At 36.1% G+C, this 144,179-nt stretch overlaps 1 protein-coding gene across 1 annotated transcript; it reads right to left on the bottom strand.

The window, feature by feature from the left end:
- Positions 1-57,218: 57,218 nt before the first annotated feature.
- On the bottom strand, positions 57,219-127,580 carry PRDM5 (PR/SET domain 5; the record flags this gene model as incomplete). Its single annotated transcript, XM_081332241.1, has 14 exons — positions 127,340-127,580; positions 124,354-124,437; positions 116,115-116,237; positions 113,539-113,734; positions 112,528-112,702; positions 110,873-110,994; positions 100,779-100,858; positions 96,584-96,668; positions 94,775-94,932; positions 86,404-86,497; positions 84,815-84,975; positions 82,879-82,972; positions 70,580-70,665; positions 57,219-57,383 (listed from the first exon to the last, which is right to left on the bottom strand). Exons 1-14 carry the CDS (start codon positions 127,430-127,432, stop codon positions 57,219-57,221), a joined length of 1,716 nt encoding a protein of 571 aa, XP_081188367.1. The 5' UTR covers positions 127,433-127,580.
- Positions 127,581-144,179: the final 16,599 nt, after the last annotated feature.

Genomic DNA, 144,179 nt, shown 5'->3' with positions numbered 1-144,179 from the left:
ACCTCCGATCCTTCCGTCGTGGGTTGAAGACCCATTTATTTGAACTAGCGGGTCTGGCCTGATGGGGGTATATGGGTTTTTATAGGCTTGTTTTATCATTCTTGTTTTAACTTGGGCATTGATTTAATTGTTTTTTAATTTTTGTATTGTTATTTATATTTATGCCCTGTGAACCGCCCTGAGTCCCTTAGGGAGAAGGGCGGTATAGAAATCTCAATAAATTAAAATTAAAATTAAATGTTGTAAGCATATCCAAAGAGTTGTCTGCACAAATCACCTTTCTTGGTAAAGTTTAATCATTTTGTTATAAAATGGTTGTTCAAATTAATTTGAATTTCCCAATACTGTATGGAATATAAATATTGTAGAACAAAATCTGAGTAGTGTAAACAGAGAGCTTTGTTAATATGGATTGTATACACACATGCCATAGACATCCAGGAAAAATGAGAATAAAGGCATGCTTCATCACATCAATCACCAAATATCTCCTTTTTTCCAGCCCATGGATGTCCATGATACAAACACATTTTAATAATATCCAAAGGAAATCTTCTTAGTTTAACCTTAAGAAACTGCCTGTTGCCAGTTATTCTTGAAAGAATATTGGCACTTGGGTTAAAATTTACAGATTTATTTACCTGCAGGATATTTTCCAGTGTCATAAAGATTGCTTTGTTCTCCACCCACATTAAACACTATCTGAGATTGGGTGTCATCCAAATATGACTTACAGCTGCAACTATTTTGGGACTGGTCTAGGAACAGTGACATTTGATAAATGAAGATAAACAGTGAACATATTTCAGCCTTTTTCAAACACAGAAAAGAAAATGACAGAAGATATCTTTTCAAAGAGATTAATGATTCTGGCTAGGTATATTGCTTGCTGTTAGCGTAGAGATCTGAACATTTTTGTGATTATTGAATTTGTTACTAATGTCACATACCATAATTAGATTAGAATATTTAAATTTTAGCTCATTTCTACCTCATTTTCAAGGGAATGTATGTAATTTTAAGCCTATTTCTATGGGGTACACAACTCCATGCAGAACCAAAGATGAGTTCATTTGTTTTAGAACCAGAAAACTTTTGAATCAAAATTCACTCTGTTGGAATTAAACTTAGACTGGTTCCAATAACAAATTCCAAGCAACAAGACAGAACTTCAGCTGTAGCCCTTGGTAAACATGGGATGGAAATATAAAACTATCATTAGCATGTTTAAATATGTGTTATGTATGGGTACACTTTGAGATCAAGCTACTAAATTTCATTTTTAATGTGTGCCATTTTGACCACAATAAAAATAGACAATAAAGGTTTTCTTTCTTTCTTTCTTTCTTTCTTTCTTTCTTTCTTTCTTTCTTTCTTTCTTTCTTTCTTTCTTTCTTTCTTTCTTTCTTTCTTTCTTTCTTTCTTTCTTTCTTTCTTATGGCAGACATCATCATTCCATCCCAACTGTTAAGGTAAAGGTAAAGGTTCCCCCGCACATGCGTGCTAGTCGTTTCCAACTCTAGGGGTCAGTGCTCATCTCCGTTTTAAAGCTGAAGAGCCAGCTCTTCAGCGCTTGTCCGAGGACGTCTCCGTGGTCATGTGGCCGGCATGACTAGATGCCAAAGGCGCACGGAACGCTGTTACCTTCCCACCATAGTGGTCCCTATTTTTCTACTTGCATTTTTACGTGCTTTCGAACTGCTAGGTTGACAGAAGCTAGGACGAGTAACAGGCACTCACTCTGTTACGCAGCACTCGGGATTCGGGGTTTTTCCTGCATAGAATTGAAGGTGTAGGAGCTCCTACACCTTCAATTCTACGCGGGGAAAAACCCGAATGACCAAAGATCCACATACAAACACCCGCGAAAACCTCAAAACACACACACACACACACACACACACACACACACACACACACACACACACATATATATATATATATATATATATATATATATATATATATATATATATATATATATATATATATATATATATATATATATATATATATATATATATATATATATATATATAAATTTTAGATTGCTAACAAAGAATTAAAGGGAGACTGATATGCATTTCAAACTTATTTGTTTTCATCAGTCAGCCATACCCTTCTGAGATTCGAACCTGGGCTGATTGCACATTAGGCAGTTGTTTTAACCTCTAAATAGTTAACAAGCATTTAACATATATATATATGTTATATATATATGCAATAAAGAAGATTTTTTTTCTTATATCTCGGAGTTCATTGTTTTTATTTTTACTGATTTCATATATATATATTGTTAGCAATCCCAAAAAAATTTACACAAATATGAGCTGTCACTGCTGTGACTACTGCCTGTGGATGGCCTTGGGTTAGGCTGAAACAGGAAATAAGATTTGTCCCGTGTTTGGGGCCTAGCAAGGTATTCTAAAAATTTAACAAACACTTAATGTATGTATAATATAGTCTATGACTCTTATCATCCCTTGTGTTAATCTCTAGAAGTTGTAACAATCCATCTTCTTTCAGTTAATCTTCAGCCTCCTGCCAATCAACCAATGGTATTTTTTCTCCCTCCATCTTCTGTATCACTCATTTTCATATTTTCAAATTCTTCCTCCTGTATCTCCTCTTTCATTTCTACCTTGTGGTTTCAGCAGCATTAATTTCTTTTTCTATCACTTTGCCTTCCTATTTAAATGTTTCCCCTTTCAGGGGCATATTTTAAAAATATATTAATGACTATGAATATATTTCTATCCATATTTTAAGAATGCTTGTGGAACACTTGTTAAGCTTGTCATTTTTTTTTGTTCTGCACTGAAGATAAAGTTTTTTATTTTTTATTTATTTATTTTAATTCCATTTATATCCCGCCCTTCTCCGAAGACTCAGGGCGGCTTACAAACTTAGCAGTAGCTTTCATTTTATGTATATGCCTGCTTATTAGGGCTTTCACACACACACCAAGCGGCATTATTACAAAGTCAGCTTAATTGCCCCCAACAATCTGGGTCCTCATATTACCATTAAATTCTTAATTGTTTTAACAATATATTTAATCACTTGACCTATAAGGATCTTATGCCACAATTAGCATCTGAAAGCAGTTTCTTAGACTTCACAGTATAAACTGCATATTTAGGCTAGGGTTCCTCAGCCTTGTCTCATATGTTGAAATTGTCATTCCCAAAATTCCACTGCAATGAAGAGTAACAGATTAAGGCTGATATACAATCTATTGTTCTTTGATGTTATGGACTTTAGCAAAAGTAATTTTATAAAATTTTATCTCAAGCCAAGATGGCTTTAGGTCATCTTTGAAAAAGGATTTTCATCCACATAAACAAGAAGGGTATGAATGAATATAGTGCCAACCAAATTATGTGATAAATTGTCATTACCTCAAAAGTAAAATTGAAAGGATAAAAATAAAAAAGTTGTATGGCAACTGAAAAAAAAATGGAATGAAGTGCCTGAAGTTAAAAAACTCATCTATTACTTTTCTATTTCCTACTGTTCCTTTGACCTAAATTTTAGAAAGGCTCCATCTTAGCACACCTCCCCAGAGAACACACTTTTTAAAAAATAAGATGGCTCAAATTGCTCATTTTCTCATAATATAAATCACTTTTCAGCTGTGGACAAGCTCATAAATCTAGTTGACATGTGAGTAGCCAAGGGTTGATCACTCTAGGCTTATTAGGATCATCTGACAGATATACAACCCAATCCAAACAAGTTTAAAATAAAATATCATTTTTAACCTGTTATTTTAGACAGTGCTATCATAAGGCTTAGTTTCTTGCAATAATAAGCATTGAAATAAATGATATTGTAAATGTTTTTATGACCATAAAAGTTAACTTAGGTATACTTTTTAACTGCAGTCATTTATGGAACACCATGCTAAGTTAAATACTTTTGTCCTTTCCTATATTAAATAATGCCAGTCTAGTCCATTATTTTGTATATCAAATGGGTTAATAAGCTGCATCATGACATCTACAGTATACAAACAGAACAGGACAATGAATGGTCTTCTTCCTCTGATGGTTGCCACAGCATTTATGCAAGGCATACTGCAGTGATTCAGGATGTAATATTCAGATGCCAAATTGTCATTTTCAGTCCATTTTTCCATGACTTTGTCAATACCATAGAAATTAGCATGCATATTGCTGAGGCTGATACATTCATATAATTCTACCACATATTTCTGATATTAAGAATAGGTTATTCTGTGTAAGTACCTTGGGTGTACTTGCGTTCTTGTATAGTATCTACAGAGAGCTACCATTCATTTAGAACCATATATTTCAGAAGATTATTTTTAAAAAGACATTCTCATGAAGCAATTTGCTCCTTACTCAAGCAAAATCAGTGTTGAAATTATCTCAGATTACCTGATATCTGCATCCTATTAGAAGTGACACATGAAAACATATTAAACATGCCAAATCTGGTTCTCTGTCAACAGCTGAACAGCTTTCACAGGAAAATGGTTAAATTGCTGCTTTCCTCTGAGCATTTGCAGATGAAAGAACTTGTATTCTCCACAAAGGATTCATGTAGGAAGCTCTTAGATACTCTATTCTGTGAGAAATTAGGTTTGAATTTGGTATACCCCCAAAAATGAATTTAGGAAGATAGTATACAAATAACCAATTTAGGGTTCTAAATGTATAAATGCATGTGTCACATATGCAATTGCATATTGTTTATTTATTTTTACTACATTGTTTGGAAAACAAATTATCTTAAATGTGCTAAGACCTTTACATCCCTTTTTATGTATCTCATAAATGTATCTAGTTTGTCACTTGAAATTATTAGGTCTGCCCCCCCCAAACTTCCAAATTTTGCTTTCACTCTGATTTTTTTCAATATAACAAAAGAAGAAAATGGTTGATTATTAAATTCAGGACTGGACAGCAATTGTACTAACTTAAGAAAATTAAATGTATGAATAAATTAAATAAAACATTCATTCACTCGTTCCATCTATATATTGATGAGGGCAGCAGCAGAAGTTTTCAACACGAAAATATCCCAGTAAATAATGGTCAACAAATTTAAAGAATCCACAGAAGTAACAAAAATAACCAATTTCCTATTATTGCCACTAATAACAAAACATCAACAATAATAAATTAGATAAACTGTCCTTCTAAAAGGAGATTATGGATTTAGCCTTGCATAAAAGCAGTGTATTATTTCCTACAGATCTTTTTTACATTTTCAATAACAAATATAGCTAATTGTTTTAAGTATTTCTGTTCTATTTTTTTCCCTATCTTTATTTTTGGTGAAAAATAATTCTACTACTGTATATAATATCTACAAAAATATACATATTTCCAGACATTTGGACTCAGTGCTTTGCAAAAGTTATGGAATATTGGCAAAACGCACTAAAAATTAAGAGCGATCATAGTAAGACAAAAAGATATTAGTTTGATTTACAAATCATAAGGGACATGAAGCAGGCAATGCCTGTGCATTTTTTCCTAAAGGGAAAAGTCAATTGTCCCAGTATTTTAAAAACTAATACTAATAACTAAATCTCTTCCATTAAATCATTGAGTAGGAGGACTATGATCACCTGTTTCAAAATTAAGTAATATTAATTAGTGTTTCATATCAAGACAAAAAAGGAAGCTGTGTTTGAGATAGGAAGTATCTTATAAGCAAAATAATTTCTTGAGACAGAATAACATGATAAGAAAATAATTTAAGGAACCCACTGTTTCTATAGGAAACTGCATGAAATATGTTAAATACTGGTGACTGTGTTAATATAAACCTCAAATTATGTATTCAGTCACAGAAACATACTTTCTCCATGTTTTAAAAATGCATATTAGCCCCATTCAGTCATTTCAATTCATTTTGCAAACAAAGACAAAAAGTCTTACCCCTCTAGAAGTTATGTTCAGACATGAGGAATGTCCATAAGTACTAAGGGCAATCAAGTAGCTGATCTGTTCTTTTAGTGTTTACCATAAAGGAAAACTGGGAGGTTTTTGCCTATTCTTGCCCATCATTGTTTATTAGTGATGAGGCTCAAGGGACATATCAACACACTTTCCAACAGTTTACACTAGAAAATAACCTTCCAATATCATTGTTGAAATTAGTAGGTGAAAAATCTGGTTCCAGTGCAAATCAGGGCAGTGCACAACATTTGCACTCCAATTATAAGTGAAGTACTAATACCACTTTACAATGCTTTGGTAAGGCCACACCTGGAATACTGCATCCAGTTTTGGTCACCACGATGTAAAAAAGATGTCGAGACTCTAGAAAGGGTACAGAGAAGAGCAACAAAGATGATTAGGGGGCTGGAGGGTAAAACATATAGGGAACGGTTGCTGGAATTGGGTATGTGTAGTTTAACGAAGAGAAGAGTGAGGGGTGACATGATAGCAGTGTTCCAATATCTAAGGGGCTGCCACAAAGAAGAGGGAGTCAAGCTATTCTCCAAAGCACCTGAAAGCAGGACAAGAAGCAATGGATGGAAACTAGTCAAGGAGAGAAGCAACCTAGAACTAAGGAGAAACTTCCTGACAGTTAGAACAATTAACCAGTGGAACAACCTGCCTCCAGAGGTGGTGAATGCTCCAACACTGGAGGTTTTTAAGAAGAGACTGGACAGCCATTTGCCTGAAATGGTATAAGGTTTCCTGCCTGAACAGGGGGTTGGACTAGATGACCTCCAAGGTCCCTTCCAACTACTACTTCTTCTTCTTCTTCTTCTTCTTATTATTATTATTATTATTATTATTATTATTATTATTATTATTATTATTATTATTATTATTATTATTATTATTATTGACAAGCTAATCTCATACTTTACAAAAGGAAGGAAGATCGCTTTCTTTTTTCTGGACAGTCCTTATTTCCCAGCAGAGTTCTTAGTATCTTGTGTTTCCCTATAACCAATGAAACAGAGAGATAATATTATCCTTTTGGAAAACAGAAGCAACAACTGGGTTTAAATTCAAGTTTTTAAAGGCACATCAATCCATTAATAATGTGATAATTTATGACATTGTTTGGGGCCATAAGCAGAATTTTCCTCCCACCAGTGTTAATTATAGCTCTCCTTTTCTTTGAAGACAATTACTAGCCAAAGGAGTTAAATTCCAATTACAAAATGGTTTTTTTCCCCTGCTCACTTGTCAGACCTTCTTGGGAGATAATGAATTGACATCATTAATGTGTGAGGCTGGTAGTGTTGAGAGAATATTCAAGGTTATCATGACTTCTAGTGGTGTCAATTGGGTTGATGTTCTTGTACTGTTGGTGTGCATTGTTCCCATAAAGTAAGTGACCAATGCTAAATAGCTGCTGTAGAATGTTTTTACCTTAATGGGAATACACTTATAGGTAAATAATGCCGTTGAAAATAGTTACAGATATAAATGTTACAGTAAGTAATTCAACATACAAGAATCAGTGAGCACCCATCCTTTTCTTAAATTGCATCACAAAGACAATGATGCTGTTTGTCATAAGTTCAGAAAACCTATTGGCAACAGGGATTTTTTACATACATGTAAAGGATTTTATTTGAAGTGGAATCATATTCTAGAAAGCAGGGCTTTTCAACTTTTTCACCCATTGTACCACTTTTTGGATATGGCAATTTCCAAGTACCACCAGTCACCTAGCAAGGTGACAAAAACTTGATGACCTGACCAAAATAAAAAAAAAAGGAATAAAGTGATGAAGTACAGGTAATTCTCGATTTACAACAGTTCACTAAGTCACTGTTTGAAGTTACAATGGCACTGAAAAAAGTGCCCCCCCAAGCCACAGCCAAGCAAGACACCTGCCTGCCTGCCTGGCAGCGCTCTTCCTCCTGTCCGAGGTTTTCATTGTTGTGAGCATTTCTGTGGAGGATTGGCAGTGGGGGTGGGGTGGGAGGTGTTTGGTTTTTATTCCCCCCCCACCATCTGCTGGGTGGTTTCAGCAGGTTTTGATCACTCCACATGACCCTGGGACACTGTGACCATCATAAATATGAATCAGTTGCCAAGCATCTGAATGTAAATCACAAGACCCTGGAGATGCTGCAACATTCCAACTGATCGGTGCTTCTTCTGGGCTCAGTGCCGAGCTCCAGCTGGAGCCTGGTGCTGAGCCTGGTGCTTCCGCTGAGCCCTGACAGCCCTGCAGCTCCAGCCATCTCTCGCTCAGGCTTGTGCAGTGCTGCCACCGGTTCAGCTCATTCTCCTCCCCCACTACCACTTTTCTAGGATGGTCACATACCACCTGCCAGGTGCCAATGTACCACAGGTGGTACCCATACCACTGGTTGAAAAGCCCTGCTATAAAGTTCCAACTCATGCTGAAGTCTTCATTTGTATGTGATGATGTAAACATATCACCTGTACAGAATTACAACAGAAGCAAGTCAGATGTCCAGGAACCTTACTTATTTCTTTTATTTCAAAAATCATGAACTCAGGATAACTTAAGCCTAAAGAATTATAGCCATGTCTATGGAAATAGCACTACTGATACTAGTATTATTTACTTTTGAGTAGACTTATGTATGATTTAGATTTATAGTATGCATCTATATTTATATACATTATATATAAAGGTAAAGGTAAAGGTTCCCCCGCACATGTGTGCTAGTCGTTTCCGACTCTAGGGGCCGGTGCTCATCTCCGTTTCAAAGCCAAAGAGCCAGCGCTTGTCCGAGGACGTCTCCGTGGTCATGTGGCCGGCATGACTGGACGCCAAAGGCGCACGGAACGCTGTTACCTTCCCACCGGAGTGGTCCCTATTTTTCTACTTGCATTTTTACGTGCTTTCGAACTGCTAGGTTGGCAGAAGCTGGGACGAGTAACAGGCGCTCACTCTGTTACGTGGCACTCGGGATTCGACCCGCCAAACTGCCGACCTTCTGATCGACAAGCTCAGCGTCCTATATGCAAATGATACAACAGTCATTCATCTCATTCAAGAGGGTGATGAGTACAGATGGGTGATGCATATAGATGGGAGGTCGAACAACTGGCCCTGTGGTGCAGCTGGAACAATCTGGAGCTGAACTTGCTTAAAACTGTAGAGATGAGAGTGGGTTTTAGAAAGAGCCCTCCTATTCTACCACCTCTTACTACTGTATATTCGACAGCATAGTATCAGCAGTAGAATCCTTCAAATTTTTGGGTTCTATAATCTTCCAGGATATGAAATGGACACCTACAGTAACATTAGAACCATCATCAAAAAGGCACAAAGAATGTTCTTTCTCTGGCAACTTAGGAAGTTCAGACTGCCCCAGTTGCTGTTGATAAAGTTCTACAGGGAAATTATTGAATCTGTTATTTGTACTTCTATAATATTTCTAGTTTGGTTCAGGAAACCAGGACAGACTCCAGAGGATAGTTAGAGCTGCAAAAAAAAAAACTGTTGCAACAAGCCTGCCTTCCATAGAAGACCTGTATATTGCACAAGTCAGATAGTGAGCCGGAAAATAACTACAGACCTCTCATATCCTGGATATAAACTCTTTCAACTCTTCCCCTCAGGACATCCCTATAGAACATGACATGCCAAAGCAACTAGACACAGGGACATTTTTTCCCCTCATGCAACACTCTGCTGAACACCGAATTCTCACAGTACAGTCTGAGGTCTAAGGATATTCATCCATGTTGTATGGCTGTAATATTATTATTATCCTTCTCATCTTCTCTACTATCCCTATTATGATTATTATTACTCTGTTACTTTGTAAGTACACTGAGAACTTCTACACTGGAGACAAATTCCTTGTGTGTCTAATCACACTTGGCCAAATAAAGTATTCTATTCTATTCTATTCTATTCTATTCTATTCTATTCTATTCTATTCTATTCTATTCTATTCTATTCTATTCTATTCTATTCTATTCTATTCTATTCTATTCTTTAGACCCACCAACATTAAAGAATGCTTATCATATTTTATATAAAAGAACAAGGTTAGATATCAATATGTGGATTTTCTTTTTTTCCTTTTTTGACTATATTAAAAAAGAATAAACTGCAAAAAGAAAGAAGGGAAATTCAGTGGGTAAAAGAATAAAGAAATAAAATATCAGTAAATAAACAAAATGTTTACAATTGTCATGAAATTTGAAGTTCATTCACTTAATAAATTATATGGAACTAAGTTTACTGCATCATTTTTTAAAAACAACAAGAAATTTAATGTCAGAACACAATATTAATATCATTATTATTTATTTATCATTATTTCAAGGATAAATGTGAGGGGAAAAAGAAGAAAAAATGGAAAGAAAAAGAATTAAAAACAGTAATGGAAACTATTTTAAAATTTCTTCCCATTTTACCTTGACCCAGATTTACGTCAAAATGTATTAGATGTATTCTAAGGGCACGATTTTTCTTTGTTTTTTGACACATAATCTATAGGACAGCTGTTCTTGCTCAGTTTTGGTCAGACTTCTGTTTGAGATGCATATTGTTAATTTTGCAATTACATTAATTTTGCATGTTCCCCATTTTGATATCCTTGGCAAAGTGACTCCTTTCCAGTTTTGAGCTAGATTTGTCCTCATATCCATCAGCATAAATATTAACACTGTGATTTTTATGTGTTTTTCAACAATTTTTGATTTTTTTAAAAAAAATAAGTTGTAAATTGAACTTTGTTTTTAAGACTTAAAAATATTATCCTTCCCCCCCAGTATTTTTTTATGACCACCACATATGACATTTATAGTATTTTTATTATATGATTTATCTATGTTTGCAACACTTGGACTTAAGTACCATTTGTAAAGCATTTTGTATCAGTTTTCTCTTAGTAATAGAATGGGATAAATTCATCCCAGTGCTGAATTGTAGTTGCTACTTTAAAATTATGTATTCAGTTTATCATATGATTTTTTTACTGTTTCTTTCTCCATGTCATATTTTAATAGCAATTTGCATATGCATCTTAGGTGGTCTTGTTTCTGCAAAAGTGTTTCAAATTATTTCATTTGTTTTAAAGATAAATCTTTTAATTCTTTTCAATGTAATATGACCCTGGTGGAATATATTATGGTAAGTTCTTTTAGACTACTACTAATTGAACTGAAATAAATATTTTATTCCTTGTAGAAAAATGACTCCTTGCTGGCAAGATCAATTCTATGTGCTATCAACTACCAGTTCAGAGGAAGCTGGTCATAAAATTGTACCAGGACTGAGCAGTGTAGATATATAGTGCTAACCGACTCATTAAATAATAATTATAATTCTTACATCATCAACTTACACTTAAAAGTTTATATGATTAGTTTGTTGTTTTTACCATTTAGTTGTGTCCAACTCTTGGTGACTTTATAGCCTAGTGCTCTCCATTGTATCTTGTCAAGCACATCTTCTTTCAACTGTTGGATGTTCAACAATTAATGCCAACTTGTTTTTGCTTGCTCCTTCTTTGTCCACTAACCATCCCTAACATCACTGACTTTTCCAATGAATTTGCATGCATAACATGGCCAAACTAAATCAGACATAGTCTTATGATTTTAGTTTCCAGTGATATGTCTGGTTTTACATGATTTAACACCTCTCTGTTAGTTACTCTGGCTGTCTGTGGTATACACTGTAATTTATGCCAGCACAATTTAAAGGCATAAATTCTTCTTTGATCAGCCTGAGTAGTTTAATTAATTATTAATATCAACAGTTATTAAACGTTTCAACTATTTAGTTATTAAAGTTTAGTTTTTTCAAGGAATTATATATTCAGTTAGTGTCACTTCATTAAGCAGTGATATGATTGGCTTTTACATCATTATGAACAATATGACCAGAACAATAAATGAGTTCAGCATCTAATTACATGACTATTGGATCAATATGTTATGAGTAAAAAATATATTAATCTTGTTATAAAAGAAAAACTACTAATTTATCACTTTTCAGAAGAAAGGAAGAAAATTAAATAAACAATTAAAAGAAATTGTATGTAAATGAGACTGGGGAAGAAAAATTCTATTTACTGAAGCCAGCATTTGCAATAATTTACTGTAAAATTTCTAATTGTCTTCCAATTTCACTGCATAATCATTATAGTAGTTCTAATAGATATGATCCTGTTATTTATTAGACTTAAAGGTAAAGGTAAAGGTTCCCCCGCACATGCGTGCTAGTTGTTTCCGACTCTAGGGGCCGGTGCTCATCTCCGTTTCAAAGCCGAAGAGCCAGCGCTTGTACGAGGATGTCTCTGTGGTCATGTGGCTGGCATGACTAGACGCCAAAGGCGCACGGAACGCTGTTACCTTCCCACCGTAGTGGTCCCTATTTTTCTACTTGCATTTTTACTTGCTTTCGAACTGCTAGGTTGGCAGAAGCTAGGATGAGTAACAGTCGCTCACTCTGCTACGCAGCACTCGGGATTCGACCTGCCAAACTGCCGACCTTCTGATCGACAAGCTCAGCGTCCTAACCCACTGAGCCACCGCGTCCCTTTATTAGACTTACCTGAATACATATTTAGCTATATTCATTTTGAGCATTTCTACTCACCTAATTGTATTTTTTCCTGAATTGTTTATCATATAATCATCTTCTTTATTCCCTGTGGGTCAACCTATCAAGGTTCATATTGAAGAACTTAACTTATTTATAAAAATGAAATTTAACAATTTAATTTCTGCTTTGAGAATTTAAGTTTGCTTTCCTTTTGATTACTTCCAATCACAAATCTTTTTTCAAAAAATGTGAAGCTAATCACTTTTTCCATGTTCCCCCAACTACAGCATTATGTGGTTGAGAAAATGAAATAATTCTCTTTCAGACAAATCCATAGTTAAGATAGAAGTTGCTGTCATCAGATGTGATCATGCTCACTAATTTATATGGCTTTAAAAACAATATATCCTACCTCTCTAATCACAGTGTGCTTTGAATGCCAACTTCAAAAGAAGAATGTCATGTTATATCCATCTTGGTGAGTTTCCCAAATATATTTGGTTATCCAATTTGTGATGCTGAATACAGACCTGATCTAGTAAGTTCTTATGTTGGTTGATCTCTCAGAGGGACAAGGATGCACCACAATGCTAGGAATCTCTGTGCTGTAGTTTCAGAGTTCTGTCTTGGTATTAACAATCCTCTGCTTGAAAGTCCTTAGTTATGAAGCTGATAGAATACTTGGGATTATTCAAACTTTTAGTCTCAAATACATCACAGCTTGTGGGAATAAAGAGGGAATGAAAATGTTTTTTATGAGGATAACTGAGAAGTTCTTTCAAATAGTTTCACATCTAATTGCTTTTTGTTTTGTTTTTTGTATTTAAATAATTGTTATCCTGTAGTTATTCATTGTATTGGTTTTAGCTGATCTTTGTTCTGCCAACTGAATATTATAATTGTACATAAATATATTTCTTGTATTTATTATTATGAGTGGCTAGCCTTAAGTTTAAGGTTTACATTATTGTACTATGGATGGTAAGGAGCTGTATATATTCTAGATAGACTCCTCTCAGTTAGGGAACTTTGTCTCTCCAGGCAAAATATACTCTCAATACTAATAGTAATGACAGTAATTCAAGATATATATAAACAATTTTTTAAAGGTGGATGCTTGTTAATGTATAATAATCTAGTAGTGGATAAGATTTCATTTAAGCTGTTTCTGCTCAAGAACGTTTTAAAAATTAAAGGGCTGTATAGTGGAGAAGGGGAGATCAAAGTAATGTACTTTCTTTTTTTTCTTTGTATAATTGTCTGTGTCCTTTTGCAATTTACACATCGAATGATTTATTGCGTTAAAATATATACTAAGGTCAATTGTGAAAGATTATACTACAGAAAAGGATGCTGTTGCTTAAAGATTAAATCTTTTCTTAAGTCATGAGTGGAACAAGAGGAAATATAAACTTTTTAGCGATGATGCCTTAATAAACAAACCTGAAGATGAAAAAATATTTACATAACCAGTAAGGATGCAATTTTAAATCTATTCCATTGTGGCATCAGCATTACCATCTGAACGCATCCTAAAATACTTGATGTACTTCAATAATAGTCCCTCTGTGAGGAAAGTGGATGGAAGCAAAATTTGATAGATAGATAGATAGATAGATAGATAGATAGATAGATAGATAGATAGATAGATAGATAGATAGATAAAATAATATTGACAGTGAGAATTACAAAATGTGATCCCCAGGAAAAAAAAGAACATTACCCAACCTATGCATTTTTTCATGGAGCAGCAGTGAATCATCAACTTTTCTTCAGTTGAAACTAAATTGGAACTCGGACTACATAAGCAAGTAAGAACTTATATTGGTAAAGAATATAACTGGAAATTTGTATTCCTGACAGCTGAGTCTCAAACTGGACTGGTGTATATTCTACACTAGTATTACCATGTGTTGCCAGTGTGTGCCAAAAATCACAACTCTTTCTTCAAAAAGAGCCACCCAGTCAGTCAGAGGAGACCCAAATCTTCTGTTTATTTGTAGTATGGAGGTCTACTGACTGCTTCCTTCTTAGCTGATGAAACCAAGGCTGAATGCCAAGCGGTTCTTCCCATCATTACCATTTCAGTTTTGCATGACTTTTTATGACCTAAATGGCACAATCATATACTTAACAAGTTTCAAAAGAAGATGATTGTTTCCCCACAGTGAAGGAAGATAGAGAAAATCCAGCTGAGTGAATCAAATATTCTAGTTTTCTGGTCTTTTAACTTCAGAGGCCAGCAAGAATTGATTGCTGTGCTGCAGAGTATTTACAGTACTTACATATCTCTAACACAGCCCTGGCAAATCTCATATAACAAAATATACAAATTTACTTTTTCCCATAGAAATTGTATAGTTGTGCATGAACTACACAAAGAATTTTATAATATATCTGTCTTATACTTTCTTTTATTGATTATATTTTTAATGTGCCCAATTATTAGGTTTTGTGAAAAGATATAGAGTAGTTCTGTTCATCTTTCAAATTATTCAGGAGGCGTGTTTAAAAGTATGCTGATAAACAAGAACTACACCATTTTAAAGCATCCACATCTTTTTATACATGATTGTTGTGATTGTTTAAGTGTCATACATTAAAATATAAAACAATTAAAACAACAGAATACATTAGAGTGAGGAAATTGTGGGTGAGGTGTGCTATTTTTTGGACAAGTAAGGAAAACAATTAACAGCTTGTATTATCAGATTATATTACTCAAGGTATGGGGAAGGATTTGGGGCCCATTATTAAAATGAGTTTTGGAAGATAATTTGCTTCCTCCAACAAATTAGTAAAAAGTTATTCTTCTGTAGAAAATCACAATCAAATTTGCACCAAAGTATAGAAGTAAATTATACTGAATGTAGAGGGAAATATGAAGCCCTTTTCCTTTGTTCTAGATACCCATTTATTTTGAGTTTTCCATCTTCTGACTAAATATGTATTATTAAACATTCTCCCTGAAATGATGGTGTATTCTAGGATAGCTGAAGACAACAAAAATTCAATAATGATTCACTATCTCAGAATGTAGATGAGGCACAATTGTTCTGGAGCTGAAAAAGTTAAAAGTTTTATTGCAGAAATAAAATCTACAGAGAAACATGTTGACTGAGCATATTCTTGAATGTAGAAATTCTGATTTAAATCCAGTTAAAGAATCTGGAGGAATGAGATGGAAGAACATGTCTATCTGGGATAAATGACAAAATATGATTTGACATAAGTCAGCGTCCCTTAATGCTGTGTTCAAATATTAAGGCATATATATTTAACATGTTATTGGTGAGAGGGTTGACATATACCTTTAATAAATAATAATACTGTAATAAGCATCACTGATTTCTTCAGAGTGTATGTATAGAAATGTGTAGAATGCTGGTAGAATGTATTATTTCATTTGTATGTTCATAAGATCATTAGAATTAGATTTCAATAAAAATGAATTGAAAAACTTATACCTTACAGTTTATGCAACTGAAGCAATCACTATTAATCAATGGATGTAAAGCAATTGTGAAATAGCTGCAGACAAGGGGTGCTCCACTCACATAAACAAGCTAAAGCTTTCTAATTTCTCAACTCCAATACATTTAGCTGAAATACATACCAAGTATTTGTTATATAAATATATTATGTGCAGTGCCATTTGCGTTGCATTGTGTTATATTACTGTTGGCTTGGCAGTAATGTCAACATTCAAATACCAAATAAGTGTCACATTTGGTAAAGTTCAAGACAGAATTATTTCTTTTCGACATCCCATGAGAACTATAAAAGACTACATTGCAATCATGTCCAAGAAAATGAGCCAATCAACAACATACATTGAAAGAGTGCTATAAAACATCCTAAGTATTTCTGTTCTTCTGTTTATAGTTAAAACTGTTCTTCTGAAAGCTCAATAAATGTATATCCATAGCAGTGGAAATATCAACCTTTTGAGTTAGGCATCATTATATGTTCCTGGATACCTAACAGGATTCCTTCCCAGTAAGTTACAAAGCGAACTTCCAGTCTATGACATCACTATCTACCCTGATGCTTCTGTGCCTGAAAATGGGTTTCTTGTGAGATAGAAATTATGCCTGACCTCAGTTTCAGACTTTGAAATTATACTTATCTGCTCTCTTGAAAGAAACAATAAACTGGAAAAGTACAGAACATTCTATGAACACTATGGCAAAATGAACATTACCATTGTGAGTTCTTGTCAACAGATTATTGTGAAAGTCATGTCTACCACCAATTCCATTTGATAAGGTCTATACTGTGGACATGTAAATATTTCACTGACACACAGGGCTTTTATCTTTGTTAAATTTCTAACTTGCTTTTTGTCACATCTCACAGCAGACACGACTCCACCTTCCAGTGCTTAACTCCCTTTTCAGATTTGGTTTGGCATAAGGCCCACTAGATTGATTCTGCAAGATCAGACTCTTCATTGCAGATCAAAATAAAGTTATATAGATACCGAATATCTATATAATGTTCTTAGGTTTAAATTCTATTCTATTTTTCCCATCTTTCCAAGTCAAGATATTTGGCCAATATCTTGAAACAACAGATCATGTTTATGCAACACTTCTCTAGCACAGTAGTCACTGATTCTTGTTTCACTCTTTATATTTCTCCTTTCCATTTTAATCCAAAATTTAGCTAATTCATTAGTGTCTTAGAATCAAAATTAGAAAAGCTGTTTTACAACCACTGTAGAAAGTTTACTTTAGGATTGACTTCCTTATGTAAAAGAGCATTCTTGATCAAGTTGACCCAAAATCTAAATTTCTACAACTTCTATACATTTAATTTTTATCACACCTCGGTGTTAAGATTGAATTGCTAAGATACTTGCTAACCTCTGTTGCTACTCAATTTGCCATAAAAACGGGGGGGAGGGGAAGCTTGGGAGAAATTTTTAAGAAGCCGTCTACAGAGCCATCTACTATTTCTCAGTGTGTTCTTCCTTAATGAGTTTTATACAGAACTTTTAGTCCACAGAAGTTATATAATTTCTTTTACTATTTATCACTGGTTACAGGCAGGGCTCAAGCTACTCTAAGATTTTTCCATAAGCAGGGCTTTTTTCCTCATAAAACGCTCAGAACGGAGTTCCAGCACATTTTTTGATGGATTTTTTCAACTTTTGCACAAGGTGTGCTACTCCCTCTATTGGCTTTCAAAAGCCAATAGGAATTGCTGCTGAGCGTGCCAAAAGACCCGGCCAGCAAACGTTGCACATACAAGTTGTCTCCAGCAAAGGAGACTTGGCAGGAACTTTGCACCCCTCCCTGTTGCCCAACTACACCATCTCCTAGTTGTAAGTAAGAGAGGACCAGGAGTGGGAGGTGGGGAGCAGCACTTAATTCTGCCCTGGCAAAAAAGCAGAGTCCATGTGCACTGCTGCCTCGTGCTCACCCGTGTCAGCCAGGCTGACCACAAGTCAGAAGGAGAAAATGCAGTGGCAAAGAAAACCTCTCCTCAAATAACTCACATTTGTCAAGTCCACCCTGCCCTCTGGAGACCCTTGGCCCAATGGGGAGGTGAGGCCTGGCGGACACGATTTCCCTCTCCACCTCTTATTAACTGTAATCCTGAAGATACCTGGAGGAGACAGGAGCGGCAATGCCACAGTGCTGTGGGAGCCGTGGGGCCCACTCTACATGGCAGGGTTGTGGGGGGGGGGCAGAGGCGGTGCTGGCGGGGCAGCTGCGGATGTTGGGTGCGGAGGTTGCATGCATGGGGCTGACCTTCCATGGGGCAGGCCAGCTGATGACCTACCCAGTGCTGGACCTGCACTGCCGCCGCCTCATCCTGTGTATATATGTGGCTGCCCTGGAGCGCCTGGCCTGCAATGCCTGCTGCTGCCTTGGCCTTCCTGCCACCCATGCCCTCCCACCACCCCGCACTAGCGTCTGGCTCGGCAACTTCAAGCTCTGCACCATCAGTGTGCATTGCGGGAGACACATCACCTCGCACGGATTGGCCCTGAACTGCTGCACTGATTTAACCTGGTTTGACCACATCATCCTGTGTGGCCTGGAGGGGTTGGGGGTCACCTCTGTCAGCCAGGAACTGTGTCTCATGGCTACTATTTTAGTGGTTATATGGATTCTTGCAGATTTTGTACGTCTATCTGAAGTGGTAATCTTAAGCATTTTTTTCATAAATTACTTAAGGATATGTAATTATATTTTCTCATATTTATCTAATATTACTTTTTCATCTACCTTTTTCAATCCATTTTCTTTCTGTCATTAATTCCCCAAGAATAAGAAATGTAAATTGTAAGCTCCTCATAGCACAGTTCTATATCATTGTTAAAATACACTGGGCAATTATGGACATATCCATTCATATTCATAAATAGATTGAATTGTAACACTTTCCCCCTCACCTAAGCCTGTTCTCTTCTGTGTATAATTTGAACATAACCAGGCCATTTTTTATCAGCAGTTGTAAAGAAATAGAAACAAAATGTGTAACTTATATATTAATAACAATTTCTTTGCAATTCATTATCTTGTCAGTAACATGACTCCATCAATTAAACATATATGTTGAAGGCAGCATATGCACTTGTATTAGATATCTATTATCTCCCACTGCTTAGTCCTTCCAAAAGGAACTCAATATATGTCATACTATATATGCAAAAGTTGTCTTCTCTATTAAAGTGCAACACATCATTTTCCAAGTAGACAAAAAAATAATATTCCATCTTTACTATACCCACCTGCAGTATATAAACATGGGGGAGCTACCCCACAATTTTTCACCCCTATGGCAGCCTACTATGCTGTCTTCATGATAAATTTGATAAAACAGAACTTAGTGTTCTAAGTTCATCATGAACTAAGTCTGATGAAAATAACTATTTTGGCAGGGATGAATTAATAGCATGCATTTTGGGTTATAGGAGCATCTCATTCACTTGAACCAATGTGATCATATCTTTAAAATGGTATGTACAAGCCACCAATAATGTGGTTGCTACTATAGGTAGGTCTGGGTTATGAGCTGTTTGCATTTAAGGAGATGTTCACAACAAATTCTAGTTTATTTGGTGAATGCCTGAAAGATGTATTATTTCATCTAAGCCAAAAACAGATGAAAAAAATAAAGGCAATTAAGAATTAAACTTGGCTCAAATCTCAAAGATTTGCCGGATGAGAATTGGACAAAACTTTGGAATTTACTACGAACATTTGCCTTAAATACAATAAATTAAATTTATGTTAAGAATTGAATATATAATTTTTTAATTATATAAATAAATATATAAATAAAAGATTAACAAGATGAGAGTTCCGGCACTTTTTTTTTTTTTGAAAAAAAGCACTGTCCATAAGTAAAGAAAGTTCCTCGCTTCAGAGTTTGCTCAACAATTATTGTAAAAATGTAAAAGTAAAAAGAAGGATTTTCTGGAATTGTTTCCCAGTATTCTACTCCAATCCATCACAGTGGAGGTAATTAAAAAAAAAGTTTGTAGAGGCTCATTAGTTCAAAAGAATTTTTGTTTCCTCACCTTACTTCATCCTTGCATTGACAGACTCAGAGATCTATTCTGTTTTCATGATAGTATACTTTAAGTTAAATGGAATCAAAATACAATTGATATAATATGATTTAACTCAGACATGTCAAACTCGCAATGTCATGTGACGTCGCGCGACATATCAGAGCTTTTTCCCCATTGCTGGCAATGTAGTGGGCGCGGTTTCTTTGTGACATGTCCGGCCCATGGGTCGGCAGTTTGACACCCCTGATTTAACTGATCATAAGTTCAAGGGAATATATGCTGAGTTAGTTCTGGGTTATTTTTAATAAAAATCTATGCAGATATGCATGTATCAGAAGCCTTGCCAGCTTCCTAATTTTTATCCACAAGCATGCATATAAAGCATGTATGAAAATAAAATACTTTAATATATTGAAGAGAACCAGCTGAAACTTTGTAAGATCTTGGCACTGGAAATAATTATGCCTGTTGCTCAGTTGCAAGATCTGCAATCAGTTCAGAAACAATCACTGAGAAAACATATTATCTCTTTATATCATTTTCTCTGTCATAAAGCCAAAGCTTACTCAGATGTAAATCAACAAAGACCTCCATAAATATAACTGATTCTAAATGTAACATGTAGCTTTCTTATTATTTGGTTCTGATTTTCTTCAATAATTTTTGGGGCTATATCAAAATTTGTTGAAGCCTTTCGGGTTTATAGGCATGTCCCAGGGAATTTGGAAAAGCTCAAAAACCCCATGTCATATTTAAAGTATTGCTGTAGCATTCTAAGCTTTCTGCTTCAACTGTTGGTTTAACCTTATAATGTATGGTGCCATGCAACTCTGTCAGCTCAAGCTGTGAAGTGTGGAATCGAACATTAGGACGCTGAGCTTGTCGATCAGAAGATCGACAGTTTGGCGGGTCAAATCCCGAGTGCCACGTAACAGAGTGAGCGCCTATTACTCGTCTCAGCTTCTGCCAACCTAGCAGTTCGAAAGCACGTAAAAATGCAAGTAGAAAAATAGGGACCACTGCGGTGGGAAGGTAACAGCGTTCCGTGCACTCACTCTGTTATGCGGCACTCGGGATTCGACCCGCCAAACTGCCGACTTTCTGATCGACAAGCTCACTGAGCCACTAACCCATTGAGCCACCGCGTCCCTTTCATAAGTAGCATATTATTGGGAGTGCAATTGTTACAAGCATGCTAAGATGAATCTACTCCACTTGTCTTACACAGGATATTTAGTTCTTACTATATCTACTACACACAGAGACACTTTTTTTGAATGGGTATAATGTTTAATGTTGTCAAAAATTAAATTCTATGTCTTATAATTATTTTTGATGAAAGCAGACTAGTATGGCTATTATCCCTGGAAACTATTATTAAAGGAACAAAGATAAGCTACTCAGTCTGCAATAGTAAGATGTAATTTTCATTTAGATGTTCAGATATCATATTTTTTAATTTATTACATCATTTTGCTGGCCATCTCACTTAGAGGCAACTGCATGCCAAGTTTTAAGGACTTGCTTTAATAAAGGGACTAAACAGCTAAATCAGATTCAGAAGCCCTTCCAAGGAAAGTGAATCTCTGGGTTATTCCATAAGATTAAGCATTCTTTGTTTATAGAAAAGTGATACAATACACTTTCATGGACACGCTTGCTAATGAAAATCACTTGTTAACAAGAGCGCACCACACACATGGGTACTGTCATGACAGAGAGAAGTTTCATACTTAAGTTCTGGCACCATATAAAATTATACAAGTTTTCTATTAATAGATAATACATTGTAACTGTCTTAAATCCAGTGGGTTCCTGTGTGTAATTGTTATAACCTGAACAACATAGCCTGCAAAGTGGTATCTAACATGAGCAATTTCTCTTAGGGACAGATCTTTTGTCAGTTTTTATCTATAGATTGGCATGAAATTATTTAACACAGATGTTCTGCAATCTACATGCATTAGCTTAGCAAGTTACATTTTGAGTATTAATGTAAAACATACAGGATAGAGGCCATATGTGAAAATTATTATAAAGTCTTTCTTGCATTTTCTTAAATACCTACATTTCTGCAAGAGCTGCATTTATGGTTATATTGTTAATCAGGGCTTTTTTTCTCATAGAACGCTCAGAACGGAGTTCCGGCACCTTTTTTGGAGGGAAACTTGTAGGGTAGGCAAGGTGGGTTGTATGACATGTGTGAGTTCCGGCACCTTTTTCTTTTACAAAAAAAGCACTGTTGTTAATGCAGCCAAAGTTAGAAATGGATATTTTTGGACACTTAGAATTTATCTCTAGAAGACTTAACAACACTGTTCTTGAACATTGAGACTAGAATAAAATGAGAGGGTTTGCATTGTGGGTCTGGCTATCTACAGATGGGTACCACATGAGCAGATAGAAAACGTGTCTGTGAAAATTTGCTGACAATTTTGTATGCTTAATACTGTTCTTAAAGTTAGAAGGTTAACCAGAGCAGCTGGTCTGCATCTGACCATTTTAAAATAGTAGTTATAAGGAAATTTTAGTGGGTACAAGATGTTACATTTTACATTAAGATATCAAAGGTCCCCAACTTGTTTCTCAATACTTTTATTTCAAACTTTGTGTTTGACTTGCTCAACTTTTTCCTCCCTTCTATCATTCTCTTTCCGTTTTTTTGGTGCCATTTATGGATTGATTGTTAATGGAGGTGCTTATGATATAAATAGCTACCATAAAAAATCTTCCAAATGTTTTTGCATGTTACAGTTTGAAACGTGTCTTACTAGATATTGACTGTAGCAGTTTGGAGTTTGGTCTAATGGCTAAAGCACCAGACTAGAGAACCAAAGTCCTGCCTTATCCACAAAAGCCAGCTGGGTAACTGTGGGCCAGTTACTCTTTTTCAGCCCAACGCAAGTTGTAGTGTTGTTGTGGGAAAATTAATAGAGGTGTGAAAGGAGAAGGTGTGTTGGATATATTCACCTTTAGTCAGGGCTTTTTTTCTCATAGAACGCTCAGAACGGAGCTCCGGCACCTTTTTTGGATGGAACTTTGTAGGATAAACAAGGCGAGTTGTATGACATGTGTGAGTTCCGGCACCTTTTTCTTTTACAAAAAAAGCACTGCCTTTAGTCATAATAAAGGCAGGATACACATGAACGAATAATAATAAATAATATTAATAATAAATAATCAATGAAAGAATCAGTGAATGAATCTTCTGATGTCCTGTTTTTATAAGGAATTTTAGTGCATTTTTTGTAGTAACTTGTGATTTTTAAAAGTCATAGGCTTGCTTTTCAATATGGCAAGATTATTCTTTGTGGGAAGATTGGTATGATTGGTGTTCATCCTGTTTTGGCAACAGAACATTTCCAAAGAACAAAGTTATAATTTGAAAGTGCTCTTTGTACTGTGTCTATCATTGATGACCCAGGCTTCCTTGTTCTATGACATGGGAATATTCTTTTGTTTTAAATTGCAACCTTTATTTATTTTTTATTGGAAAGAGAAAAAAGGAAGGAAGGAAGGAAGGAAGGAAGGAAGGAAGGAAGGAAGGAAGGAAGGGAGGGAGGGAGGGAGGGAGGAAGGAAGGAAGAAGGAAGGATAGGAAGGATAGGAAGGAAGGAAGGAAGGAAGGAAGGAAGGAAGGAAGGAAGGAAGGAAGAAGGAAGGAAGGAAGGAAGGAAGGAAGGAAGGAAGGAAGGAAGGAAGGAGGAAGGAGGAAGGAGGAAGGAAGGAAGGAAGGAAGGAAGGAAGGAAGGAAGGAAGGAAGGAAGGAAGGAAAAAATGTCTTATACACTAAACAAAAATGCTTAATTACAAAACTTGCAGAGAAGGCATGTAATAATGAATTATTAAGATAATTTATTTAATTATAGTAAACAAAATTTCTTATTCACTGCTGTCATTATTATTTTTGGCAGTTACTATGGTGGTAATTCATCAGTATTCCTCAATACATATAGGCCATCAGTCTAACACTGACCCAGGAACTGCAACCTAATTTAAACAGAAATAGTCTTGTAGTGTGGATATTCTTTTTGGCAACTTTTTCTACATGACCCTTTATATATGCATGAGAAAAGTGGAAGGATGTACTGAAAAGCAAAGCATTTACCTCAAGCTTCATGGCTACTTCAGTAACTGCTCTCTGGGCCATACATGATTTCTCTTATACTTTCTTAGAAAACATAACAATAATGCTCCAGCAAAAAACTTTGTGCTCGCTTTCCAAAAGAAAGGGAAAAATATGCAGGTGCAGCAGGGAGTACCATGTTGTGCTTCAGGAAGGCATAAGATTTGATAAACCAGTGATATACAACTCATTATATCCCTATATTGGTCATTTTCTGAATTGGTAAGTCCTCCTTTCCCCTCCCAATAACCTGTTGGCAAAAGTACTTATAACATATGGTGCATAATACAAAGTTGAAACGTGTTCACCGGTTCCAAAGATTAAGAACTCCTAGGACCATTGTATTGTTTTAATATATGAAACTATTTTTAAAACAATGTAAATACTGCCATTAAACTCAATTGTGCTGACTCATAACATGTTTCCAGGCCGATTTTGAACAGAGACCATATGAAGAATCTTACAGAAGCAGAACGCAAACCAGAGGATTTCAACTTTCTTTCCTCAGAATATCCAATCAGATGTTTGTAGGAAGCACACAAGCAGAACCATGAGTAGAAGAGCTACTATTGTACCCCAGTTCCTAATCTTCATAGATATGACATTTCACCTAGTTCTGTTTTTCATGTCAAATCTTTCTCAGATGGGTGAAACTTTGGGGGTGAGAGATCAGAAATACATATGCACTCAGACACACACACACACACACACACACACACACACAGAGAGAGAGACATGAATGCCAGTTTATATTTCAATATTAATATATGTGCATAAAAATACCATGTGTGATGCAGACTCACACAGGGATCTTAAAAATGCATTGTATTGTTTATGTGGAACCAATTTACAAAGCTGTGTTGGCACTAGTAAATTTCAGTATTTGCCTGTTATGAATTTGAATGTCATGGTATATGTTATCTTATTATTATTATTATTATTATTATTATTATTATTATTATTATTATTATTATTATTATTATTATTAATTAGTAATAATTACTTTAATGGCTAGATATTTTCTTTATGAATTGGCTCCATATTCTACCAGTACTGCATGGAAAGTATCTATTTACTTATTTGTTTTATTATTATCCTCGCATATCAATCAGTTATACATCTATTTTATTCCTGTTACATTTATATGATTTATTTCTGTTTTCTCCTCCCATTTTAAGGCTGGCCATATTACAGAATAATAATGAAGAGATAGAATATAAATTTGGATTAAAAGTACAATGGATCTTGTGGTTTTAAAAACATTCATTTTTATATACTACAAATATAATGACATTTATAAATTACACATCAACCAATTTTGAGAAGTTAATATTATATTCACATTTCAACTTACAGGCATAATGTCCTTTATGTTACTACTGGAAAAACATGTAAGAAACCTCCATAGACTTGAGAGAAACTTGAGAAACTGATATGGGAAAACAGAAATTATACTTAAAAATGTAGAAATATCCCATATTTATCCAGCAAACTGTTAGAAAGATTGTAAGCAGAAAGGAACATTGGTCTGTCTTTGATGGACATGCGAAAAGTTAATATAACTTTTGGAAAGGAAATTTGAAAAATTGTCATATCTAAGAAATAATTAAATCAGAACTACTACATATACAGTATTTGATGAAGATAAGTGCTAATATTTCAGGAAATGTATTATATATTTATAACAGCATTTGGAGGGACGGTATTTGTTTTATAAATAAAATAATAATAATGTCTGTCAACTTATAGGAAAGTGGAAATTAAATTATGACCTGTAATGTGAGTAGAAAATGGTGATACTAAACTGGTAAAATACCAAGCATTGTTATTGCTTAAAGTAAAAACAACTTTAAAAAAAGACACTAGAACTGAATGTGTATGTGATGATAATGTAATAGATTTAAAAATAGGAAAAATTGAGGAAAGTGAAACCTCTCATATACTGTATATTGTTACCAAAGTTGGTAATTTAACCCTGCCAAGGATAATTTGCATTTGTAAAATGTTGCATATTTGGCTGTACAACCAGGGTATACTTTATTTATGCAAATTACATTTTAAAGTGCTAATAGATAAGCAAACTCCATTTCACTAACTAAATCTAATCTGTGGCATCCAATGAATGTAGCCAGGAGGCCAGTTGATCAAATTAGTGATACATAATCTTCATGCTACACTTATTTAAATGAATATTCTCTATTTACTAGAGATAACAGCTATAGAACCAAAACTATGCTCCTTTTGTCAAAATAATAATAATAACCACATTCTCATTTATATGTGTACTTTGCATTAAGCAACTGCATGTTTTACCCTAAGGACCTTTCTTTGCTGATGGTTATACTTTCTGAACCTTGATTTTATTTTACAGATTGAATTCCCATTCTTCTCACTACAGAAAAAATAAGGTGTATTTTGTGTATAAATCATTACAATGAACCTCATTAGACATTCCATTAGCTACATAGTTTATTGTTAGATATTTATGGAGTTTAAAAATGTCACAATCATTCTATGACCTTTAAAGAGAATTGGTTCTAGGTAAAATAGCATAATTATGGATACTACTGAAATGTATTATTTCAGGAGAAAGGCAATCTTCCATGTCTGATAGTGACCTGTCTAGTGATATTCTGGCTAACAAACTACTGCTGTATTTCTGAGAGCAAAAATTAAGACCCTAAAACCCATAAAAATGGCTGTTTATAATTTCTTTCACCCAGCCAGCATTCAGTGGTCCAAAGTTATTCATAAACTTCTGACTGCTCAAGGAGGATTTGCAAATCCAAAGCATAGCAGGAAAAAATGAGATTTATTCAAATAAAAACAGTTCTCGTATCTCAGATGCAGTATATATAACTATGTTCTTGGTTGAGGGTCATCGCTGGATATTTTATAATTATATGTTGGGAACAGCAGACCAAACTAGTGGGTAGATGGGTCGTGGGTAGATGGATAATTTCTATTTCACTTTATTTATATACAAGCTAAAAGAAAAGATACATTATTTTATTATTATATATTTAATGCTTAGTCATATTAAAAATGACAATTTATGCTCTTGGATTCTAAACTTTTCAGGGCTTGCATATGGCCTGAAGTCTCTAGAGGTACGTCTATAACCCAATGTTAAAAGTTGTTTAGAAGAGGAAGGAAGGAAGGAAGGAAGGAAGGAAGGAAGGAAGGAAGGAAGGAAGGAAGGAAAGAATAGGGTAGGATAGGAAAGGAAAGGATAGGATAGGATAGGATAGGATAGGATAGGATAGGATAGGATAGGATAGGATAGGATAGGATAGGATAGGATAGGATAGGATAGGATAGGATAGGATATTTATGTTTCTTTTGTTACTTCTTATATATTATGTATTTCTTGTAAATTACTTGACTATGTATTCATATCCAACAACCATTAATGCAAATGCTGTGGTTTCACCAGACATTTTTTAAATAATTGATTGCTGCACTATTGACTGCTGAACTATCTGGAGACACTCATGCTCCCACAATAAAGCAGAATATAAACTGTTAACCAGCAGACAATTGAATGTTTCTCACCTTGCCTTTTATTAATGTGATCATCTTGCAAATTCTCTCTTGACAAATGTATTACCATTATGACTTTTCCCACTAATTTTGCTGTTATATAAAGTGTAACTAGCATTCTAAAGATTTTGGCAGAATATTAACGAGACTGAATCAAAAGAAATTCTTGCAGGGGAATTCTATTCATGCGAAAGTCATATCTGATGTAAGGAACATATGCCAGAAATAATGAATAGATGTGCATCTGTAAACATCACCAAAACTATTCTAAATCAATTATATTTCATATTATCTAATTACATATTGAAAACATACCTGCTTTTATAGTGTGCTAAGGGGATGACATAAGTATGTGTATAAGTATGTATGCATGGGTGTATAACTTGCATTTGGTGGGTCCCAGGAGACATGTATTTTTTTGCCATGGAGTGTACCTAATGGAACATTCTTTTCCCCAAATTAGATTAGTTCCATCTCTTTTGACAGTCTGAAAGGCCCTCAAAACCTAGAAAATGAGAAAAAGAAAATGATCTCTATCTTTATTCCAACTTGCTGAAATCTTAATAGCTACTAACCACTTTGTTTTATAGCAAGACTCCATTCCCCAGTTTGTTTATTTATTAAATTTGTTTGCCATCCATCTCACTGCAAGGCAATTGATAGTTCTTAGGACCAAAACAGAGAGTTCAACCTGAGGCACTCCTGTCTCTATTCATAAGCAAATGGCAATTAGAGCTTTGGAGAACAGAATAGTGGCAGTAGACAGTTGAAGAAATTGGGAGATTTGGATGACCATTCTAAGACCATTCTTAACTAGCAATAGCAAGAGCACTTAGACTTACTGTATATAGCTCTTTATAGTGCTTTACAGCTCTCTCTAAACAGTTTGCAGAGTCAGCATATTGCCCCCAACAATCTGGGTCCTCATTTTACTGACCTCAGAAGGATGAAAGGCTGAGTCAACCTTGAGCCGATGAGGATCGAAGGAATTGAACTCATGGCGATATGACAATTGTCTGCAATACTGCATTCCAACCACTGCACCACCAAACCTCTTGAATTATGTATTTCTTTTCTCTTGATAATATATATATTCATTTCACTTTCACTTAGCTTTTAATTATCTTTATTTTCGTCATGGCTTGTGGCTATTACAATTTGAAAATTAGAGAATGGAAGTGAAAGGATGATTTTCCCCCCAATCTATGTTCTGAGCAGAGAACTATAGGCAATGAGCCTTGGTGGAGCAGTGGGCTAATGCCTCCTTAAGTAACACCAGCTGCCTGCAATTAGTGCAGGTTCGCATCCCACCAGGCTCAAGGTTGACTCAGCCTTCCATCCTTCCGAGGTAGGTAAAATGAGGACCCAGATTGTTGGGGGCAATTAAGCTGACTTTGTAATAATGCCGCTTGGGGGGGGGGTGAAAGCCCTAACTATAGAATGAAGGCTACTGCTAAGCTTGTAAGCCGCCCTGAGTCTTCGGAGAAGGGCGAGATATAAATGGAATTAAAAAAAAAACTTCTTTTCTCCATATATGAGCTATTATGGCTTACCTTGCTTCAAAAAACAGAGCTTGGTGCCATCAGTCAAAATACCTCATGCAGATATTTAAACTGTCATCTTTCCATTGATGTGAGTGTATGTGTGTGTTTTGTCCGTAAATGTGTTAAGAATGAAAAATGGGAGAAAATTGGATTAACGTGGAAAGCTTGCAAATTAACATGTCTGGAAATGCCTACAATTCCCAGCAGAAGGAAAACAAGTGAAGCATCTCAACTGTATGGTGAAGCTGAACACCCCTACTCCTTCTTAATCTCTTAAGATTGCAATTATCCCAGAGCTTTCTCATGCATATACAGTACATGTCAGATTATTAATTTAAAAAAGATAATTTAAAGTTAGGGTTTATATGCTGTTCAATACATTCTACAAATCCAAATAGGACTACTTTCTTTTGCTTGTTAAATCCTAAGCATGTAATCTACAAGAGTTCATTCCTAAATATATTAAGTGGCAATTACATGTTAATTCCATGTAAGCCTTACAATGTTCTCAGATTAACAAGAGAAGAAGTTTATAAAATTCACAATATTGAAAAACCTGGAGGGAGGGGGTTAGATACAATAAAGTCATATATTAGAGTTTCCTAAAAACGGTGCAAAATATCTGGGCTCATACCATGTGAGAAAAACAAAGCTGTGAGTCTAGAAAAGAATTGCTTTTTTCTGTGATAGTTATGGACCTAAAAACCAATTTCCAACTATGTGAAGCTCTATAATTTCATAAATTTGGGGAACTTGAATGCTGAATCTCAGCAGGTTGTTATAAAGAGTGGCCTTATTTTTCCTCAACATTTGTATCCATTTTCTATTCTTTCACTTTATTATGATATCCATAATCCAATTGCCAGATTTTTTTTTCAGGTGAAGAAAATTCAAACCTATAAAAGTCAACCATCACACTATTAAACAAAAAAGAAGAATGTATATTACCTACGGTTGACTATAGAGTTTACATAAAAGTTATTTATACCAACTGTTTCTAGTTAATGGAAATCCAGACCTTACATATAATGTATGGTGCTTCAATTTTGCTGGAAGTAGGGGAAAGATAATTGATGCTGCATGCTCTTTTATTGTTTCCCACATGTCAGAATCAAGCTGTTCACTGGATCATTGAAGTGTGCTCAGGCTTTGTGCCAGATCATCAGGAACCAAGGTCATATGTGATGAAAATGCAGTGCTTGAAATAGGAAGAGCATGGATCAGGTCTTTGAAAGGAGCTTTCATTCCACTTCCCTCAGATTAAATCCAGAAATGGGATTTTCAGAGTGAGGAGAAGGGGGTTATCCCAACCTTCAAAATGTGTACAAATCTTTCTAAAATTGAAAAGAAACAAGATTTATGAATATGCATCATTAGATTACATGCTTACAACCTGGTATGGTTTCAAAGAGCTTTCCACACCAGCATAAACCAGAAATTATTTCAAGGACTGTTTGAATTAGTTCAAGCACTATTATACATGTGTAAGTTTTCAATGAATTAGTTAAACATTACAGGAGAAATAATATCTTTTGCTCCTTAACTCCAAATATATGTGGTGTTATTTTTGCTCAAGAAATCCAGGCCCTTCCTTTATTTTTCAGTTTTCAGAGACATCTCCTTTTCAAAACTAATGTTGAAAGATTTTGAAAAGGAGAAAATGCAATAGACTAGACAAAAGAAAAAAAATACCTCCATGCTTTTCTTCCCAGTTCTCCCTTAATATATATGAATAAGGTCAAACATGTGAAACCATATGGTTTTAACATTTGAGATTTACTCTTTATTTGTCTATGACTGCATGATATTTCAGAGGATATATAAGTTGTTGAATGCCTGCAGTTATTCAGTTCCTGCTATCTAAAACATTACAAAATGACCACCTATAGGTTAACAAACTATAACTTTTACCTTAAGACTTTAGGGATGTTGATTCTGAAAATAATTTAGGTATGCAGTTTGTTTACTCACCAACATGTAAGGGTGCATATTTCAATTTAGGAAATTGAAATTTCTTAAACATATAGAAATATAGTGAGATAAGGATTCTATATTATAAAATTGTGTTAACATTTTATACACACACACACACACACACACACACACACACATACACATTTATGTGTGTGTGGTGTGTCCATTAAACAGTTCCTCCACTCTGGAGTCCAAACTCATAGAAATAAGAAACAATTTACCAACCCAGTAATCCACAAAATGATTCATAGGGCCCAGCTCAGAAAACTAAGTTGATTATCATCCAGTAAAAGAAAACATACATTTTATATCAAATGATAGGAAAAAGCTTTTAAAATTTTAAAATATACTCCCCCATCTATATTAATCTAAGTATTTCTTCTAATTCAATAAGATATTATATCTTACTCATACTTATTCTTATATCATTTAGATAAATTGGGGTTACAGTTCATATAAACAAATAGTATAAAGTTCATATATACAATAAAGAGCTGTGGTGGCACAGTGGTTAGACTCCATCATTCTGAGGTCAGTAAAATGAGGACTCAGATTGTTGGAGGCAATATGCTGCCTCTGTAAACTGCTTAGAGAGCTGTAAAGCACTATGAAGCACTATATGAGTCCAACTGCTATTGCTATAATTCCTCTTCAGTATGGTCAAGAAGTTAGGGTATTAGGGAATCTGTAGTCTTTTGACATTTAGAGGATAACAGTTATGGAGGACTGCTATAACTCCAAAAACACTAGATCAGTTTTCTCCAACTTAAAAGCTTTAAGATGAGTGGACTTTGTAATGTATTGGGATTTTTACTTGAACTGTTCATGTCTCTGTTTGAATGCTGCTTAAGGTTGCTCAATGGTGTGCCTGTGTAACGGTCACTGACTAAGCCAGACTTGTTGTCTCCAAGAAGATCATTGGATGATTTGGGGTGGGAATGGGTTCCTTTAAACCTATTGGCCGCCGCCTAGTGGCCAACCATATAAGTAGCTGCGCAGCAGCCTCTGTTTCTGTTCTGTTCCTGTTTGCCTCAATACAGCAATGTCCCTGTTTGCAACCTTCCGTCTCGCTTATTGCCCTCAAAGAACCAGCTACACAACACTGGTGATGAAGGTGGGATGCTTCTTTGAAAGAGCTTGAAGTCACTAGGAGTGAGGCCAGCACAGCACCTGGCATGGACTGCATTCCCCCCCCCTTGGTCTGCCTAGCAAGCCATACTAGAGACCACTCCATCCTGCGGACCAGTCACAGGGCCTACAAGGAAGAAGCAGCATGAGGCAATGCGAGGCACAAGCTGCGAAGACTTCTCACCATGTTGAAGATCAGAAAGCTCAAGGAATTCGACATCACACACCTGGAAAGATGGTTGTTCTACATTTCAAGAGTAGAGAACTACCTCCACACAAACCAAGTCACCAAAGATGGCCTGAAGGCTGCAACACTTCTCTGTGTCTGTGAGTCTGCAACATTCGACATCGCAGAGAACTTAATTGCACCGGCACAGCTGGAGTCCGTTACTTACGCGGACCTGAAGAAACAGCTTGGTGACCATTTACAACCAAAGCTGTCAGTGATAGCGTGGAGGCATGCCTTCGAACAGCAAGTACAACAACCTGGCAAGATGGCCACAGAGTTCATCGTGGCATTGAGACAAGCTTCACGCCTCTGCCAATTCTCAGACTTGGAAGAAAGGCTTCGAGTTCATCTCATTTGTGGACTAAGGAGTAGAGAACTCCAACAAAAACTTTTCGCGAAGGAGACTCTCTCGCTCCAAGAAGCCTTAAAGGAAGTTATGGCGAACAAGGCCACCGATAGGGCCGTGAAGGTGTTATGGCCCATCAAAGGCATTCCACATGAAAAAGCCGTCCACCACAAGGACGCTGATCATCAAGAAGAAATTGACTCTGACCACGAAGTAGACAAGATCCAACGGCACCATGACAAGGAACTGAAGCCCCCTTACAAGGCAGTTCCCTTCCTTTCAATGTTTGGGCTGTGGCGGCTGCCACCGACGAGCGGACTGCCAGTTCAGGACAGCCACCTGTTGGGCCTACGGAAAATCCGGCCACATCACAGCCGTCTGTAGAGATCGCCACAAGGACCGTCAACTGGATGAGCCATACAGGAAAGGTACCAGGGCACCAGGACAGCATAGAGTAGGGTTCTGCTCCAGTTGCAGGAGTGTCTTCCACATGGGAGCTCGCTGCCCCCTTAAACCAAAACTTCAGCTTCAAGTCGAGCTGCAAGGTGTTCCTTGCAGGATGGAACTGGACACTGGTTCAGCTGTATCCATTATTTCCCTTGAGACTTTCAGGTTTGTGTGCAACTGCAGCAAAAGGTGGGCCAAGCTTAGGCCATCTGACATCATTTTAACTGACTTCCAGAGTTCCCAGGTAGCCATCAATGGTGAGGCCACATTGGCCATCAAATTCAAGGGGTATTCAGGGCTCCTAAATATAATTGTGATGGAGGGCCAGAGAATGAGTTTAATTGGGCTTGATTGGTTTGATGCAATGGGTATTCAAGTAACCGGGATCCACCGGACACAAGCGGCGAACTTGGTGTGAATATGCGAGGAATTCGCAGATGTTTTTGACACAAGCCTGGGAGAGTACAAAGGCCCTCCGATAGCATTTAAGCTTGATCCTTCCATAAATCCCATTAGGATCAAGCCCCATCGAGTGCCATTTGCACTAAAACACAAAATCTATGCAGAGCTGGACAAGCTAGTCAGTCAGGGGGCCCATAGATGGGGGTGAATGGGAGACTCCCATTGTCATGCCATTTAAGGCCAACATAGAGGTTAGGATTTGTGCTGATTACAAGTGCACCATTAACCAGGCACAACAACAGCACGTGTGCCCAGTGCCAGTCATTAGCCAGATTTTGGCATCGCTGCAAGGGGATACCATGTTTGCTAAGTTAGATTTGGCACAGGCCTATCAGCAGTTACCTGTGGATGAGGCCACAGTGGCTGCACAAACAATTGTGACACACAGGGGGGCTTTTAGAGTCAAACGCCTCCAATTCAAGGTTAGCGTAGCCCCAGGGATCTTCCAGGGAGTTATGGAGCGTACGCTCAAGGGTATTCCGGAGGTCTGCCTCTATTTGGATGATGTGCTCATTGCCGGTGAGTCCACTGAGGTGCTAGCAAGGCAGCTCAAAGCCATCCTTCAATGGTTCCACACAGCGGGACTCAAGCTGAAGAGGGACAAGTGTAAAATTGGGGTCTCTTCCACTGAATTCCTGGGGTTCCCTATTGATGCTGAGGGCATCCATCCTGCAGAGTCCAAGCTGAAGGCAATTCACCTGGCACCAAGCCCCAGATCCAAAGGAGAGCTCCAGGCATTCCTGGGTCTCCTGAATTTTTACCATGCGTTCCTTCCTAACAAGGCGTCAGTGGAAGAGTCATTACACTGGCTCTTAGAGAAAAACACCCCGTGGAAGTGGACCAAGGTTCACGAAAGTACTTTAAGGCAGTAAAGTCATTACCGTCCTCCAATTCAGTGCTTACGCACTTTAATGAAACCTTGCCTGTATGCATTGCATGTGATGCATCCCCTTATGGGGTGGGGGCTGTACTAAGCCATTTGTCAAATGATGAGACTCATGTCCCCTTTGCCTATTATTCAAGGACATTGTCCTCAGCTGAGCGCAATTATGCTCAGATTGACAAAGAGGCTCTGGCCATCGTGGCCAGGGTGAAGAAATTCCATGATTACTTTTATGGCAGGAAATTCACGGTCTTCACTGACCACAAGCCATTGTTGGGGTTTACCACACACAGGCAGATGCCTCAAATACTGTCCCCTAGAATGTTAAGATGGTCCGTTTTTATGTCAGCCTAGAGCTACAGACTGGTTCACAAACCTGGCAAAGACATGGGCCATGCAGATGGCCTTAGCAGGTTGCATTGCCACAGGTGGAGCCAGATCTGGCTCCAGTAGCTCGCATCTTGTCAATTCAAAATTTGCCTGAATGTTCCCTCCATGCTGGGGATGTGGCTGCGGAAACTGCTGCAGACAGAATTTTAAGCAGAGTGTTGTCATGGACTCACACTGGGTGGCTTGAAAATAGCCCTGGACCAGAGTTCCAGAGCTATTTCACACATAGAAATGAGCTTTCAGCTCACAAAGGCTGCATTTTATGAGGGAGCAGGGTTATTATCCCCAGTTCATTAAGGCACCATGTGCTTTAGTTTCTGCATGAGGGTCATCTGGGCATAGTCCAGATGAAGACATTGGCATGGAGCTACCTATGGTGGCGGAGTTAAATAAGGCTATTGAAGCCCAAGTACATGGGTGTTGCATGTGTCAACAGTCCAGACCAAAGATGCCACAGGCCCCTGTCCACTGATGGGAGGAGACTCATACACCGTGGTAAAGGATTCACACTGAATTCGCTGGGCCCTTTCAGGGACAGCTGTCTTTGATAGTGGTTGACAACCACTCTAAATGGTTGGAAGTAATTCCTATATCAACTATGACTACTGTTAGGACCATCCAGGTGCTTAGGAAGCTTTTTGCCACACACTGGCTGCCGGATATTGTAGTCTCGGACAATGGGGCCCAGTTCACAATGGCAGAATTTCAGGCCTTCTTGAGGGCTAACCTCATAAGGCATGCAACGTTGGCTCCCTTTCACCCCTCAACTAACCAGCAGGCCGAACACATGGTGCGTATGAGAAAAGAGTCACTCAAGTGCATTGTGTCTAGGGATTGGAACCATAGGCTGGCTGATTTCTTGCTTTGCCAGCATACTACGCCTTGCACAGCAATGGGCAAGAGCCCAGCAGAGCTTCGCTGGGGAAGAAGGTTAATCATGAAACTGGACAGGTTGCACCCTGACGGGGTATCAGCAGACACATGCCCAAAGGCACCAAGAGGGTTGCATGTGGGTGATGAGGTGTGGGCCCGGAACTATGGGCATGGGAACTTGTGGGTGCCAGGTAAAATTGTCAAAATCTTGGGACCTCTTTCCTACAAGGTGGCTCTGGATGGGAGGGGCGAGTCGTTCACCACCATATTGATCAGCTGTGGAAGCGTTTTGCAGAATAGCCACTAAGTGAGGACCTCACAGGAGGTCTGCAAATAGAGCTGACAACCGGCAGCTTAACAGAGCAGTTCACACACTCTGGGCACTCATTCAGTCAGTACAACGGGGAGGTGGCCATAGATAGACACAGTCCAGGAGTGCAACATGGGTCTCCAGACGGGGAAAGTCAACCTGAATGCGGTGGCAGCTTTGTTGACATAGCTACCTCATTGGACTTTGGTTTGGCCCGACCAGCAAAGGCCAGCCAAAAGAACTCGAGTCAATCCGACTCATGTGAACCCAAGTCCTGGTCTACCCAGCCCGGCAGGCAAGCTGGTAGACCAGGAGTTGCCTGGATCCCCCAGGCGTTCTGAATGGTCATGTAGACCACCACCATATTTACAAGATTATATCCTTAAATAATGTGTGTACATTCTAGGGGGGAGGGGTGTAATGTATTGGGATTTTTACTTGAACTGTTCACGTGTCTGTTTGAATGCTGCTTAAGGTTGCTCAATGGTGTGCCTGTGTAACGGTCACTGACTAAGCCAGACTTGTTGTCTCCAAGAAGATCATTGGATGATTTGGGGCAGGAATGGGTTCCTTTAAACCTATTGGCCACTGCCTAGTGGCCAACCGTATAAGTAGCTGTGCAGCAGCCTCTGTTTCTGTACTGTTCCTGTTTGCCTCAATAAAGCAATGTTCCTGTTTGCAACCTTCCATCTCGCTTATTGCCTGCAAAGAAACGGCTACACAACAGACTTCATCTCCCCAAATTCCCAGATTGAACCATATGAAGAAGCTGGCAACCCCGAAATGCGAGGATACTATTTCAAAATATATTATAATAGACCTAGTAAAGCTATCCAGCCAGAAGGAGGAGGAGGAAGAGGGAGGAGGGGGAGGAGGATCATTGCAAACACCTGAATCTTTTATTGAATTAAGTTTGAAAATCAGATCAGTTTTATTGCTTTTAAATTATATTTTCTAATCCTATAATGTTACTTTCAAATCCTGAATTAAAAGGAAATCTTAGCATACATGCCCCTTCTTGCAAATACAGCACTAAATATTCCTACACATTCTGATTCTATTCAGCTTTGGCTGTTGAAAAGTTCTGTACACAGGGATATAGGATATTTACACAGGTGCAAGTTTTACAAGTATATGCCTTCTTCACTACAGAAGGAAGTCATTAGTAGGTAGAGTCAAAAAGAATCCAGTCTTCCAAGCTATCTTCCCAATAAATTAGTATTTATATTTTTTAAAAAACTGCAGCAGGCAGTTAGTAATGACTTACAAAGCCCTACATGGCATGGGTCCGGATTACCTACGGCAACACCTGCGGCCGGCGTCAACTTCCCTCCGTCCAGTGCACTCCCACAGAGAGGGCCTCCTTAGGGTGCCTCCGATCAAAGAATGCCGATTGGTGGCCCCCAGGGGGAGAGCGTTCTCTGTGGGTGCGCCATACCTATGGAACCACTTGCCGGTTGAGCTCCGGACGGCCCCCGACCTTCGCTCCTTCCGGCGCGACTTAAAAACATATCTATTCGAGCAGTCAGACCTGGTCTGATGGGTTAGGGTAGGGGTTTTAATATGTTTTAATACTGTTTTAAACTGGGCTAAATACTTAATCGTTTTTTTAACTTTTGTATTCCGCTTTTTTATATTTATTGCCCTGTACACCGCCCTGAGTCCTTCGGGAGAAGGGCGGTATAAAAATATTGATAAATAAATAAATAAATAAAATAATCCAGACAAAGTTAAGCAAATCTACATTCTTCAGTTTCTATGAGAAAGTAAAGAAAGCAATGCTGTCTTCCACTGGAATCAATGGTAATATCTTTGGTAGTTTATATTTTATGACTAAAAAGAGAAATGTGCAAAACAATCTTTTGTTCTTCAGAGTTTAAAATAAATGTAGATCACTAGCATAAATAAGAATAGTCCTAAAATACTTCAAATGGGTATTAGTAGTGCTACTTATAACAATAACAGTAACAATAATAGAGTTGGGAGGGACCTTTGAAGTCTTCTAGTCCAACCCCCTGCTCAGGCAGGAAACCCTATACTTTCATAAGTCTTTTTAAAATTTTGATGTTCACTCTGTTTAATTTTACATTTCAATTACGAAACATATCATTAACTTAACGATAATTAAATAAGTGAATAAGGAAGTTGAAAAGCATTATTTAAATCATTAGATAAGACAAGACTAGCCAAACAATCACTCTTAACTATTAATGGAAAAAAAATCTGCACTTTAGGAATGGCTGGCTATTAATATTTTCAAGATAGAATACCGTTCAGAAAGTCTATATTATTAGGATTAATTATTTATTATTAAATTTAAAAAAATCAAACTATTAAAAATATTTTAATTAATAAAATATTAATTAAACTTGTTTGTCTCCCATCTCACTGCAAGATGATTCTTGTGTCATTTTCTTGTGTGACTTCCAAGCAGAAAAAAAAAATAGGGCAGGAAGTGCTTTTAATTCCTGGTAGAATGTTAAATTACTGTTTAGACCATTTGTTTCACTGTTTTAACAATTCAGAATGGCATTACTCTTGAGTTAATCTCACTTTGTATAGTGCTGATTTAGCAGATAATGAAGAAAGTGATGCTATCTTAATTGTCTTGCCATCTTGATTGACAATTATAGGTTAAGAGTCTAGGGAGAAGTTCCCTGAAGATGGGGGCTCCAACACGAGTCTGACAGCTTGGAAGACTAAACCTCGGGTCCTGGTGACCGACCCAGATTGGATCCTAAAATTCACTAGTAATACAAATGATACATTTTTGTTGCTGTTCAATAATGGGAAAAATGGTGAACAGTCCACAATACGGAACTCTATTAAGCAATCTGATGTATTATTTCACGTCTCTGAATGGACCCACATTAATAAAAAAAATACCATGAATAATTGCACTAGTTCTGAAAGCCTTGACATTAATTTGTACTTCATTGTAAATCTGGATAAAATTACCATATTCTCACGCAACCCTTTTTCATAAGCTTTTGACATCTTGACTTGTGGTTTCTTCACAGATGAAATCAAGTGCCTAAAAGCTTCATCATTATTATCAAACAATAGCAGAAGTTCCTTTGGGTAATTTTATACATGTTGAAACTGTCATGTGAAAAAGCTCTAAAATTTTCAAATTCATTTACCCTAATCAGGTGCATGTAGAATCACTATGGGAGACTATAAGTCACTCATGCTAGAAAAATATGATAAGCCAGGGTTACTGAAAAAAGAAAAAAGAAAAAAAGAAAAAATTTTCTCTAGCATCTGGCTTGCCTCTTCTGCTACATTTATTGATATTTTATCTTCTTACAGATTATTTTTACATAAGGGCTATAAGCTAAATAAATAAATAAATTTACCTAATGATTTCACAGTCATTATACAGAAACATTCTATTCTTGACTACAAGTATAGTATAGAGTTCAAAATAGACAGTTACTAATCATCTTGCAAATTTTTAGTTTTCACGTGTTATATAAAATTGTATAAATAAATACCATGGCCTTACCATTGACTATAGGATTGTTTTTCCATCAGTCTTTTCATAAAATACATCATTTTATTGGTTTATTGAAAATTCATCTTTTATGTGTGCATAGTATTAATATTCATATTCTCCACTTCTGATTTACATGTTGTTACATCTTTATTTAATTGCATTGCATCCACGTTTACTCTCCAAACATGTTGCAGTCTTCTTGATTTCATGTTATTATTGCAGAATAGGCAATACCACAATCCATTTCACATTCTGGCCGATAATTTCATAGTAATAATTTATGTGTGCTTTTTAAAAATAAGTACTTTAATACTTTATGGGTATTAACCTGTTGTTTTATGACTGCCAGAGTATACAAAACTAAAAAAATATTATTTTTAATTTGGGAAGTTTGGAGGGATTTTAAGAAGTAATATTATTTACCTTTTCAAGGCTGAAGGCAACAAATTTGCTCCTAAAAAACTCTAGACTTCTCACAACTTCCATTGGTTCTGATCTTACTCATTTTGATGTACAGTCCTCAACATGCCTCAAAAAAACCACAAGTGTGTATTGAACTAAAGGAAATGGGCCTTCCCACTTTATACTAATGTAGTTTAGCTCTCGTAATATTTATTTCCACTCCATGTGGATGCCCCCTTGTCATGCAGGAGAAACGTGTGTTCTATTGAGGTTGAGAGCTATGCTGGAGATATACCACCAGAGAGTATACCAGAAGGGTCACCCAAGCCAGACAGGTCTCAATGGAGGAGCCAGACTAAGAGTATCCATGAAACACAAAACAGGACAGAACAGAAAAAACAGAGTTGAAAGGCAACCCCCTGCTCAGGCAGGAGACCCTATACCATTTCAGACAAATGGATTTCCAGTCTCTTCTTAAAAGCCTCCAGTAATGGAGCACTCACAACTTCTGAAGGCAAGCTCTTCCAATGGTTAATTGTTCTCACTGGAACAGTTTGCCTTCAGAAGTTGTAGGTGCTCCATTACTGGAGGGTTTTAATCATTAATCGTGATCAGAGAATGGGAAAAAAAATCCCATAATCATGATGAGAACAGAAAAAGAATCCTGTACTGGCTTGGTTATTGCCTGGGTTAACAAGGACCACAGCAGTTACTGTCCCTGGGCAGCTGTCAAAAAGTGAGTTACAGGGGTTGGAGAAAGACCTGGCAACCTATTCTGCAAAAAACTCCCCAGTATTATTCTATGGAAAGAGTTGCAAACATGTCAGATAGGGGTACCCAATAATAGGATAATAGGAATTCCAGTTGTTGAGGCAGCCACTGGTGAAAACAAATGTCTACATTGTACAGAGATACTTTGGATAGCCATATGGAATGTCAGAGGAACGAGTCAAGGTAAATTAGATATTGTCAAGTGTAAAACAATCAAGTTGGAAATTGATCTCCTTTGTGTCAGTGAACTACACTGGACAGACAATGGCTTTTTCTTAAACTTCACTGTCTATTACTCAGGACATGAATGGAATGATGTTTATTGTAAGCAAGAAACTTACTAGAGCAGTGGAAAACTTCTCAATAGTTAGAACCAAAATTATGACATCAGAATTCATGCCACGCCCATCAACATCAAAATTTTCCAGGTTTATGCCCCAACGATGGCTGCAATAGAGCTTTTATGCCATGGTCCAAGAAATTATGAAACAAGTGCCCCCAAAAGACACTGTTTCCATCCTGGGCGACCTTAATGCAAAGGTTAGCAAAGAAGAGGAGACAGGCATCACTGCTCATTTTGGACTAGGTGAGAGGAATAATGCGGGTTATTATATGGTTCAATTTTGCCAAGAAAGCTGATTTAGGATCATGAACATACGGTTCAAATGGCACAAGCTCCACTTATATACTTGGGCCTCACCAAATGGACTTTACCATAAAGAGATTGACTATGTCCTGTGCAGTCATCAATGGACCAGATCAGTCCTTGCTGTTAAGGCACATCCAAGTGCTGATTGCAGTTCAGATTATGAATTGTTTGTGGCAAATATTAAAGTAAAATTACGCACCATCAAAAAGGCAGTGCCTCCAAAAAGTTTGATATCATCAAAATCCCTATTACATATCTAACATATACAAAATAAGTTTGACCTACTGGACGCTGCTGAGAAGACGCCTGGCGAACTGTGGTAGGAAATTCAATCGACCATTATTGAAATTGCAGAAGAACACATACCACACAAGAAGCCAAAGAAAAGTGCAAGAGGCTCTCAAACGAAACCATCAAAATGGTTGAGCAAAGAAAAGTAGCCAAAGCAGCAGGCGAATGAAAAAAGCAAGAAAACTGAATGCAGCTTTCCAGAGGGCAGCAAGGAAGGATAATGACGTTTACTAGGACGAATATTGTAAACAGCTTGAAACAGACTACATAAAGGGTCACGCCAGGAATGCATTTATGCAAGTCAAAAAGATCCAAGCACCATTTATTAAGGCATCATTAAAAGCAACCAAAGGAAATAAATGTCCGACCAATAAGGCATAAGGAGGGCAAGAATATACAGAAATGCTATTTGCAGATAGCAAAAGGGCCCAGCCTCAGAATGATGAAGAAAAAGAAGTAGAAATAGAACTGGCCATCTTTGAGGAGGAGACCATATGGGCAATGAACCAACTGCCAAACAACAAGACTCCAGGTGTTGACACTGTCCCTGCAGAATTACTGAGACCTGCACCACCCAGAGTCATTAGAGATCTGTGCCATAAAATCTGGGAAATCAATATATGATCACATTATTGGAAATGCTCAGTATTCATTTCACTGTCAAAAAAGGGTGACTCTAAAGATTGCTCCAGTTATTACACAATTGCTTTCATCCCTAACATAAGCAGGATTCTGTTTAAAATTATACAACAACTTCTAGCACCATCAAAAGGGAATTACTAGATATCCAGGCTGGCTGGCTAAGGGGTCATGACATCTGAAACTATATTGCAGATCGGCGCTGGATCATGGAAAACCCTTGTGAATATAAAAACATAAAAAGATCACAAAATGTGGTTCATTGACTACAAGAAAGCCTTCAATTCTGTTGATCATGAGAAGCTATGGAGAGCCCTACAAGACCTGGGGGTACCAGCACATCTGGTCAAGCTGGTGCAATCACTGTACACAAATCAGGAAGCTACTGTGCTAAAACCATATATGACAACACCGAATGGTTTAAGATAGAGAAAGGAATGCAACAAGGTTGTATTCTCTCTTTTCTTATTCAACCTGTATGCCAAAATGATCACGATGAAGCTACATTTTGAAGAATCAAAAATTGGTGGAAGAAACATCAACAGTCTACGATATACTGACAATATAACACTCCTTTTAGAAACGAAAGAAGGCCAGGAACATTTGGTCAAGAAAAATAAAGAAGAAAGTGAGAATTTTGGTCTATTTCTATACAAAGACCAAGCTCATGATCACTGCAAGTTTCTGACACTGTTTATTCTCCCTCCATCTCTTCCTTTAGTAAACCTTTAGTAATTTGATCCTAATGTTTCACAATGATCTCCATAACAACACTATCTGTGTTTCTATATAGAAATATTGTCTGAATTTGCTTGGTATGATAACCAACGCAACACAGTAAGAAAACTATCTGCCATGATGAAACTACAACCTTATATTCAGGTTCTATGGAGTAAGCTATATTGAGCTCAAGGACCCAAATGCTAAGTGGGTATTTTTGAACTGTATTGTCATGCTTCATTAAAGGGCAGAAGCACAATGAGAATCGTCTGAGGCAGATAAGATGACCACTGTGCTGAATCAGATGATGAGCCATCAGTCCAGCATCAAGTTACCACAACTGTTTCTGGAAAGCCTGCAAGCTTTGTTCTTATATCTAGAAACAATTTATATTGCCTATACAGTGGGTCCTGTCATTTGTTTACTACTTACACCATTAAGTAGTACTCAATAACTAATTAAATAGTTTGGGTAGCAATAAAGCAGGTAACAGCCAAATACATATAACTAATTCAGATACAGACTTGTCTCTATCATTCCTTAAAACAGTATAGTTGGGAATGAATTAAACAAGGAATTTATCCATTAATAACTCAGCAATGAATGTATCTCTTCTGGATTCAACACTTCCAGATTGCATCTCAAGAGGCCTATCAATTACTGTCATTTCTTTGTCAGCTGTTTCACATGATAAATTGACAAGATCCACATTTCTATACATCTTACATCATGCACAGTCTTCTCCCATCTGTTTTTATTGGTGCTACAGAACAAACTGTTCCACTTCAGGTATCTTGACAAGAGGGTTATATTAATATCTCACAAGAAAACTCTCTTCACATAATAGCAAAATCCGTTAGATTATATCAATGTGATGAAAATGAAAACATAAAAAGAAGTTGCTGTAGGAATGATTTAGTGGAAATGCAAAAAGAAACACACCACATGTGAAGAATGCTGCAGTTATGGAAGTCTTTTGGCATTGATGGTGCATGTACTGAAAATCTGCCACCCTGTCTTCATACATAGGGATCATAAATTTCTACCTCCATGGACTAGGGTGCATAAGGTGTGAAATGAGTCTAGAGAACCATTGGGAAAATCTGGTGTTTTGAACTTTTATAAAATAAAAAGGTAAAGGTTACCCCGCACATGCGTGCTAGTCGTTTCCAACTCTAGGGGCCGATGCTCATCTCTGTTTCAAAGCCGAAGAGCCAGCGCTTGTCCGAGGACGTCTCCATGGTCATGTGGCCGGCATGACTAGACGCCAAAGGTGCACGGAATGCTGTTACCTTCCCACCGTAGTGGTCCCTATTTTTCTACTTGCATTTTTACTTGCTTTCGAACTGCTAGGTTGGCAGAAGCTGGGACGAGTAACAGGCGCTCACTCTGTTACGCGGCACTCGGGATTCGACCCACCAAACTGCCAACCTTCTGATCGACAAAGTCAGCGTCCTAACCCACTGAGCCACCGCGTCCCTTTTTTTAATAAAATAGTTTGAAGTAAATTGAATTTTACTATAATTCAGTAGTCAAGAAATGTCCTCCTTGAAAAATCTTATAATATAGTTACTTCACTCTATGCACCCATTCTATATATCCTGGTTGTTTTTACTTTCACATCACTCAACTTCATTTCCACAAGTTATTTCTGTATCATATAGGTTATTTTTCTTATCTCATTCCTTTCTCAGTTGATAGACATATCCATCTTTCACGTTTTCCTCTTTTTTTCCTCCTAACACACTGATTGTAACCACATTTTCATTGGGAATGAGTCCCTTTGAACTCAGTGGAAGTTACTTAAGTCTTTCAGCAGTCACACACTCTTTGACTGATATAAATGAATTAAGCTGTATGGCTAACTGACTATAATAGGATTAATAAACAAAAGGCAGTAGAAATATAGTGATTTGCAGATTCTCGCTCTTCCATCCTTACTTTACTTGGATTATGTTAAGTTTTTGATAGTCTTACAGATTTGATAATATGTACAACAATAGAAAGTGGAATTTGTCTAGAAGACAAATTGTCTAGAAACACTCTTTTTTTAAAAAAAGCACACCTTGATGATGGGTGCTATGAGCAAATCAAAATAAAGTTGAGAACCTTGAGAGACAAAAATGATTTTTTTTAATTTTGCAAGCTATAATGGTAATTAATTTCCAGACTATTTTTTTTAATACTATGGATGAAATCCCTACATAGTTGGCCTAAATAGTTGGGAAATGCAAGAATATATTTCTGATAAAATAAGAACAATTTTGATGTCCTAGTTAAGGCACTGAGCTAAAAGCCAGGAAGCTGTGAGTTCTTCTTGTTGTTGTTAGTTGCGAAGTAGTGTCTAACCCATCGTGACCCCATGGACAACATTCCTCCAAGCCTTCCTGTCCTCTACCGTCTTCTGGAGTCCATTTAGGCTCACACCTACTGCTTCAGTGATTACATCCAGCCACCTCATTCTCTGTCGTCCCCTTCTTCTCTTGCCTTCAACCTTTCCCAGGATTAGGCTCTTCTCCAGTGAGTCCTTCCTTCTCATTAGGTGGCCAAAGTATTTGAGTTTCAACTTCAGGATCTGGCCTTCTAAAGAGCAGTCAGGGTTGATCTCCTCTAGGACTGACCGGTTTGATCGCCTTGCAGTCCAAGGGACTTGCAGGAGTCTTCTCCAGCACCATAGTTCAAAGGCTTCAATTCTTTGTTGCTCAGCCTTTCTTATGGTCCAACTTTCACAGCCATACATTGCAACTGAGAAGACCATAGCCTTGACTATACACATTTTTGTTGGCAGGGTGATGTCTCTGCGTTTTAGTGTGCTGTCTAGATTTGCCATGGCTTTCCTCCCAAGGAGCAAGCGTCTTTTAATTTCTTGGCTACAGTCCCCATTTGCAGTAATCTTGGAGCCCAGGAAAATAAAATCTGTCACTACCTCCATTTCTTCCCCATCTATTTGCCAGGAATTGAGAGAGCCGGATGCCATGATCTTGGTTTTCTTAATGTTTAGTTTCAACCCAACTTTTGCACTCTCCTACTTCACTCGCAACAAGAGGCTCTTTAGTTCCTTTTCACTTTCTGCCATTAGAGTGGTATCATCTGCATATCTTAGGTTGTTGATATTTCTCCCGGCAATCTTAATTCCAACTTTTGATTCATCTGGCCCTGCCTTTCTCATGATGTGCTCTGCATATAAGTTAAATAGGCAGGGTGACAGTATACAGCCTTGCTGGACTCCTTTCCCAATTTTGAACTATTCTGTGGTTCCGTGTCCAGTTCTCACTGTTGCTTCTTGACCAGCATATAGGTTTCTCAAGAGACAAATAAGATGGTCTGGTACTCCCATCTCTTTAAGAACTTGCCACAGTTTGTTGTGATCCACACAATCAAATGCTTTAGCATAGTCAATGAAGCAGAAGTAGATGTTTTTCTGGAACTCCCTAGCTTTCTCCATGATCCAGCGTATGTTGGCAATTTGATCTCTAGTTCTTCTGCCTCTTCGAAATCCTGCCTGTACTTCTGGTACTTCTCGATCCACATACTGCTGTAGTCTAGCTTGTAGGATTTTAAGCATAACTTTACTAGCATGAGAAATGAGTGCAATGGTGCGATAGTTTGAACATTCTTTGGTGCTGCCTTTCTTTATAATTGGAATATAAACTGATCTTTTCCAATCCTGTGGCCACTGTTGAGTTTTCCAAATTTGCTGGCAAATTGAGTGTAGCACTTTTACTGCATCGTCTTTTAAGATTTTGAATAGCTCAGCTGGAATACTGTCACCTCCACTGGCTTTGTTGTTGCTCAGCTTTCCTAAGGCCCACTTCACTTCACATTTTAGGATGTCTGGCTCGAGGTCAGTGACCACCTCATTGTGATTATCAGGGACGTTAAGCTCATTCTTGTATAGTTTTTCTGTGTAATTTTGCCACCTCTTCTTAATCTCTTCTGCCTCTGTTAGGTCCCTGCCATTTTAGTTCTTTATAATGCCCATTTTTGCATTAAACGTTCCCTTCATCTCTCCAATTTTCTTGAAGAGATCTCTGGTCCTCCCTATTCTATTGTTTTCTTCTATTTCTTTGCACTGTTCATTTAAGAAGGCCTTCTTATCTCTTCTAGCTATTCTCTGGAATTCTGCATTCAATTGGGTGTATCTTTCTTTTTCTCCCTTGCCTTTCGCTTCCCTCCTTTCCTCAGCTATTTGCAAAGCTTCCTCAGACAGCCATTTTGCTTTCTTGCATTTCTTTTTCTTTGGGATGGTTTTAGTTGCTACCTCTTGTACAATGTTGCAAACCTCCGTCCATAGTTCTTCAGGCACTCTGTCTATCAGATCTAATTCCTTAAATCTATTTGTCACCTCTACTGTATATTTGTCAGGGATATAATTAGTTCATACCTGAGTGGCCTAGTGCTTTTCCCTGTGTGAGTGTGAATTGTAGTTCCACTTTAAGCCAATGATGACCTTGGGGCAGTCACTCTCCCTCAGTTCTAGGAAAGAAGCAATGGCAAATAATTATGAAAACTAACCAAGAAAACTGCAGACAGTCCATGCAGTCACTGTGAGTCAACAGTGACTCAAAGGCACAGAAAGACATGGTGAAAACAGCAAACAAGAACAAAAAGAGTTTGCATAAATTTAGCAAAGAAGTTTTGTATGGAGAGTCAATTTTCATGTTTTTATTTTCCACATTTGAAGATAAAGATTAGTTGCCTAAAACTACATAGAAACTTAGTAGATGGATACAGAATGGAATGAAACAACTCCCTTCACAAATGGATTTATTGGAAGTTCAGTATTAGGTATTAACTTGGAGAAACAAGGGCATTTTCCTTTAAAAATAAAGTTTGTTAAAAAAATAGTACGACTATGTAGATACCGTATTTATCGGCGTATAACACGCACCGGCGTATAACACGCACCTCATTTTAAAAAGGAAATTTCAGGGGAAAAAACTTAAATTTCGCGCTGCTATGCGGTATTTACTATGGGTCATTAACATTATATCGGCGTATAACACGCACACATCATTTGCCCCCTATTTTCATGAAGAAAAAGTGCGTGTTATACGCCGATAAATACGGCGTATAATATTTATATTCTGCTGTCTCTAATAGCACTGAAGCCATGCTTATCAATTTAGTTCCAAAATCAAGTGCAGCTGTGGATTTACCTACAACAAATCAGAAAGAGAATACAGAAATCGTAAGAGCCATCTGTAATCAATTTTTATTTGGCTTTAAGGAAAAAAATGTGTATTTTTGTGACTCTGTTTCTCCTCAAATTGATACAAGGGAGGGCTTCTGGGTGGAGAAAGAATAGCCAAGGCCAGTCACACTAGCTAGCTAGAAATGTTCAGCTTTTGGCAGTAAACAAAGTCTGTTCTTGTAGGCCACTTGGAGCAAGCAAAAAACTCCAGGGCCTGTTCTGAATTTTTCAGGAAAGCATACCCAACTGAAGGGGCTGTTTACCCTTTTCCAATTATTTAACAGAAAGCTTTTGAAGCACTGACATTCTGATGACAACATGAATGACAGCCTTGAAGTCCTGACTGTTGCCCTCATCTTGTCTGGCTAGAATAAATGTCTAATTCAAAACAATGAAAAAGGTGAAAAAACACAGCAGGTCTTGGCCTTGTTGTTATTGAAAAGGACTCTTTTTCATACATCTCTGGATCTTATTGCTGAAGGTATCACTTGGGATTGTGAGGAAAACAAAAATGTGAGCGTTCCTTTTTTTTTAACCTGAAATCCAGATGAGATACTCATTCAAGTATGAATTGTATTAACCTTTCAGCTAGCTTTCACACACTTCAAATCATCAAGAGTAGTTTGTCTTGAACCTTTATTCTTGTTTCACTCCAATACATTGAACTGTTCTCTGCCCCTGGCAGCAATTCAAGTGGAGAAATAATAGGCAATTTCCATCTTGTTCTGTTACTTTAATCTTAGCAAAAAGCCTGATGTGTTCAGGACAAATCTAATATAATAAAATATTACTTTAACGATAAATGCTTTATTTCTGAAACCATGTGGCTCCTTCATTATGGCAGAATCATTTAAAATCTGTGAGCTTTACCATTAAAATCCTTTTATAAAGAGTTAGCAGTTTGCATTAGTTTTATATGTATGACTGTTGTGGGAAATAAATAGAAGACAGATCTATGAGCAATAGAACTACATATTGAACTACAGTGCTACCATCTTCCACTATTTTACTTTTTACTCTAAGTTTTTTTATCTCATTAAAAGAATGGGCTCACTTAGTTCAACTTTGACCCCATTCTCTACTCAGCCTTTAATTAGAAACCTTCCTGCTTAGAAGAGATAACTGTATCTTGAGCTCTTAAAAGTATCCAAGATTATCTACAACTTCTTCCTAGTTGTCAACTTTACTTTATGGCTCTCTGAAGCTTGACCTCAAGTTTCTATACCATCTGGAAGAATCAAATATTTCTGAAAAGAAATATTATGATTACGCTTACTGACTTCATTGGATTTGTGAAGACAAGAACACCATGTGTTGGAAATTGCCATATATTGAATAATTGGTCTGTTTTGTTCAGCAGTGGCTGCTGATTGTTCTTCAGGTTTTCTCAGCATTTTAGATAGGAACCTTCCACTTCTTTATACACTTATTTCATCTCCAGTCCCTCATATTTTGCATCTTCCTAAAAGACCAGGGAACTAGAAAAGTATGGAACTACTCTTTATGGTTGCCATTTTAAAACTTCACTTACAATTTCAATCCACCATTTTTATTAGCATTTACTAATTCATATATCAGTTCAGTATTTCAAAGTTTATCAGACTTGCTTTGTACAAGTTAACTATCATATCATATATGTTTCTTACTTGAAAGGCTGTTTTATTCCTTCCTCAGAAGAATGGTTAAACAAGTTACAGAAGTATACTTTAATACCCAGAATAACTTCATATTTTACAATTATATACAATTCATTATAACTTTAACTTAATATATTGATTTGTACCTTATCTAGAATTTGAATTTTTCTATGTATAGTCTATATTTTATGGGATTGCCTAGTTGTAATAAATTCTTTTTTTAAAAAAAAGAAAAGCTAGAAGAAGTAATAACTTCTTTTTTAAGAAAAGAAGAAAATCTAGACAGAGCAAAAAATTGTAGTATAATCCTGTGTAAACATAAACTTCCTTAAGACTAAAAATGTTTAGAATTTAATAGTAAACAGCAAAAGACCAAAAAAAAAATTCAAGTCCATAAAAGGGTTATAAAATAGGTCAGAACTCAACTAGTCATAAATCAAGAGACTGTAAAGCTTCAAAAAGTGCAATTAAAACCCAGGTGTGTTTAAGAAAAATGAGCAGCTGAAGGGAAAAGTTGGCATAATTAGATCTCCCGACAACGCCTTATCAAGAATTGCAGGTATCCAGACCCCCTCTTCTCCCTCATCGGTGCAAGATTGTCTGAAGGTCATCTTAAGTCCCTTCCTAAACTACCCTTCAAAAAACAGGGAGAAAAGCCACCAAATAACCAGCTTTGGTAGCAAAAGCAGCTGTGCGTCAGCAGGATCATTCGTCCATTCAATACACCATCATGGGGAAGGATTTCAGTTCTGACATAGTTAGATTTCTTCTTGATGTCCATATTTTAAGATATTATCTATGATGATGTACCACCAGTTAACTCTTGAATAAATCTTTTCCAAAGTATATATGATTAAAGTCGTTTACTTGGTTTTTTCCATTTATGTTAGCCATTTCTTCAAAAATTCAGTAGCTAATCTATTTTATGCTACCTTAATAGAGAAACTCTAGGTAAAATTCTAGGATTAAAACATAAACCACAGAAGTAATAAAATTCAAAACAGATATAGCTGTCCATTGAGGAACAAAACAATTGGGGGGAAAACCCAGAAATAAATTATAAGGAAGTAAATCACTTCAGGGTGAGAGCCAAATTTTTACAGCTTTGTGAAAGCCCAACAGAATTTGGGCCATACAAACTTTTGTATTCTGCAGTCCTTTTCTCCAGCCTGGCTTGTTGGTCTAAACTAATTAATCTCCTGCCAGATTGAGATCAGGAAGTGTAAGAATGCTTTCTCATCTAGTTGAGAGAGAACTCATGGCAGAACAGGGAGCACCTGGCTGGCCTCTATCATTTTGGATTGCTGGGTTTTCTGCCCAATTTCTTTTGTCACTGGAGGGTGATGATAGAATGCATGTTATGCAAAGGCTGTAATCTTACTGTTGTAACCTAAGTAGTGGCCAGGGGTTAAGCATCACCTTAACTGCCTGAAAGATAGATGTCAAACAAGCAGAACTAACAAGACACAGAGAAAGTGACATTTTATGTCAATTATCATTCAGTACCGCTTGACTTACTTGTTTCAGTTTTGCTTTTCTCTGCATGTGAATTCTGAAACATATAATAACTTAGTATTATTAACAGTAATCCTTAGTGTTCCTGGTACAAGACAGATTAAATGTTTTTTATGCCAAAGCATCCTTGGCTTCTCAGACAAATCTGACTGGGTGCAATATTATTAATATCCAGTATTATTTTAAAAAGACAGAGAATGATTAGTGGAATACATAGTTCCTAACAGTTTAGATAATGATAGACTCTGACATTATGAGATCAATCCAAAATGTATTCACTTAAGTTTGTGATTTGAGTTTTTAGTATTTTCAAATTCATAAATCTATGGGAAGATCAACTTTTAAAAACTTTTAAAAAGGAGCAAAGTTCAAGTTGCATTAAAACATCACCTATTGTTTGGTACATGGCTGGCATCCAATTTCAGTTTTGGACTGGCCAATCAGAACCAGATCTGCACTGGCTGCGTTGGCTGGGGTCCCGTTCATGGCCATGATGCCAACCCTAACCCTAACCCTAACCCTAACCCCACCTCCCAATGCAGCCATGAGGGGCGATCCTAGAACCCAGCCTCTCCAAACCTCTCCCGCAAAATGTCCATTATATGCCGCCCTGGCACCGTAGAATAGCTCCACTCCCCTTCATCGTTGTCCATTAGGCGCCTCTCCCTCCACTTCATCAATGGGTGGCCTGAAGCACCCAGTGTGTGTATTTGGCCAGCTGCCAGGCCGGTGACAGCCGAACTATGCCACCACTCTCCTGAAGCTCCTGCCTCCTGTGCCATCCCCAGAACTGCCTGTGTGTCGCTCGCTGGTTCTGCGGGTCGGACCTAGCCACACCACCAGCTCCCAGGCATCTGGAGTTGGCGCTGCCACCCCAGCCTCAGCTGGCTCTCTCCCTTCACCCACAGGCACTATCTGTGAGGGAGGTGAAGGAGATGTTGATTGGTGGGAGGCCTGGCTGCAACGGTAAGTGGGTGCAGGGTGCATGGGGAAACTCCACCCCCCACTCCCAAACTTGATTTTTAGGAGTACGCCTAGCTCCAAAACTAGAGTTTATTTTTGGGATAGCTTATATTAGGCCCACCCTTAAAAATCAAGCTAGGTTTTACTTTTAGGAAAACATGGCACAACTATTTCCAAACCACATTATTTATATATATATATTTATAAGCAAGCTTTTGTATTTGCACAGAAAGTCTGCTTAAGAGGCAATCACAGTCCTTTATGCAGTTTAACACTGAGCCAAACCCTGAACTTCATCTAAAATACAAGTATGTCATCAGTAGATGCAAAGGTGGCAACAGAAAACTCTTGTATACTACAAATTATCTGTAATTTGCCTTCAAAATGCCATGAGCATTTCACCATTGACTTCAAAATGGGTTAATTCCTTGAGAGTGTTCTAAGCAATTCATTGAGGATCAAAGCCATGAACTGTAGCTGGAAAGAACAATTCATCCCAGAGTTTTACAAAGTTTTGAATAGTAAAAACATGATTGAGAAAATTAATAGTTTGGAATAGGAAAGTAAATGTTAAGGTGGGGATGGGGCTTAAAAAAATGAGGTTTTGGTTTATGTTTTCTTTTTTATTCTCTAAACAAGATACCATATTGTCTCTGGAAATAGCATGACTTCATTGTCTGTTACTTTTCACTGGGTTATTTTAAAATATTTGCTGATGCTCACTCAAAACAACGTGAATTCACCCAGTGTTCTTTGGGGGTATGTTTTTTTGTTTTTGTTTTTTTAAAAAAATCTGTTACAGACTATAATTCCTTCCTTGCTGTTGCTTTATAATTTGAACAGTCCAATTGGCTTTGTTTATTTCAAAGCCAGAGTCAAGTAATTGACTTATTACTGACATAGTGACAGGTGATATCTGCTAAATTCAAATGAATTATTCAATGAAGTCAGTTGCTATCAGTTTTTCAAAGTAGTAATCCCATGTGTGCTGGTAAAAGCAATTACCAATTAAATGTTCATTCCTGAATATCTCAAAGCTGGGCTGAAAAAGTAGGGAATCTCAAATTATTTCTATGTATAAACAGTAGCTTTAATATATCTTTGGTCCAATTTTATATTGGTGTACTTCACTTACACAAAAAGGTCAAACATTCCATATAATTGTTTGAATAATTACTACAATTCATTGATAAACTCCTCCATCATACACAAAGATGAATAAATAGTACACTTCAGTAAGAAGTTATTATGGATAACAGCATTAAGGTCTATATTCTAGAGCCAGAAGCTTTACTGAAAGGGATTGTCCTGAAATAATGCCTTATAACATTTTATCAAGATTATGATGGAGTCAGGAAAGAGGAGACAATAGTGGGTCCTCTATTCAAGAACTAGTACTGTTCATACATATGTATCTATATGCATATGTAAAGCACACTTATTAATTACAGATTTCAGTATGAAGGTTCTGCACAGAGATTCTTCAATAAAAATATCAGCTAATAACATAAAATCTTTAGGACACACAATTGGTACAAGAGGAAATGAAAGAACCAAGCAGGAAAAGCAGTACAGAAAGTTTTGTCACACTTTTTCACTAATACAACATACTTCAGTTCACATCTTATACATTATTGTCTTGGGTTCTCCTCATAATTAAGATAAACTTAAAACTCTTGAAAATTCTGAGAAATTTAGAATATATGCAATATATTTATATATTTTGTTTGAAATTATCATATCTGTCTCTCTTTATTCTTTGTTAGCAAGCCAAAAAAATTTTACACAAATATGAGCTGCCACTGCTTATGGCTACTGCCTGTAGATGGCCTTGGGTTAGGCTGAAACAGGAAGTAAGATTTGTCCCATGTTTGGGACCTAAGCAAGTGCATTCTAAATACTTAACAAACATTTCACACACACACACACACACACACACACACAAGTCTATGTAAATTACTCATCTTTAAACAGCCCCATTTTCCTTTCTTTCTCCCTCCAAAAAAAAACCCCAAAGTACAGTTCATTTTCCAAATCAAATATTTTCCCAAAACAGGCCAGATAACACATCAATGCACATTTATGTAAAGCAAATACCAATTACAACAATAACAGCAAAACAAGACTGAATGCTACAACCAATGCATCTATTGGTTATATTATTATGGAAAATTTTTCCATAATGGAGAATTGTTCAGTTTTGATTAGAGTCTGGTTCTGGAAAAGTTTATAGGTATTAGAAGATATGCATCAGAATTTGTGGGCAAATTGCCATATTTCACTGCTCTGGAATATTTCATATTAGGTTTTGAAGTAAGCCTTCTAGAAATGAGTAAATATCTCTGTTGCAAAGAAAGCTTGGAGTATCATTTCCATTCTGAAATAATTATTTAGAGTCAGGGACAGCTAAGTGTTTCAGAACAAGCATAGTAGAAATATTTATCCTGCATCAATTTAAATATGGATGTTAATAGAGATTTTTTCCTGTATCTATGGATACAGAAGATTTGCTATAGCCAAGCACTAATATCGTTAAGACATTAAATATAGGTATGAAAGAAAACACATGGGTTATATTGTATATTACTTAAAGAATTTAATTTTCCAAAAACAGATTTGTTTTCTTTAGAGAATATACAGTAGGTTGGTATCTTTTATTTTCAGTCATGAATCATGTTTTCTACATTCTTATCCACACATGAGAATTCAAGGAATTACTCTGCTAATTAAGAGGAACTAACGTTAAGAGGTAATAATGTTAACAAATTATTCTTAACTCACTTTTAGTCTTCATAATAGTAGGGGTTTTTTTACAGTTATGAGAAATTTATTTCACAAGTCTTATTCAAAATTGCACAAATTTATTTAGGCTAAAAAATCCTAGCAATATAATTATATATTCCTTTGTTTAATCAAATGTTGGATAATATTCTGAGATTAAGTTTCCATTTAACATTTACAAATATTGTATTAGCACTAATGCTGTATGTTAACACAGATCTTTCTTAGGACTGCTTTTGTTTTGCCTTGTTCAGTAACAACCAATATTATAATTCCAATCACATTCGAACAGTGAAGATTGTAAATCTCCCTTAGAATGCTATGATAAGAGAGCACTGTTTGAAATATATTCTAATTTTGATATAAATTCTGAGTTCATTAACATATAATAGCAAGTGTTGCTTGAAAAATCATGCTGACTAATTGAATAAAAGTCAATTAATCCTAGTCACAATTTTATTAAGAATTTCTTGCATTGTGAAACCAACCTATCAGATGCAAACACAGAATACAATATATCCTCTGTCAGAACTATGCAGTGCTTCAGCATCAGTACCAAAAAACTGCTTCACAGTGTTTGGTGGCACAAATGTTGTCTTCAACTATTTAAAACAGCTGCATCTTTTTCCAGGATTGTATATCTGTCCTTTTCCTGAAACATATGTGTCTGCTCTTAAGAATTTCATACAGTTAGTACTTTTGCACCCAATGCCCAAAGTAAAAAATCTGAAATCAAATTTAAGTGCCTCATAGTTCCAGTTTTATATTTCTGAAATGTCTGCAGAGTCAATCAATCCAGCCCATTTAAAAAACCTTGCTAACAGGAATAGTTGTAATGGGAAAATGTTTAGACAAGTCATTCTTAATCTGAATTTTCTGATGTATTAGGCTACAATTCCCAGAATTCATAGTTAACAACATTCCCTACTTTAATCCAACAAATTTGAGAGTGCCAAATTGAGAAAAGCTAGTTTAGGATTTTCCATTGAATTTATACCAGAATCAGGACAAAGAACTGTTATCTATGCCCCGGTTCCCTTAAGCAGACTAAAACAAGAGCAAATAAACAAGAACACTTTGTAGCAGCCAAGAGATACCCTGGAGATACTGCATCTCGGTCTGTTGATCATAATCATCGTGTGATTTTAATCTTTGGTATGGATACTATGTGGCCAAAAAGAGAAGGGCTTGCAGAGGTTTCAAATGGGGCATCTGTAAACATAGGTTTGACTTTTGTCCATCACAGCCTTCCCCTTCAAAGAAAGCAGATGCCCAAACAGAGCAGTGCTAACAAATTTTCTAACAGGTATGCATTTGACCAGATCTGTCCTAACCTTAAGTTGTTTGTCTTTTTCCAAAACCATGTCATGCTGAAAATCCTGTGCTTTCAATAAAAGCCTGTTGCTTATTCTACAGAATGAATGTGGAATGGATGAAATAATGGGATATAAGCTTTGCTTTTCTCAAAATAAGAATCAAAGCTATTCCTTCCCTGATGTATAGCTAAAAAATACATTCTACTGAGAAATGTAGCTAAATGCTACATATTGAAAGTAATTGACCTTACCCTAAGCCGTGTGCCTATGACTGAATTAAAGTTTTACTATATTGAAATAAAAATATTAATTATGATAGAATTATAACATATTTTACTAATAATTTTCCCAATTAAAAATAAAGTTTTGATTCACCATGACATTAATTATTTTTATTCCCACCTCAGCTGAACATATAGTACTTTTACTTTGCATAGAAAGAAGTGTCTACATGAGCACTTTTTTAAATATACAGTCTATATAGTGTATTTACTGATCTGATTGAACTTTGGAGTTAGAAGCATCCAATGAAAACACTACACACTGTCTTGTTTAAGCCAGAATTAGCTGTCAGTTTCCCCATGGACATTTTCCATGTGGACTTTGAGGTAGTCATTTCTTGTAAACTTTTTGTGGCATAGCTGGCATTCAGCCATGGGCCGATTCGGATTGTGAGTCAACTTGTGCCGGATTAGCATTTTCTTGAGGCTGAATGACAAATCGCAAACCTAAAATGCAGAGGTAAAAAAAAGGAGCAAAAATCAAAACAAAGTCATTAATTGCTAAAGACCTTTTTAAACAATTCATATATAGGTCTCCCAGTACCTAACATTATGAATAATGTTGAATAAACCAAATGACCATCTTCTATGTCATTTCTGAAATTGAGACATTTTAAATTGTTTTCTTTCCCATAATCATCTAAGGATTGCTAACTAGACTGATGTAAACTGCAACTTTTACATATGCATTTGATTTAATTTATTACGTTATACAAGACAGTCCATTACCAAACAAATACACATAAAATAAAAATGAACAATTCACCATTCAAAAAAAATGGAAAAAAAAACAAAACTGGAACACAACAAATGAAAACACAGAAAAACAAAGAGTCTGTAATTACAAACATACTCCAAGTTCATTTGATTTTATAAATCTCTGAAAAAGAAAGCCTGTTTCACTAAAATCTTACAGCTAGTAATTCAAGTTCATTTACAGTATATTAACCAAAAAATTCATGCAAGGAACTGAAGATAGATGACTTCTCCCATTGCTAAAAAGGAAGGAAATCTTTTTCCTTGAAAATATAGAAAATATAAACATCACTTGATTTTGGGGGTGCCATCAAAATCTTGTCCTTCTGTCTGAAGGCTTTCAGAGGCTGGATGAAAAAAAAACCAAGCTTTGGTTTCACCCCTAAAGATTGCGGGGGGGGGGGCTCCTGGTATAGGATTTTCTATTTTTTTAGTTCTGGATGGGAGAGCACTTCTTAGGGGGTCTTCTTGGACTCTCAGTTCCTGCTTAAATGAGCAGGCAGCAGCCGTGCCGAAGGACCTTCACACAAATCCATCCTGTGTGCCATTTGTGATCATTCTGGATGAGGAAGCCCCCATTCATGATCAAGAACTGATCTGGGAAACTTTCAAGCATGAAAATAATTAGTTCAGTTAATCGCAGTGATTCTATGATTTAATGTTTAATTCCCTACTTTATCCTGCTATCTTTTGAGATTAAAAAGATTTTCACATGGTACTTCTGCAGTGAGGTAGAAGTACTATTAAACATATTGACTGAACCTAAAATTAAGAACTTGATTTTTAAAAAATTAAAAAGTTGTACCTAACACTAGATGCCAAGATATAGATTCTTAAAAATTGTTCCCCTAAAGCCATAAAAGAGAGGCACTTGTTTCCAGCACACAGGTATTCCTCAACGTAACGACTGTTCAAAATTATGATGGTGCTGAATGAAAGAAGTTATGGCCTGCATCTAAAGTTAATAGTTGTTGCTGTACTCCCACAGTCACAAGATCACAATTCAAATGCTTGGCAATCAGCCTGTCCTTATGATTGACCAGAGACATGGTAACTGTCCTTCCTTGCCTATCTTTCCTGTCCAACCTGCCCCTCAGAGTCCCTAGGGCCTGATTTCTGCCTGGCTGGGTCCACAGGACTTGGTCCTTCTTCAGCCCACCGAAGGCACAGACCCTTGGGCCTCCTCTCTGCCCTGTCATGCCTTTCTTCACTTACCTCTTCCAAAGATTGTTTTTCTGAAAGAGAATCAGCCAAAGTGCTGCACAGCCTTCCTATATAAAATGGTGCCCACTTCCAGGAAGGAAAGGAACAACTTCTGTATAAAAAGGCTACATGGTGCATTAGCTGATTCTTGTTCAAAAAGGCAATTTTCAGAAATCGCCTTTCAAAAAGAAAATCAACCAATATGATGCTTGGCCTTTTATAGAGGCCACCTTGGGCCATTGTGGAGGTGGATATCATTTCCACAATCTCTCAGAATCTCTTTTTTAGGAGATGGTGAGAGTGGTGCCCACTTCCCGGATAGCTCGAGGTGACTTCTGCAGAAAGGCTGCATGTTGCATTGGCTGGGTGTTCTTTTGAAAAGGGAATCTTCAAAAGAGGCAAGTAGAGCAAGACCTGATGGTGTGGGGAGGAGACCCAAAACGTGGGAACCAGCAAGGAATAAGCTATGCAAGGGATACCTCAGAGATGTTGCCTGAGCCTGCACCAGGCTTCCCAGGGCCTCCCTCAAGCTCTGAGGCATCCTATGCTCAGCTTAATGATGCACATGTTCATTTAACAATCACAACAAACAGAGCCAGGACTGTGGTCATTAAGTAAGGCAATCATGTGAATGCCTCGCTTAATGAGCACAATGACTTACAACCATAATTATGGGCCCAATTGTGGCTGTAAATAAAGGACTGCCTATATAAAAGAGCCTTGGTAGAGCAGTGGGCTAATGCCTCCTTAAGTAACACCAGCTGCCTGCAATTAGTGCAGGTTCGCATCCCACCAGGCTCAAGCTTGACTCAGCCTTCCATCCTTCCGAGGTAGGTAAAATGAGGACCCAGATTGTTGGGGGCAATTAAGCTGACTTTGTAATAATGCCGCTTGGGGTGTGTGTGTGAAAGCCCTAATAAGCAGGCATATACATAGAATGAAGGCTACTGCTAAGCTTGTAATCCGTCCTGAGTCTTCGGAGAAGGGCGGGATATAAATAGAATTAAAATAAAAAATAAATAAAAATAAACATAGATGTATGAACATTAAGGCAATTTTACATAATGTAATTTGCTGTTCTATATATGAAACATAAATACAAATACAGATCTGATTTCATTAGCCAAACCTCAAAAGCAATTATTGTGTTCTTTAATTCAATGAGATTTTTCTTGATGATTCTTTTTTTTAAAATTGATGATTCTGTAGCACAGGGGTCCCCACGGCCCACTACCAGGCCTTTCAGAACTGGGCAGCGGAAGTGTGCACGAGATCCATTTGTCCGAGTGGTGTGCGCATGTGCTTGCTGCTCATGCAAATGGAGCTGTGCACACATACACACATGCAGAACCATCCCCTCTTCCCCCCTGCCAGTCTGCAAAGCCAAAAGGTTGAGGAACTCTGCTGTAGTGCTTATAATTTTTAAAGGGACAGATTGTTAGCCCTGAATAAAATCTGATCCTCATCATCTATATCACTGAATCTTAAATTCCCATTTGCTTGCCTCTATAGTGATCCTGACAGCTATTTATGCCAGCAAAACGTGGAAGGCATAAGCAGTATTAACAAGAGACATGACATCTTTCAACAAAGATACCTTTGCCGAATCCTAAATTTCACTATTTTGACCATATTGTGAACAAAAAGTGCTCCAAAAGAATGTCTGTTGTAAATTGTCACATGTAGAAGAGTCCAACTCACACATCATAATGTCTGCATGGAGAACAGTTGAATTCCCAAGATGGCAATGAATGGACCCCCCCAGATGCCAAAGGACCAAGAAGTTGCCCTTGAAATACATGGCAAAGAAAATTAATGGAAGACTTAAAGACTCTAAACATCACATGTGAAGAGGCTGAAATACCCACTCAAAACCAAAATTGTTGGAGATCCCTTGCTGCCCGATATTCTACATGTGGTATGGGAGGATCTAATGCTAAAAAAATAATTCAGTGATGGATGGCTATTATCTAAACAAATACAGACCAATATATATCATCTTCAGCCACGTATAGGTTCAGAAACTGGGTATATATTAATCTGTCAAATATTAAGAATGTGTCATCTTCCCAATGTTGATATTCTCAATGTACCATGTACCAATGTACCATGTAGTCGAATGTACCATGTGAACGATTAGACCATACTGATTTCCATACCTAAATGGAAACTCTTAAATTTCCCTTTTATTAAAATCATGAAGCTATAACTCCTACAAATAAATATACAAAATTCAGTAAATATTATAGGCAATCATATTTGCATATTTGAATCAGAAAGTGATACTGATAGAAGAGAATATTTGTAGCTCAGTGTTGAACTGTAAGGTCTTTGGTGCTCTCTTAATTAATTAACTCCTTAATTTTTTTAACACATGGACAAAATCCACCATAGTGTCAACTGGAAACAGTGAGCATCCCAAATTAAGCCAACTCCAAAAACACCAAAGAATTCCTGGAGGCCTGGCATTCAGACAAAGCAGCCAGACACATAGAGGTAAACAACATCTACATACCATGGAAAAAAGACAATCAAAGGGTTCAAAAGGCCAAAACATCTCCTCACCAACAACACCCAAGTAAGCAGAGATTAACACTAGACCAACAATCAAGAAGCAAACAAAATCCTAATCAAGGAGATATAAACAAAGACAAAAAGCTAGCAATTAAAAAACCCTAATCAAGGAGCCACCAAGAACATTCCCATTAATACTGACAGGGAAGCTATTGGTATATAAAAATAAGAGCAAACCCTACCCACTTCTAGCACTGATCATGTTACCTGGTTTGGCAATGAAATGTCTGCAAGAAAACCACCAAAATCCGAGAACACCAAGGACTCTTCAGAAAATTGATATTGTCCTTGAAATTAGTGCATATATCCTTAAGATTATATTGCAAAAAAATGGTTTGCTTTCTATTTGGGCTTGAGGTGAACTTGAAACCTGAACATGAACAGTCTGTGATCTGTTCCACAGTCAGTCTGTACGGAGCTATACAGAGAGGTCAGCAAAGACCTCAAAGAAGATATCCTTAAGCCAGTAGGAAAAAACAGATGCTGAATATGTATTGAAGTCAAAGTGAAAAAGGATGAGAAAAGGACTGCCTTCCCCCGACTCCATGTGATATAAGAGGGTGGAAGAGAAGCCATGGATAAGCTTGCAAGATTCTGCCACTATAGCCTCTTAATAAAATATAGTTCTTATCTTCCTGTGAAACTAGTTTCCTGATTTGGTCTATTTTGCAGGGTTGACACAGCCTTTAGCCATGTCTTTGTTGTCATGACTGAACTCTTCCACCTCATTGTATCAATATTAAAGTCAGTTTGATATCTATGTACTCTTGTCGGGTAGTGTATATATATAGAGAGATATTGTTTTGGTCACTGAAAGACTGTTTAGCAATGAGGTAATCTTGGATTAGCAAAAAAATAATTAGCAAAAAAATGATTACTTCATTTTGGTTCCCTAGACTAGGGGTCCCCAACCCCCAGTCCCTGGACCAGTACCGGCCACGGCATGCCAGCAACCAGTCTGCAAAGCCCCATGAGCAGGATGCAGGCAATACACAAAACCACGCATCCTCCGGTCCATGGAAAAACCTCACTCCACAGAATTGGTCCCTGTGCCCAAAAGGTTGGGGACCTTTATCCTAGACCATCCAATCCAACTATGCTTTCCTCTTTAATATTTCCAACTTCAGCATTCTAGTCTCCAAAACTAAGTAGCTCATTTTCTTTACATGTTGACTTTATTTGAACTTGATCATAAAAGTGCATCATTTTCAGTACATTTCAACTCATCAATAACTAAGATGTCGGTTCATTTACTCATTCACTGTATTGAGCTTTCCTACACTCATGCTTTGTATGTTCTATCATTATCATTCTGACTTTGCAGCTATGTATTTTATTTTCATGCAAGGCCACAATCAGCAAATATATACCCCTAAGGCTTTAATCTAGTCATGTCATTAGAACTCAAAAAAATTCCTCAGCTATTCCTAAGTAGCATGTTGAGTGTCAGCCAATAATTGAGCACCATTATCATCAGTTATTTAGTATTGTCTAGTCATGTGGTTTTCTTAATAAAATACAGGTGAGGGTTATTGTTGCCTTTTCCTGGACAATATGAAATATGCCTTTGCCAATGTCAATAAAGTGGTCATCCACTTGCAATATCTTCCTATATTGCTACTGGTATAACAAAGAATAGAGGCCACATACTTTCTTTCTTTCCTATTTTTATTCTACTTTTTGTTTTTCTGTGTGTTTCTTTTTGCTTTATTTTAGTTTGTATTAACTTTTACTCTCCTTTTTAAAATGTTCAGTAAAATTATATATTTTTAAAAGCTAAGGCATTTATAACCTGTCTCACGTGTAACTTGTATATGCATAATAAGCCTATCCACCCCCTTTTAAAAAAATAGTTTTTCTTCACTTTGGGTTTCTGTGTGAGACAACAGTTACTTTGTCACTATTATTATGTTCGATACAAAGTGCAATCTGTTTCAAATAATCTAAAATATCCAAATTCCATTTACTGTGGTGCAAGCAACATTTTAGGGAAGATTGCCATAAAATAAATATATGTAGCAGATTGGCCATAGCGTAACAAAAACAAACAAACCTTGAGCTAACATAATTACCTCTTAATGCTGAATGAGTTGATCTTAAAGGACTGCAAATCATGAAAGTTTATGGAACAATATCAAATGCTGTAGTTGCAGTGAAATATTTAGCAGAAGAAAATCCTAATGCTTTACAACTAAGAAGTCAATACGTTTGGGATCCCAATTTAAAGGGAAATCTCTCTGGGATTCATTTGTAAATTAAACATAAGTAGATCAAAAGGAAACTTAACCCACATCACATTGGAATGGCTTCTCTCCTGTGTGTGTCCTCATGTGTTCATCCAGGCCACGTTTCTGACTGAAAGCCTTGTTGCACTCAGAACACTGGTAAGGCTTTTCCTGTAACACAGGAAGAAGAGATGGAGTGGAGGTGAGCCAATGCAGAACACAAGCTGTTAACAGAGCAGAATTCCACACAGGATCATGTATCTTTATATCTCAGCTCCAAGAGACATATGTCAGAACAAAGCTAGTTAAAATAATTCTTGAAAGATGAACTAAAAGTGGGTGGGGAAATTGTGGGCTGGCACCTTCTGCTTTAACATAGAGGTATTATTTTTCCCAGCCTTTTAGAAGCAATGTTTTAGCAGTGTTTTGAGGGGAAGGATCTGTGTCTGTTTTTCACAACCCCTGCTACAAACAACTAAATAAAATGACATCTTTGGAAGCTTGATTTACAACATATTACATTTTGATCAAAGCCATTTTTAATCTTCTTAGCCATAAGACTAAGTATCACAAATACAATACCTTCCCCAAATACATATTTAAAAGGCAAATATCAGTGCTTGCACAGTGAAAAAGGCATTGTGGAAAGTCTTTCAGATTGCAGATATCCTTATGCAAATAATAATTGAAATATCATGGAGAAAAATCACTCCAAGATGTCTAATGCTGGTTTTAAATTTATCAGGTACACTATAAAAAGGGCTATGGATACACAGAGCATCAAAATTATACCTTGTGATCTCCAATGAATCTAGCGAGTGGAGCTCTTTCTCATGGTCAGTTTTCCTGTGAAATGTTTATCCCCTTTTGTGCATTTAAAATATTTATTTTATTTTAAGGAACAAACACAATAGAGCTTTTAATCAGAAAACGTGCGGATCCTGCCTTTTAAATATTCACATCAGTGAGTTCTTTTGTGTATGACTTTGAATTGAAAAAAATATTCCACGTCAGCCCCCTGTAATTTTTACAGAAGTATAGATCTCAGCATATGAAAAACAGGAAATCATCCTTAATTTGTTTTGCATTGTTCTTTATGAAAACCACATTTTGTGAGCCCTCTGAAAATGCATTTTACTATGTGCATGTGATGTTCAGTGGAAAGTTGAAAATAAATCAAAATAGTTCCATATCATAAATACTGTAAAGGAAATCACAGCTATGTAATTGCTGATCATTACAAATATTTAATTTAGGGATCTTGGGCTGGTAAATCATTAAACACTTATCATAAAATTTCTGTGCTGCACAAAATTATTTATTTATTATTTATTACTATTATTTATTGATCTTAGTAGCTCTGAATTTCTACCTTGTGTTTCAATAGAGCATTTGCTCCCAGTCATAATGTTCTTTAAAATGTTTGATCAAAAACCTGCAACTGCTCTAGAGTCCAGATTGTCCATTTTCTTAACTATTCCTTGTTTTATTATTTGTAGTTACTGATCTGTGAATATACCAATTAGTCTCACAAAAATGACAAAGATTCATCTTAGGTAGCTAGCTGTGTCTAGTGGTTAAGGCTCCAGGCTAAAAAGCAGGAGACCTTAAGATCAAGTCCTGCCTTAGTCATGAAAGCTGGCTGGGGATTTTGGGCCTGTCACTCTCTCTCAGCCCAACCCACTTCACAGGGTGGTTGTTGTGGGGAAAATAGGAGGAGGAAGTTGCATTGTTTGCCACCTTAAGATATTTTTATAAATAATAAAGATGGGATAAAAAACAAATAAATCTTAGTTTCTTGTGCTCATACCTAGCACTGTGTTCAAATATGCAAACTAAATTCAGTAACCTTGAACCAATTATTGTCCCTTTGTGAGAAACAGAAACCATTTCATTATATAACCTATTGTGCAGAAACCATTTCATTAAAATAATCTTCTATTGTACAAATAAAATAATTGGAAGATTTTTGACAAATAAAATATACAATCAAAATGTGCAATATCAGTAGGTTACAATCAATTCAAGATGTTTAAAGCCCTTCATGGCATGGGACTAGGTTACTGGAGGATCCAATGACATTGACCTGTCCCATTTGGTCAAGCAGTGAAGATAATTCAGCTGTCTAAGCACTAAGAAGAAAGCCTTTTTCATGATCCACCATGCCCTATGGCAGGGCTTTTCAACCAGTGGTACGGGTACCACCTGTGGTACATTGGCACCTGGCAGGTGGTACATGACCATCCTAGAAAAGTGGTAGTGGGGGAGGGGAAATGAGCTAATCCAGTGGCAGCACCGCAAAAGCCTGAGCGAGAGATGGCTGGAGCTGCAGGTCTGTCAGGGCTCAGCGGAAGCGCCAGGATCAGTACCGCTTTCCAGCTGATCAGCGCTTCTTCGGGGCTGTCAGGGCTGAGTGGAAGCACTGGAGCTTGGCGCTGATCCTGGCCCTTTTGCTAAGCCCAGAAGAAGCACCGATCAGCTGGAATGTTGCAGCATCTTCAGGATCTTGTGATTTACATTCAGATGCTTGGCAACTTATTCATATTTATGATGGTCACATTGTCCCAGGGTCATATGAAGTGACCAAAACCTGCTGCAACCACCTAGTGGAGGGGGAATAAAAACCAAATACACCCCCCACCCCACCCCCACTGCCAATCCTCAACAAAAATGCTCACAACAATGAAAACCTCAGACAGGAGGAAGAGCACTGCCGGGCAGGCAGGCAGGTGTCTTGCTTGGCTGTGGCTTGGGGGGCACTTTTTCAGTGCCACTGTAACTTCAAACAGTCACTAAGCAAACTGTTGTAAGTCGAGGACTATCTGTAGTTCATCCCCTTTTTTCCTTCTTTTTTTGTCAAGTTTTTGGCACCTTCCTAGGTGACTGGTGGTACTCGGATGTTACCATATTCTAAAAGTGGTACAATGGGTGAAAAGGTTGAAAAGTCCTGCCCTATGGAACATCTTGCTCCCAAAGAGCATCAAGAAATGGGGTCTAAGAGTGATATGCAACCCTACAGGTGTTTGGTGACTTAAGAAGACTTCCTGTTCCTCTTTAAGTTTTTAATCTTTAAATTTCTCCCCTCTAATTTTAGGTTCTACCTCTGTTTTTAACTGTGTTTTGAATTTTTTTTTACATTGCCATATTTTTTTAATTGCATACCTCCCAGAGTCACTAAGCTGAGATAGACAGTGTATAAATTTGATAAATATATTGACAAGGACAACTACCCATAACCCAACCTCTTTTATGTCTGCATTCAATAAATGTAATTATTATTTTACTTTGGAAGACTGCTACTTATTTAATTTTATAGATATACCATAAACAAGTTGTCATTTACAAACCCAGGAGCCCTCCAATGCCTGTGAAATATTTTTCCTTAATTTTCCAAGTGACTGTTGATAATTAAACCATTTCCTCCCTTGTATTTATTTTTTCATATTTATTTTGATTCCTTCAGTGTATTTCCCATCAAAATGGCTTTAGTTGATTCTCAAACTGTTCCTACAGCTTATATGTATCTTTGGTGTATATTTACAATAGCAAGGAACATATAACAACATTTTTATATTATGAATGTTCATTTTCCTGACAGTATCTCCTATTAAACATAGAAGTAGCACTGCTTAATTTTTTTATTTCCCTGCTTCTGTTTTTCTTCTGTGGAATAGTTTAAGAAAAACCAAACCTGTGCTTACTATGAGAAACTTAATTTCTATTTTGCATAGTGTATAATCTTCTCAAGGAATCATTACAAATTTCACTCTTCATGGGTTTACTTGTAAGTATCCCACATCAAAACTGTCCTGTATGGGGAAAATAAAGTTGACATGCTTATAATAAATGAACTGTTCCTGAAGGAAGAGGGAAAGCTGGATAAAGCAGTAGGCAGAACTGACTTTGAAGAATTAAGCTCTAGAATCAGAACATGATAGGATCATACCCCACTGCTCCTACTCATGCATTTGTAGGTTTTCTCTCTGAACTAGATCTTGACTGCTCATCCTCATAGAACATGTATGCTGTTGAGTTGAAAGCAAAAGGCAGAGAAGTGGTCAAGTACCAAGTTGTGTGGTAAAGTGCTTCACATAGCCAGTCAGCTTAGGTAATATTGGTTTGAAACAGGCTAGTATCTGCAAACAACGCTAAGGTGCTAACGCTATGAGCTTTCAGCTATGAAACTCCACCAGAATACTCTTAGCACTGAAACAATTACTCTAATGCCCAGCATACAGTTTCTATGACCTTGTACCACGTGCCAATTTGGGGATAAACCTCAATACAACATAATTTCAGAAAAATATCCCAGGTTTAATCCTAGAATTTCAAATTAGGATTGCAGGATATATACATACCTAGCTAGATTGATAATATATGATTTGCTGTAAAGGCTGCATTTTATTTCTATTTACCATCACAGGAAAGAAGTCACTACATATATCACATATGACTTTCTTTACAATATGAAGATTATATTATGAGGTCACTATTTTTCCCAATGTCAGTTAAAAATGAGCTATAAAAATGATCAAAATATACTGAAATTCTTCCTTGAACTTTAACATTTAGTGGCAATAAAAGATCCAGAAAAAATCCTGGTGAGAGACTGTTTTACTTTTAGTTGGAAAACTGGAAAGTTTAATGATTATTTTAGTAGATGGGAAAAAAGACCAAACTTTTAATCTGTAAAATTAGACTTCAAAATATATATCTTACAAACCCACAGCATTTCTAAAAGCAGTCACCATAATCTTCCTTTCAGTCAGAAGATATTATAAAATGTTCTCTTTCTTGTCCATGGATTGCTATTTAGCTATTAAACTAATGCATTCTGGATGACAAATTTAATCTAACATCATTTGTCTGGTGGTAGTGGGTGGTCTGATCATGTTGATTTCTTCTGTCCAGCAGGGAAAGCAACAGTTTGTTCATTAGAAAACAAAATTCATGCTCTACATAACTTTGGCAATGGCTGTTATGTGATAAATCACTGTGTGCTTCTTGACTCAATATTGGAGAAGCATCATATCATCAGAAGCTCAATAACATTCTGTGTTTTAACTTGGATAGTGTAAAAAAGGGTTTTCTGGGGGATGTGGCCATAATTCCTTTTTTAAGCTGCTGCTCCAATTTTCAGTGAAGATCCAAATTCGATGTAGAAATGTAACCCATGGCAAATGGTGCTAACAGACACTATCCACCATAAAACATCCTGGTATTATTGGCACTATACATAGTAGAAAATACTATATGTTGTATCTAAGGACAAAATAATGTACATTGCATGGTAATTATATTGTGTAGGATACCAGGCCAAATTGTTACTCATTTACAGTTTGCATATTGATATGAATTTGATGACCTAAGTTGATACTTCTTGATGGTTTATTTAAATGTTCTCATTTTAAAAGAATGTAGCAGTAGTAATTTCTACAGACATCAGTTCTGAAGACTGTTACCACGACAGAAAAAGGCCTATATTTAATCTGGATAAAGGTAAAGGTTCCCCCGCACATGTGTGCTAGTCGTTTCCAACTCTAGGGGCCGGTCCTCATCTCCGTTTCAAAGCCAAAGAGCCAGCGCTTGTCCAAGGATGTCTCCGTGGTCATGTGGCCGGCATGACTAGATGCCAAAGGTGCACGGAACGCTGTTACCTTCCCACCATAGTGGTCCCTATTTTTCTACTTGCATTTTTATGTGCTTTCGAACTGCTAGGTTGGCAGAAGCTGGGACGAGTAACAGGCGCTCACACTGCTACGCGGCACTCGGGATTCAACCCGCCAAACTGACGACCTTCTGATTGACAAGCTCAGCGTCCTAACCCACTGAGCCACCGTGTCCCTTCTTAATCTGGATAATATTAGTTATTATAGCAGTTCTTGTAACTGAAATCATCAGATGTTTTCCAGTCATTATTGTTTGCACAAGTTGTTTCAAGGAAAAAATGAATCTCCCATTAATGGGGATTGATGGCTAGCACAACAAGATATATAGCACAAGCAGACTGCGTTAAAGCCAGACATTTCAAAGCAGTAATATTCAAACTTGAAATAGGTAGATTTAAAAGGATGACAACTCTTCAAAGGATTTATAAACAAATTATACTATCAGGAATTGTTGTTGTTGTTGTTGTTTTTAAAAAAACTTGTTTCTTTTTTAAAAGGACTCCCATGAATCAACTGATTGACATTCCACAGGAAACTTCCCATCACCAATCAAGGCTACCACCATTGCCACTCCATTCAGATGTGATGCAGGCGACAGTAGAAGAAGGCAACTTCTCCTTCTGAACTGTTGCACTGAGGAAGCCTTGTAGAGGCAGATGGTGAAACAACTGCATAAGTTGTAGGTATTAGTGCTTAGGTATTAATCTCCCCAAACCTAGAGGACCCAATAGTAAGGTATTAGGGTTCTCTCTATTCCAAGAAATCCATAAAAACTATCTGCTTGTTCCTGCTTGGCCAAAGGGAAAAAAATCCTTTTGTTTTCCCAATGATTGGGAAATAGAAACAATAAACCAGTGAAAATATTGGGCAAAATAGATCACTTGTTCAGATGGAGGACCAAATTACACGTATACGTGAACAAAGTGAAACATCTAATTGGTACATTTCACTTACAATACAAGCTCAACAATACAATATTATAGTTATTCTACATCCAGGATAACAAAACTGAATTAAAATATACATGCTGGTAGGCCAACAGTTTCATATTTACCTAAAAAAAGGATCTCACATTTGCTCAACTAGAGCAGTTTTATGAATTTATCCTCAGCTTAGATGTTTCAGTTCTGCCTAGAAACGTTATTTTCTTTTTCTTTCCACCAGTTTTTTTTTAATTTGGCAGATCATAGCAAAATCATTAAGTGACCCTACTTACTCTTGTATGGGTACGGATGTGCATTTTTAATCCATCATTCTTGCTGAAAGCTTTGTCACAGTAGGGACACTGATAAGGTCGTTCACCTGAAAACAAGACCAGTGAAATCACTCTGTTAATATCTTATGGCATACACAGGACTTTTCAAATGATTGCCCAAATAGGCAGTGATGAAGCCCAAAATTGCTTAGCTACAGCATTATTGTTATATGTTTTCAAATCCTTACTTGGGTCTAATGTTGCCTGAAGAAAAAGAACATCAAAGTAGAACAGCATGTGTATTTTCCAAGAGACAGATCCTTCTGTGGGCCACTATTCACACAAAGAAGGTCTTGTTACCGGCACACTGCCAAATGCATGGGAAAGATCCAGCTGACTGGCACTATTTACACATGCACCTTGCATTTCATAACTACATCATATTGAAATGATTTTCATGGGAGAGCTTTTGTATTGCGGGAGACCAGAGACCGAAGAATCACAAGCTTTAAAGAAACTATCCATGTAATCATAAGCAGCACTAAATGTGTTAAGTTGCCCAGAATTATGTTTGCTGCAATATTATTTATTATTTATCTATTAATTCGGTTTATATACCGCCCTACTCCCAAAGGACTCAGGGCGGTTTAGAAGGCAAAATTTAAAAACAATACAATATAAAATTAAAATAAAATTAAATTAAGTCTAGCCGCAAAAAATTAAAATCACAATTTAAAAACATTAAACTGCTCAGTCCAGACCAGATAGCTCAAAGAGCCAGGTTTTTAGGTCCCGGCAAAATGAACGAAGGTCAGGGGCAGTCCGGAGTTCTGTTGGCAGTTGATTCCATAGGGCAGGCGCACTCACAGAGAATGCCCTCCCCCTGGGGATAGACCGACGCAATTACTTCCGTGGAAAAATAAAACAATATCAAAAGGACAACAATGCTGTCTTAACAAATTTTGAATAATATACTCCCTATTCTAGCAACAAATTCTCAATTTGTAGCTATTTTTTACACATGCTATTGCTTTTTGATATGCAGTGTTTGCTGGGATGGTATATGGAGTACCATAAAAAATATATAAAAGGATACACAGATCTTAACTAAAAGCATGCTTATTTTTGGTGAATATTCAGTGCATTACTAATGATTCGTTTAATGAAAAATCATGCAAGAAACATAACAAATAAAAAGTCATACAACAATTAATAAGATGATACTCCTTCTCAGGCTAGCACTATTGTGTCAAAGATGGGAGTAGAATGGTTGGAAGAATGTGACAAATAAGACACATATCACAGTAGCTAAACTACTGATATGTTAGATGATGGTATTATGGAAGGCCAGAATCTGACGATAATGTTCTTGTAAAAATAAAAAAATAACTAGTTCCAATATTTGTCTTCCCCAAAGTGTACAATATTTTAATAATGCTGATTTTAACCAACTTAAAAAGTCTGGTCTAAATATATTGCTCTGCTTAATATTACAAAACTTTTCTCCAAAACTGGGATAAACTGGTAAAGCATCTTATAAATTCTATTTTAATTATTTTTAGTAGAAAGAATTAGGCAGCTTATAAATTTGATTTTTTCTTTATGTGTATAATAACTGAACAATTGTTAAGCAAGTGAAAGTAACTACTATACGTTGGGTCCTGTGTATGTGGTGATGAGTGAGATGCATAAGTCAGAGACTGGAATGAGAGTGAATTACAGCCTACAAAGATGAATGAACTATATGAACAAACAAACAAACACACCTCTAGATGGTGGGATCCAAAGAGTCATTTGTCTTAATAAATTAAGTTGGGCTGATGTGAAGATGTGTTTCATGCCAGAAGATATATCGCAACTTATGTTCAGGTATCAGTAAGGGTTTGGTTGACTCTGCAGTATAATGATTCAAAGATAGGAACGGATATTTTGGCCATTTGTCCAGTGGCAAATTAAATCAACTCAAATATTCTGGGAGTAGCAAAATCTGTGAAGAGTTGTTGGCCACTATGCCACAAGCACAGGCTTTACCCAGGGGGGCTTATGTCAGTGTTTCTTCAACTGTGGTCTTAGGAACCCTGGAATCTCCCAAGGACTTCCCAGTGATCTGCAAAATCAAAACCATTTACCAGCCTATGTTGAAAAACAATATAGTATTAAAACCTATCGAACAATCATGAGGAGCAGTACGGTAGTGAATGTGTCAATTTTATTTTTTAATGTGGTAAATATCTATAAATATCCCATATAAGCAAAGGTCTTTTGGTGCAAGTTAGTATACTCTAGTGTACTCTTGTCCAGCTCAAATGTAGCCCTGGACAGCTAGTAATGTGGCCCCACAATACAATAAAAATATAAATAAAGAAAGAACATTTGCTATTTATTTATATGCATTAACTATATATATTTTATATGTGCTCCAACATAATTCCTCTTCATTCAGTTCTCCCCAGGCAAGCCAAAATGTTAGACAACCATAGTCTAGAGTCTAACATGATAGTCAGCATTCTGTTTTCCTATCTCAAACCAGCTCATAGCTACATGTATTCAGGATATGCCATGCTTATGGACAGCCATTAAGTGTTCCCAAAATACATTGTGTACTTCTGGATGCACAGTTCAAGATAATTGCAATTGATGCCCTTATAAAATTTAATTACTTCAATCAATTGTATCCATGTATCTCACTTAACTAAAATAAATCAACCGAATTCTACCACTACTGAATGACATCTAAAAATTCTTTATTGGGCTCTCCCAGATAAATGGAGTCAATCTTACTATATCAAAGCCACAGAAATGTAGATGACCACAAGATGGGAACATCAGTTACAAAAAAAAACTTGAAATGATGGAATATTTGCATTGTACTAAGCTAAGGAGTTTTATAAAGAGAAATAGAGTTAAGAATAGAAGAGAGAAATTGAGGAGGAAGGCCATAAAAAGAAACAAAGCCTACCCTTCTAAAGAGTAAATTATCACCTATAAATAAGCATAGACCTTTGTTGATGTATTTGTAACTTGTCATATTGTGCATGAGATGTGATTGTTAATAAATGTTTTAACTGATTAAAAACAACTGGTTCTCTAAGTAAATAAGTTAGAATTTAATACTCCTTCTCCTGCCAGCCACCTAAAATGCTATGCTGTAAAGCAGAGGTGTCAAACTGCTGGCCCGCAGTCCAGATACATCATAGCAAAACATCCCATTGCCAGCAATGGCAAAAAAAATCATGATACATTGCGACATGTCACGTGACGTTGCGAGTTTGATACCCCTGCTGTAAAGGAAAGAACTAGAGAGAAAACAATTACAAAATGGAAGCAGTAAGATTTTAAAATGTATCTGTTTATCTCCAAAATAAATTTACAGTAGAAGAAATTATTTCATCTGTGGCCAAATAAAATAAGGTTTGTAACAGTCTCTACCATAAAAAGAAGAAGAAAGTAAAAAAAAACACTTCTCCAAAATTCACATTACTGTATACACAGGTGAAGAAGATCTCAGGGCCTGAAATTCTTTGACCTCTAGAATTCCTCTGTAAGTTCTTACCCAAGAAAAATTGTATGAGAGGATAATTATGCTAAATATTTTTTTAAATTACTTTAATAACAGCAAATTTAGGGTTCTTTTTCTAGTGAGTTGAAGGCAAATAACTCCTAACACATACTCCATTTAGATTTTGAACTAAAAAGAGAGTTGCTCTCCTGATCTAATATGTTATAAAGCATTTAATTCACTCAGAAGTGACAGATGGGGCATAAGCTTCACAAAAATGGAGGGCCATGGTGGCGCAGTACTGCTTTCTAACCAGTATTGAACTACAGCCAGTAGTTTGATCCTGCCCAGGTGAAGGTTGACTCAGCCTTCCATCCTTCCAAGGTGGGTAAATTGAGGACCCAGATTGTTGAAGGCAATATGCTGACTCTGTAAACTGCTTAGAGAGGGCTGTAAAGCACTATGAAGTGGTATTGCTATTGCTATTTGGTAAAATGACTTGAAGAACTCTGCCCTAAACCCATTCTTTCTTCTCAGATGTTTTGCTTTGTTTTTCTTCAAGATAGCTTGACACAAGTACAATCAAGTCAGGAATAGTATGGCCACATATAGGGTAAGACAAAACCAGTGGTTTTTTTTGTAAAAGAAAAAGGTGTCGGAACTCACACATGTCATACAACCCGCCTTGCCTACCCTACAAGGTTCCATCCAAAAAAGGTGCCGGAACTCCGTTCTGAGCATTCTATGAGGAAAAAAGCTCTGGACAAAACAAATAAAAATACAATTAACCAATAAAGTAAGAGCCTACACTAAAGTTAGCAAAGGAAATATTTTCTATTAAGTCCCTAAATGAATTCAGTTACCAGTTTCATGTTGGTTCTATTCAGCACTTTGGTTTCAAGCGAGTTACTTTGGAGTTTACACTGCCTGTTGGTAACACCTTCACCAAAGACTCTTTATCCAGAATTCTAAGTCCAAGTTTCAGCACAGCTACTTTACAGAGCTACTGACTCTGAGCATGTTTCGCCTCGTTTTCTTCACATTCAAACTGCTACAGGGATCTGTTCTATCTCTCACTTGGAAAAAAAGGTGTCTTGTTATCTTGTTAAATCTTCTGACAATGGTATTCGTCTGGCTTATTTGACAATGTTTCAGCAGTTTATCAAATTTCCCCGCTTATGTTTTCATTCCTCCTTCTCCTTTTCCTCCTCCTTCTCTGTCAATAGACTTTGACCTGTCATCTTGGGCTTTATCATCTATAGATTGAAATACTGAAAGCGACAAGACTTCATGCTGACATGTTTATTTCGTTTTAAGTATTCTTTTGCATACCCATTTTCTTTAGTACTTCTCTAGGGGTTCTTAAAACTCAATGTTCAGGTTATGTGTCAAACATCTTTCTGAGGAAGATGGCATTAAAATCATTTTACTACATAATTTACATACAGTATATTTGTTACATCAGTTACTTATTATGTACCTAGACATAAATATACTGTAAACATGCTATATGGAACTTCTCAGAAACATTTTAATACTTTGGGAATAGAACAAACAGGATGGTGGAGGGAGGGCAAACTGCAGTATCCTTTGCCAAATGAATTGTTCCTTTCCCCTTACTGATTTAACTCATTAACTCTAAATGTAAAGGTTTAGGCAAGCATTTTAACAAGGTCTGCAAGTTGTTCTAAATGCTCTGATTTATTAATTCCACATCTGTTTGAAATGTGACACTATCTCTCATGACCCCCAATGTCACCAAACCATGCTGTCATCCTTTGGACACTGCAGGAACTATTTGGACTCAAACATTTAATTAATCCAGTTGACATTTTTATGTTGTTTGGTTTTTGCACTTCAAGAAAAATGTTTAGAAATGTTTGGAAACAATGGAGTGCTGACAGCCTAATTCTGAGACCTTCCCCATTCTTTTATTCTTTGTTGATAGATAAAAGCCTTGTTTTAAAGAACTCACTTAGGCCCTTATTAGCTATTAAAGAATATGGTCTGGATCACAAGCTACTTCTCTGTTTATTTAAGGAAGGACACTTTATTACATTCCCAACTCTACTTTTGTCTCTCTGAATCAGTCATATACAATTGGAAATAGCTTTTCCATTTCCCAGCAGTAAATTTCCATAGGCTTAAAGAAAAGCAAGAAAGTCCCATCCCCACTGATTTTGTTTTATTCACAGAAGGGAAGTTTGTACCCACACCTATATAGCTCTGTAGTTAAGAGATGGTTTGGTAGCTAATTATAAAGTGAGACTTGCTTTAGATTATGAAACAGAAAGCTTCAACTATCACAGTAGGTGGATTTAATTAAATTTTAGTTCTTTTGTCTGAGCAAAAAACTAATTTTTAATTGATGTATGGCTTGCATTTCAAGATTGCTATCTGATATTCTTATACATTTTCCAGAATTGTGAGCCTAGGGCAATACAGAAATTATATTCTAAAGTTAATTAATTAATCATATGGTGGGTGCCATCTATGTTTGTGTTTATTTATATATTTGTTGAGTCATAATTGTTTATTTTTAATCAATGTTATTATTTTTTAAAAAATATGAAATATAAAAAGGGAAAAATTGGTGGGGAAGAGATGAAAAAGGGAGAAAAACATATGCATAAAAATATGGTATACATGTTGTACTACTTGAGGACTATGTTTAAAAGGCCCAGAAAATAGCCACATGTGAAGCATTTTAATGAATTAGCATGATAAGACCAGGAGACTCCATAGGACTGGTTCACCTTTGACAATAAACAGAGCTGTTTCCATTTCATGAATATGTTTGCTACAATTCTGTGACAGTACATTCAAGCCATTGATCTTACAAATACTGCTTCCATATGGCAATGATTCTTCAATTAGTACAATGTTAATTAGCTATGAATTTGTTGATGGCCATTTGTACCCAAAAATATCCATTTTGAGACAAAGAATAATCTATCATTCTGTTGACTTCTAGAATTAGGAACAGGGATTCAGTTCTTTACCTCATTACTTGGGCTAAACTTTATGGCTAGACCTTATATAGTTTATGAAGGTTACAGTAAAAAGCTTTTTCTAAGTTAAAATATGTAATATTTCAGTTGTTTCAAGCACATTGGATAAAAAGATAGAGCTGCTTTAAAAGATTGATTTACGTTATTTTAGTTTTTAAAAACTTTTAAAATTAATTCACAGGTGTTAAACATTTTTGCAGCTTAATTTATGGTTTTACAACCAGATTGTGTATTTAAATATTTGTCCACACTTTGAAAAACATACAAGTACACAGACATTAATTTAAATCGATTGTCTTTCCTAGTCAACATTTTGGATAATAACTTGAAGCTCATTTCCATCATTAACACCAAGGTGGACCAAAGTGCTTTGCAAGTCTTCTAAACTTTTAAAATTAATATGTGCTTAGCTGTTTCATTTCATCTGAGATGATCCATATTATAATTTTGATATATAATTAAATAATAGAGACAGTTAAATATATTTTCTATAGGGATTGTTAAACATGGTCTGATATTGCTTCATTTCATCACTCCCAACATTGCTGAGAGAAACCACATAATAAAAATCCTCAAATGTCCTAAATCAGATTAAGGCAAAAAGAAACTCTTCAGTACTCTAGTACTACAAAAAGTCAACAATTCCAACTAGAGTTTGCAAAATCCACCTTATTTGCAAGATCAAGATAATTTTATTGGGCGTGAGGTCAGGAGGGGTGAGGCTGTCAAGAAGCCATCTGGATTGCACATTCAATGCTTCCTGCCAGATGATCAATGCAGCAGCTTACAAAAGAAGTTATAAGAGGATTTTTCTAAGCAGAGATAGTGTGATCAATTTACAACAGTGAGTAGCAATCACAACAGGCAGCATGATTACAGGAAAAGCAAATAACATTGTAAACTATGAAGATATATTCAAAGAGATTAGAAAAGTCAATTAAGCTAATGGAGCTTCTGTGACAATCATGAAGAAATCTGCTAAATAACATATGGTATATTTTTTAAAGAGAAAGATAGAAGAAAAATAACAAACAGCTATTGCCATAGTTAAGTTTTTTAAAAACATAAAATTGTAAGGTAAACAAATGATTATAATCTACTACTGTAGTCAGTGTTATGTGCATTTTAATCATAGTATTGCTTAGCCCAGCTATCTAATAATTTCCTTGTTTCCTTGTTTATCGTACAAATATCAAGAGTATAGGTGATGTGGAAATCAAAAGATGAGACATAAAATTTGCTATTATAAAACAGGTCAGTGGAATAACATTCAGATAAGGAATTTGTACCCATTATACAAACAGTGATTATAAAAAGATCAGTGGAAATTATAATAAAATTCAATTAAGACCATTTTTACGAGCCAAATATAAATAATCTAAATCAATTCCAGCTAACTAATGAGTCTTAAATGAATTTTTGCCTTAGAACAGGTTTAAGAAGTGCAGGTATTACAGCTCAAGAATTTGCAGAGTATTGGTATTTTAGATACATTAAAAATAGGCATGTAGTGTGTGGTGTAATTCTGAACACTGGGAATTCAGCAATAAATGATGTAATAAAATCATCTGTAAGGCAATCATGGCCCAATGCAAGACTCACTATTTACTATGGTATAAATCATACCACTTATTGAGAAAGATTTTAAAGAAATATAAAGAGTAACAAAACTTGAAGGAGCTAGGAATACACTTGGCACCTCAGTCAAATGCATATTTGTTTAGATTAAGAGCCAAAGTTGTATTTTGGGGTTTAATCTATACTCAAAACTATTAACTTTAATGGACATAAGCATATTTCTATGATGGTTTGTGCCCTTGTACGTATATTTAAAAGAAAGAAATCAGTTGCACACAGAAAGCTTTAGAATATTTGACCCATATGGAGTGCTAGTTGTTTTTATACTTCCTCCCAATCATCAACCTACTAGGTGTTGTTATTCACTGATCTAAAGAAATCACAGGTAATCAGGCAAGATATTCTTTGAAATTATGAATCTCTCCCATCCACTAGTTGCAAACTAACGGGAGGCTGACAGTTTCCTGAAACTTTACAGGTACTTTTGAAAATTTAACTGTCATGGAGAGAGAAGTTAGACAGTGATAAACAACCTGAATAGATTAGGAATGCAGAAGTCATAAAGTGGTCTGGTTTATTACAATGACAGCATTTTTATAGACAACAGATAAATTCTTCAAAAAAATGGAGGAAATATTACCTTTGGGTTTCTTACTAAAGTAATAAGATCAGGAAAATCTATTTTACAGTATATAAAATTGCACTGTGACTAGCTGAACTCAGTAATCAGAATAAATCATGAAAAGAATTTAACATTTTAATATCAACTGATTTTTTTACAATTTTACAATATGAACATAGATTACTATCTGAAATTACCTTCAGAAAAATGCTACCCAGAATTGAAAGCATTAGCTGTAAGCTATATTGAATATATGACAATTGACAAAGTTTGGTTCTAATTAAGTTAAAGATTAACCAAAAGATTTTTGCTTATTTTAATTTTTGTTGCTGAAGTTCATTACTTTCTGACAATATAACTGTGTCTATGTATAATTATTAATTAGATTATTCCACCTTTAAAAGGTAAAGGTTCCACCGCACATGCATGCTAGTCGTTTCCAACTCTAGGGGCCAGTGCTCATCTTCGTTTCAAAGCTGAAGAGCCAGCGCTTGTCCGAGGACGTCTCCGTGGTCATGACTAGATGCCAAGGGCGCACGGAACGCTGTTACCTTCCCACCGGAGTGCTTTCTAACTGCTAGGTTGGCAGAAGCTGGGACGAGTAACAGGCGCTCACTCTGTTATGCAGCACTCAGGATTCGATCCACCAAACTGCCGACCTTCTGATCGACAAGCTCAGCATCTTAACCCACTGAGCCACCGCGTCCCTTTATTCCACCTTTATTACTTTATAATTAACTCAAGGCAGCGAACATACATAATACTTCCCTTCCTATTTTCCTGTGCGGTAGTTGGTCTCAGAATGACTGGCCTAAGGTCATCCAGCCTGATTTTCATACCTAAGATGGGACTAATTTGTTCTACTTTCTGACTGTTTCATCTGTTAATTCATCAATAGCATTGTGGAGTCCCTTTATTGAATCAGATATCATATATAGCTGATATTGTAGCTAATATTTTCTAATTCCATTTTTCAGAAGTTAAGACAATGGAAGTCATTTCTCAGAGTTTTTTTTTTAGTGGAGATATTCAAGGAGATGCTAGCTAATCATTTGGGAAGCTTTAATTTTGAGTCTAATTCTAAGCTTTAAACAAGAGATTGAACTCAATGGCTTCTCCAAAATATATGATTCTATAATTCTTTGATTTTATGAAAACTTCAAAGGGAGAGGGAGTGCTGAGAAAGTGAAGAAATGGACCAAAGTTTTGATTGATTGGAGAAGAATTGCTTTTAATTACAATGTTATGTTAGCTTACTTACAATGAGCCTTGGTGATGCAGTGGTTACAATGCTGTTGCTAAGTTAGCATAGTGAACTATCTATTTTAGAAGGATAGTAGTAAAATAAAGGCTATTGCAATAGAGTGTTATAAGCATGGTAGATTGTACCAGCATACAGGGTATACAAATATTTCAGATTTACTTCTCAATAATGTAGATCTAGACAGAATTACAAAAAGGATGAATAAATAAACAGCTTTAATCTTAACAGGTGGTCATGTGAGATGAAACTGATTAAGACTTATCAAACAAATGATTAACTGCACATGTACTGTCATTTTCCCACAAGCCAAATTTATTTATGAACAGAATGTCATAGAAAGGCTATTTGTTAACAAACACTTTATATGTCATATGTCAATTCTTCCTCTTTTAAGTTGGGAACCAGCACCACTAAAACATTCAGCAGCTTGCCAATTATTAGAATATTTAATCTGTGGTGAATAGAATGCTTTAGAATATGTATTTCACTCTGGAAATATTTCTGTGCTATGTACAGTGACAGCTATGAAGTATTAGTTGTAGGTAGTTATTCCTATTAGGCAACATAGACAAGTATAGTTAGTGGTCTGAGAAGATAATGGTACCAACAACAAGTACTAACAGAAGGAAACCTTTGAGGAACTAGAAAAAATTGGATTGAAACTAGTGACATATTACAAAACATCTTGCAACAACCCTTGATATATTGTACAGGCAGTTCTCAAATTATGACTAAAATTGAACCCAAAATTTATGTTGCTAAGTGAGACATTTGTTAAGTAGGTTTTGCCCCATTTTATGACCTTTCTTGCTACAGTTGTTAAATGAATCACTGAAATTAAGTTAATAATACGGTTGTTAAGTGCCTCTGGCTTCCCCATTGACTTAGCTTGTCAAAAAGTCTCAAAAGGTGATCACATGATCCTGGGACATGTTAGCCATCATAAATATGAGTCTGTTACTAGGTGTCTGAACTTTGATCATGTGACCATGGAGATGCTGCAACAGTCATAAGTGTGAAAAATGGACATTTTCAATGCTGTTGTAACTTGGAATGGTCAGTAAACAAATAGCTGTAAGTCAAGGATTATATGTAGTTCAATACCCAATAAACCAAACCAAAACTCACATTCTTCCTTTTCCCCCTTATATCAAATTATGTATTGGACCCACTGAATATATGCTGTACCCACTCTCTGCCTTAAAAACTTGGGTTTTTTTTAGTTTTCTGCATTGAATCTTATTCCCCTGATAATTGCTACCTCCCCCATTAGTATTATTTTCAACTAACTACTCTCCATTTGGTATTTCATGAATGTTTTTCAGTTTTATATTGATATTCCCTCAATGCTCTTTATTAAAATGCTAATTGCCTGACAAATGCTATTTCTCCAACAATGGTATTTTTCCTTCATTACATCTTCCAACCAATATACTTCCATTGTATTATTATAATGTAAAATTCAAGCCCTTTCTGTAAAGCATATATGGACACTATTTTTGAATTTCATATTTGTTCTGGGATGTGACTTTTTTAAAAAATACTTTTAGTTAATAGATCTCTGAGACACAGTTTGGAGAAAAAGTGAAAGAAAAGTACTGCCATCTGAACAAAATGTATAATGAATTAAAATCTTAAACATTTCCTATTTTAATACCTTTATAAAGAATTTTCCCTAGTGATTAGTAACTGAACCATCTAGGATATGAAAACAAATTCTTTTTTAAAATCTAATATAATTTTCTAAACTGGCAAATTATTCTTAAAATAGTTTTTGGCATGTGTCCAATAGAAGAATCTTGGTTTTTAGATCACTTTCAGTTCTACTTCTATCAATGGAAGAAACTTCTAATATTTTGTGTGTGTGTGTGTGTGTGTGTGTGTGTGTGTGTGTGTGTTTATACTTATATTACTATTTAAGTCATTAGGATACAAAGATCTACTACCCAGAACTCTAAAAGAAATTACAATTACCTTGGAATGAGTTTAGTGACTTTATGTATGCCATTTACTTGGCAGGCATACAGAAATGGTCTACCACTGCTTTTTTCTAGCTTGCTGTCTGAGTTTCCAGTCTGGCCAATTGCCCTGACATTTATGGGGTTTCCCATCTGATTCTGCTTGATTTCTAAGTCCAAGAAAAGTTGTTTGGGAAAAAGAGTGCTGTGTATTCAAATAATTTTATCTTAAACATCAGCAAAACCTCATATTTGTGCATGAAAGACAGATATGAAGTAAATGCATCATTAACACAAAAGTACAAACCTGGAGTATGGTCTCGTACAAAATAAGGAATAGTTGCAGTTCACACTAGGAAAAGGGTACTAATTTTTGAGCAGCCTGTACCTGTGTGACTTCGAATATGTACTCTCAGAGTTCCATTACTTGCAAACTTCTGCCCACAGTATGGACAAATCTTCTCTTTTTCACCTGTGTGAGTCTATAAAGGAGAAATATAAATAGTTAATTTGCTTGCAAATTTTATTCTTCCAAGTTTTTTTAATCATTCATCTATGTCACATGGTACACTGTGATATTAAATTTAGGTTTTCAAAGCTTTAAAAGTTTTAATAATGTTTCACCTTGCAACAGTAATATAAAAAAATTCTAAACCAACATTCAAACAGCCAGGAAATATGCCTTTTCCAGGGTCTTCTAGTCAAGCTGCTACAACTCCATAACAAAGTCCCAGTGGACACATATATACATTATCTCCACATGACTTGGCCATATTAAAAGGTCAAAGTGCCAACTCACACGATCAGCAAAAGGAGTTGATGTGTAATATGCAAACCCAAGATAAAATCTTTTTAAAACTATTTGATAAATTAATAAAGGTTGCAAAATATGTCAAAATGCAAGTAACTGGAGTTAAATCAGATTCACAAAAGGAATTTGATTTAAAGTAAAAGATTCAGTGAAGGAGACTGAAAGAGATATGAATGTTACAGATTTAGAACTGACTGAGAAAATTAAAATGCCTTCCTGAAGTTCAGGCTTGCATTCCTTTAACAGCAACAGAAAACTGACTGAATGGATAAGTAATACATTGGTTTTCCCTAACAAGATTGAAAAAGATTGGGGAATGGATTTATCATACTGAACTCGAAAACAACTTAAGTGGACTTTTGGGGGAATACAGATCAACTTTGGAGAATGGAGCTATTATATTTAACCTGACAACAATTCATAAGATATGGTGTTAAGAAACAATTGTGGATATTTGATCCAAGACAAATCAGAGCTAACTCGTGGGATGATTTGGGATACATAAGCCATGGTAAGCTTTCTATGAATTGAGTATAATAATAGTTTGTTAGCAGAAGGTTTTGATACTCTACTCTTGCCTTTTGTTTGTTTGATTGATTGTTGTTCTCTTTTGTTTGTTTGTTTGATTGTTGTTCTACCTGTTAACTATTTTGCCATTAATATAATAGATGACAGGTTAATAATTTGTAGGCAAATTAGAAGTTTGAAACAATTTTCAGGCCTGTTTCGCAAAGAGTGAGAATAATGTTTTTGTAATATGTTTATCAGTATTCAACTAGGTGGATAATATAGGTATATGTGTTTGTGTCTTTTTTTTTCAATGTACTTTTTCAATGGTTTTGTTTTGTTTCTTGTTTGTTTCTGTGAACTTTTTCTTTTTCAGATTTTTGTATTTTATCTTTTTTTGAATAAAAAAAATCATTAGAAAAAAGGAGTTGGTGTATGGCCAGCATACATGTGGTGCAGGAAAATTTCCAATTTTATGTAAAACCTTTTAGGGATTACGCTGTAGTTGATGGTGAAAGAGAACATCAACTAACAAAGCTTTCCAATTTCTACCACCTTTGACTAGAAGCCAGTCAAAATGGAATATATGTTATAGAAATGTTATGAACCTTTTTATTCATTTGAATGAGTATACTCTTTATAGCTGCCCCTAATTCTTTTTATTTATAATTATTGGTTGAAATAAAACGTGAAAGCATTGTCTTCTAATACAGGGGTCCCCAACCCCCAGTCCATGGACCAGTACTGGGCCATGGCATGCCAGCAACCGGTCTGCACAAACAAGCAAAGTCCCATCTGTGGGATACATGCAGCACACAAAATCATGTACCCTCCGGTCCATGGAAAAACCTCTCTCCACAGAACCGGTCCCTGATGCCCAAAAGGTTGGGGACCTCTGTTCTAATAATTTATACATTACATATGAATTATGTAAAGTAAACTTTGTGCAATAAATAATTATGCTCCTTTTTTAAATTTTTATAAACTTATTTTTTATTATGCTCACTTTTTTATGGCTCTTTAAAACAGATGGTGTTACAAAGGCTTTGTCACAAAGATCACATTTATATTTCTTATGGCCATCATGAACAACTTGTATGTGAACATTCAAAGTATCCTTCCGTTTGAATGTAGCATCACAATGATCACACTTAAATGTTCTTTCACCTAAGAGAAAAAATATGTTAATATTATCTATTGAACATTATAAATAAATCAATAAATTCTGCTCACTAGGCTGAAAGAAGCCAATCTCTTCTATCTTGGGTAAATAGAAATTTGAATGTACTGTATTTATTGAAAGATATTTTCCCCCCAATCACATTAGGCCACAGAGTAATGGTAGACTTAAGAGACAAAAGTGCTGGTGATTATTATGCAATATGGGTTCTTGTCTTCCATTGCAGCTTCCATTGCTAAAAATTATCACTGCAGAGCTATTACTCTATGAACCAATGTTTGAATGCCTTGTGTTGTTGAGGGATATTTTTTTATTGCCACAAGCTGATCTTTGAACTTGGGTTTATGCATTTGAAATGACTTATGACTGTAATTCTAGGCTCAGTTATGGTCGTAAGTTAAGGACTATCTGTATAATGTCTTGGAACTAGAGAAACAACCACCAAGTAATTATCAATAGAACCTTACTGCCTGTAATGAATTTTATAGTGGAGAAATATAATCAGATATTTGTCAATAAAAATATACTTAAATGTACTATATTATGCAATATTATGCAATATTTTCATCATAAACATTATTTTCTTTGCAACAAAATTTGTGTCTTTGTATGTGTGTGTGTGCATCACCATTCATTATATTAATTCCAGGTTTTTAAAAACCTATGCGAGCAACTACAAATAATTTATAGTAAAGGAAGACCACAATTCATTTGTTGAAAGGTTCTACATAATTTGGTCAGAACAGGTATTATTTTACATGGACAACTTATTTTCAAGTGTACAACCTATCAATGTGTTTATTGAGAGAAACTTTAAAGGAACAAACCTTATCATTCTAGTTAAATAGCCAAGGAGCTGACTATTCAGGCTAGATAATTTTGAGCACTAAAAAAAATATTAATAATCTCTGAAGCTTGTCCTATTTTATTTGTTTAATTAATTAAATTTATATGTCACCAAGCTCACTGTTAGGTGACTCTGGACACTTTATAGCATCATTAAAAATCAATATAAAATAATTAGAACATTAAACATTAAAAACCTTGAACATTACATGTGTTGCACAACCTCCTGAACATAATTATATCCATTGTCCATATTATATTCATTATTAAAGACCATTTTTCTATTCAACCAAACAGATGAAATGAATCCTTAACTTACAAACAAAATGCAGATTTCATATTAATTGAATTTTACTATTTAAATTTTGTTTAGCCTGTCCATGGGTGCAAATCTGCGTGGATGTATGTGAATATATACGTATAAAATGTGTACACATTTTATATAAAATATAAAATTCTAATCTGATAAGGATGTTTTGTTAGATCAGAAAATTAAGAATGCATTATTCTCGCAAGTACTGAGATTTTGATGATCTATGAACCGCTTTATCATCTATATTTCTACTTACTATTATGAATCAGAAGATGTCTTTGTAGAGAGAACGGTGTTCGGAATAGAGCTTTACATTCCTCACACTGAAATGGTCTTTCTTCAGAATGTGTCTGTAGATAAAGAACATATTTTCACTCAGGACCCAGATTGTTGGGGGCAATTAAGCTGACTTTGTAATAATGCCGCTTGGGGTGTGTGTGAAAGCCCTAATAAGCAGGCATATACATAGAATGAAGGCTACTGCTAAGCTTGTAAGCCGCCCTGAGTCTTCGGAGAAGGGCGGGATATAAATGGAATTAAAATAAAATAAAAAAATATATAACTATGGCTAAGCTTGATGACTGCAGTGAAAAAAAGATAGTGTTTCATTTGATCAAACAAAAACAAAAGATTTAATTCCTCATGCTTAAAAAATGAAAAGTTAATAATTTGAGCAGATAAATCTAATAAATACATATAAATAAAATATACACAGGAATGCATTAAAAGGCCATAAACTTCACTATAGGCTTTGTTTGGTGTTTCATAAGATGCCAAGCCTCAAAGGTCCTCTAAATATTATAGATATTCACATAAAACAATCCCTTATTAATTTTTAGTTAATAGTTTAACCTGCTTTCTAAAATATAGAATAATTTAGGATGAAATTCTAATCTCACAAATCCAAAGTTATTTGGAACTAAAATGGGAATGTTTGGCTGAATGGATTCCCATCTGCTACTTTTAAAGTGTATGATAAATGTGAATGTCACAAAAGCCCCTTTCCTATTTTTTTAAACATTCAATGTATTAACAGAATACTTTAACATTAAAGAATTTAAAAGTTATGGGAACCATGTTATCACAAGGCTATGTGCAGTTAGTATATACTGAATTCTTATATTGAAAAGTAAAGTTAAAGATGAAAAAAGAAAGAAAAAGAAAAAGAAAGAAAGAACTGTGAGATGCTATTAAAAGCTTTTCCCTATTTGATTCATTCTTATAGATGTATCTACAAGACCCTATTTATGTATAGCTAAAATAAGAAAAATAAGTCCCACTTGTCTGGTCCGGGTAAATAAAAGAAAACAGAGTTTAATAATACCAAGCTGCTAAAGCTTAATTACATTAAAATAGCAATAGCCAATAGCAATAGCACTTAGACTTATATACTACTCCATAGTGCTTTACTTCTCAGCGGTTTACAAATGTTAACATCTTGCCACCAACAATCTGGGTCTCATTTTACCAACCTCAGAAGGATGGAAGGCTGAATCAACCATGAGCCAATCAGGATTGAACTCCTGGATGTGGGCAGAGTTAGCCTGCAATGTTGGATTCTAACCACCCCACCCCCATGGCTCCTCTTCCTTAAGTTTATGAAATCATAAGTAGAAGAAATTCCAAAGGATTTTATCTACTATGACACCTAGTAATAAATAACAGAAATAAACAAAGTTTTCTATTTTTCTACTGGATTCTTCAAGCCTATGTAGCAGATTTCAGAGACAAGTTGACTAGATGGAAACTGGGCAAATATGGTCTCTATTATTAGTGAATAAGTTTATAGGCAACACCCTTTCAAAAAAATTCTTTAAAACGTGATGATGCAATAATGCTTACCAACTCAGCTGAAGCTTAAGAGGGATGGAACCAAATAAAATCTCTCTAGAGACAGATTTTTGTAACATAAAGACTGAAACTGCCATGTCTTGAATCTCAATGAGTCATATTCATACAAATATTGAGAAGATTGCAAGAGTCTCCAAATATGACTACAGGATTCCTAATACATTACAGAAGGATCAACACTTGAACTGCATCAAGAAATGAATCACAATTGCTCTCTTCATACTTAAGTAAAAGTCTAATGTTGCTTTTAGTGTTCCAGAATTGGAATGGCCATGACATTCTTAATGAATAGATTGGAAGGTCTTTTAAATGCAGCTCTGGCAGATCATTTCACCCCTCATACCTTCCTATTGTCATTTAAGATTCATCCAGACTAGTTTCAGGAACACAGATTGTAAATATATACTGAACAAACATTTAGATTTGAGTGAATGTGGAAGCTCCACAATAGAAGAGCAGGTTGCTGAGAAAATTTCAGGCACTTGTGCCCTCTTATTTGAGACTTCTCCATGTTAACATAAGACAATGGCTTATAAAGATCAACCATGAAACACCTGGGGGAGAACATGTGTGGGTTTTGGAAGCTCTGCAATAACAGCAACAGACAAGAAAACAGACAAATAAAAGGAGTTTTTTTCTTCATAGACATTGAGGTGAAGACGAAAAAGAAGAGGCATAACAAAGCAAAGCCAAGTACAATATTGGGAAGGTGCCAGTGAATATTATGAACATCTTCCAGGCTCTTGTCCCACCCTGCACCTTTTAAATACCAATGCTGCTTTTTTACGCTTCAGTGTCAATATTATTTCCAAGAACATTTATGAATTCTTCATAGGCTTATGGGAATTTTTAGAGAATAAAAAATAGGTGCAATCCAGGGCTTTGAAAATTACCAGTACTGGGAAAAGAAAAAGATCCACCAATAGCAGTAAGGTGGGAGTTGATTTGGTTATTATAAGAGGACTGGCGATGTGGTGGGAAAACACTCTTATTTACCTTTAGATAGGATATATATGATTAGCTCACCCTTCTTCATAATCATTTTGAGAATGAACAACTTCCCTCCAATAATTAATGTGCCATTAAAATGTCAGTTGTGCCCCTTATCTAAAATAGATTGAGGACCCAGTTTTAGAAGCAGACAAGACCTTGCCACCTGCCCTCAACTGCAAATAATACTCTCTGTTTAGGCTGAAAAAAACTCTAGGAAACATACACATGGATGCACTTTCTCAAGTATCTTTGTTACTGTGTTTTCCTTCTATGTCCACAACTCCACTTCTATATTCAAAACTCTAGTACTTTTGCGTTCTTTCTACTCTGTTCCCCAACAAGCATGGCCATTGATAAGGATTCTGAGCACTGTATTAACATATGTGGAGACTGCCCGGACCAGAAGATATTGTTTTAATTTTTAAAACTTCCTCAGTTTCTCCAGAAGGGGGGGAGGAGGAGGAAAGGGCAGATCTTCTGCTCATTTTTTTTAAAGAAAGCATGTAATTCTTAATTTACAGCCAGTCAGGAATCAGCCCTAATTCTCACAGCCCATTTGCAATGTAAGTATCATAATTTCTGAGAAGAACCATGAGATTTATAGTTTTTCTCAGCCTTCTGGACTGAATCAGGAGACCAGCAAAAGCAGGTACCCCATTCCTTTCAGCTGATATTTTCTGCTAATGTTTGGAAAGTGACTTGGAAACTTCTGATGCAGAACGTGCATTGTGCTATGTTTCCAAGCTGTCCCTCAATTACATAAGCAAACATTATGTCAATAGTGATGTTAGACTTCTTCTGGAAGCAGTTTGTAAAGAAGCTTGGAATGCTTTTACACAAAATCTGATTCAATCATAGGGTTGCTACTAAGAAAAGCCAAATAATTTCTCAACAGAAAGAGACTGAGCTACCTTCTCACCTCAACTGGTGTATCCTCCAGAACAGGGCTGAGACATTTGGATGAGACTTTGCTGTGGGGAAGCTTGCACTGCTGCTGATTGTGCTGTACCTGTTCTGTGGATAAATATAAGGGTTCAGTCTCTAGGGCTGTACAAATGGCACATGCATGAGTGAAAATTTCCCCCCATTTAATAAAACACTTAGGATTTTACTTAGGTGAGTGGCTATCCTAGGTTTGGAACTCCTTAAACAGCTTCTGAATTTTTTAAAAAAATATTGCTTATTTAGCATAACGCTAAGTACAGAACATTCATCCAGCTGATTAGGAATCTCTGATTTGACTCTCATGTCAAGAAATGATTGAAATAGTAACACAAATATTACCTAGGATATAGTTTGGTGAAATATGCGCAAGAAAACATAAATTTCAAAACTGAATATAAAGGTTTGGATATCTTCTTTGCCTACAAACCTGTTAATTTAGCTGTATCAACCTTCAAACAAACCATCTCTTTTCTGATTAGGTAAACAAAGCCTTAGTTTATTCTGTTTATTTATGTATTTATTTAGTCTGCTTAGTTGCCAATATTCCCTTTTCTTTACCATTTAACAGATTTTGCCTGCATTTTTACTGATCTAAGCAGTATAAAAATAACAGAAAGACTGAGGCAATTTAGATGCAACAGCCTCTATATTGCAAGCCAGTAAAAAATTGAATAATGTTTAAAAAGGTTCTCATTCTATGTGACTGCCAAAATATATATAGGTCTTTCACAGCAGCAACACACAACCTGGACAATTACTATTCCCATAAAGTTGAGTTGTTATGTAAGTTTCAAATCAATAAAATAAGAACTATAGCCCCTTGGCAATAATGATGGGGTCTGCATATCTACGTTGCGGCTAGAATCAAAAGTTTGTGGGCCAACCATTCTCTATCTTTCTAACATTCTGTGTTATTTTAAAAATTTTCTAATACAGTACTCCTTTGTTTCACTGTATGTTTCTGGATCAATGTAGTAAACAAGGGCATACTGTACCACAATTCCTTCCATAGGACATATTATAACAGACCAACTTTGGTATAAAATGTGCAAGAAAATTACTCTGAGAAGCTTTCAAGATTCTGTGACATTCTCTAGAGAGCTACATTTGGTAGGCCCTAGGCAGCAAGCCTTTTCTGGAGCACTGTGGAATCATCTCCCCTCCAGGGGTGAAGTCAGTCTCATCGCTCCTGAACTTTTGAACATCCTTCAACAACTGTTTATGTCAGCAGGCCTGGGGACTTCAGGAGCTGGGTAAACTCGTGGTGGCTCCATTATTATTTACATCTCTGTGTCCATTATTCTCTTTTCCTGTTTTGGTTCTACTTTTATAGTTTTAGATGACCCTTAATGATTATATAATGGCTTTAAGTAATGATTATTTTATTTATTTTATTGTTTTATCAGATTGTTGTATGACATCTAGAGTCATGTTCTATGAAATGGACATCCATATATATATATATTGGAATAATCAATTGATCAATCAATCAATCAATCTACTAGCAATAAACATTTTTCCAAAATTCTAAATGGTTCTTGTTTTCTCAGCTTGCCAGCATTTCATGCTTAAGAAAGATCAATCATATTTGGTATTTATAAACTTATTTTAGTCTGGATTCAGATTTGGGTTTAAGACCATCAAAACACTGATTCCTCAGAGAATTTTTGTTGGAAAAGTGGAATAGAACACCCTCTACAAGTCCCCTACTAGATTCTAGGTACCCTTATTTAATATTGAACATTAAATATCTTTGAATTAAATTCATGAGTTATTTTTTTTAAAAAAATAGAGTCATGCTAAGGTATTGAAAAATTAAGCAGAGAATGATCCATAGCCTTATCTAGTAACAAGGTATTTTTCTTCTTATCTGAATGATATACACCTCAATTCACAGCTTGACTTTTCACACCAGAAATAAACTGAGTTTGCTTGTCAATGCTTTCGCTACAAGAATAGGCAATCTAAGGCCTCAGGAACACATGCAGTGCAAGTTCCTTTTTGTGTCTGTGGCCTCAATTTGTGTTAATTAAGTACAGTGACATGATTGCTACAAATCAGTGGTGCTGTTTCCCACTGTTATAAGGCAGGGGACACACTAAATGTAGTGTTAACCCCCAAATAGTATTATTAACAAAACAGGGCAGAAGAGGAAAGGAGTTTCACACACACACACCCCAAAAAACTGGGAACTCTCTCATAAACATTCCTATGTGCTACAGTCTATCCATTATTCATCACCAAATCGGTTTTCATTACTTAGCACAAAAAGGAAAAACAAATGTTAAGACTGCCCATCCCTGGTTTAATTGAAACTTAAACCAGATCTATTTCAACCTGTGATGCCTGAAGTAGAACGTTGAACAGAAAGTTCCACCGCTGAAGTACTTTGAATTCTTTCTCAACTCTGTTTATAAATTCCATCATTTGGAACATCTAGGTAGGATGCCTTAGTTAAAATCGGCAACTGGCTTTCCTTTTGAATTTTCCTACAGTATTGGGATAGACTGCTTCAGGCTCATAATCCATATATTCACTGAGATTGACTACCTAGCATGCAAAACCTATTGCTTCCAAGGCCTGACATAGCTATTCCTTTCATCTCAGAAAGACATTTTTCCTGCCATCTGCCTAATATGTTGTATAGGTTGATCTGTCTAAGAAAGAAGAGGTTTATGATGCTGCTTAGGATAACCTTCTTTTCCCATTAATCCTATAACTGTGCTGAGTTAGATAGTTTCTATCTTGTTCATGTGAAACACAAACCATCTATGACACAGTTTAAAGTTTAAATACCTAATCATGTTCTATAGTTTTTTGAATATGTCATCAGTACTCATGAGATGTTTACATCAAATCTGTCATGTATTTTGGACAATCATCTGAACTGGTGAGAACCAATGTATGATAAGATGGAGAAATGGACCTTTGACCTGCCTGTCTGATTATTTGAGCTACTCTATTGCTTCTAAAGATATCTAGATGCAACCATTCATGGTGGATACAATTATAGTTTGGTATCTTCATCCACCCAAACTATCAAATATATGGAAAACTTTCTGGAATTTCCACATTTCTGATACCACTTCTCTCCTGAATTTATAGCACATACAGAGTCCCTTACTTATTTTCTGAAAAAGGGATCCTATTCAAGTGGGATTTCAATACTAAACATATTTTTTATCTTCCTTTACCTATTCTGCCACCCAGATTCCATATATGCATCATATCACTAACATCCATGCCTGTTGTCTAATGTTTTATTGTACTTTCCATTCCAGAGATCTTTCATTTTATCAAGAAACTCCAAATAGCATTTCCTCTATGTGATTGTTTAAAAAGCTGAAGGGAAGATTATTGAATCAACTCAAAGGAGATCAGTCCTGTCACCTTTGGCCTGCAGATTCAAGCTATAATGAAGATGCATGTGCTTTTCTCCCATTTCCTACCTTTCCCTTATCACCTGCCTCCTTTACTGATATATAAATGGAAAGCTGTTCATCTATAATCTATAAGATATAGTAATGTTACAAACTTCAATCTCAGGTGATCAGAATCTCAACAGAGGTCAACAGCTCTGTTGTCAACAGCTGACAATTCAAACCTGAAAATACATTTCCACAAATTATTGCAAATCTCTCAAAATTATCTATAAACCTTATCTGTAAACCTTATATTCAATTCTCTTCCTATTCCATCTCATTTTAATCAATATTTTTTATCTATGTCCTCAATTTAGGATATAACAGTTGAATTTTTTGAAAAACAAAATAAAAGCGAGTATATTTTGGATGCTTTTCCCTACAAACAAACACTTTCAAGTTATTTTTTTAAAAAAAGGTTTTATATATTTAAGTTAGATTGTGATAGGCATGTATGCTAGTTGTCTTTCACCTGAACTTGTGTATTTTGTTTGCCTTAGAAAGAACAGTTACAATTGTTTCACCATGCAAAAAATATTTTGATTATTATTTTCATATGATTTATGGCTGAAAACACAAAAGATGGTGCAAAGATTCAGTGCCAAATTCCCAGATGACATATAATATGAGCCAAACTGTGAAAAGTATGCCTAGGTTTATCTGGTATATCTGTTTCATCAAAGTGTTGGCGGCATGGGGAGAGGGGAGAGAAAGAGCAAAGGATCCCAAATGCTAAGCAGGAAATTCTTTCTCTCTTTCTCAACAGTCTTACCATTCTGTAGAAGCAACAGCAGTCAAGGGTGCAGCCAGCCCATTAAAACTGTGACCCAGGGTCAAAAGTAATGACAGGCATTATCTAAATTAGGGTAGGCAGATTGTCGCTTAAATCACACAGCTGGGGGTCTCTATGTAGACTAAAAAGTGAAATTCCTCTATATTTTTACAGCACAGTTCCTTCTTTTAACTGGAACACAGTACAAATTGTAATATTTCTCCCAGTAGTCATAATGATATAAAATGACTACAATTTTTCCCCTTCCTTCCTTCCTTCCTTCCTTCCTTCCTTCCTTCCTTCCTTCCTTCCTTCCTCCCTCCCTCCCTCCCTCCCTCCCTTCCTTCCTTCTTCCCTTCCTCTTTCTTTCTTTCTTTCTTTCTTTCTTTCTTTCTTTCTTTCTTTCTTTCTTTCTTTCTTTCTTTCCTTCTATAAAATTTCCTAGTCAATTAAAGAAACACCAAACAATAACCAGGAAACTGCTAGATCTGTAAGTTAATGTACGTAACAATATTTTGCAAGATTTAAAGCTTTCTAAGCATGCCAAAGCGTACTGATCCATCAATGTTAATGAGCGATAGCTGCAAATCTAAGCCTAGCAGAGCTGTAAACAACAACAGCAGAATGTTTGGGGTTGTTTTTACCTTCTTATGATTCTTGTAAACATTTCTGTGGGCAAATCCCTTTCCACAAAGCTTGCATTTATAGGGTTTATCTTCATTGTGTATTATTTTGTGTGCAGTCACTTGATCAAGTCGTTTGAAGGACTTATTGCAAACCTCGCAGGTGTAAGGGCGTTTTTCTGTAGAAAATGAGTGGGGGGACATTTAAGCTCTTGTTTATACTGGGCTAGAAGATGAAAGGCAGAAACATTCATCTCCTCAGAGATGTCTGCAATGAAGTCAACCCAATTAAGATTAAACCAATTAGAAAGACATCTTATGCTCTTTACATTATACAGTTAAGTCGCTTCCCAAAATATAAGCCACAGCGCATCTTGAGAAATTGGCACGTTCTTTGCAACAATCACAGCAAAAACTAAACTCTGATTAATTAGCTTAAATCAAAAGAAAATGACTTCAAAGAGGCAAAGCTTGTTGCCAGATTAACAATGAGAAAGAGGGCATAATAATTTAAACATTTTAAAACTTAATTAGTAATACACATATGGTAGCATATTCATTTCTATTAAAATTCAGTTGATATGTTTAAGTCTTCAGCTTTTAGTTGTTAGCTGAACTCTTACTGCTATCCCATTCTAATCCATAACCTCAATAAACATCTAAAAGTCTCTGAAATTCATTTTGCTTCTTTGTTTAAACCAATCAACCAGAAGCTGTGAGATGAAGATAGCAGATAACAATAAAACTATTTTGCAACGCTGGAAATTGTTTTAAAAGAATTGGGGGTAAAGGAAACAACATAATTGAATTTCTACTGCCTATGGAAGATATGGTTTGATTTAAGGAAAACAGAAACATTTTGCCTTCTGTGCCCGGTAGTCCACAAAAATAGCTGTCATTAAAGGTTCATCTCTGCATCACTTGTATGCAATGATACTAATAGGGTAATAACATGGACAACATTCCTCCAGGTCTTCCAGTCCTCTATCATCTTCTGGAGTCCATTTAAGCTCACGCCTACTGCTTCAGTGACTCCATCCAGCCACCTCATTCTCTGTCGTCCCCTTCTTCTATTGCCCTCAATCTTTCCCAGCATTAGGCTCTTCTCCAGTGAGTTCTTCCTTCTCATTAGGTGGCCCAAGTATTTGTGTTTCAACTTCAGGATCTGGCCTTCTAAAGGGCAGTCAGGGTTAATCTCCTCTAGGACTGATCGGTTTGAATGCCAGCACCATAGTTCAAAGGCCTCAATTCTTTGGCACTTAGTCTTTCTTATGGTCCAACTTTCACAGCCATATATTGCAACTGGGAAGACCATAGCCTTGACTATATTTTTATTGGCAGAGTGATGTCTCTGCTTTTTAGTGTGCTATAGTTAGTTAGTTGCCATGGCTTTTCTCCCCAGGAGCAAGTGTCTTTTAATTTCTTGGCTGCAGTCCCCATCTGCGGTGATCTATGTAGCCTTAAACTCATAAAGCCATTAAAACCTGTCTCTGGATATCAATCATTTTAGGTAGCTATCTGCTCAAAGTATACTCTTTCAAAAGAAGTGTGAAAATGTACTGTTTAGAAATACAAGGCATTTTTATCAAAATAATCGCATCCCAAAAAAGAAGTTATTTGATGACATTTCAAGAATTTTTCAATAGTGTGGCCAAAGGAATTCTGACAGCTATAGTGTATATGTTGTAGTGTATATCTGAAATCTGTTATGCCAGGAAAGACTGTAATGGCACTATGATGTATTTGTTCATTAGCATTTTAAAAACGCTAATGTAAAAACTATTTTTAATAATCTGAGGTATTTTATTTGACAGAGAAGAAGTCTTTTACCTGAGTGAGTTATCATATGACGTTTTAGCTGATTAGCTGAAATAAATTTCTTGTCACATTCTTGACACTCCACTATTTCATGAACCTGCAATATGAATATTTAATATTAATTTAGTACGTTGCACATATATAATCTTCATCATTTATATTATAAGTAATCTGCTTTTCAAAATTATAAAAACAAATCCTAATTTAAACAACAAATAAATGCAATTTACAATAAATTAACTGGAGAGCCTGATCAACTGGAAAAATGTTGCAGAAAATAATTATTTTCTCCTTTCGCTGAGTCTGAGGGCTATTCACTTTAACACCCTAATAATGAAATGATTATGAGTTTATGAGTTTCTATGCCTTGTATGAACATTCTACCAAATTACCACTCAATATCCTGTCACAAAACTGAATGTGATCCTGATATCCTGTATCATAACTGATTATTTAGAAGAAGCAAAACAGATAGACCTATAGTTCCTATGTATACTCTATTTACATATACAAAACTGTAGAAATAGTGGTTTTACTTTTAGAGGAAGCTTAGTTAAGTGGCTCTTTCTTTCTTTCTTTCTTTCTTTCTTTCTTTCTTTCTTTCTTTCTTTCTTTCTTTCTTTCTTTCTTTCTTTCTTTCGCTATACCTGACTTTCTTCCCAACTTTAGTCTTGAAAATTAGTCCTGAATGAAGAAAGCTGCCTGAAATAATCAGACCCCAAAGAGGATCGGATGTCTCTTTCCTTATGCTTTTTCAATAAGATCACTTGTTTTCAACACGGTGTAAGCTTATATTTGTCACATCTGGTTTTGTCCTATCCAACTAATTTGATAAACACAAAGGGATTCCTTATCTGTATAAAGTCAAGAAGTGATCTTGAGTCCTGATGTCCTCTTGAATATATATATCACCCTGCTACCTTTTGGGGATTTTTTTTTCTCCACATATAAGTACTACCAAGTATAAACCTGCTCAGCTTCAGTCAACTGCCAACTATTGAGGCGTATACGTAGCATACACACAAGCATGATATGAGACTTAACCAAAAAACATTTTCTGATTTGGAAATAAAACAATAGAAAATAATATTTTAAAGGGAAAGAAAGGAGTAAATGAACCATAGAAATGTTATTTCTCAGTCAGGCTCCTTTGTGGTGAATGTTGACATATAGTCCATAAACTTGCTGATAAGTTTTTTCTAATACTATAAGCCTCTAAAAAAGATTATCGAATTCAAGCACTGTGATCTGATCTTTAAAGACAGTTCTAAATACTTGGCTAGACTTGGAGTTTATGATAGAATTAGCTTTGTACTTCAACATGTGTGAAAAAAATTGCTTCTTATTGTTATGGAATGTGGCACAATATTTTGTCTTGAAATGAAGTTGCTTAGATTTCATGAAGGAGAAAGCTTTTTATAAAAGAATAATAATAATAATAATAATAATAATAATAATAATAATAATAATAATAATAATAATAATAATAATAATAATAATAAAGTTGGAAGGGACCTTGGAGGTCATCTAGTCCAACCTCCTGCTCAGGCAGGAAACCTTATACCATTTCAGGCAAATGGCTGTCCAGTCTCTTCTTAAAAACCTCCAGTGTTGGAGCATTCACCACCTCTGGAGGCAGGTTGTTCCACTGGTTAATTGTTCTAACTGTCAGGAAGTTTCTCCTTAGTTCTAGGTTGCTTCTCTCCTTGACTAGTTTCCATCCGTTGCTTCTTGTCCTGCTTTCAGGTGCTTTGGAGAATAGCTTGACTCCCTCTTCTTTGTGGTAGCCCCTGAGATACTGGAACACTGCTATCATGTCACCCCTCACCCTTCTCTTCATTAAACTACACATACCCAATTCCAGCAACCGTTCCCTATATGTTTTAGCCTCCAGCCCCCTAATCATCTTTGTTGCTCTTCTCTGTATCCTTTCTAGAGTCTCGACATCTTTTTTACATCGTGGTGACCAAAACTGGATGCAGTATTCCAGGTGTGGCCTTACCAAAGCATTGTAAAGTGGTATTAGTACTTCACTTGATCTTGATTCTATCCCTCTGTTAATGCAGCCTAGCACTGTGTTGGCTTTTTTGGCAGCTGCAGCAAACTGCTGGCTCATATTGAAGTGATTGTCTACTAAGACTCCGAGATCCCTCTCACAGTTACTACTATTGAGCAAGGTACCACCTATACTATACCTATGCATTTGATTTTTCCTGCCTAAGTGTAGAACCTTACTTTTTTCACCATTGAATTTATTTAGATTACATTCATGCCTATGGACACTGTGGACATAGCCTACAGTAAACTTCTATTTGCACTGGAAATAAACATATTTCTTTATATAATGCCATATTTTTCCATGTATGATGCTATTTTTTCCTGCAAACACTCTGTTCAAAAATCAGGTGCGTCTTATACAAGTGCAGCATCTTATACACAAAAAAATAATGGTAACCTCTGCAGCCCAGGGCATGCCTGTGTGGGTTCTTTACATGCCGCTGCCATGCTGCCTGGTGCAGGTTTCAAGCCCCTGTAGGCTCGCCACTAACGGGAGGGGGGAGGGGGCAAGATCATCGGATGGCAGCATCCAGAGGCAGTGGATGGGGCCAGCAGCATGGATGGCAGTGACAGCACTTTCCTTCTCTCATACCTGTATGCTAGTCGGGGACCCTGTAGAATGCAGCTATGAGGCTGTCCTGCTCAATAATAGCGGCCGGCCAAACTTCCAGCTGTTCGGCACTCCATCAAACAGCTGATCGGCGCTGAGAAACAGCAGGGAATTTAAAACCTGCCTTCACTTCCCTTGCCTTGTTGTCATGCCAGGTGCTCATGCCGGTTTGTTTACCAGGGTGAGAAGGCTGCTGCTGTGAACTGACTATGCATGCTCATTGTGCCGGATGCTGGTGTTATGATTCTTCACCAGCCCGTGGATCCAGCAGCTGAGTCTGAGGAATCAGAGGAGGAGGAGGGGCCTGGAGTGACATCGGAGTCAGAGGAAGGCTCTGAGGAGCTCCAAGACTAACAGTCTGATGAGGAACTTGGCCCCTCTACTCGCACTCAGCTGTGCTGAGAGTCTGAGTTGGACAGTGATGACTCACAGCTGGGAAATATCCAGGATGCGCAACAATGCCGGCAAGAAAAGAGAGCAGGACAGAGGAATGCAATGGGGCAGCTCTAAGGGCAAAGGAGAAGGCAAAGGAGAAGGCCTTGGCTGCATAATAAAAGGGAAGGTATGGGAGATGCTGGTTGCCAAAGGCAACCGTTCATGTTGAGGATCAAGTTTCTGTGAACTGTGTTTGTTTGCCTTGGACATTGACTCAGGTCTGTGAATAATAAAAGGGGTTTTGGTTTTTCCTGAGGTTTCTGCCTGCTTGATTGGAAGAGGGGTTTCTCCTTATGAGCATAACAAGGACTCACGTGGGACAGAACAGCTGGTTTTGAGCTAGAACATGGGTTTACATATCTGAGATGACAGATCTAGTCTATGATATATCCAGTTTAAAAGTTCATGGGTAACAAAACTGACACAAGTGTGTGAAATCATGAAGAAAGGACTGCCAGTACTCTTAAGAGCTGTAGTTTGGTGTGGATAACATCTAATGAAATGTCAGCCACTATAACAGATATTTTATCCTGCATGCTTTATGTCTCTCTATCATTGACAGTGATGAAACAGATACTTCTTTTCGTTAAGATCTATAATTTGTCTTCTTCTTTCAAATATTGTTAATATATAATTGATTCTTTCAAATCATGTTCATAAAAAATTAATATAAATATTTTAGTGCAGGATAAATGCACTAAAGTGTATAACTAACAATGCTGATAATATTTAGTAAAACAAATAGTACAAGAGACGCTTTTGTTAAAAGAAAAATCATTTGATTTAAGCGGCTATTAAATTATTCTCATGGATTTAGCATCTATTCATAATTTTAAGCATTCAGACTATACAGTAAAATGTAATATATACCTAAGGCTAACTTGCTATCTCTAGGACAGGAAAGAAATACACAATAGTGTTTTGCTTTAACTTTGATTTAACATGGCAATGAAAATAAATACTTCGGTTTCAGACTACTGTGTTTGTCAGATGGAAAAAAAAACCTGGACAATTTGTGTTTTAGCAGCTCTCAAGGGACTGATCTCTCTGGCCTCTACCCTAGAAAAGTTGAAACTACTGGGGGTCAACCCTCATTCAACTGACCTTTCGATGCTCTTGAAGATTTGCTGCTGAAGAGCACCTCTTATTACACACTGAGCACATCAGCCTCTTCCTAGAGTTTCCTAAAACAGAAACAAAAATACCACCAACAGATTTAATAAAGAAGTACAAAGGACAGGGCTAAATGTTTTCAATGCCTGCACCATTTTTCACAGGTCATTTAATGGGTACAAGAATTTTACACTCTTACTCCATCTCTAACATATTAAGTTACAAGACAGACTCTGTAGGTGTCCTCCAAAGATTTTGCCTATGAAATGTAGACCAAGAAGAGTTTCATTTCTCTGAACAAAGCAACCCAATATAGTATCTGTGTAGAACAAGAAATATTTCCATGAATGCAAAAGTATGCATACATAAAATTACACATAGGAATTATTGTTTTCAAGGAATATCATAAAATATTTGCATAAAGGAAAGAATAAAGTGCAAGTTCAAAAGTTACTCGATTTAGTCTTATGGGTTTCAGCATTAAGGCATGCTAATAAGGCAGTGATTATATTATTATTATTATTATTATTATTATTATTATTATTATTATTATTATTATTATTATTATTATTATTATTATTATTATTATCATCATCATCATCATTCAATTGTGTTCCAATTCTCAGAGTCTCTGTAGTTTTCTTGGAAAGTTTTCAGAACTGATTTACCATTGCCTCCTTTCTTGGGCTGACAGAAAGTGACTGTCACCAGCTTTGTGCCTAAGGCAGGACTAGAACTCACAATCTCCTGGTTCCTTAACTACTACACCAAACTGATTCTCAAGACAGCATTATAACTATATAAAATCTGAATCACCATTGGCAGGATAAACATCAATATATTGTAACAAATTCCAGATGATAACTGACTCAGAAAGTGTGTTCAGCTGTATTATAAACATAGTTACAATCTCACTAACTAAACACACCGAGAACTTGAAAATATTACAGTATAATCATTTCTTTAATAATCTAAATAATTTGTGTGGCATAAAGCAACTGGTATTACAGGTAAAGATGGTGAAAATGCTAAAACCAAGTAAGTTAGAATGAACAAAACATCTCTTCTCAAAGTGTTAAAGCAGCTGTGTCCTTTGAAAAGGTTATGTTGCTACTTAGAGTATCCCCAGCTGCCTTCATATCTCTGTATTCATCAACAGAAGCTTGGGTTAAATGGTGATCCCTGCAGAAGTACTGTCTGTGGAGCCCCATGCATGCATATAAAATCCAGGCAAGTCTTCAAAGCAAACATTTGACTCTTCAAAGATTGCAGCTACTTTTTTTTTAATCCCATTTATATCCCGCCCTTCTCCAAAGACTCAGGGCGGCTTACAATCTAAAGCACAAATCAACTTTAATGGTAGAGTGAAGGATGCATCCTTCCTATTAACATATGTTATGAAGTCTTTGTGTGTTTTAATTAGAATTTTAAGAGAACTAACTATTACTAATTAAATGAAGAGTCATATTCTACATCTTGCACAACCACTCATTTTCTTTGTGACAACCTTTTGCTGGTAGTTGAGGCATCCATGTAACTGGATGTGATTTTACAATATTTTTTGTGGAAGTTATTAAGCAAACACAGTGGTCATAAATGGAAATCATTCAGGCTTCCGGTTCTGGATTTTCGGTGCAGCCAGACACGCGAAGGAATCGCTCCTCATGTCGCCTGGATTTCTTCATCGGGGGCCCCCTGTAAAGGGGTCGAAAGTCACCCTGGAGAGGTATCTCCAGTTGGCGGTAGGAGGGCAGTGGCCCTCCCATTGGCTTGGAACTACTCTCCAAACCAAAGAAGAAAGGATCGGCCACCCCCATGGCCCATCATTTAGACGTTTCCTGTCAAAGCCAAAAGCACAACAAAGCACTTGAAAACTGGGTGAGAATTGCCTTCTTGTTTTTCTAATTGTCTACTTTCCCTGCCAAAGCTTCTCGAATTTGCTTCCCCCTGCGAGCAGAGAGGAAAGGGTTTTTTTCCCCACCCACCTTAAGAGCGGCCTTTGTCTACATTGGGAGAGAAAAGAAAAAGCCTTCTACTAAATTATACTGATTTATTGGACTTACTGCCTTTCTACTTTTGGCCCAAAGTTCCCATATTTACAGAAATGGACTATTCTACCTATTAAGTCTAAAAAGGGGACAAAAAAGAAATAAATAAAAAGATACTGTCTGAAAAGGATTTGAAGTACTCTGGGGATATTTAGTGAATACTATTGGCCAACACGCTTGCTTACATTTTGGACTGACCTTGGCATTAAGATAAAAACCTGAAACAGCTGGAGATGAATTTGGCTTAGACTTGTGGATGTGGACTCTTACTGAATTTTGTTTGAAAAATAGCCTCCACCAAGGACTATTTATAATTATTACAAAATGGAGATGGATCAGCCACAAACCTCGCTTGACTATAACCTTATACTTGAAACAATCTATAGAGTCACTGAGATGTCTATCTCCAGATTTAATAATTTACATGCCAACCTTAAGTCACAAATTGAAACCCAGACTGCAACTAAAGAATTTACACTTCAGAATATAACAAAATTGGAAGATATTACTATTGAGACAGAGGAATATAAGCAACAACTATCCAAACAATCGACAACTCTAAAAGTACAAGGAACTATCACTATGGCAAATAACCTTAAGGACCAACAACAAACTATGGGAAAACTTAATACTCAACTTTTGACTCCATCAAAAGAGCCTATAACTTTAGAAGTATACTATGTGCAAGATACTGATGCTAACATAGAGGATGTGGAAGATCAACAAAGACAGTTTCCTGAAAGCCTGGATAGCCAAGCATTCATTACAAAATTGGATAAGACTCTCTACTTAAAGCAGATGAACCCAGACAGAAGAGGAATCCAGACCGAACTGAAGATAAAGTTTTTAGAGCAAATACAGAGACTAGAACTAACACGGCAACAACATAATGATTACAAATGGTTTGGTTTTTGTGGACCACTGATGGCTGGATGACCTCCTTCGATTCAAATAATATGTATTGGAGTGAAGGGAGACCTATCTGGCAATTCAAAGGCCTTGGTCTGGAAACCTGATTGGCAAAAAAGAAAGCCAGAGTTAGATTTTAAAAGTGAGTTCTTGGAGAACCATTAAAGGTTATCCTTTTAGTAATCAGTGATCTATCAAGGTCTAAAATAGAAAATGTTTATGAGATAGAACTAGAATATGTTTATTTATCTATTAGGCTTATTTTAGACATTATAATTTGTGCGATGACATAATGGAAATTTGGTTTATAGATTCCACGTTTGATGTTAAAAGACATTTGATTATTCTATTTAAGAATTAAGAATTAGCTAAAATTGAAAACAGAATCTGGTTGTGTATAAATAGTTGTAGATTGATAAACATAGGCTGTGGTCCTGTCAGTAACGTGTGATATATGAGGATGTGAAACAGACAATGTTTATTAGGTAGAACATAGCTACTCAGCCACTGTGTACATGTTAGATGCTATAGTTTTTGCTGTAATGAAATAAGGGAAATTTGGGTTGTGAATATTATTTGGGATGTTAAAGGCTAAATTTGAATAATATAATTAAAATTAGGTAAACTTTAATAACAGGACATAGATATATTTCAATGAAATTGAATTGACAAATTTTTCAACTGACCATGCTATTTCTAGAAATTTATTAGTTTAAACTGGTTGTATGAAATGTTAATGGAAATTGAGAAGGACGTTTTGATAATGTAACCTGAATTATGTATTGAAAACTCTGTTACTGAATCTCTGATTACCCAGTCATCATGATGCTTTCTAAATATGTAGATTTTAACTGAAGAACCAATACAACTTGTTATAAAAAAGTGGAAATCATTCAAATGGGCGTTTCTGCCAGAAACCAGCAAAAAATGGTAGAAACAGGCAAATAATATTTCAAATTATGGTCATGTGACCACAGACCACTTTGACCAGTCATAAAGGTGACCAGTTGCCAAGCATCCAATGTATAGTCATATGACCATGAAGGGTTATAGCACAACCATTTACGACAGCCAGGGGGTATTTTACAGACCATAAAGTACCTGTTCCATGGCTATCAGAAATACAAACAGTCCTTAAGTAATTGATCATAAGTTGAGGACTATCTGTAATTTTTCTCAAGGCTTAGTATATCCAATTCTTTAAGCTCTTTTTATACATTCTAATCTTTCAATTGTCTTTATTATCCTTTTTTGGATCTCAGATAATTTTGTTGAACTATTCTTAAAATCTTTATAATTTGAGATAGGGTCTGACCAAAGTAGAACAGATGGAACTACTATAGACAAAAAAGTTTTTTAAAAAAAAACTGTATATAAATATAATAATAATGCCTTTAATGCATAATTTTAATTCAGTCTAAAGTTGTATTTACCCTCTTTTAACAACATCACACTGCTGGCTCATAATCAGTTTGTAAGTAAGTATCGTCATCTTATACTTGTGTATTTTATTTTTATTTTTCAAGTGGTTTTGTACTTATCTTTGTACTTAAATTTCATATTGTTATTTTTAATTGTTTCTCTTATCAAAATAATTTTGAATTTTACTTCTATGTTCTGCAGATCTGTATCATTTGCACACTTGACAAGCTCTCCTACCTCTTCATTCAAATGTTAATGAAAATACATAACTTTTGCACGTAACTTGTCTCACTCCAATTTAATGAACTATCAGTAAACAATCTGAGCGTTAGTGCTCCAAGTTGTTTAATTTAGTTTAGATTAGGTTTAGTACAGTATAGTATAGTATTAGTATAAGTATTAATATAGTATTAGTATAGTACAGTGCTATTATCAACTGCAATGAATTTTCAGATTTAAAGTGAATTTACAGATCGATCTTTTTTTAATTCACACTAGAATATTCCTATGTATCAATATCAGACAATCAGTTTGTACATTGTTCAATCTTCCCTTTACCCATTTTTGGAGATATATGGGAAGAATATTTTCTCTCTTCTAGCTATTTGGCATTTATCAAATCCTCTAGTTCTAGAAGATTTCTCAAACATAAGAGATAAGGGACTGACCAGCCCAGTGTTTCCCAACCACAGTATTGTGTGCCAACCTCGTCACCTTTATATGCGGATTTCCACTCTGCTGCCTAAGGAATTCTGGGAACTGAACTCCATCCAGTTAAAATTGCTAAGGCTGAGAAACCCTGTGCTATATCAACAGGTTCAGTACCCTTTGAGATAACGTGTATAGTACTGAATATTTAGGTTCATTTGGACCACGGGTCGGCAACCCGCGGCTCTGGAGCTGCTTGCGGCTCTTTCAGCCTTCTCCTGTGGCTCCCAGTTTGCAGAGACAGAGAGAGGCACTTGCGCTTCCCTTCTCTCTCTCTCTCTCACTCTGTGTCTGTGTAACTCACACTGTTCTCCGAGAAGCTGACAAGCTTATTGGGCGGGGCTCCTGCCTTTGTTGCATCTCCACAGGAAGCAGGAAGCAGCAGAAAACAGGGCAGGAGAGCCAGCCCAATAAGAATGTGTGTCAGCTTGTCCGAGAACAGCGTGAAGCCAGCTTGCCAGGTGAGCAGATCGGAGAGAGGGGGAGAGAGGGGGAGGGAGAGAGGGAGAAAGAGGGAGAGGAAGAGAGAGAACTCATGCACAGCAGCCTCTATTTCTTTTTAATTAACTCTTCAATCAAGTCCCCCCCCCTTGCATGCGCGTGCATTTTGCGGCTCCCAGTGTTTTTTTTTCTCTGGGAAACAGGTCCAAGTGGCTCTTTGAGTGTTTAAGGTTGCTGACCCCTGATTTGGACCATGTTTCTGTCAGTCTGAAATTGTGATCTTGTTTCTTCATTGTACCTCTCAACATTTGCTGATGGAACAGATTTTTTTTGTGTTATAGAAGACTGAATAAAGTAGGAGCTGAGTATCAGCATTATTCAGCTTTTTATGAACTTAACTGCAACTTTTTTTCACCACAATCTTTGCTTTCCTGAACAAATTCTAAACTTTCACTTTCTGGACATGAGTCTTTCAGTTCTAGACTACATGGACATACTCTTTTTTGACGTGATCTTCTTTTCATTTTCTATATATGTTCCCTTTTGTTTTCAGATCTTACTATGCTTTCTAAATAAGCATAGAGACTTCTCTTGTGGGACTCTGTATTTTTGTCCTTACTAAAATTGTTGCAATTTGTGATTTTAGTATCTATTTCTCTACAAACTTCCATCAAACTTAAGCTTCTTTTCCCATTAGCTTCTTATGTCATTTGTTGAATTTATTTTACTACATTTATATATTACCAGACTGAAAACAACAGGTGACATTATTAACGAGTGGAGTACATCACAGAATTGGCCCAATCAGTTAGATATTGTGGAGAACAGCTGCTGGATATTTATGCCTTTCTGAAACGCAAAAATGCTATCTTGTGTCGAGTCAACCCTTTGAAGAGAAGACTCAGCCCCTCTGTTGGTTTTTAGAAAATTACTAAAAACTAAACTATTTCAGAGGGCATTCTCTTGATTTAATGATTGCACCATTTCTATTGTTGTTATTTTATGTTAGGGTTTTAGGAAGATATTTTATGAGCTTTTAACTGTGTTACATTGTCTACCTGTGAGCTGCTTGAGACGGGGTACATGTTTAATAAATAACACCAGGGCCAAGTTTTTTATATCCAATTTTCTGAAGTCTGTGATGTTTGACTATGCTTAGTTTTAGTCTCCCTTAAAATGAGTAACTCCAGCATTACACAATTTGATACCCTGATATTCCTATTACCCCTGGTTACTCAACTAAGGATTTAATCAGTTATCTATTATTGTCATTCACTCTTCTAATCTCACAAGAATAAAGCTTTTGGAAAGACAAGCCAGATCTTAGAAGGATGAAGCTTGGCAGTCTGTCACGTAAACATGATGGGGTAATTAAAGTATCCGTCACTACTGCTTTATGCCTCTTTACAATATATGCAGTTTGCTTTTGGAAAATATCATTCACAACTCCTAGTAAGGGGGATAATATTAAAAAGCAAGAACAGTACTCATCATATTTATTCTTCTGTTATTTAATCCAAATATTATATATTGCCATCAAGTTTATTCATATGGGTTTCTGAGCAAGAATCGATACTCTTAGTATACATTGCAACTTTTTCATACATTTATAGTTACTTCTGTTCCATTTGAGCAAATGATAATCCTCAGTTGCTATCTTCCAGCAATGGGAATCATCCCACAATGTCTTGATAATCCTACGAAATCTTATCTGACCTCAGGTTCATCTCGTTTCTTTCCTATAATGTAGTATGCATACTACAGTATTTAATATTTAATATTCTTTCTAACTTTTTATTTGGGTTGTTTCAAAAGCTTACTCTTTCTACAGGATTCAAGTCTTTGAATTTACAAATTCAACAGAGCTCAAATTAAAATCCTAATCAACCTTACCATGCGTTGGCAAAATAATTTTACAAATATTTTTGGGCATTTTACTAGTCCTTGTATAACATGTCAGATCATCAAGGAAGATGATGTTGATGGAAATATGTATGAACCATTACATAGGTAAAAGGGGCTAAAACATTTTTAAGTCTAGAACAATGACATATCATTGGAAAGCAGTTCAAACATCTCCCTAATTCATTAACGTATAAGAAGGAAGAGAAAGTACAGCAAAATCAGGCTTGCAAGGTTCTTTTTTAATGGCAATTTTATTAAAAATGACAGTGATAAAAATACAAACTAAAAAAAAAGAAAAAAAATAGGTACAGAAAAATATAGTAAATAGAAACACTTCCCCCTTCTTCACAATGTACACAATTTTAGTAACTTGTCACATTTTCTTAAAATACAACAAGCAAAAAGAAGTATGTGAACCCAATGTCCTTTTGAAGCTGCCAACTATGGTTTGAGTCAGATGGCTATTCTCTCATCTCCCACTGCTTTAAACTCATCAGTCTGTCTTGTGGCCTCCTTGCAAATTGCAATTGTATGGAAAACTTGTAGGCAATCTTATGTCCTCTCCTTTTTCAGAGAGGAATTATGAGTAGCCAGTTCTTCATTCTGCCGTTGTCTAAAGGTGGAGTCATCTTCAGTTTTATCATTTTTTGCCTGGAAGACTTGCAAGATTCTGGTATCACAGCCAATCTCCATAAAAACAATGTTATCCTTCTTGTAGAATTGATTCCTTGGTCTGTTCTATTTAGTAGGACTGACATATTTTGCAGACTATCATTTAGATACCTCTGATCTAACAAATTTCTCAATTTTCCAGAGTCCGAAATAAATAGAGGTTTGAAAAATATTGTAAGATCACAACATTTGCATATTTTTTTCCTCTAGAAAATGGGGGGGGGGCAACTCTCCACTGCACCAACAGGCAGTTAACAGGATTGGGAAATCTCCATTTTAACAAAATTAACAGATATATAAAATATAAATAAACGTAATTGTCAAGATTGCTGTACCCAAAATGACTTCTTTTCCCTTTCAAAAAAACTGCTTAAAAAGGTTCCAAGAATCTAGTTATTTTGGTTGTATTTGTTGACAAAATTATGGTCCCTGAAACCAAATATCTCAAAATATCAACACCATTTGTGTAATTAGTTACCAACTTCCAATATTAATTCCATTCTGATCCTCTTCTTTTGATTGTAGGAACAGATAACGCTACCATCTTAGCCCCCATGGTGCTATACACAGGAAAGGACATTTGTCATTGGACTTGATAAATTACGGACATTCTTCTTTCATGTTCTTGATCCTTGCTTTCACAGATAGCACATTTCGCATGCAGTTTTTAATTCAATTCCTCATAGTAGAAAACTACAAACTATCATGATTTATCTGTCTTCTGCATCCTTTAATTTTCTGCATCCTTCAATCATGCTGTCTTTTCCTTCTCCCAAGTACACAAAGCCTATTTCACCCATATAATCACCTTCTAGCTATTACTTTATTCATTGGGCTTGCTCCGGTATTTCTGTGTCTTCTTGTGTGTGGATAAATGATTTCACTGTCCGTTTTGTTGCAGAACCCTTTGTTTAGGTTGATGGACATTTATCCTTTCTCATGAACTGAAATTTTGCCACTTGCTCCTACCCTTGAAGTTTGTTCAAGCACTGCTACACATTTACATATTTTCTGCATTGTTTGTAGCAAAAACACAAATCTGCCTATCACAGGCAAACTTCTGCTAACTCTCCCTGTCTATTCATTCCATGAGCTTTTCCCCTGAAGTCAAGCTATCTTACACTCCTTACAATTTCCATTTATTCAGCAGGAGGCTGACACCCAATCTTTTCTAAAGCATTATAAGAACTCTCCATCTGTATGTTTTTGCTACTTTAATCAACCTAATGAATGCAGTTTCATGTTGCAAGCTTTCCTCCTTTGAGGTATGCATACAATATTGCAATATGTTTAGAAAAGAAGTAGGTTTTGCACTGTGACATTACGCTCACAAATGAAACATATGAATTGGGGAAAAAATATCCCCATCTGAAACTTGCACATGACTAATTGATAAAGGCACTGTATATGTTTTTGCCAGGTTCTTTAAAAACAATTTCAAAATGTGAACAGAAACACTAAAATCATCTGATTTGAATATTCAGTAATCAAGTAGCTGTATATCTTTGGGATGTAAAAACAACACATAGTAATCATAAACAGACCCATATTAAAGTGGGAAAGGTGAGCAACTATACACCTATTATTCTGAGCAGAAACCTTGTCACAGGTTTATCCTTGCCCAGAAACAGATCTTGGGAAATTGCCCTCCATTTTTCATTTTCTAGACCATACTGTTCATTTGGCCACATGTAGAAGGATGAACAGGCCTTGATATAAATGCTGGTGAGTCTGCGATGCTGCTTCAGTATTAGCAACTGCTCAATCATCACAAGTGCACCCTTGAAGTTGATGTTGATGATGATAATGGACTCTCATGCCTTCTTACAAAAACTAGCATGCAGAATTCTCTTCCTCGGAATTTGAACCTTGAATTGCAGCTCCCACAATTGTAAAAAAAAAATCCACAATCTTTCCTTAACTATATATTAATACATTCTAAAACTGATGAAATAATGACAATTCCAATATGTTATTTACCAGTGTGAACATTTTCCTTGTGCTTTTTCAAGGCATCCTTACTCTTGAACCTCTTCCCACAGCTGTCAGCCTTGCATACGAACCTAGCATCACCTCGGCAGGCTTCTTTGTGTTGTTCAGAACTGATGTCAGGTGATTGAAGAAGAGAAAAATAAGGCATCAAAAAATCTACTCCTTGAAATGGAACCTTGACAGGTATTTGAATGCACATGCTGGGCAGCAGACCTGTAGTCCACTTCATGCATAACTTAGTGCACGTTGGGACAAAAGCATTTTCCATCTCACATAATTGTTCACAAGGCAACTACAAAATCTTAAAGCAAGCAAACATGCAAAGAGGAGTCAGCAGCAAGATGAGAGTAGTCCAGTAATTAAGACAGGGAACCTCAATTCTGAGCTGAAGGATATGTTGCAAACAGAACACTGAAAACTTCTTGAATGATTTCCTGGATTCACATTTTCTGTGCACTGAAGGACACTGTTAGGAAAGAGAAAAGAAATCTCAAGTCAAACATGTCAATCTTCAAATGTTTTTGCAATCTGCCTGATTTTGCTCCTATATAAAGAAACACATATCTATTATGCATTTTACTTATACAAAAATGCTTACAGTATTTATATATATACAAAACTGAGTCACTGACATGGGTGACCTGATTTATAACCATCACAATTTACAACCGTGGTGGAAAGGCCTCATTACCATCCTAACTTGAGGACCACCTGTCATATATTCGAAAATGGGAATGGTCTTGATTTGTTTACTTATGCAAAATACAACTGGTTTTTCATAATTAACAGCAAATCCAGATACCAAGTTTAAAATAATTTATTAATAATTTTTTAAAAAGTAGTTCAATTAAAAGAAAGTAGTTTGAGTAAAAACTGTTAAAAATAAAATGCTAGAACTATAAATACTTTAGCTCATATGATATACAAAAACTTGTATTTACACCTCAGACTGTAAACAAAAGGATATTTTCCCCAAAAAGTAAGGGATCCTGCTGTACGACTTGCATAATTTCCTGGAATTAATGCACAACACTTATGTTAGATTATTTATTTTTAAAATAATAATAATAATAATAATAATAATAATAATAATAATAATAATAATAATAATAATAATAATAATAATAATAATATATTCCCAAGCCCAACTTTTAAAATAACTTGAATGCTTGCAATAATCACTATCAATTCAAAGCACACTGAAGATGTCCCCCTGAATGGAGATGAAACATCTGCAACCAAATCACCAAGCTTGGAGATCAAATTGACAGCCCAATGTCACTATCAATTTTTTATGCTTACACAGGTGCATTTCACTTATGAAAATATCTTGCTTACTCTGTTTATGGCTGTGCACATTTAACATCACATCATCCACAATAATGGATAATATTACATTGGCTTTGATACAGGAGCCATAAGCTTACAATGAAGCGATGGTGATTAAGCTTGTTACATGCCTTCCTAATGTTCTGTGTATCCATAGTTTTTGTCCCATTCACATTACATGTTTATACATGTGCACGAAACACCTAGTAAAGTAAAAAAACTAAATTTGCTCTAGTTTGCAAACCATTCACTGGCAAAAAAAATACTTCTGCATGGTCTTATTGACTTTATGGTTTCAAATGCCACAGACTTACTGCCTCTGTAAAGCTTGCTTTACTGGGAATTTCTTTCCACAGTTCCTGCATTTGAATTCTTTTTCTTCACTGGGTTTTTGATGCAGTGTCTGAAGGTGTTCAGCTAATATTTCCTGGCTTGCAAAACTGGATTCACAGCTTGGACAAGCATGGTCCTCTTTACAGGTAGAAGAATCTACATGGTAGAGAAAAGACAGAAATTCCAGAAAGAAAATATTTCTTTGTGAAAACATTGGAAAAGGTTCTGTTCTAAGAGAAAGCTGGCCATCTTTTATCATGCAGAGATCAACCCAGTGTCAGAGGCAAGACTGCAAAACTAATGTGAAAACAAGACAAAGCTAAATGTCATTAAATTCAACTTAATATGATTGCTTCCTATATCTTTCATAATTTTCCATTATGTTTATTAAGAATTACAACTGGATGACAATATTTCGTATGCAAATAGCTTAAGGTTCTAGAAGTATCATTTTTGGATGGAGGAAGATAATATTTATAATAACCTTTTTTGTACAGAAACATGTACATTCATATCCATTATGTGCTATGCAAAGCGCAATAAAGAAATATTTATCAAAAGTCACATTAAGAAAAAAAGAACAAAAATGGAGTAAGCAGAGTTTGTATCAGCCCTATACACTATACCTTTTTACATATTTCTGACTTTACAAATCATTCTTGATCCCACCATATTCATATATAGATTCATATGTTAAGGTTTGTTCTTTAAACTTTTGAACTCTATCTTTTTTTAGATTGCATCAACTCCATTCTAACACAATTCTCTTGCTCTTCCCTTTTCTTTTGACCCATTCACTCTTCCCTGAAATTTTGCTTTCTGATTTCGATCTTGCTCATTTTGCCTGTAGCCCAACCGGTTCAACATACATCTTTTGTACTGGTCACTCATTTTTGCATTCAGTTCGCATTCATTCAGTACCCATGCATTCTTCTTCTTATCAAGATATATTTTTAAATAGAAATGGATTTTTTTTAATTATTCATCCATACCTTTTTCATTAGTTTGTTGCAAATCCTTATGAGTGCCGTTATTGTTGTTGTTGCTATCCTCTTCTTCCTGGTTAATAATGGCTTCCTCTTCATCGTCTTCCTCCACTTCTTCCATATCACTATCAAGGTAACCAATCAAAAGTTCGGTATCTGTTTCAATATCCTCAACAGCTAGATAGAAAATGTTTTCTCCTTCCTGTTAGAGAAAAAAATTATTTTAGAAATTCATTATTAACTCTATTTCTAAAACAAACAAGTTTTTTGAATCACCAAGAAACAATTAAAACATTGAAATTATTACAACTTTTATTTTTGCCTTTGTCTTATAATTATTTTGCAGAATTAAATATAAACCAACATAGTAATATAACTTTAGAAAACAATCATATTACATTAAGCAAAACAAAATAAGCAAGACAAAACTAAAGGTGGCTGAATGCTAAAAAATCGTAATAGCAATTCAATAAACATCCAATGATAAATGCAATTTGTTTACGGGTAAACACACTAGAAAACTTTGATTTTGGGGGAGCAAACTGTATGACAGAATGAATAACCGAATAACATAATTGGAAGGGACCTTGGAGATCTGCTAGTCCAACCCACTGCTCAAGTAGGAAACCCTATACCATTTCAGGCAAATGATTGTCTGAATGATAATTTTCCCTGGAAGTTAATTTCTGGAAATGGGTGGTTCTCAGAATCTGAGAACATCCTGACCTACTGAATTCATCATTCTATCACTTTGAACACTTAGGTCCAGAGGCTTAGGCACGTAACCAGATCTTCAAGACCTTTTGAAAGGCAAATGAGTCAAGGCCATTCTAATCTTAGTAGGGAGGATGTTCCAGAGGGCAGGGCTATGGCAGACAATGCTCATCTCTTTCTCCCTGCCAGCTGATGGGACCTGGATTATGCCTATTCTGCTGACTGGATTTATTAAAAACAGAAGTTTGAATTGCACCCGGAAACACACTGGCAACCATGAAGCAATGATGTTACATGTACCAAACAGTCACCATCATTTACAACACGTGCAGCAGCACTCAGTATCAGCTGAAGCTTCCAAATGCTCTTCAAGGGCAACCCCATGTAGAGCACGTTGCAGTAGTCCAAACAAGATGTCCAAGGGCATGAATGATAATGAGAAGAACCTCTTGGCTCAGGAATGGGCACAACCGGCCCCCAAACAAAAGTGGGTAAAGGCCCTTTAAGTCACAGCTACCATCTGTTATTTTCTTTCCAGGGGGTAGCACAGTAGATTTAGTAGATTTAAAAGGAGTGCTTTGCAGTCTCTCAAAGAACACACATGAAAATAGCCAGAAGAAAAAGCCTACATAGTCACTTAACCCTTTCAAATTGTTGAACTGCATTTAACGATTCCAAAATGGGATGCTTTTTTACACTTCTCTGAATTGCAAAACACCTCTTTTGAATACCTCATACCATCTATTGGGTTTTTTGTTAATTTGTTAATTTAAGATCTGATATTAAGAACATCTTCTGAAACTTGTCTTATATTTCCCAGAGATGGTACAAGGATTCTTATCTTTAACTAAAATTATAAAGAAAGTTGTTAGTTATTCTTAGAAAAGTACAGCAAAAATATTGTTTCAAATTTACTCAACTGCCAGAAAAAAGTAAGGTAAGTTGGAGGAATTGTTTGATAAATTATTGTTTTGTGAGTGGACACTCTGTATAATTATCATTTTGTAAATATGTAAATTGCAGCCAGGACAGCCATCTTCATGAACTCACAACATTCTCAAATTTAAATTTGCTCCTGGTCCAACATACTTTAAGCATTACAAAAACATTTTAGAATAAAATCTCCCTCACTCCTAATACAGTATTATTGAGCCTTGTTTGTAAAATAATTTTCCAAATTATTTATTTGAGGTCTTATATCTCTGTTCCAGTGGCTCTATTTATACCTGGAATAACGGAATAGCATTTACAATAACAAAAAGACACCAAAAGGAAATCACAGTGAGAAATGCAAGGAATGTCTCCTATATTGGTTCTGGAAGTAAGAGGAGCACAAATTAAAATCTGTTTAGCATATGATATCCTGCATGTTGAATATTTGTGACATGTACTTACTCAAAAATAAAAATATTGTCCTATCATGGCTTCAGATTTTTTTCCTGTAAGGAGTCTTTGTTCAGGAACCTTAGAGGACATACTGTATAATATTTCTGTACTTAATTAATCCCTATTTGCTTATATAAAACAGGAGTCTAGTAACATCCTTCTGTTATAGGTTTCTGTCCCAGCAACATAGAATTATGTTGCTGGGAAAGAAACCTATAACAGAAGGATGTTACTAGACTGCAATTCTCAAAATCTGTGGTCCCTAAAAATATTCAATTCTAAGAACTGTTATTCTCAAGTAGCATTCAGGAATCACCAGGAATGATGTGAGCTAATGGTATACAGATACCATTAGTTGCTTACCAGTTTGCTAAGTTTATGGCCGCCATCCTACAGTCACTTATTAGATAATAAGCTATACCATATAATGAGTAGACATGGAAGACTGAACTGGAAATATAATAAGAGTTGGATAAATTTACCTGGATAGCTGCCAGATTCTTTTGTTCTTGAGATGGTGCTTCATGTACAAAACGCAACCAGTTAGAATGTCTTGGATTGCTAGCATCCAGAACATAAAGCACTTCACCTTTATTTCCACGAACCTAAAAAGGCAATAAAATTTGAGCAAAGCTAAAGCTTTGAAAAACTTAAAAGATATAAACATAACGCTAAAGATCCTCAAGTTCTCATTTTATTATTTTATTATTCTCTAATAGAAGTAAATCTTTGGCTGGATTCATGTATCATATGAAAAAATGATTTATTAAATAAGTCAAAATAATTGAGTTCACACTAAACCATAAACAATGTTTAACAAACCACAAAGCTGAATGTACACAACAGGCTGGCCCAAAATCCAAAGTAGCGATTAAAGACTGTCAGAGCTAGATTTACTACAGAGAATGACAGCGGGCTGCTCTGTTCCTATGAAAATGAGTAAAATTTGCAGGAGTGGCAATTTGCCCAACTTCAAATATAAGTTGAGAAAAGGTAAACACATCTGGGCTCCTATTAGCACTTACAGCTCCTCATATTCCCCTTCATTTGCCTTTCAAAACCAACATCTTATTGTTCTTCACAGCATGTGGCTACCTAATTTTTCCAGCTGCTGCTTGAAAATGTATACCTTTTATGATTTTATATTGCAAAGTAAAACATTGAGCCTCTTTTAAGGGCCTCTAAAGAGGAAAAAATATGTTTTAATAATATTAAATGGCATGGTTTATTAATATATTAGATTTTATATAGTTTCATTTGGCTCTTCTACCTTACATTTTCTTGGAAAGGTTAAGAATCAGGTATGATATGGCAATGAAATATATTGCAAATGAACTTAAATTCCAAAATATCATTCCTCCTTAGCATGATATTCAAATTACTCAGGAAAAAGGAGAATTTAATCCATTAAAGATACATTTTCAAATGTATTGCATTCTTACAAATGGGAGTGAGCAAACGTTAGGAAAATGTTAGTATTTTGCATCTGTAGGATTAAATACATCCTATAAACTCATGTGCAAAGGGTTACGCGAACAGTGTAACATTCAAGAAATAGTTGTGTAATGTAAGAGGGGAACATTGAGGAAAGCATTGGCTGAATAGACATAACCTGCTAAGCCATGATTTGCTTAATCACTCTTAAGTTCTATTTTATTAATATTTTTAACTGAAACTCTTAAAAGTCTGGTGGGACCCAAATTATCAATAATTGTCATCGTGGGTAGATATTTAATTCTCAGGTGATACGTAAATACATTAACTTTCTGATTTCCATCTTTAGGTTATTAGATAGGTGCTCAAAAAATCCAGGTGAATTCTAAATGGCAGCAAAGTGGTACAGCATATGCTAACTCCTTCCTGCCATTCTAGTAGTCATGCAGATTTTTGTACTCCAGATCCAGTTGCCCTACCCAACTTGGAATTTAGTACACTTCAAATGTTTTCAACTTTAATACTATCAGCGAAAATGGTCATAATGTTGGGATTGTGGAATAGTAAACACTATAGATGTGATAATGTTATTTCAATAATGTCCAAACTAAATAGCCTAAAATAATCCTTTTTTAAGGGTGGGGGAAGAAAAAGAGCCAACTCTTGAAGTTTAGCAAGAGTTAAACTTACTAATCTTTTTATAAAGAAGAATTTGTTCACTAAAGAGGTAACTACAGAAATGCAACTCACTGGAACAATATAGAACTTTATTTTAGATACATTTGACTTTGGACAGACAAGTAAAGCCAGTGTTAATTCCGACATGAATATGGATGAAATTAAAACTATCACATTTCAAAAAGACTGACATTTCCACAATAGCCTAGGTTATCCTGTGTTTTCAACATGAAAGATCTGAAAGCCTAAAGGGACTGCTTGAGTATACAGAACTGAACATTATGCTAAGCAGACAAGTAAGGAAATTATTGATATTGGAACCTTGTTTTGGAAAACATTATGACCACAATCCAGTTGCTTAAAACACCATGAATGTAGAAGAAATTAGGGTATCTTTTTTAGTTTTCTTGATAGCTCATTACTATTCTATTTATGAAGATATACTATGAAGCAAAAACTATACAAAATCATTACCATTTTTGTTTACAATCCCATAAAACCAGGACTCATACGCATTTTATGTTATTACTGTTATTTATCAATTCCATGACCATCATTTTTTAAATGCAAATCAATCTGATTAATTCTTTGACTTATAAGTTCTCCTATATATAGTCTTTTCACTTCTCAAACGTTAGCAGCCAAATGTAATATTACTCTTGTTTGCATAATATTCTCATTAGCATACTTTTTCCACATGTTTGTTATTCAGAGTTTTTTGGATGAAAACAAAAGAAAAATCTTGCTGTTGCTATAAAATCAAAGTCACTTTCAATATACTAAGTGTTGAAACTCAGGTTCAGCTGTGTTAATAGGAAGTAATGATAATATAATACAAAAATAACTTTAAAAGTATTAAGTTAGACTTCTGCTACTTTGTTCCACATGTAATTTCAATCTCTGCTTTGCAATCAGGCTATATTTTTTTAAAAAAAAGCTCTTCTACTTGATTTGTTGCAGTTTCTAATTTCAAATATTTGGATTGTTTCCCTCAAGACTGCCTTCAGTATGTCAACTATTAAATTTTTAAAGCCCACTGGCATACATAAAGACATTAATGGCCAGGTTTAAAATTCTTCTGAAGAAGTTACATTTATCAAACAATATAAACATGATCTTTGAAATTATTTGTTTCAAAATAACAAGGGTCAAAATAACATATGGTCTCCTGCTTGAGGAGGGGGTTGGATTAGATGAGCTACAAGGTTCCTTCCATCTCTGTTATTCTGTATGAACTGCAGTGGTAGAAAAGAACTGTAAAGATCTTTAAGAGCATGTTTCCCAACATGGTTCAGGTAACTTGCTTGATGATTCTCCTCCTTCTTGTGAATGTAAAATGAAATCACATTTTAATTTGACTAAAGATATTACACAGTGGAATGTATTTTGCTGTACTACTTGACACAGGAATATGAACTGAAGTCAAATACTTTGCAGCCAGTCAGGAAAAATGTTAGCACAACAATGAAGCTAAACAGATGGCTTCCTCTCCTGCACTCAGTAAACACATTGCTTTCAATTTTGAAAACCATTTGTTGGATTCTTATTAAATAAGAACTGCAAGAAACGATATAAACAGCAAGGAAAAAATATTCCGTGACTAGACTACAATTTAATTTTGAAGCATAACATACGGAGCCTTGTACTGCTCAACATTAGTTTTGTGTAGCTCTTGAAACCAATGGGATAGAAAATTGTATTCACTTAAACAAACTTTAGACAGAAGAAATGATTTAAGGATCAGGAACCCACAAGAAGATAAACCATTAAAAGGTCTTTATTTTGCTGACATCCTAGTAATAAAATTCACTCCAGGTTCCATATATTTATGAAAGAGCTTTTCCATGAACCATGACCAAACTTAACACTATAAGAGGAATGCAAGTTACTTACTGTGATTACTGTTATTATTATTTCCGAAACAAATAATCAACATTAAATACTGAGAGTCTTATCTTGGATTAATCTATCTGGGAGTAAATTTTTCCATAAAAACACAATTCTTATACAGTATTGAACTTCAGATCTGATATCTGAAAGGTGGTGGTGGTGGGGAGTATGAACATAGCACCTAAGAACAGCTGCACCTAAAACTAGTTGTCACTCCAAAGAATCCTAAATAGGCATGTTTAAATTCAGCATAAAACATCCTATTCTAGTTGTATATAGTTGTATAAAGTAATAGGAAGCTAACCTGAATCTTCTGCTAGAACAAAAAAATTGTCTTGAAAGTTCACACATTCATGTCAAAGAAATTTGCCAGTGAACAGTTTCCATGTGTAATGGTCAAAACCCCAAATTAATGCTTCTTTCTATGAGCTGAATCTCACTGTTGTACTTCTGACTATTATTGGATGCTTTGAGTCCCACTGATATTCAATCAGAAAATGCAAATTAGGTCATATGAATCTGCTAAAGACATTAATTGGAATGATAAAGAAACAGAAGTCTTATAATTCAGAAATAGTAAACATGATTAAATATGTCTATTACAAAACAACATGCGTAGAAGAAATTCATACATTTGAATACCAACATTTAAAAGAGCCTGAAAATTTAGGATGTTGAATTTGAACAAGATTTTTGTTTTAACCATAGTTACCTACATATAAAAGTTCTTGACACAGAATAACATAAACATAAAAATATTAAAAGACTGTTATTAAAGTAAAATCTATTGCCAGAAGACTAACCCACGGAGTTGCACAAATTATCCATTACTATGCTGATGAATACCTTTACTGATATTACAAGAATATTTTCCATTATGGCTTTTCAAAGATTACAACCATAACCTCTTTGTCAAAGAAAAAATAACAAGAAAAGACAAAGATCCCCCTACTTTTTAAAAGAGGCAATAATTGTTAGGCTGGCACTTGCAAAAAAAATGGTACTATATTTATATAGTTATTTTACAAATATAAAATGCCATGGCAAATATGAAAACCTCAGAATACTTTCTCCAAAGGTTCAACTTAAGTTTTTAAAAATATGGAGCTCATAATTTTGTGAAAAATACCACGGGGGCATCCCATTCTATTAGTGTTATTAAGGCCCAATTCATGCATCATAAGCTGACAAAGTGTTCTTATACTAAAGCTGGTTTCCACAAAAGCTATTAAAAATGATAATAATAGTTGGCTATCCAATTCCTAATTGATATGACATAAATCAAACCTTAAGTGCTTACAATCAAGTAGCAACTTTAAGAAATACGGCAAATATTGGCAAATCATCATGATGTAATAACCTTTTCAGAAACTGAAAATCAGGCACCAGGCTAGAAAGCATGAGACCATGAGTTCAAATCTCATCTTAGCCATGAAAACCAGTTGGGTGACTTTGAGCCAGACACTCTCTCTCAACCCAATTCACTTCACAGAGTAGTTGTTGTGGGGTAAATAGGAAGAGGAAGGTATTTTGGATATGTTCACTGCGTTGAGTTATTTGTAAAAATAGTAAAGGTGGGATAAAAATAAATAAGTTTGCAGTGTTCTGATGGGACACTGGTAGAAATTAATTTTCAAATGAAAGAAGACAAGGACTGAAAACATGGCTTCACCAACAGACCTGCGAATCCCAGCCTGATTCAGAACCCATCAAGCAGTTTGTCTGAATGTTGTCACCAAGGAGGTAGGAACATAGTGGATTTTGTATTTGGGATCTTACTTTGTAAGCCACTCACCATGAGTGAGATTTTTTTTTAATCCCATTTATATTCCGCCCTTCTCCGAAGACTCAGGGCGGCTTACAATTTAAGCACAAACCAATGTGCTCAGCAATAGAGATGGAGAGCCATATAAATTTCTTAAACAAACAAGTTCTCCGTACTTCCGTGTGAAAGTTATCTTTCTTTTCAAGTGAATATGATAAAATCATTAAAAACTGTTATGTCTATATAATGATAATACTATTTCTTCATCGCACAGTGACAGAACTAGTGTGATGATCAGTCTTTAGAGCATCTGTACTGTAGATCAACATATCCCTAGTATCAGACATGCTATTCAAATCTATTTTGGAAAAATTAAGTTTAAGTTTACTTACCTAAATGCTTACCTAGCAAGGTAAGATTTCAATAACCTATACTTTTATTTATTTATTTGCATATATCTAGCCAAATATAGAAACATGTTTTCAATGTGGCTAAATTAATAATAAATATTGTAGAAACAAATGCCAACTTGGCAAACAGAATTTGTCTTCATAATTTCTGGAGAGATTATCTGTATAAACTGGACAGCTGCTTTCTACTTTACATACTCCTAGCAATAAACTTGGAACTCACAACATGACTTATAATATCTTACAACTTTTCTATTCAGATCATCATATTTAAATATAAGCTGCTTAAGATTCAAGCATTCAAAAATCCGGCATGCAGAAATCTCTGCATGATCCCAAAACTAGGTCAGGGAAAAGAAAAGTTAAGATATTGCACCCAAAGTCTTATAAAATCCGACTTCATGGTTTTGTTGAATAATAAATGCACTACACATCATCAGACCGTAACCAATTTATAGCATGTAAAAAATATTAAGCTTCTAGTTCTCAAGACCCCCATGGTTTTTAGCAAAATAAAAGTATTTAAATAACAAAGAGCAGTGAAATATGAGGAGCACTATACTTATGAGAGTATTAATCAAAATGATTACCGTAATTAGCAATTCTTATCAGCTTATGTGCTTGATTTTATTTCAAGAACACGTTACAAGGATCTAATGATGCTGGAACACACCACGTCCTCTAAGTGCTGGAAGACTGCATTATTCTTTTCCAGCTTTTGAAATGTTACTAATAAAACACCAGGGTATTTCAAGTTGTTCAAAAATGAGAGCTGAAGTTTTCAAGATGCATTTCGTGTATCCTCTAAAGCAATCTATGCAAATTAAAACAGAAAGTATCTAGAATTTCAGAATTACAACAGTTCCATACTATTCATTATATGGAAGGAAGAATATAAAAGCAAAGGTTTCACCCCGTCTGCCTCTAGGGACGGTGCTCATCTCTGTTTCTTGACTGGCAGAGCCAGCATCGTCCAAGACATTTCTGTGGTCATGTGGCCAGCAGGACTATATGCCAAGGCGCACAGAAAGTTCTTACCTTCCCACCAGTGGTACCTATTTATCTTGCATGCTTTCAAACTGCTAGGTAGGCAGGAGCTGGGGTAAGGAACGGCAGCTCATCCCATCGCACAATGCTTAGGTATTGAACCCAGGCTGACAGCTTTAAGTGCTGTGCCATCGTACCCCTGGACAGTATATGAAATTTTTCAATTATTCTTTTTTTAATAAATAAATTACAGCCAATGACAAAGATGCCAAATTGTTACTTGTCAGCTACTTAGATATTATAAATTTTGGTAACCTGTTTTCAACATTCAAGAAATGTTCATACTGATTCATGATATATGATAGCATATAGTAAGAAAGAAAGTAGTCAGTAGCTAAAATATGTGACTTAAAATATGTTGAAATATATTTAATGTATGAATGCTAGGTAACTGTCAATATTATGTTAATGCAAGCATTTTTTTAGCTATTGCTAGATGGTTCAAGTCTATTTATTACAGACAACAAATAATTTGGCAACAACCCTCCCCCCCAAAAGCCACTCCCCCTTTATTCCTTTATGTTTAATACACAAGGTTGTTTGGTAAATTGTTCTATCTTTCTATAATCCCATCTCTCCTTTACAACTTAATGCAAATTTTTTAATAGGATTGTTGTATTCCTTTCTTAGTCCTCAACAGGGCTACGTTTTCTCTGAATCTATTTCTACTAGTTCAAGAATACAATGGTGTGGGCATTTGTTCTTTCCAGTGATTGGTATGTGGTAGTATGCCAAGCCATGCCTTATCCTTTATGGAACTGACGACTGCATTTGTATAGGAAATTGGGAAGATGTGTCAATTATATCTTGATGACATTTAATTCTACTTCTTTTCAATTTTTTACGTAAAATTATGGTTAAAAGTATTGATGAAGGTTTAACACTATGATTAACACTGGAATATGTGGATGGAATTTATTTGCTATGACTTTGAGAATTTCTCAAGCACTTCAGCAAATCACAGCCTTAATCTTAAAATAACTACTTGCATAAGCACCTCCTTATGCTTAATTATCATAGCACTATATTTTTATGGATGTTCATCTCTTTCAATGAATGAATGAATACTAGACAAGCACATAAATTGTATTATATTTACAAGTTGTTAGTGACTACAGTAGTATCTTTATAGTTGCTCAGCTATCTCTTCAGCATAGACATTTGAGAACTAAACATCTACCACAACTCTACGTCCTTCTTCTACATCGTAAAATTTGTTTTAGCACTATAAACATTAGATGGATAAATAAGTCATGCTAAGGCATGGTTTAATTATAGCATAAATATTGTTTGTTAAATTATAGCTTGCATTAAAATAAGTCAAGTTTATGTATAACCATCTGTCCTTACTGGTGTAATATGTACTCAATCAACACAATATTAGGAAAAAAATAAAGCAGCAGAAATCCCATGCCTCATAATTGCCCCAACTGCTGCTCTAGTTTTTAATAAATAATGCTTAAGAAAATTTCTTAGACAAAGTGCTAGAATTTTTACCTCCCACATTAGCCTGCAGTCTGTGTTTTCATCCAGTTCCTGTGGCATTCGCTTTTCTCCTGCAAATGGTCCAAACTTTTCACCCTAGCAACAGTAACAAAATTGGCATCTTTTGCTTATGAAAAGGTACTGTTAATTGCTGAAATCAAACTATATGTTAAAATTTACAATACAAGCAAAAAGAACAAAAATATTTGTATGTCCATCTTCTGCTGCTCAATTAACAGCTATAAAAGTAAGGGTGAATTCATATAATTCATAAAGTCACTTTAATATAATGGTTAAAGTACCAGACTAGAAACCAGAAGATTGGGAGACCTAGTCATACCTTAGATATGAAAGCTGCCTGGGTGACTTTGGGCCAGTCACTCTCTCTCAGCCCAATTCACCTCACAGAGTTGTTGTAGTGGCAAAAATAGGAGGAGGAAGGAGTATTAAGTATGTACGCCACCTTGAGCTATTTGTCATAAAGAGAGGATAAAAATCAAACAATCCCAAGTTCTTGGGAAGGACTTAATAAGTGGTGGAGAGAAATTCTGGATCTAGTCTAAACATCTAGTTTAACTGTGCAACAAACCAGCATTGTACAGAAACATTGCACAAACTGACTACAAACAAATGTCATGACAAAGTAGCTACAATGGTGCGTTGGAAGAGCTGCAAAAAATATCATTTGCCTGAAAGCAAGAATTGGTGGGACAATAAAATAAGGAAAGCAATGGAAAAGGAAGAAACTAAAGCAGGGGTGTCAAATTAGAGCCTTGGTGGAGCAGTGGGCTAATGCCTCCTTCAGTAACACCAGCTGCCTGCAATTAGTGCAGGTTCGAGTCCCACCAGGCTCAAGGTTGACTCAGCCTTCCATCCTTCCGAGGTAGGTAAAATGAGGACCCAGATTGTTGGGGGCAATTAAGCTGACTTTGTAATAATGCCGCTTGGGGTGTGTGTGAAAGCCCTAATAAGCAGGCATATACATAGAATGAAGGCTACTGCTAAGCTTGTAAGCCGCCCTGAGTCTTCGGAGAAGGGCGGGATATAAATGGAATTAAAATAAATAAAATAAATAAATAAACTGGCAGCCCCATGGGCCGGATGCATCACATGCAGGCCATGCCCACCCTGGCTCCACAAAGGCAAAAAATGTCATGATACTTCACAATACATCACGTGACGCGATCAAGTTTGACACCTGTGAGCTAAAGTGCTCCGGAACTTTAAAATTCAAACAAAGCAGCTGCGAAATACTCCAAATGTATTGATAAGAAAGATAAAAAAAGCTGGATAGTGGACACGGCAGGCCTTGGAGGCAGAAGGATAGAAGAGAAAGAACTGAAGAAGGTAACAAAATTACAAAGACTTACAAACAGAAACAGAACAACTGTGAAAAAACAAAGCAGAGGTAGTACCAATAGCAATAGGCACCTTGGGTGCAAACAACTGGAGCACCACTTGAACACCATCAGTAATGACAAATTCACTATCAGTCAGTTGCAATGAGACCATTGGATCCGCTTTACTTTGGACAGCTTACATCCTGAGACAATATCTGTGACAACATCAAACATCCACATCTGCCTATCCCAGGTCCCTGGATAGGATTTGACAGGCAGACAAAAATGCCATCAATTTGACTGTGCAAATAAGCATAAGTAATAATATCAGAAACACAATGCAAGGAAAGAGGGAATAACCCATTCTCTAAAATTCCATAGCAAATGATTTCACTCTCCACAAAACCTCCATTTGAGCTAATATTAAGAGATATGTTGCATAGTATCTGATGTTGTGTTTCAGGTTTGATGAATCTCTTAAATTTTTGTTTTCCCAATTAGGCTAAATAGCACATCTGGGGTGTAGCAGAAGCCTAGAGAAACAAAATTACTAAGGCCTCTCTGTCAATATTGTACATCTCAGTTGACAAGGCCTTTTTATCAATTACTGCATGATTTTAATGATAAAGTGAATAGCCCAGGGTCATATTGGATCATGATTGATTGCCCCCAACTGACTCTGGTCTTGGCATATGACAATCTTCCACAGCTTCACAGCTTCCAAATATACCAAATGTAACTTCCGAAATTCCCACCTGAAAGCTATGCCATCTAGGAATTCTGGAAACTAAAATTCCAAAACTTCTGGACTGCCAGAACCACCAATATAGCTACTGGTGCCATCAATATATAGAGTCCTGTATTATTCCGAATAAAGTGTCTATGTATAATTAGATTAACCTAACCTAATCAGACTAATGTAACCTAATGTAAATACCATTACAAAAAAAGGAGGAGGTCAGGAGATGCAGGAACAATAGTTTTCTCTTAAACTGGCATCTATTGTTCTTCATATATGCATGGATTGTGAATTAAAAATTAGTTTGATCAAGGAATGCAAGATAGCGCAGTAAGGGAAACAAGAATCAGAAAGCAAAATTCTGAATATTTTCCATGAAGTTCACTGGATTCCAAATTTCCATTGGTTCCGAGCAGAACAAGGATCACTTTGCAACGAAAGTGAACAACTGAAGGTCCCAATTCATCTTTAAACAAATTTCGGAACATTCCTGCTCCAGGCTAAATCTGGAAATTGATCCAAAGTTATAGAATTATTCTGTTGCTATATTCTGCTATCTTGCTTCTCCCTGACACTCTTAACTTTTGGTCCATCAAAAATATTCCTTTAAAAAAATATATTTAGGAATGCGAAACATCAGCACGTACTGATGAGAAGCAGACGGAAGTGGGATGAGAAAAGGCGAAGGGGTTGGGACTACAAGAACTTAAAGCTGCAGGCAGAAAAAGGGAAGCAGTCTGTAATACGTGGCAGGCGTTCCCAGAATACAGGGAACTAACCGGGGCTGGGCGGGGGTGGGGCGCTTGAAAAAGGTTTTAAAAACTAAAGGTTGCCCGTTCCCCACCTCGCTAGCCTCGCTTGCGCCTTACCTCCTCTGCGTGTCCCTGGCCTTAATGGGACAATAACAAAGATCACCCACCTTTTTCACTCTCCGGGCCGTAAAGAGCCCCATCCCGTCTTGAATTTTAGATGACTTCAGGGCGAACCTGTCCGGCACGTACATGCCCAGCATTCTGCCCTACCTGAAGGGAAGAAAGGAGTGTAACCACCTCCTTCCGTGGGCTAATCGAGAGGCATTGCAATGGCCAAGGCAAGGGGGACAGAGGAGAACCCATGAAGGAGCTCTTGCTGGTAGAATCCCCCCCCCCACTTCAGCTGCCCCCGCCTCCTGGAAAGTAAGGGCGGCGCCGTTCTTCTGCCACAGTTCGGGTAAAGCTCCGCTCTGATTGGCCGAAAGTTGGTTGAGATCTAAGACGGGGGTGGGGGGGGGGCTGAGATTCCATTAAGCAGCAAGGCAGAGGATTCCCGGTCACTAGTGAGAAACCGAGTGGGCGAATTAGGGACGGTTCTTTGTTTCTACCTAGTCCTAGGGCGACGGGTTCTACGGTGCTGGTTAAACATTGCAAGACTCAAGTATAAAGGAAGGATTAATACATTTCTACCTCTGTACTTTTAATTCGACTGCTGGTTGCCTTTCGCACTTAGGCTGTTATTTAGAGAGCTAGTTCAACTTTTTTGATCCCACAGAGGCAGAAGGAAATTTACTAAAATTATGAAATACAAAAGAAACTTGAATGAATGAATGAACGAAGCTTTATTGTCAAAGTACAATCATGTATACATTGAGATTGGCTGAGCCTCCCTTCGTGTCCCCACCACAACTCACAATGACAACAAACCCACCATCTTGTTACACCATGTGAGCTAATTGCACAACACATCGGCCTCGCAAGTCAGTCATACATAAAATTATAAAATTATTTCCCGTTCAAGAGCCTAACAGCCCATGGATAAAAGCTGTTCTTTAGCCTGTTGGTACGGCTGGCTATACTCCTGTATCTCCTACCCCATGGTAGGAGAGTAAAGATACCGACTGTATAGTGCGCCTTATACAGTAAAAACAGTCCTAAGTATAGTGATTAAATGAACTAAATATGCTTTCCAAACAATCCAGTTAACAAAAAGATTCGGTATAAATGCCTAAATGAATCATTTAACTTAATAATTAAACTTTAATACTAAGTCTAGACCAGGCGTAGGCAACCTTGGCTCTTTTATGGCTTGTGGACGTCAACTCCCAGGATTCCTGTGGCTCAGGAATTCTGGGAGTTGAAGTTCACGAGTCATAAAAAGCTAAGGTTACCTACCCCTGGTCTAGACCATATGGTAACATTCTATGGTACTGTTTCATTTTTAGCACATGAAGACTTCCATATTTTACAAATATGATTCAATATCACACTGATCCTAAAATCTAATGTTTCTTCCACAAATTATATTAACATATGTATTTATCTGAAATTTTTAAAAAAGCTACAACAGAACAAGACCAAAGGATGTAAATTTGGTCTTACATTACCAGCATAAGAAAGTGAAGCTAGTTCCGTTTTTAAATATCCTTTGAGGAATCTAATAGACCCAAAATAATATCTTCTGAAGATTTCATTTTAAAATCCTAGGAAAGACATTGCGCATTTTATAATACCTGGTCCCAATGATTTCCCACAATTGGATATTTCAGTTCTTCCTTTCATCTTTTCATCCTGCACATAAATGAATAGTTGGTTTCCATTCATGCACAGCATTTCTTAAAGAAGTAACAATTGGAGATATCTCAGGCTCGTAAAACTTATAATACATAATGTTTAGCTAATACATGTTTTGATTATATATGTTGCAACTTTTTCAATTGTATATTGGATGTAAGACGATTTGGAAATGCAGTCTCCCAAAAGCTTTAAAACAAAACAATACAACCTCAAGCCTGACATATTTCTTCATCATATTACCAGCGACACTAATATACAATATAGACAAAGGATTTCCAAAAAAGCTTGGACATCTCACAGAAGAGAGTGAATATTCTATCAACTCCCAACTACAGTGCATCCAGAAAATCAAACCTCTAAAAATAGAACAAGATGCTATTATGGTCTCAATCCATATCACAGCACTTTTATATCCATAGATCTAGAACTAACAAAAAAATCCACAGGAGCAGTAACACACCCAACCTAGACGAATACACTAAATACATTATAATACCCAGATTTATGGACCTCATCAGGTTCAGCCTCTCTATGTTGATAGACAACCAAGAAACACCAAGAAATCATCACCCATTGGATCACCAATCTCAAGACTCATAGCATCTGAAAACTATAGCACTCCCTCACATACAATCTGGTATGTAGACAACACTTTTGTCATAATAAAAAGGAATATCTAGAGAAGACAAATGAAACAATGAATAACATCTTCAAAGCAATACATGTCACAAAGAAAGAAGAAAACAACACACTACCCTTCCTGGATCCTGATTCTAAACAACTCACACTAAGTGCTCCATTACCAAAGCAGCAACCCAACCTTCCACAAGAAGAGCTGTGTAGAACATTATTCAGATAGGTAAAATGTTCTGCAGTCTACCTAAACAGACTGCCCATACATTTTTCAAAAAAGGGTTGAGTTTTGTTATCTTTCAACCCATTGCCCAAGCCAAACCAAGTGCCTGATCACTGAACCAATTACAGCACAAGTATCATAAATTATGAAAACAATAACACAATAATATATCAAAAACATCTCAGAAACAACAACACACTATTACAAATATACGTCATCACTGTAGCACACAAATCTTCCAAAACATCTTAAATAACCCAAAAGATGCAATAGCCCAAGAAGAAAAAATAGGAGTCATATATAACATACAATGTAAGGACAGTAATAGCTACTATATAGGACAGACTGGCAGAAGACTAGCAGAGCACATCCATGAACCACCAAGTAGCAGTCAAAAGGCATAATAAAAAACTCCTTAATCACAATACATGACAAACTCAGCCATAGTTTCAACTTAGAAAATGTGAACATCCTAAACTATGCTAAATAAAAAAATGCAATGGAATTCCAGGAATTTAGCAAACAGATAAACCTACAGGTGTTCTTCTTTGAATAATGGAAAACATCTCTATTGTGTTGTCTGTAGAAAGTAAAACTCCCATTTGTGAAATTTTAAACCCTTTACACAAAGACATAGGTGCCATTTTGGAGCAATTCTGGGTGGTCAGGATCCTTCCAGAGGTGCTTTTGTAACTAAAGAAATGTACAAACAAAAGAAATACTATCTTCAAGTATCAAATATGGCACCTTATCTTACCACACTTAACCAGGCAGTGATCTATCCATCACTAAGGAAACTTTCATTTTCTCTCCATCTCATATTATATTCCTAATAAATAAAGGAGGTCAAGCACATGAATATATATTTTATGTTATTATCATCATCTATACAGTTAGTTGTATGCATGTGTGGTTGTATATGTGTATGTATCACACACACTTGACTAATTATTCATTGGTTAAGATATTTTTTATCATTTCAATTTTCATATTATTTTAGAATTCAATAACTTCTAATAATGTGCAAAAGCTTTCTGCCCAGTATTTACTTCTATATAGTAACAGACAAAGTGCACCCAGTTGGAACATTTCATTTTAAATAGTATTATATTTAGTACCATTCTGAACACAAAGCTTTAAATCACTTTTGATTATTTTGCTAATATTATGTATTATACATTAGTCTGTTTCTGAAACACAGGAGGACCTGAAAGTGAACTCTCCTTTATTAAACAGATCCATTTAAGTAGGAATTCAATCCACGATACGGTGGATTTAGACTCCATACAGTTTATCAGAGTTCAGATTGGAGCTAGCCAAACTGATTTTTTTTCTCCTCCATGGAGAGAGGTTTTTGTTTAAATCTGATTATAATGCTGGAAAAAATGCATTTGCAAATGTTAAAAAGCTGGGGGAAGAGAAATGACAATAAAAAGCAAATGAGAATTTGACAAACCAACCAGTATTTAAACTTCTATATTTAAATCTGTATACTTACTGCTTATAATTTTAATTACTAGCTGCAGTGAATTTGTTCTTTCAGGTTATTCTATGTTTAAAAAGGCCCTTATTAATATTGCTCCCTTTCTGGAAAGCCAAAGATATAATTATGTTATTCTTTGCATTGTCATTCTGAGAAAGCACTGCTTAAGTTACAGCAATTAGTAACTAGGATCCTTGAGAGTTCTCAAGTCAAAGGCAAAAACAGGAGCACACAATTTAGTCTTTGAAAGACAAGCCTCTTGAGATTTAACCAACTGTACAAACCATCCACGTATATGAAGTAGTAATCCAAGTAGGAGTGGAAAGAGTGCTCGATTGTTGCCATTATATTAAAATAAATTGTGACATATTCATACTGAAATACTTCCACTTTTTCGGTGGCTTAAGTATTACATAAAAAAACCACCTATCTGATTTATTATGCTTTATTGCTAGGCTTTTTAAATGGACCTTTTTCATTTATTGAAATATTTTTCAACTAACTGGATGATTCATTTATGCTCTTTAATGTGGAGCACATAAAAACAATTGGTCTGTCTGCAATTGACAGGGTCACTATAATAATTTAATTTAACATTGCAAGATGACATTTGGAAATCCCCAACTCATTTTTTCTGGGACCTAGAAGAAAAGGATTAATTTAGTATGAATTTGTCATTGGAACACATTGCTTCTTCCTCTTCTAGCTACAGATCTAAATTCTTTTACAGCCAGCCAGACTAAGATCACAACTGTTAGTCTTTGATTTGTTTCCTGTTTTTATTTAAATCTTCATTTTTTAAATGTTCCTGAGTTTGAATAGTATCATTTGCTGAGAAGATATTTCATAGCTTATTCCTAGACAGATACCGTATATACTTGAGTATAAGCCGACTCGAGTATAAGCCGAGACCCCCAATTTCACCCCCAAAAACTGGGAAAAGTTGTTGACTCGAGTATAAGCCGATCCGCCGTTCTGCAAGCCTCCGCCGCCGGCGGAGGCTGGATCCGCGCTCTGCAAGCCTTCGCCGCCGGCGGAGGCTGGATCCGCGCTCTGCAAGCCTCTGCCGCCAGCAGAGGCTCGATCCGCCATTTTGCAAGCCTGAATACACAGGAATACCCTGTGTGGCCGCGGCTCTCGGGGAAGCCCTGGCTGTCCGCTTCCTCGCTCCACGCTGCCATTCGGGGCCCGCGCGTTCCCCGGGCAAATCGCGGCACCCAGCAGGCGAGGAAACACGCCCGCTCCAGTCGCCCCCCCTTCCCTCAGGAGACGCGAAGCAAGTGACCGCCCGGAGCTTACCGAGGACTTGCGCGCAGCCGAGGCTTCGGTGCTTCCAGGATCGCGCGCACCTCTCCCAAGCCATCGCCGTCCGGAGACCTGCCGAAGTTTGGGGAGGTTTGGGGAGGTGCGCGTGCACCTCCCCAAACCTCCCCAAACGTCGGCAGGTCTCCGGACCTCCGCGCCCTGCCTGCCTGCTTCTTTCCGCTGCGGAAAGAAGCAGCCTGCCTCTTTCCGCTGCGGAACGAAGCAGCCTGCCTGCTTCTTTCCGCTGCAGAAAGAAGCAGCCTGCCTGCTTCTTTCCGCTGCGGAACGAAGCAGCCTGCCTGCTTCTTTCCGCTGCGGAACGAAGCAGCCTGCCTGCTTCTTTCCGCTGCGGAACGAAGCAGCCTGCCTGCTTCTTTCCGCAGCGGAAAGAAACAGGCAGGCTGCTTCTTTCCGCTGCGGAAAGAAGCAGGCAGGCTGCTTCGTTCCGCAGCGGAAAGAAGCAGGCAGGCTGCTTCTTTCCGCAGCGGAAAGAAGCAGGCAGGCAGGGCGCGGAGGTCCGGAGACCTGCCGACGTTTGGGGAGGTTTGCGCGCGCACCTCCCCAAACTTCGTCAGGTCTCCGGACGGCGGTGGCTTGGGAGAGGTGCGCGCGATCCCGGAAGCACCAAAGCCTCGGCCGCGCACAAGTCCTCGGTAAGTTTTTTTGTTGACTGGAGTATAAGCCGAAGTGGAATTTTTCAGCCCAAAAAGTGGGCTGAAAAATTCGGCTTATACTCAAGTATATACGGTAAGTGAAAATCGTATTGAATTCAGTAGGGTTTACACCCAAGTTTGGTGTTTAAAACTGCAAGCTTTTATGTTAAAAGCAGAGGTTAGGATAACAGAGAAATAATGCTGTTCAACTTCAGGATTGAAAGCTCTTGTATCCTCTTCGAAAGATAAGACAGCTAGAATACTAAAAAAACTTGGTACACTTAGGACTTTTCTCCTGCCGTGAATCACTCACTATACCAGCTGTGAATTAATGTCTGCACTTCCTCATCCTGGTGTATGCAAGGTTTCATCTTCCATACTTACCTCTCAGAAGACTATTGTAAGTCTGGGGGTAGACATGAATAGCCTTTTCCTGTTTATTAAAAAAAAGTGACAGAAAAGGTACTTCCAAGGCATTATTCCTTCCTTATAGACAAAATTTCTGCCACTATTTCATATTACTGATGTCTTAAAATACATAAAATTAGATTTTTAATGCAATGGTGTGACATAAGAGAAGGAAAGAATAAATTCAGACAGGTGCCTGGCTGTTTGTATCTAACATTGTTTAGACAAAAGTCATATGAAACCTTAATTGGGAATATAATATTCACAAGTTTCTGCTGTTCTTTTTTGAAGGGAGGGAGGGAGGAATTTGAACCTACCACATAGCCATAGCCATTTCATGCATGCTTCATCAATATATCAGGTTAACTATTCAGTTTAAACCCCTTTGAAGATTTTAATTAAAATAATACAGCATCATATAACTGAAAGTGTAGTTCTTCTTGTTCTGTGCTTCCTTTTACACAGAACAAGAGAAGGATGGTGATGAAACATCTACTGATAAAGCATGCACATATTTGTTTTTTTCTCTTTCCATTTATTTCTCTAACTACTAACCTAAATGTTTGTACTTTACATGGAACAATATACACTGAAGATTATTGCAAGTATCTGTTTCAATCATTTCATCTGTTATTTTTGATTGGTCTCATATACAGTATCTTGTATAGAAAACTTTTTCCAAAATTTTAAATTTACCTTGCTATGTGTTATGTATAAGAAAATCATTTTTGCTTAAATTTGGTTAAACCTCTCTTTAACTGGCTGCATACTGTCAATTTTGTGATTGCTTCGTACTCTGCAAAACAAAAAGTTGGCTATTTCAAAAAGATCAAAGTGTCCTATTGTATATAGAAATGATGTGGATGATCTAGTACTAGAGGCACCATGTTGCTGAAGACAGCATCAGAGCAAATAGCGTAATCACATAAAATATATAAGAATTAAATATTTCAAAAAGTCATTGGATTTCCCAAAAGAACAAAGCAAGTTACAAGATTTTATACATTATATCACACTAGCACTCTTTATTCACTATGTCTTCTCTTTCTCTGAGGCCAATGTTACTATAGGGCTCAGGAAAGTTGGAAACAGGGACCCAGAACAAACTGCATTCAGATCAATTAAATATGAAACATGATTCTAAATTTAAGTTCTTTACAAGAAATCAAAGGCATGTTCAACTTGCCTGAACAATTACTGTAAGTAGCTGTTGTGACATATTAAACTATTCTTTGCTCTTCTTCTTTCTTCCATTTGCTCTGTCTAGATTTATAATGATTTAGAAATATTTCCTGCTCATTCTTCAATATCAGTAAAATCATAATTCTTATGTTTATTTTGATAAGAATCATGTTTGTTAAATTAAGGTGACTCTTTGAAAACCTTTTGCTGTTAACTGACATTTTCATCACACTCTAAAATATTTCCTTTATCAGTCAATAAGAAATCCAGTTGCATTATTAACAAGGTGAATGTGTGATTATTTATTCCAGAATACAGGTACAAGGCTTGAAAATATGTGAAATTGTATAAAACAAGGCAAAATCATAAGAAGGTGATCTGAAGATGGCACTGAGTGGATCAATCTTACCATAGTGACCAGATGTAACAAAGTAAATTTTGCAAAACAAACATACATTAGTATAAGTTCATTTCTTCTTTAGGGAAAAAAATAAAAAGTAGTTGCCGACTGCCTAATTAAAGCTTAGGGTTACCAAGAAAATATGCAATTCTAACAGCTGGATCTTTCATATTACTCTACGTATTGATTAACACAGTGATGGTGAACCTTTTAGAGACCGAGTGCCCAAACTGCAACCCAAAGTATGTATCATAGGGTGCCGGGTGGGCATGGCCCATTGAGTGGGTGTGGCCCATTGGGTGGGCATGGCTGTGGTGGTAATGGCAGACTGGGTGGGACTAAAAAGTTTAATCAATCAATGCCAACTTTGCAAGATCTTTTTTTTCCTGTGAAAAGTTGAAATTGATTGATTGAACCTTTTCTCTTCTTTTTTTTTGCACACACCAGCGGAGGCCTAAAGCAAAAAAGTTTTATAAAACCCAGCTAAAGGCCTAAGACTGGGGCGATGGTGTGCATGCCCACAAAGAGGGCTCTGCGTGCCACCTGTGGCACGCATGCCATAGGTTCGCCACCACAGGATTAACATAATGTATGGATATTTCTGTGAAAGTATAGATGGCACTTAGCAATAGTACTAAGACTTATATACACCCCATAATGCTTTACATCACTCTCTGGATGGTTTAAAATGTCAGCATATTGCCCGCAACAATCTGGGTCCTCATTTTACTGACCTCCTTAATAATAGTAGAAATTAAGAAGGAGATGGTCCTATAAGGAACTGTATTTAAATATTCTTTCTTGCTGTAATATAACATATTTATTTTTCTGCCAGACAAATTAATATAGTGTTTATGGTTCAATAACACCAATCTCCCTGGAACTTTTATTAATGCTAACCAGAAAACAAATCTAAAATAATTTGGATTTTTTTTAAAAAAACTTGCTATCTTTTCCCTATCAGATGATGGAGAGGAGTAAAATGACATAATGGCATTCATAATTTATTCATAAGCTATAGTTTGCATGCCTTCCATCCATTCAAATGTAAATTATGCTTGAAATAAAAAATGCCTTTATTGTGCTCCATAAAGAAAACCATAAGAGTGGTTTTCAGGCCTGTCTTTTCTTCTCTTTCATCTTTTCTATAGTAGCAACTTTCCCAAAAGATTCAGAACATAGTACAGTAGCATAAAGATTCAGTCCTTGCAGAAAAGTCAAAAATTCTCAAGCATTAGAAATACTGCCAGGATCATCAAGTCTGAGGGATGCTTAAGTTAAATATTATTGTACTTATTTTAGCCATTTAAAATATTTTCAATCCATTATTTACAGTCAGATGTAAAAGCAGGATGTAGGAATCACAAAAAATAAACTAGGACATACACTAATCCAGAAAAATCATAATGCTGTATCACAGAGTGAATGTTAAAAGCTTAAAAAATACAGAGCAAATTAAATGAACAGAGATGATACAAAGTAAGCAAATTGATTTTCCAGTTTAAATCTAAACAAAGAAAGAAATATGAGAGAAGTTTTGTCATCAACTAAGAAGAGCATTTTAGTAGTAGGGCACCACCACAGAGAAAATTGTGACGAAGTTTCTCCAAAATGCTGTGTTGAACTATCATTGAGCTTATTTTTATCCCAGAAAGGACCTAGGATTTTTTAATATATTAATTTTCCAGTTTTATATTTAAATATTTGAAAAGCAACATGGAGGCTGGGTTGGTTCATAATTTAATAACATACAAATTTCATTAGTACAAATCACAAACTATTACATTCAATATTTCCTCTCTTTTCCCCTTAATAATTACTGTCTCACATTTAAATTAGTACAATTCTTATTATATCAATATAATACAAATAACTTTGTTACATTTATCAATAATTTTTAGTTTATACATATCTTAGTCATTCTAACATTCAATTTTTTTAGACAATCAATTTCCTGATAAGTTTTTCCCAATTTATAGTTTCTCATTAATATTTAATTTTAACATTTAATATTTATACTTTCCAAGTTTAAAATAACCCCGATGTCCTTTATCACAATTCATCCCAAGATCTTAGATCAGCTGATTAATAATACATTATAATATTCTTATTTTCTAGTAATTTCCAAGTATCTTAAATTTACTACCAAAATTTCTCTTATTTCAACTTTAATATTTCCTCTTTTTCTCCCGATATCTACTGTTACATATTTAATTTAGTAATTTTTGTTATTACCTCTAAATCAAAACATATTTGTTACATTCATCTATAAATTTTTACTTATTTATATATATAATAATTGCCTTTATATTCAATATTCAATATTCAAATTTAATTATTAATGTTATATATTTCTAAGTCTAAAATGACCAGAGTATCCTTTAACTCAACTCATAACAATTTGTAATGTTCAAGGTACACATCTTATCTATTTGAGAATATTCTATTTTAATTCTCACTAGTAAGTCAAAACCCCAATTTTCTTCAGTCTTATTCTAGCTTTCTTTCTTTGCCAAATCATCTTCCATATCCATGCTTTTGAGTCATCAAATAGATCTCCCTGTGTTGTTGTATATGTTGTTTGATGTAGAAAAAACCATCCTATCGCCATTTTTAAAGAGGACTAACAAATTGTCTCTCTATTTTTCCATCTTGATATTGTTGTCTTAAACTGTTTATCTTCTCTTCAGTCTGTTGGTTTTCTTGATCCTCAGGTTAATTCTGATTTATGTAGAAAATCTTTTCCCTTTTCCATACTGTCAGTCCCTTTTCTGGGTTTTCCATTGATTGTATTTATTGATCAGTTGAATCCTCTGTCATAGTATTTAATTGGTCCACTTTTTCGGTTATATTCTGTGTAGTTGATTTTTCAGTTGTAATCAAAATTTGAGTTTGTGTATCTGGGCTGACATCCCATTCTTTTCTGCAACCTCTTATTTCATCAGTAGCTTTAAGAATAGTTTGGTGAATTGCTTTCAACATAAAGAAAATTTGTTCCTGATCTTCCTCCATATTCTCTTAGTAATGTATTAAGTTAAAAGCTTTACATTCAAAGAATATAAAAAAAATTCAGTAAGTATGGAACAGCTGGGCTTCACAGCTGGTATCTCAAGGTTGTAAGTCTTATCTATTGGCTAGGCAGCCAGCTAAGTCTCTTTTAAGCAATAACAGGTTGTAATATCAGGTTTAGCCACAAGATGTCCCCCTATATTAAAATTTTTCCTTTAGGTCCGAGGTTTTTATAATCTTTTCAGTTTTATTTCTTTTTTATAAGTAAAAAAACCCAGATTTTCAGTAAAAGTAGAAAGTCTTTTAGTCCACAATCTTTAAGAAGTAAAATTCCAATTAGGATCAAGTAATTCTTACAAAGTTTTTAAACTCCCCTGGATAGTCAGTTACCGTTGTTTTTAGAGGGAGGGGTAAAATCTCCCTTCCTTCTCCACAGGGGGAAAAGTACTTAAGCAGCTTATGCAGGTAAAAAAGATAGTTAGGATTTAAGAGAGGTAGATCTCACCCAGTCTCTTCCGTGCTGCTTTAAAGTTGCCTGATGGTGAGTTTCACTTTGGCTGTCTGCAGCCTAGTGATGAGCCATATTTCTATGGCCGGTCTTTCGTCTGCCAGTTTGGAGGGCTGCGCTGGATCAAACGGAAGGGCTACTGCCCTTCTGCAATCAATCCTCTCCTTGCTGGTCACCCCTACAAGGCAACTTTTGGTCCTTTCCAGGGTCCCCCAGCAATGCAAAACTGGACACGGAAGACGGACCTCATCTTCCAGATGTCCATGGCAGCCGGGTTGGCAAACCGGAAGTCTAGCTAGCCTTATTTTCACTTCCAAGGATCCACACCTTAGACAGGAAGCAAGGAAAGTCACACTTTCTTACTAACTGAAACTCCCCCATCACTATCAACATCCTACTCTTTTTGCCCTGCAATGGTACTTTGAGGAGGCCAGCTGCTTATACAGTTTTCTTTCTTGACACTGATTGGCTTCCTTTTCTGCTTGTCCTTCCAGCCAATTTGCTTGGAATCTTTGTCAGTCCATTGCCAATATCTTCCAATTCTCCTCTATTCTATAAGTATGGATCTTCTGCTCATCAGAATCCTGCTATTTCTCAAACTATTGTTCACTGACAACATCTCCTAATGATCCTTCTCAAAAGAACACTCTTCTCTCCTGCTTACGGTACTCATTCTGGATTTTGTATAGTTTTTCTAAAATAAAAAGCATATGAGCCAGTTTATAGGTGTTCTAATGACTTAGGATTTTTCCTAATTGCCTATGTTCCTTGAACCTTGTACCTGATACCACACTACAACGAATAGAAAACAAAACAAAAAAACCCTCTTTTTTTCTCATGTCAGTTCATCCTGACTGGGTAATTAAAATCAGATTGAAAGACTTTGGGTAAATCAGATAAATTTCTGACTGGTAAGCTAACCTGACAGCAGAGCTTTCTGTCTTGCCCTAATAATTTCCTTTTGAATTTTTTTTTTAAAAAAAAGGCAGAAAAAAATCAATTCAAAATACAATTATATAAATTCAAAAATACAAAGCATGTAAGCTATTTTTTTCTTTCGATGAGTTTAAGCAGTTCAGTAGTAGAATAGTACAGGTAGTCCTCAACTTACGACCACAATGGAGCTCAAAAGTTATGTTGTTAAGTGAGAAATTTGTTAAGTGAGTTTTGCCCTATTTTACAACTTTTCTTGTCACATTTGTTAAGTGAGTCACTGCAGTTGTTAAATTAGGAACATAGTTCTTAAGTAGTTTCCCCATTGACTTTGCTTGTCAGAAGGTTGCAAAAGGTAATCACAAGACCCCAGGACTGCAACCATCATAAATGTGACTCAGTTGTCAAACATCCAAATATAAATCACATGGGGATGCTGCAATGGTCATAATTGTGAAAAATGGTCATAAGTCACTTTTTCAGTACCCTTATAATTGAATGGTCACTAAGCGAACTGTTGTAAGGCGATTACCTGTAGTTCAGATAAGCTGGCAAATTTTACTTTTCTGAAATAGTGTTCTATTAAAGTGTGTCACTTTTCCTTGTTCAATCAAAGCATATCATCAGAGTTTACATTAACCACAAACAAGCAATGGGAGAAAAGAAGGAGAAGAGGAAAACTAACCATATAAAGAGATACAGTACCTATATTAAGAAGTACTTTTATGTATGGCATAAAGGAGTATAGATATTAGATTTGGCTTGCTTGGGTTTTACATCCTGTATACTGCACAAGCCAGAAAGAGGACTGAAAAAATATGTACAGTCCCCTCATATCCCAGATATAAACTTTTTCAACTCCTCCTCTCATTAGAAATCTAATCATACCCTTACCATTGTCCAACCTATTGCATTACTCTTTAAGGAATCATAAGGCAAAAACTATACCACTGATTATAACACTGCTCAAAATGCAGTGGCACTTTGGAAGAAGTAATGTTCCCAACCACTTGCAACTCTTTGTATCCAGTTCAACCATAATGGAAGATGTTACATTAAGTAGACATGGTTCCCCCCCCCCCTTCTGTTAATTTTAGTTCTCAAAATCTTGAATAGGAATAGAAGACAAGAGGATTGTGTCTCATTTTAATATTTGAAAGATTTTAAAAAAGTTATATAAGTTAAGAACTTTTGTGGATGATTTAGTTCTGGTTTTGGCGGATTATTTAAAAGGCATTGAATGAATAAATTAACAGCCACTTTGGCCTAGTGGTTAAGGCAGGGGTCTTCAAACCTGGCCCTTTTATGACTTGTGGAATGTATGATAAAATGGCTTAAACCTTTTGGTTACAATATACAAATGGACCCATAGGGAAATTTCTAGTTGAAAGGATTGATATTTTTATTCTATTTCTAGCCTTAAAAATAATTTTCATAAAATGATATATCATTCATATTTGTCAGCAGAGCATTGTCTAGAATGTATAACAGTCCTTTATTTTTTGGCTAGAAATGTCACCAACAGGCAGGGACATTTTATCATGTATGGTGGATATGTAAAAAGGTTTTGAAAAAAGTTGGATACAAATAAATACACAATTCAGAAGATTTTAAAGATTAATGTATAATTGAAACCAGAAACTTTCTTTTTGAAGTAATAGACTGTTAGAAAAAACCTATGGAACTTTGTTTTTACATAGTTTTTATCCTCTCTCGATAGATAGATATTGATATTGATATTGATAGATATTGATACTGTTAAATTGTTCAACAATGAACAAAAGTTACCGTAGATCTGAATTGAAATTTGTGTGATTTCTGGTAGATTTCCAAGAGCTGCTCAGTTCCTGCTAATAAAACAGAAATTAAAAGAAGTAAGTTTTGAAACAAAGCAGAAATTGATATTTCACTTAAAGAGATCACTTAAAGAGAGTTTAGTTCAAGAACTAAAAAACATTCTGTGTCATGGCCATTTAAGTCACTTTTGGTGATTACATAGATAAGCCCATGCAGTTATTATACAACTACTACTACTACTACTACTACTACTACTACTAATAATAATAATAATAATAATAATAATAATAATAATAATAATAATAATAATAATAATAATAAAGTTGGAAGGGACCTTTGAGGTCATCCAGTCCAACCGCCTGCTCAAGCAGGAAACCCTATACCATTTCAGACAAATGGCTGTCCAGTCTCTTCTTAAAAACTTCCAGTGTTGGAGCATTCACAGCTTCTGGAGGAAGGTTGTTCCACTGATTAATTGTTCTGTCAGGAAATTTCTCTAGGTTGCTTCTCTCTTTGGTTAGTTTCCATCCGTTGCTTCTTGTCTTGCCTTCAGGAGCTTTGGAGAATAGCTTGATTCCCTCTTCTATGTGGCAGCCCATGAGATATTGGATATTTCTTTGCAATCATTTATAGCACAATTTCTATCCACTTTTTAGGGTTGAGACAGAGTAATTTGCCTAAACTTATCCAGCTAGTTTTCTACCTAATAAAAGATGATAAGTCAGATTTTTCCTCATCCTAGTGTAGCACCTTTAACCATTACATCAACTGCCTCTTTGCCTGGCATGCATACATCTTAAAGTATTGGTTTTAGAAATAAATATATTGCATGCCAATACATTGCACTTAGCTATTTTAAATATGAGGGAGCAAGGGAGGGAGGGAGGGAGGGAGGGAGGGAGGGATGGAGGAAGGAAGGAAGGAAGGAAGGAAGGAAGGAAGGAAGGAAGGAAGGAAGGAAGGAAGGAAGGAAGGAAGGAAGGAAAGACCTTTGCATTTGAATTTCAGTCCCTGACGTTCCCATTTCAAGCATCATGGAGAAAGTGATAGAAACAATGTTTGTGAATCTGAATTCTTGCCATATTGGGCAAGCTGATGCAGTTACCTGCTTCATGGAAGGCAGAGATGTCTGTTCATTGGGGGAAGTGTTGACTATAGTCCCTTACAATGGAGACTGCTAGACTTATAGTTATATAAATACTATTAAATGGAATTACAAGATATCCCTGGTAATATTTTAAGTAAGTCTTGATCTGGGTGTAGAATGTGGATTTATATCCTGGAAAGGTGTATGAAACCTCTATTTACAAAGGTTGCATCAAACACAACTGGTTGCTAGAATTATTAACATTTCATTTTGTCTATTAGCATGAATGTTACATCCAGTAAATGCCATGAATAAACATTAACTCTTGAACCTCTTTTCTTCATCTTTATTCTAAATAGCTCATGCAGACATATGGCTTATAGCTTTACTAAAATTCTTAAGGCATGGTGTGCAAAATGTATTCCAAAATAAATGTCTGCTTTGGCAACTTACACAGCACTATATCACATTTGCTGAAATCTTTATGGAAACTGCTACCCACATTTTAATGAAAATTGGCCATTTTCCTTCGCCAATGCCAAATAAAGCATTTGTTCTTTGCTTTATAGATTTCATAAGAGATAACTCTATAAATTCTTTTCCAGTTTGTTTCTCAGTCATAGAGCAGAAGGAGGAAAGGATGTAACTAATGAAAATTAAAATAGAGGTTTGAAAAAAGACAGTCTTCTGTAGTATAGATAAGAAAAAAATCTTGCTTCATCAAATAAAGTAAAGGAACAGCCTGCCAGGTATGTCTTCAGGGTGCAGTTAAAAAAGAAATCATGATGGCAGCCAGGATGGTGTGATAAAATATATGTTTGTTAGGTCCATTTCTTCTTTTTTATTTGTTTGACCGCAATCTGGGTGGTTACTCAGGGTCCAACCCTTCTGAGCTCAAACAAGGTCAAACAACGTTGCCAGCTGCTGAAACCGTCTAGTAGTTGACATCAGTTAAGGTACATTCACAAGATGCAAGTAAAATTTTACAGGATTAAATATTGTCGGACATCTGTTTGTTTCAAATGCAGAGACTATTAAAGATTTTGTCCTAGACATTTGTATTCTAAAAGTTATATAACATTTATAGAAAGTATAGTAAGTATAATAGCAACTGATAAAACAATGAGCATATTTCTTAAGAGTGATGGGACACCAAGAAATAATTGCATTGAAGGACATACTGATGTTCAGGTTGCTCTCTTTCCCATAACAGCTTACAAAAAAGTAGTTACAAAATGCTTGTTTGCTTTTGTATAGAAAATTTGAAAACAGCCCATTTGAAAATCCTAAGGATTCAGAAAAAAGAAAATATCATGAACTGAAATTCTTGACAGAACTTGATAAACTGTATTGTGAGACACGTATCTCCATAAGATTCTGTATTTTTTTTCCAAATAAGCAATCTTTTACATAATGCTTTCAGGCAGTGAGGAAGCATTCAGAGTCCTAGCCCTGAAAATTCACAGTTCTCAGGGAAACAGGAAGGATTGGCAAATCCTTTAAAGTTCACCCAGAGGGCAAGAATAAGTTAGCTATCTGTTAGTTTTTATATTCGGCTTGGAGAGGCTTGTGCTGGCTGCTGTGTGAGA

Source organism: Vipera berus (assembly GCF_964194415.1).
Source record: "Vipera berus genome assembly, chromosome: 7".
NCBI classification, from domain to species: domain Eukaryota; kingdom Metazoa; phylum Chordata; class Lepidosauria; order Squamata; family Viperidae; genus Vipera; species Vipera berus.
Note: the sequence above shows the minus strand (reverse complement) of the source record. Positions and strands in the feature narration are given on the sequence as shown.